This window comes from Spermophilus citellus, assembly GCF_964194105.1.
Source record: "Spermophilus citellus genome assembly, chromosome: X".
NCBI lineage: Eukaryota > Metazoa > Chordata > Mammalia > Rodentia > Sciuridae > Spermophilus > Spermophilus citellus.
The window spans coordinates 3,443,494-3,587,672 of NC_138190.1; the positions used below are offsets into that span (position 1 = coordinate 3,443,494).

Below are 144,179 nucleotides of genomic sequence, written 5' to 3' on the forward strand. Positions count from 1 at the left end.
ACAGAACACATCTCTACATAGAGAGACTCAGGACGGTGTCATCAGACAGAACACATCTCTACATAGAGAGACTCAGGACAGTGTCATCAGACAGAACACATCACTACATAGAGAGACTCAGGACGGTGTCATCAGACAGAACACATCTCTACATAGAGAGACTCAGGACGGTGTCACCAGACAGAACACATCACTACATAGAGAGACTCAGGACGGTGTCACCCAGACAGAACACATCTCTACATAGAGAGACTCAGGACGGTGTCACCAGACAGAACACATCTCTACATAGAGAGACTCAGGACGGTGTCACCAGACAGAACACATCTCTACATAGAGAGACTCAGGACGGTGTCACCAGACAGAACACATCTCTACATAGAGAGACTCAGGACAGTGTCACCAGACAGAACACATCTCTACATAGAGAGACTCAGGACGGTGTCATCAGACAGAACACATCTCTACATAGAGAGACTCAGGACGGTGTCACCAGACAGAACACATCTCTACATAGAGAGACTCAGGACGGTGTCATCAGACAGAACACATCTCTACATAGAGAGACTCAGGACGGTGTCACCAGACAGAACACATCTCTACATAGAGAGACTCAGGACGGTGTCATCAGACAGAACACATCTCTACATAGGGAGACTCAGGACGGTGTCACCAGACAGAACACATCTCTACATAGAGAGACTCAGGACGGTGTCATCAGACAGAACACATCTCTACATAGAGAGACTCAGGACGGTGTCATCAGACAGAACACATCACTACATAGAGAGACTCAGGACGGTGTCACCAGACAGAACACATCTCTACATAGAGAGACTCAGGACGGTGTCACCAGACAGAACACATCTCTACATAGAGAGACTCAGGACGGTGTCACCAGACAGAACACATCTCTACATAGAGAGACTCAGGACGGTGTCACCAGACAGAACACATCTCTACATAGAGAGACTCAGGACGGTGTCACCAGACAGAACACATCTCTACATAGAGAGACTCAGGACGGTGTCACCAGACAGAACACATCTCTACATAGAGAGACTCAGGACGGTGTCACCAGACAGAACACATCTCTACATAGAGAGACTCAGGACGGTGTCATCAGACAGAACACATCTCTACATAGAGAGACTCAGGACGGTGTCATCAGACAGAACACATCACTACATAGAGAGACTCAGGACGGTGTCACCAGACAGAACACATCTCTACATAGAGAGACTCAGGACGGTGTCATCAGACAGAACACATCTCTACATAGAGAGACTCAGGACGGTGTCATCAGACAGAACACATCTCTACATAGAGAGACTCAGGACGGTGTCATCAGACAGAACACATCTCTACATAGAGAGACTCAGGACGGTGTCACCAGACAGAACACATCTCTACATAGAGAGACTCAGGACGGTGTCACCAGACAGAACACATCTCTACATAGAGAGACTCAGGATGGTGTCACCCAGACAGAACACATCTCTACATAGAGAGACTCAGGACGGTGTCACCAGACAGAACACATCTCTACATAGAGAGACTCAGGACGGTGTCACCAGACAGAACACATCTCTACATAGAGAGACTCAGGACGGTGTCACCAGACAGAACACATCTCTACATAGAGAGACTCAGGACGGTGTCATCAGACAGAACACATCTCTACATAGAGAGACTCAGGACAGTGTCATCAGACAGAACACATCACTACATAGAGAGACTCAGGACGGTGTCATCAGACAGAACACATCTCTACATAGAGAGACTCAGGACGGTGTCACCAGACAGAACACATCACTACATAGAGAGACTCAGGACGGTGTCACCCAGACAGAACACATCTCTACATAGAGAGACTCAGGACGGTGTCACCAGACAGAACACATCTCTACATAGAGAGACTCAGGACGGTGTCACCAGACAGAACACATCTCTACATAGAGAGACTCAGGACGGTGTCACCAGACAGAACACATCTCTACATAGAGAGACTCAGGACGGTGTCATCAGACAGAACACATCTCTACATAGAGAGACTCAGGACAGTGTCATCAGACAGAACACATCACTACATAGAGAGACTCAGGACGGTGTCATCAGACAGAACACATCTCTACATAGAGAGACTCAGGACGGTGTCACCAGACAGAACACATCACTACATAGAGAGACTCAGGACGGTGTCACCAGACAGAACACATCTCTACATAGAGAGACTCAGGACGGTGTCACCAGACAGAACACATCACTACATAGAGAGACTCAGGACGGTGTCACCAGACAGAACACATCTCTACATAGAGAGACTCAGGACGGTGTCATCAGACAGAACACATCACTACATAGAGAGACTCAGGACGGTGTCATCAGACAGAACACATCTCTACATAGAGAGACTCAGGACGGTGTCACCAGACAGAACACATCTCTACATAGAGAGACTCAGGACGGTGTCACCAGACAGAACACATCTCTACATAGAGAGACTCAGGACGGTGTCACCAGACAGAACACATCTCTACATAGAGAGACTCAGGACGGTGTCACCAGACAGAACACATCACTACATAGAGAGACTCAGGACAGTGTCACCAGACAGAACACATCTCTACATAGAGATACTCAGGACGGTGTCACCAGACAGAACACATCTCTACATAGAGAGACTCAGGACGGTGTCACCAGACAGAACACATCTCTACATAGAGAGACTCAGGACGGTGTCATCAGACAGAACACATCTCTACATAGAGAGACTCAGGACGGTGTCACCAGACAGAACACATCTCTACATAGAGAGACTCAGGACGGTGTCACCAGACAGAACACATCTCTACATAGAGAGACTCAGGACGGTGTCACCAGACAGAACACATCTCTACATAGAGAGACTCAGGACGGTGTCATCAGACAGAACACATCTCTACATAGAGAGACTCAGGACGGTGTCACCAGACAGAACACATGTCTACATAGAGAGACTCAGGACGGTGTCACCCAGACAGAACACATCTCTACATAGAGAGACTCAGGACGGTGTCACCAGACAGAACACATCTCTACATAGAGAGACTCAGGACGGTGTCACCAGACAGAACACATCTCTACATAGAGAGACTCAGGACGGTGTCATCAGACAGAACACATCTCTACATAGAGAGACTCAGGACGGTGTCACCAGACAGAACACATCTCTACATAGAGAGACTCAGGACGGTGTCACCAGACAGAACACATCTCTACATAGAGAGACTCAGGACGGTGTCACCAGACAGAACACATCTCTACATAGAGAGACTCAGGACGGTGTCACCAGACAGAACACATCTCTACATAGAGAGACTCAGGACGGTGTCATCAGACAGAACACATCTCTACATAGAGAGACTCAGGACGGTGTCACCAGACAGAACACATCTCTACATAGAGAGACTCAGGACGGTGTCATCAGACAGAACACATCTCTACATAGAGAGACTCAGGACGGTGTCATCAGACAGAACACATCTCTACATAGAGAGACTCAGGACGGTGTCACCAGACAGAACACATCTCTACATAGAGAGACTCAGGACAGTGTCATCAGACAGAACACATCTCTACATAGAGAGACTCAGGACGGTGTCACCAGACAGAACACATCTCTACATAGAGAGACTCAGGACGGTGTCATCAGACAGAACACATCTCTACATAGAGAGACTCAGGACGGTGTCACCAGACAGAACACATCTCTACATAGAGAGACTCAGGACGGTGTCATCAGACAGAACACATCTCTACATAGAGAGACTCAGGACGGTGTCACCAGACAGAACACATCTCTACATAGAGAGACTCAGGACAGTGTCACCAGACAGAACACATCTCTACATAGAGAGACTCAGGACGGTGACATCAGACAGAACACATCTCTACATAGAGAGACTCAGGACGGTGTCACCAGACAGAACACATCTCTACATAGAGAGACTCAGGACGGTGTCATCAGACAGAACACATCTCTACATAGAGAGACTCAGGACGGTGTCACCAGACAGAACACATCTCTACATAGAGAGACTCAGGACGGTGTCACCAGACAGAACACATCTCTACATAGAGAGACTCAGGACGGTGTCATCAGACAGAACACATCTCTACATAGAGAGACTCAGGACGGTGTCATCAGACAGAACACATCTCTACATAGAGAGACTCAGGACGGTGTCATCAGACAGAACACATCTCTACATAGAGAGACTCAGGACAGTGTCATCAGACAGAACACATCTCTACATAGAGAGACTCAGGACGGTGTCATCAGACAGAACACATCTCTACATAGAGAGACTCAGGACGGTGTCATCAGACAGAACACATCACTACATAGAGAGACTCAGGACGGTGTCACCAGACAGAACACATCTCTACATAGAGAGACTCAGGACGGTGTCATCAGACAGAACACATCTCTACATAGAGAGACTCAGGACGGTGTCATCAGACAGAACACATCTCTACATAGAGAGACTCAGGACGGTGTCACCAGACAGAACACATCTCTACATAGAGAGACTCAGGACGGTGTCACCAGACAGAACACATCTCTACATAGAGAGACTCAGGACGGTGTCACCAGACAGAACACATCTCTACATAGAGAGACTCAGGACGGTGTCATCAGACAGAACACATCTCTACATAGAGAGACTCAGGACGGTGTCACCAGACAGAACACATCTCTAAATAGAGAGACTCAGGACGGTGTCATCAGACAGAACACATCTCTACATAGAGAGACTCAGGACAGTGTCACCAGACAGAACACATCTCTACATAGAGAGACTCAGGACGGTGTCACCAGACAGAACACATCTCTACATAGAGAGACTCAGGACGGTGTCATCAGACAGAACACATCTCTACATAGAGAGACTCAGGACGGTGTCACCAGACAGAACACATCTCTAAATAGAGAGACTCAGGACGGTGTCATCAGACAGAACACATCTCTACATAGAGAGACTCAGGACAGTGTCACCAGACAGAACACATCTCTACATAGAGAGACTCAGGACGGTGTCACCAGACAGAACACATCTCTACATAGAGAGACTCAGGACGGTGTCATCAGACAGAACACATCTCTACATAGAGAGACTCAGGACGGTGTCACCAGACAGAACACATCTCTAAATAGAGAGACTCAGGACGGTGTCATCAGACAGAACACATCTCTACATAGAGAGACTCAGGACAGTGTCACCAGACAGAACACATCTCTACATAGAGAGACTCAGGACGGTGTCATCAGACAGAACACATCTCTACATAGAGAGACTCAGGACGGTGTCATCAGACAGAACACATCTCTACATAGAGAGACTCAGGACGGTGTCACCAGACAGAACACATCTCTACATAGAGAGACTCAGGACGGTGTCACCAGACAGAACACATCTCTACATAGAGAGACTCAGGATGGTGTCACCCAGACAGAACACATCACTACATAGAGAGACTCAGGACGGTGTCACCAGACAGAACACATCACTACATAGAGAGACTCAGGACGGTGTCACCAGACAGAACACATCTCTACATAGAGAGACTCAGGACGGTGTCACCAGACAGAACACATCACTACATAGAGAGACTCAGGACGGTGTCACCAGACAGAACACATCTCTACATAGAGAGACTCAGGACGGTGTCATCAGACAGAACACATCACTACATAGAGAGACTCAGGACGGTGTCATCAGACAGAACACATCTCTACATAGAGAGACTCAGGACGGTGTCACCAGACAGAACACATCTCTACATAGAGAGACTCAGGACGGTGTCACCAGACAGAACACATCTCTACATAGAGAGACTCAGGACGGTGTCACCAGACAGAACACATCTCTACATAGAGAGACTCAGGACGGTGTCACCAGACAGAACACATCACTACATAGAGAGACTCAGGACAGTGTCACCAGACAGAACACATCTCTACATAGAGAGACTCAGGACGGTGTCACCAGACAGAACACATCTCTACATAGAGAGACTCAGGACGGTGTCACCAGACAGAACACATCTCTACATAGAGAGACTCAGGACGGTGTCACCAGACAGAACACATCTCTACATAGAGAGACTCAGGACGGTGTCATCAGACAGAACACATCTCTACATAGAGAGACTCAGGACGGTGTCATCAGACAGAACACATCTCTACATAGAGAGACTCAGGACGGTGTCATCAGACAGAACACATCTCTACATAGAGAGACTCAGGACGGTGTCATCAGACAGAACACATCTCTACATAGAGAGACTCAGGACGGTGTCATCAGACAGAACACATCTCTACATAGAGAGACTCAGGACGGTGTCATCAGACAGAACACATCTCTACATAGAGAGACTCAGGACGGTGTCACCAGACAGAACACATCTCTACATAGGGAGACTCAGGACGGTGTCACCCAGACAGCGCACATAGTCACAGGGGGGTGAAGGCACTGGGTTCAAATGCAGCCTCCGCCACTTGGCGAGGCCCTTAGCCACTCCGCAGGACTCTGCCTCTAAATAAAATATAAAAAAGGCTGGGGATGGGGCTCAGTGGTTAAGAACCCCTGGTACCAGAGAAAATAATCCCCATTATCTTTGTCCCTGCCCCACTCTCATTTGGTGACACGATTAATACTTTATAGAAACGTGTTTAATGATTGCGGAGACACTGGGTGTGACTCCCTCGTACCCTTGGGGTGGGTTTAGTGTCAGGGTTCATGTCCCGCATTGAATACCCAAAGAACTCGGTTTTGGGTTTTCAGATTTGTTTTTAGGGCACGGTTTGGCCCCAGGTCTGGGGAGGACCCCGGAAGGTTCTGTGGCCGCTCTTTGGTTTCTCTGCTTGTGGGCGGGTACTTTGCTGGTTTGAATCTCCAGGTCCCTTCTCCTCTTGGGGGGTGCGTGGATCCGAGACGCCCGGGACTCAGGTTGTCCCCCGTACTACTCTTCCCAGGGAAGTGGCACCTGGGCATGAACTGTCACAACAAGACCGACTTCTGTCACCACCCCTTGCGTCACGGCTTCGACAAGTTCTTTGGGATCCCCTCGACCAACCTCAGGGACTGCAAACCCGGAGAGGGTACCGTCTTCGCCTCGGCCAGCCGCTGGCTGGTGTTCGTCCCGCTGCAGGTCATCGGGCTGGCGGTGCTGACCCTGGGGGCGCTGCGCTGCCTGGGGCTGCTGCGGGTGCCCCTGGCCGTCTTCCTGGGGCTGCTGCTCCTGGTGGCCCTCCTGGTGTTCCTCTTCCTCTGCTTCCTGCACTTCTTCCGGCCGCTCAACTGCTTCCTGATGAGGGACTACGAGGTCACGCAGCAGCCTCTGTCCTTCGACAACCTCACCCAGAGGCTCACGGCGGAGGCCACCAGCTTCATACGACGGTGGGTGTCCCCTGTGCGCCTGGGGATCCCAAAAAGGGAGGAAGGGTCTCTAGACCCATGTCCCGTCCATGCCCAGTGGGCTTCTCTGGCCGGGTCTCTGGAAGGGGGGACGCAGGACCCACAGGCTGTGCCTCCCCTCTGCAGGACCCCCTCGAGCAGGTGACCCAAGGCCCCGGGAGTCCCCACGGGGTCCACTGAGATGTGCGCAATGACAGAGGATGACCTCGGGGTATAAAGAGACGGAAAGGTCCAGAATGTCTTAGGCTGATCTTCGAACCAAGAATCTCCGTGAATTATCTGCGTGACGTGTGCCATGCTTTGGGGCCTGGGGGATCCCATTTGGTCCGTGGTCTTGGATATTCGGGTCTTAATTGTGAAACACACTTTTTAACAAATTCTCCTAAATTTATCCTAATTATATAGGACAGTAGAGTGGACTTTGATACGTTACATATAATGGAGCATGGCTTCTCCTTCTTCTGGTTGTACATGACGTAGGATCACACTGGTCACGGAGTCAAATGTATGCACATAGGGTAATAATGTCAGATTCATCTACTGTCCTTCCTGCCCCACACCCCTTCCCTCCGTTCAATCCCCTCTGTCTAATCCAGAGTACCTCGATTCTTCCCTAGCGCAGCCCCCATGGTGAGTTAACATCCACACATCAGAGAAAAGAGTCGGCTTTTGTTTTTGGGGGAATTGGCTTATTTGACGTAGTGTGATAGTCTCCAGCTCCATCCATTCACCAGCAAATGCCATGATGTCATTCTTCTTCGTGGCTGAGTGATATTCCATTTTGTATCTGTACCCCATTTTCTTTGTCCATTCATCTGTTGAAGGGCAACTAGGTTGGCTGCACAGTTTAGCTGTTGTGAATTGAGCTGCTATCAACATGGATGTGGCTGCGTACTTTAACGCAGCTCTGAGAGAGACATGCTCGTGACTTGGTGGTCTGTTGTGGTTTGAACGGGGTTTGTGGGCTCTGGAGATCTAGCCGGGGGAGGCTCCGTCCTCCATCTGGCAGAGTAGAGGTGGTGGGCCCTTTAAGAGGCGGAGCCTACCAGGAGGTTATTATTTCAGTTATTACTCCTGGAAGGGATTGGTTGGCTGCAAATAGCTGGGCATCTTTCTATTACTCTGCATTTTCCAGCAATGTCTCAAAAACATCCCTCTATCCTGCAAGGACCGTCCCTCAGTGGCCCTTGGATTCTGTGGCCAATCCTTTGGAGACCAAGTTGTCTTTGCACAAGTGACTGAATCGCCTGACGGTGTGAATCTGTGGCATCATGGCAAGACCTTGTCCTGGCCTCTCAGTGAAAGAGTTTGGAAAAGAATCGAAAATGTGTTTAATGATCATAAGGATTCCGAAGCCTGACCCGATTATTGGGATTCTATGGAGATTTTCTGCAATTTTCTCCCAGAACCAGAGATTTGAGAAGTTTTAACAACACCGTCCTTGGAGGTCATGGTTACTGAGTTATAATGGAAGGGATTTTTTTTTCTTCTCTTTCTTGGAGATAAATGGCTCTTGTGTAAATGACTCTTATTCGCACGGCTGGTATTAGGGAACAAACTAGCATTTTTAGGCCGTGATGTTGTTGACCAAAAAAAAAAAAAATGCTTCTAACTTGCATTGTCTGACCATGCAAAGATTTAAAGCAACGAGGTAAAAATTACGCTTGGATGAAATGGCCCTCTTGTGTTTTATCAGTTACCTCATTCAACAGAGATGACATGCAAGAGTCCCGAGAGATTCACCTCCAGATAGTGCCAAAGCGTCACAGCAAAAGTGGCTCGGCGCAGTGCGCACACGGCATCTTTTTCCCCAAAGATGTGGCACACAGGTGCCTTTGAATTCAAAATTGCCCAATTTAGGTCCAGTACAGGGGTGCACACCTGTGATTCAGCGGCTCCGGAGGCTGGGGCAGGAGGATCCTGAGTTCAAAGCCAGCCTCAGTCAAAGGGAGGCCCTAGGCAACTCAGGGAGACCCTGTCGCTAAATAAAATGCAAAACAGGGCTGGGAACGGGGCTCAGTGGCCAAGTGCCCCTGAGTTCAATCCCTGGTACCAAAAAAAAAAAAAAAAAAAATCACCGAATTGAAACAGGAACCTCATTTACATGTGTTCAAAATTTTTTTTTTTTGTGTGTGTGTGTGTGTGTGTGCCTGGCTCCCAGCGCATCACACTTCAGAGATGTCGTAAGAAGCTCTTATTTATAAACGTCACAGTGCACGCCGTGTTGCTGGCGGGATTTCTGTGCACGGCCTGCTGCAGATCGGGGAGTGGGAGTGACAGCCCTCGGGGCCAAGACGCTTCACGGCTGTGTCCTGCCCCTAAATGAGGTCGGCTGCCTCAAAGCCGGAACGTGCCCCGGGATCCAAGGCACCTGTTTCTGAGGCAGGAAACTGATGGTTTGGCCTAGGGAGCTGCCCCCTCCCTCCTTTTCTCCCCGAGGGATGAATCAGGGTGGAAGATGCTTCTGTTGTCAGAGGGGTGCACAGTTAGCTGAGGGGTGACCCCGGAGCCGGCTCCTCCTCCGTGCCGTCTAGTTAGCAGGAGGTCCACGTCACCCACCCTGCAGAGAGGAGGGACCCTCAGGGTTAGGAAAGGGACCCAGCCCTCCCTGCCCGTCCCGAGTCCTGTCTCAAAGCTCTGGTCTCGGTCCTGTGTGCAACGCATCCCACTCAGGTGCATGACCAGACGTGACAGGGACCAGCCCCTCGGAGGTGGCTGCCAGGTGTGCAATGAGGCACCGAGGACGTTCACATCGACAGCGTGAACAGGCAGGGAGCTGGGGCATTGCATGGGCCCCAGGGCCCTGGCTCCAAGTGCAAGGGTCTGCACCCAATGCCTGAGTCACCAAGGGAAGAGAAGGTAGCTGTGTCTTGCAACTGTGTCACCAAGTAGACCTTGGTGCCCTTTTCTCAGTCTACCCATCACTATGATGGTGTATCTTGCAAAAGAGAAATGATCTAATTTTTTGTGTGTGTGTGTGTGTGACCAGGGATTGACCTCAGGAGCACTCAATCATTGACCCTGTCCCCAGCCCTGTTTTGCATTTTATTGAGAGACAGGGTCTCCCTGAGTTGCTCAGGGCCTCCCTTTGGCTGAGGCTGGCTTTGAACTCACGATCCTCCTGCCTCAGCCTCCCGGAGCGGCGGGGATGACGGGCGTGCACCACGGAGCCCAGCAAAAGATCTATTCGTAAGGCAGCCGAGTGATGAGATGGGAGATCCAGTTCCAAGTCGGCCTCCCCGAGGGACAGGTGTTAGGAATATTTACAGGGTGAAGAAACAGGTATGGGGAAAAGTGTGGGAGATAAGGGAATGGAGTATCCAGGGGTGCGTGATCAGACTTCATGGTTGTTCACAGACGGCCTGCTCAACCCATGGTACAGGTAGCACCCTGGGTCCAACCCCCAGGACTGTAAAAGGGAAAGCAAAATCATCTTGCTAAACTCACCACCGCCCTGCAGCAGGATAACCTTTAGAAGAGCCAGAGACTCCTGCATGACCAAGGGAAATGTCAGCCCGCACACGGAAACCGGCACAATTAAATAGCCCTTACCTGAGCCGCTTTGACCATTTTTTTTTTTTTTAGCATTTGGGAACCCAGATTTCTTTAGTGTTGGTGGAGTGTAGCTTTGTGTCCCCTGATGTCCTAAAAAGCAGCTATTGGACCCCAGCGCAGGTCCAGCTGAAGAGCTGATGATGGCATCTGGTTTGAGATGGAGCAAAACCCCGCAGCGTCCCTGAGAAACCACCTAGGCACCCAGAGCCATGATGAGCACACAGCAAGAAAAGGAGTGATAATGGGTGAATTTAGGTAGATCTTTGTTGTTGTTGTTGTTGTTGCGATACTGGGGATTGAACCCAGAGGCACTCTACTGTGACCTACACCCCCTGCCATTTTTTAATTTTTTATTTTGAGACCAGGTCTTGCTAAAGTTGCTGAGGCTGGCCTCCAACTCGCGATCCTCCTGCCTGAGCCTCCCAAATAGCTGGGGTATCAGGCGTGTGCCACCGCACCTGGCTTAACTTGATGATTTTTATTCACAAAGCAGTTTCTTCTTTAGTTCAAGTCAAGACAGAATTTTCAAAAGGTGTCATCACGTGTGTGAGTGGAACAAGAATCATGTTTTAAGTCCTCTCGCCCCAAGAGAGACAAACCTCGATTACTGTGCTTTGTGAAAAGCCAGCTTTGCCCTCTAAATTCACCTAAAAGGGGGGCTTTTTCATGGACATTTCAGGAAATCACTCTGTCTCATTCCTAAAAAATACATGCACGCTCACTGAGAAGGACGAGCCCCCCAGGACAGGGCTGGCTTTATACCACCCGGTCGTCGTGTGGCTTAGGGGGACCCAACTGCCAGGTTCGCAGATGCATGGGACGTTTGCTTTGCATAGTCTCCTAACGACTTATTAAATACCTATGTGCACCTTTTGCGAGGCCGTTGTTGAAAGTCAGGTAGATGCTGATTCTTCTCAGTTGAGCTCCATCAAAGGCCAACTCTGGTGCTTCCTAAATGGGTCCTTTAGCAAATCCCAAACTTGCAAATGACGTTTTTAACAGATCTGCTTCCCCTCTGCATCCCCCTCAACCGTCTCCCGATGGCTTGCCACACCTCCGGCCACGCCAACGCCCACTTGTTAGTGTCACGGAGGGATTAATGGCAAAGAACAAGATCTGTACGTGTTCCGCCCGGGTACTCTTCTTCCTCTCCCCCAAGGCATGCATGTGGCCCGAGGCTGGTTGAATCTGTGGGTGCAGAGCCCCCGGATACAGCAGGCCTCCAGTGGACAGTGACGGGAGGATGCTCTCCGTGTGCCATCTGGGATCGTGGAAGTGCATGGAATTCCTCTCTTGCCGTGGCGTAAGCGAGAACCGCTCCCCTTGGCAGGAGTGGCCACGTGACTCCAGCGAGTGGCCTTTGGTGCCGTGGGTTATCCTGGATGCCCTCAAATCTGCAAGAAGCGTCCTGAGTGTCAGACGGAAATCACAACAAAACCAAGAAGCCCTCCATGCGTCAGCCTCCCTCCTGCCCCGACTCTCAAGTCCTGCCTCCCCAGGACGTCAATCTTTCCATTCTGAGATGGAAATGGTCCCCCGCCGCCACCGCTGCCGGGCAGCCGCTGAGCTGCCTTCTGCATTCTTAACAAATGGAGGGCAGGCGAGGAGCCGCCCCGGGTTCTATCTTTCCGTCGATTTCCCCCACCGGGTGTCCAGTGCTCAAGGTCGTAGAGGACAAGGGAGACCCGGGTGTCCTCGGGGAGCCCGGCCCTGAGGTCAGCAGCCTGCCCTGCTCTCCGAAAGCTCGTGGTGAAGCAGCCCTGCAGTCAAGCCCTGGAACCCAAAGTCAAAATAACAATAATCATGACAATGGTTCGCAAAGATGCCACATATAGGGATCGATCCCTGCACCAGGACAAAACAACCGCGGACAGAAGTCGGGTCTAATCGTGCCCTGGACGGAATCCGGCCACGTTCCAGAGGGCGTGGAGGGCAGAGCGAGAACCAGCCGTGGGTCAGACCACGAGCCAGCAGCTGACCTGAGGCGGGCCTCGGGGCTTGACAGCGTCCTCTGTGCCTCCACGGGAGCTGCCGCCGCCCACCCTGGGAAGGGGACGGACATCCTGTGTCACCAGGGCCTTCACAAAGGCCGCTCCTGCCCTGTGGGCACGAAGGGACCCGCCGTTCATTTTGCAGAGAGAGGTGAAGCTGGAGGCTTGCAAGATGGCTTGCAAAATGAGTATTTCAAAGTGAATGCCTTTTCCCTGCAATGTCAGAGTTCATATTAGTTGCCACATAGAGAAGGAAGAGTAAAATAAATTCACCCAAACTGCATCTCTCCCTGATCACACCGTACCTGCAGCACCTCTGTGTCCACATGTCATGCCACCAAAATGCCTGGAAGAACAACTTACAGGGAGGAAAGATGTCCCTTGCCTCACTGTTTCAGAGAATCTGATCCATTGTTGGCTGGTTTCTTTGCTCTAGGCCCAAGGGGAGCAGAACAAGATGGCGGCAGGGCCTGGAGGAGGAGAGCAGCTCAGGACAGGGCACCAGGGGGCAGAGAGAGCTCTGCTCACCAGGGACAGGACAGAGACCCCAAAGGCACAGCCCAGGGACCCCCTCCTCCAGCCATACCCCACCTGCTGCAGTCACCACCCAGTGAGTCCATCCAAGTGGATTAATCCACTATGAGTCTACACCCAGAGAGTCCATCCAAGTGGATTAATCCACTTATTAGTCTACACCCAGTGAGTCCATCCAAGTGGATTAATCCACTTATTAGTCTACACCCAGTGAGTCCATCCAAGTGGATTAATCCACTTATTAGTCTACACCCAGTGAGTCCATCCAAGTGGATTAATCCACTGATGACATCATAGCCCTGGTGATCCAGTCGTATCACCTCTGAACAGTGCTGCAGAGCCGAGATTTGGGGGGACCCTGCTGATGCAAACCAGAACAGGGCACAGGTCTCAACGATGTCATCTTCTTGTTGCCGAGCCGTGGAGAGTCACAGTGGGCTGCTTCCCGGGGACACTGCAGAGACCCACCAGGCAATGAGACTGTGGTCTTCTGAGCGTTTCCAAATGGTGTCCCCGAATGCGAAGCTGGTCCTTATCAGAATGATGGGGGATGTCGTCTATGGTCCCTGACTCCCTCTCTCTCTTTCTCTCCCTCTCTCTCTCTCTCTCTCTCTCTCTCTCTCTCTCTCTCTCTCTCTGGCTCTCGCAGGCATGCCGACACTCCGTTCCTGCTCTTCCTGTCATTCATCCACGTGCACACGGCCCACTTCTCCTCCAAAGAGTTCGCCAGAAAGAGTCGGCACGGCCCTTACGGGGACGGCGTGGAGGAGATGGACTGGAGCGTGGGTATGTGCGCCTCCATGGCCACCTCCCTCTTCTCCTTTCTCAATTTCTCCCTGGGACCCGGACGCCATGGGTGGCCGGGCGTTTGTTTTTGTTTTCCAAAAAGAAAATTCTGCAAGGGGGAGAGTATACACCCGGCGTCAGGTGGCTCCGGGTGCCTGCCTGGATGAAGGTGGCCGCTGGCTACGAGCCCTGGGGGAGTCTGGGGCTGTGGGTGAGTGGAGGCCAAAGCATGTGCCTCTAGCGTCCCTCCTTCTATCAACAATTAAACATGAGCAGAGCCTGGTCACGGGCAGAGACGGATCAGTGGCAGGCTTTGGCTCCAGAGGCCTGGCAGCTGGCTCTGTCCCCTGTGAGCCCCTCCGGCAAAGCCACAAGGTTCTCTCTGGACGACTTGCCTTGGCTGCACCCATGAGTCATGATTCTGCATCCTAGAACTCGTTTTCTGGTTCATGCTCATGAAGATTTGCAAACACACCTTGCTTTCTGTCTCTCTTCCTAAGCAAATAAGCCTGCTTCTGAGAAATATGGCTTTTCTTTATTTTAAAGAAGCCTGGAAGATTGTCTTGTTCAGACTTAGATTAAAAACGCATGCCTCAAACTGGGTTCAGTGGCGCACACCTGGGATCCCAGCAGCTCGGGAGGCCGAGGCAGGAGGATCGTGAGTTCAAAGCCAGCCTCAGCAACTTAATGAGGCCCTGGAAAATTCAGTGAGGCCCTGTCTCTAAATAAAACATGAAAAGGGCTGCAGATGTGGCTCCGTGGGTAAGCACCCCTGGGCTCAACACCCAGTACCCAAATAACGTATGTCCTCCGTGCCCGTAAAAGATCCTTACCGTACTGTCATTGTCTTGCTCACCTGAGCAATCTTTTTTGTTCCATTCGGTATAGGGAAGGCCACGGTACGTGGATTTTGCAGACGAATACGAGATTATTGGCTGTGCAGGATTCTGTCTTGCAACCCAGTCTTCTCTGGCAACCACACCCGCGCTCTAGTGTCCTCTTTTTTTCCTGCCTCCCCTGATGAACCTGGACGATGTCTAAAACCTCCAGGTCTTTTGCTTGTCCACTTTGAAGAATTCGGAGTAGGCAGGTGGTAGCTTCCTCCTTTAGCCCAGAGAACAGATAATTCAGCCAAAGAACAGGGGTGAGCAGCAGAGATACATGCTCAGCTGGGAAAAGATGATTGTGCATAAAGAACAGGATGACTCCACAAAAGAACAGGAGTGTCACCAATGGTAAGTTGGAAAAAAAAAAAAAAGAAAGAAAAGAAATGAGGACATTATCTCCGTGGAGCTTCGTTAAAACAATGATCATCTTGTGCTTAGGGCTCGGACATGGACCCAAACCAGCCAGTTCCCTTTTCTTTTCGTCCTACCTCAGATGTTGAGTGCAAACCAATTTGCATTCCCCACCCCTTGGTCCTGTGAGCCAGGGGAGAATTTAGTGTCGTGTAAATCAGCGGAGTATTTCATCTCTTCCATGAGCGCTAGATTTTAACGTGTCCATTCCCTGCTAGGACCAGGACTTGCACTGGCCGGCCAGCAAGCACAGGCCACTGTCACCACAGTTATTCATTTTTATTTAATTATAAGCACACATGGGCCTGCTCTCCTTCGAAAGTCTTACTCACAGGGTTGCTCTACTACTAGGTTTCATTTTCTCCTTCTTCTTCTTCTCCTCCTCCTCCTCCTCCTCCTCCTCCTTTTTCTCCTTCTCCTTCTCCTTCTCCTTCTCCTTCTCCTTCTCCTTCTCCTTCTCCTCCTCCGTCTCCTCCTCCTCCTCCTCCATCTCCTCCTCCTCCTCCTTCTCCTCCTCCTCCTCCTCCTCCTCCTCCTCCATCTCCTCCTCCTCCATCTCCTCCTCCTCCTCCTCCTTCTCCTCCTCCTCCTCCTCCTCCTCCTCCTCCATCTCCTCCTCCTCCTTCTCCTTCTCCTTCTCCTTCTCCTCCTCCATCTCCTCCTCCTCCTCCTCCATCTCCTCCTCCTCCTCCTCCTCCTCCATCTCCTCCTCCTCCATCTCCTCCTCCTCCATCTCCTCCTCCTCCATCTCCTCCTCCTCCTCCATCTCCTCCTCCTCCTCCTCCTCCTCCTCCATCTCCTCCTCCTCCATCTCCTCCTCCTCCATCTCCTCCTCCTCCATCTCCTCCTTCTCCATCTCCTCCTCCTCCTCCTCCTCCTCCTCCTCCATCTCCTCCTCCTCCTCCTCCTCCATCTCCTCCTCCTCCTCCTCCTCCTCCTTCTTCTTCTTCGAGTGTTTTTCCCCTCTGAGCTCTGTTGCAGGCTGTGATGGAAGAGGTCATTGTGTTTTGTCTTGTTTGCACAAAAGACGAATCCCTTCTGCGTGTCCCGTTCGTCTGAGTGTTCTGAGAGCACATTTAGATTTGTAAGGAGGCCTTTCTTCCCGACTCACGAGACTGCTGCAGGTTCTGAGATGTTCTGCCATAAAGCGCGGGGAAGGCGGTTTCTTAAAAAAAGAAATATTTTTCTGGGGCAGAGGGAAGCTGGGATCGGTGAGCTACCGAGGACCCAGGGGAGCCATTCACTCTAGTGTCCTTCCTGCCCCACACCCTCCCGTCCGTTCACCCCCCTCTGCCTGATCCGAAGCACCTCTGTCCTTCCCTAGAGGGTACCCTCCCCGATATTGGGAATCAGCGTCCGCAGATCAGAGAACACAGTGTCAGCCTTTGGTCTTTTGGGGACTGGTTTAGGTCACTTTGCCTGGTAGTTAGTTCCCAGGTCCATCTGTTTACCTGGAGGTGAAAGTCCATCAGGTTTTTATTTCAAAAAAATGTGAGGGTGCTGCAGCGGTGACCTTCTCCCCCCGGGTCTCGCGGACCTGGAAGGCACGTGCCTACCCAAGAAGTCTCATGATGTCATTGTCCCCGGGGTCCGTTCCTCCCTGGGACCCGGGCTTGGTTGCTGTGTTCTTAGCTGCGTGTGTGGTTGTCGGACCCGGAGAGAGGCTGGCCGCACGGATAGAGCCCAGGGGTTTGGAACGGGGCCTGGCGGTGGGACCCGGCAGGGGAGACCAGCCTCCCGGGTGGCAGGTACCTCTGTGCACCTTCCAGGGGTGCTCCGGAGCTGTGTGTGGAGTCACGGTGACTGCCTGTGCCTGGCCCTGGACTCTGCACACATGTCCTTCCCTTTGGGCTGCTGGTGGCTGAGGTCACGTGGTCATTGCTCGGGTTCCTCCGGTAAGGCAGGGGGGACTTGCAAAAGGTGAGGTGCACCTGCCTCAGGTGACAGAATTCCTGGTGCATCCTCCATGTTCACAGGCCTGTGTCCCCTCCTGAGCCTGAAGCCCACCCCGCTCTGCCCCTTCTGTCCACATCATCATAAACTCCGGGTCGTGGCTGGGCACGATCAGCACGGAATCTCAAGAGAAGGGCTCCTTCCTTCATTAATCACGATCACCGGCTGCCGCCTGGGTGCCTGGGCGTTGTGTGCAGGAGGGGACCACAGTGGCGAGAAGCCGTTGGCCCCACAGGGATTTGGTGCAATGAGCACTCAGGGTGCAAAGACAGGAATGGACCAAGCATGGCCCCTGGGCCTCCAGCAGGGCTGGCCGGCACCCGAGATGGGTGCAGCTGGCCACCCCCTGCAGCCGTGGAACCCCTGGGGCCGTCATGGTGATGTGACCTGGCCACGTGGGATTTCCAGTCCCAACTCATGGCATGGGGGTCAGGGAAGGGCATACATGTGTCAGACCTCAAATGGGCACCTGGAAGGTCAGGGCCGTCCTCGAGGCCATTTGGACCCTGATGCCGGCGTGTTCATGGAGGACGGGGTGGGGGGGTGGACGGAGCAGGTGGAGGGATACCTGGGTTTTTCCAGGGCCATCTCCTCGGCAGCGTGTGCCATCCTGGTGCCCCCAGCTCCCGTGCATAAAGCAGAATCGGCCTTCAGCCGGCGTCCATTCCCAGCCTGAGGTTCCAAGAGGCTTCGCGGGTTCAGTGGTCAGTGGCTTGGAATCTGTGGCTTGGGCCCTGTTGGTGGTCATGTCTCAGGGTTGCTTTCCTTTGATTGCAACTTCCTCTCTGCTCTGCGGAGGGCTGGGCAATGCTACGTGCAGAGGCTCAGCAGAGAAGGAAAGAAGGGGTGCATCCATGAGGATGCTCTGGGGAGACGGCGTGCGCTCAGTGCTCCGGGACGGCCCCTGACGTGAGTCACACAGGCACAGCAGACATGGCCATGCATCCGTCCACCCCTCTGCGGGGGCGCAGAATAAATCAGGGGGTCTCCTTCATAAGAGCGCAGGATGGAGTCCAGGAATTATAAGAAATCTCTGTTTATGGAAAGCAGAGCTCTGGTCTAAGTCCCTCCGTTATACGGAATGATTTTATCCAGAGTTTGACGGTTGGACAGGGTGCTGCTGGGTTGCCCATTTTCAAATGCGGCCCTTCTAGGAGGATTGGAATAAAATACTTGTGGGAACTTAGGGTGCAGCAAATTACCCCCCCCCAGTTTATAGGTGCATTTATGGGTGCACAATTGCCCTGGGTTAGGTTGCAATGGGGAAAAGCACTTTTTAGAATTTTACCCACCAGGTGCATACTAGGTGCTCCATAAGTAACTTTTAAAAGGGAGGTCCTGCTGGGCGTGGTGGCATATGCCTGTACTCCCAGCGGCTCGGGAGGCTGAGGCAGGAGGATCACAAGTTGAAAGCCAGCCTCGGCCACTTAGCAAGGCCCTAAGCAACTCACCGAGACCCTGTCTCTAAATTCAAAAATAAAAAGGGCTGGGGATGGGGCTCAGTGACTACGTGCCCCTGAGTTCAATCCCTAGTACCAAAAATTAAAGTGAAATTCTAGAGGACTGGTGCCTGGTGTTTACAAAGCCCCATCCGGAGATTGCTAAGAGCATGGTCCTCAGTGAGGCTGGGTGTCTTTCCCCCGTCTATGGAGATAACGGCCCAACCACGGGACTCGATAAGACACCCTGCCAAAATGCCGAAGGCAACCAAGCACCCCGTCACCCAGAGATTGTGTCCATCTAGATGGAGGATAAAAGCTGAGACGTCAACCTTCTTCTCTCGCCTTCCTGCAAACCGCGAGGCCTCCACACAGCCCGCGTTCTCTTGGTCAACCTTCTGTTCAGCTCGGAAGGTGGCCCGGCCCTCAGGGCTGTGTGTCTCCCTTGCGGTTCAGGGTGTGACCTTTCCGTCTGGAGTAAAGTTACAGAAAAGTGCAGACAGATGGAATTCGGGGGTGGGGGTGGGGGGCCGAGAACTTCAAGGAGGGAGGATCAACTCGAGATGCATCACAAAGAGGTAAAAAACAGGATAACTGAATGCAGCCTGTATCGGTTTCAGAAGGGTTGTGCATGACCTTGGGGAAGCTCTGGCCGATTCAAGACAAAGGGGTGAATTCTTCAATCTGCTGCCAATTTTCGTTTCATTTAACTGTGGGCTTCGTGTCGTTCCGGTAAAAATCGATCCATAAGTCCACATGCCATCAGCTGCAGGGTAGACTGATGATGGAACAGGAACGGGAAGCGCAGAGGAGAATATGGTGGAAATGTGAAGGTGACGACGTTTCAAGGCAGACGGCCAAGAATAGATGACACACTGAATAAGCTTTTGCTGGAGGGGGATAAGGTTGCTGGTGTCTGGCACTGTGCTAACTGGTTTCCGTGCACGTAATGATGGTGGTGAGGATGATGGTGGTGGTGATAGTGATGAGAGAGACGATGGTGCTGGTGTTGATGGGGATGATGGGGATGATGGGGGTGGTGTTGATGACGATGATGATGCTGGTGTTGATGGACATGATGGTGGTAGTGATGGTCACAATGATGGTGGTGATGATAATGTTGGTGACGGTGATGGTGGGGATGTTGTTCATAATGATGGTGGCACTAGTGTTGATGGAGATGATGGTGGTGATGATGGTCACGATGATGGTGGTGATGATAAATGTTGGTGACGGTGATGGTGGGGATGTTGTTCATAATGATGGTGGCACTAGTGTTGATGGAGATGATGATGGTGGTGATGATGGTCACGATGATGGTGGTGATGATAATGTTGGTGACGGTGATGGTGGGGATGTTGTTCATAATGATGGTGGCACTAGTGTTGATGGAGATGATGGTGGTGATGATGGTCACGATGATGGTGGTGATGATAATGTTGGTGATGGTGATGGTGGGGATGTTGTTCATAATGATGGTGGCACTAGTGTTGATGGAGATGATGGTGGTGATGTTGTTCACGATGATGGTGGTGATGATAATGTTGGTGATGGTGATGGTGATGGTGGGGATGTTGTTCATAATGATGGTGGCACTAGTGTTGATGGAGATGATGGTGGTGATGTTGGTCACGATGATGGTGGTGATGATAATGTTGGTGATGGTGATGGTGGGGATGTTGTTCATAATGATGGTGGCACTAGTGTTGATGGAGATGATGGTGGTGATGATGGTCACGATGATGGTGGTGATGATAATGTTGGTGATGGTGATGGTGGGGATGTTGTTCATAATGATGGTGGCACTAGTGTTGATGGAGATGATGGTGGTGATGATGGTCACGATGATGGTGGTGATGATAATGTTGGTGATGGTGATGGTGGGGATGTTGTTCATAATGATGTGGCACTAGTGTTGATGGAGATGATGGTGGTGATGTTGGTCACGATGATGGTGGTGATGATAATGTTGGTGACGGTGATGGTGGGGATGTTGTTCATAATGATGGTGGCACTAGTGTTGATGGAGATGATGGTGGTGATGATGGTCACGATGATGGTGGTGATGATAATGTTGGTGACGGTGATGGTGGGGATGTTGTTCATAATGATGGTGGCACTAGTGTTGATGGAGATGATGGTGGTGATGTTGTTCACGATGATGGTGGTGATGATAATGTTGGTGACGGTGATGGTGGGGATGTTGTTCATAATGATGGTGGCACTAGTGTTGATGGAGATGATGGTGGTGATGATGGTCACGATGATGGTGGTGATGATAATGTTGGTGATGGTGATGGTGGGGATGTTGTTCATAATGATGGTGGCACTAGTGTTGATGGAGATGATGGTGGTGATGATGGTCACGATGATGGTGGTGATGATAATGTTGGTGATGGTGATGGTGGGGATGTTGTTCATAATGATGGTGGCACTAGTGTTGATGGAGATGATGGTGGTGATCTTGGTCACGATGATGGTGGTGATGATAATGTTGGTGATGGTGATGGTGGGGATGTTGTTCATAATGATGGTGGCACTAGTATTGATGGAGATGATGATGGTGATGATGGTCACGATGATGGTGGTGATGATAATGTTGGTGACGGTGATGGTGGGGATGTTGTTCATAATGATGGTGGCACTAGTGTTGATGGAGATGATGGTGGTGATGATGGTCACGATGATGGTGGTGATGATAATGTTGGTGACGGTGATGGTGGGGATGTTGTTCATAATGATGGTGGCACTAGTGTTGATGGAGATGATGGTGGTGATGATGGTCACGATGATGGTGGTGATGATAATGTTGGTGACGGTGATGGTGGGGATGTTGTTCATAATGATGGTGGCACTAGTGTTGATGGAGATGATGGTGGTGATGATGGTCACGATGATGGTGGTGATGATAATGTTGGTGACGGTGATGGTGGGGATGTTGTTCATAATGATGGTGGCACTAGTGTTGATGGAGATGATGATGGTGGTGATGATGGTCACGATGATGGTGGTGATGATAATGTTGGTGACGGTGATGGTGGGGATGTTGTTCATAATGATGGTGGCACTAGTGTTGATGGAGATGATGGTGGTGATGATGGTCACGATGATGGTGGTGATGATAATGTTGGTGACGGTGATGGTGGGGATGTTGTTCATAATGATGGTGGCACTAGTGTTGATGGAGATGATGGTGGTGATGATGGTCACGATGATGGTGGTGATGATAATGTTGGTGATGGTGATGGTGATGGTGGGGATGTTGTTCATAATGATGGTGGCACTAGTGTTGATGGAGATGATGGTGGTGATGATGGTCACGATGATGGTGGTGATGATAATGTTGGTGACGGTGATGGTGGGGATGTTGTTCATAATGATGGTGGCACTAGTGTTGATGGAGATGATGGTGGTGATGATGGTCACGATGATGGTGGTGATGATAATGTTGGTGATGGTGATGGTGGGGATGTTGTTCATAATGATGGTGGCACTAGTGTTGATGGAGATGATGGTGGTGATGATGGTCACGATGATGGTGGTGATGATAATGTTGGTGACGGTGATGGTGGGGATGTTGTTCATAATGATGGTGGCACTAGTGTTGATGGAGATGATGGTGGTGATGATGGTCACGATGATGGTGGTGATGATAATGTTGGTGATGGTGATGGTGATGGTGGGGATGTTGTTCATAATGATGGTGGCACTAGTGTTGATGGAGATGATGGTGGTGATGATGGTCACGATGATGGTGGTGATGATAATGTTGGTGACGGTGATGGTGGGGATGTTGTTCATAATGATGGTGGCACTAGTGTTGATGGAGATGATGGTGGTGATGATGGTCACGATGATGGTGGTGATGATAATGTTGGTGACGGTGATGGTGGGGATGTTGTTCATAATGATGGTGGCACTAGTGTTGATGGAGATGATGGTGGTGATGATGGTCACGATGATGGTGGTGATGATAATGTTGGTGACGGTGATGGTGGGGATGTTGTTCATAATGATGGTGGCACTAGTGTTGATGGAGATGATGGTGGTGATGATGGTCACGATGATGGTGGTGATGATGATGTTGGTGATGGTGATGGTGGGGATGTTGTTCATAATGATGTGGCACTAGTGTTGATGGAGATGATGGTGGTGATGATGGTCACGATGATGGTGATGATAATGTTGGTGATGGTGATGGTGGGGATGTTGTTCATAATGATGGTGGCACTAGTGTTGATGGAGATGATGGTGGTGATGATGGTCACGATGATGGTGGTGATGATAATGTTGGTGACGGTGATGGTGGGGATGTTGTTCATAATGATGTGGCACTAGTGTTGATGGAGATGATGGTGGTGATGATGGTCACGATGATGGTGGTGATGATAATGTTGGTGATGGTGATGGTGGGGATGTTGTTCATAATGATGGTGGCACTAGTGTTGATGGAGATGATGGTGGTGATGATGGTCACGATGATGGTGGTGATGATAATGTTGGTGACGGTGATGGTGGGGATGTTGTTCATAATGATGGTGGCACTAGTGTTGATGGAGATGATGGTGGTGATGTTGTTCACGATGATGGTGGTGATGATAATGTTGGTGACGGTGATGGTGGGGATGTTGTTCATAATGATGGTGGCACTAGTGTTGATGGAGATGATGGTGGTGATGATGGTCACGATGATGGTGGTGATGATAATGTTGGTGATGGTGATGGTGGGGATGTTGTTCATAATGATGGTGGCACTAGTGTTGATGGAGATGATGGTGGTGGTGATGATGGTCACGATGATGGTGGTGATGATAATGTTGGTGATGGTGATGGTGGGGATGTTGTTCATAATGATGGTGGCACTAGTGTTGATGGAGATGATGGTGGTGATGATGGTCACGATGATGGTGGTGATGATAATGTTGGTGATGGTGATGGTGGGGATGTTGTTCATAATGATGGTGGCACTAGTGTTGATGGAGATGATGGTGGTGGTGATGATGGTCACGATGATGGTGGTGATGATAATGTTGGTGACGGTGATGGTGGGGATGTTGTTCATAATGATGGTGGCACTAGTGTTGATGGAGATGATGGTGGTGATGATGGTCACGATGATGGTGGTGATGATAATGTTGGTGACGGTGATGGTGGGGATGTTGTTCATAATGATGGTGGCACTAGTGTTGATGGAGATGATGGTGGTGATGATGGTCACGATGATGGTGGTGATGATAATGTTGGTGATGGTGATGGTGGGGATGTTGTTCATAATGATGGTGGCACTAGTATTGATGGAGATGATGGTGGTGATGATGGTCACGATGATGGTGGTGATGATAATGTTGGTGATGGTGATGGTGGGGATGTTGTTCATAATGATGGTGGCACTAGTGTTGATGGAGATGATGGTGGTGATGTTGTTCACGATGATGGTGGTGATGATAATGTTGGTGATGGTGATGGTGGGGATGTTGTTCATAATGATGTGGCACTAGTGTTGATGGAGATGATGGTGGTGATGATGGTCACGATGATGGTGGTGATGATAATGTTGGTGATGGTGATGGTGGGGATGTTGTTCATAATGATGGTGGCACTAGTGTTGATGGAGATGATGGTGGTGATGTTGTTCACGATGATGGTGGTGATGATAATGTTGGTGACGGTGATGATGGGGATGTTGTTCATAATGATGGTGGCACTAGTGTTGATGGAGATGATGGTGGTGATGTTGGTCACGATGATGGTGGTGATGATAATGTTGGTGACGGTGATGGTGGGGATGTTGTTCATAATGATGGTGGCACTAGTGTTGATGGAGATGATGGTGGTGATGTTGTTCACGATGATGGTGGTGATGATAATGTTGGTGATGGTGATGGTGGGGATGTTGTTCATAATGATGGTGGCACTAGTGTTGATGGAGATGATGGTGGTGATGATGGTCACGATGATGGTGGTGATGATAATGTTGGTGACGGTGATGATGGGGATGTTGTTCATAATGATGGTGGCACTAGTGTTGATGGAGATGATGGTGGTGATGTTGGTCACGATGATGGTGGTGATGATAATGTTGGTGACGGTGATGGTGGGGATGTTGTTCATAATGATGGTGGCACTAGTGTTGATGGAGATGATGGTGGTGATGATGGTCACGATGATGGTGGTGATGATAATGTTGGTGACGGTGATGGTGGGGATGTTGTTCATAATGATGGTGGCACTAGTGTTGATGGAGATGATGGTGGTGATGATGGTCACGATGATGGTGGTGATGATAATGTTGGTGACGGTGATGGTGGGGATGTTGTTCATAATGATGGTGGCGCTAGTGTTGATGGAGATGATGGTGGTGATGATGGTCACGATGATGGTGGTGATGATAATGTTGGTGATGGTGATGGTGGGGATGTTGTTCATAATGATGGTGGCACTAGTGTTGATGGAGATGATGATGGTGGTGATGATGGTCACGATGATGGTGGTGATGATAATGTTGGTGACGGTGATGGTGGGGATGTTGTTCATAATGATGGTGGCACTAGTGTTGATGGAGATGATGGTGGTGATGATGGTCACGATGATGGTGGTGATGATAATGTTGGTGATGGTGATGGTGGGGATGTTGTTCATAATGATGGTGGCACTAGTGTTGATGGAGATGATGATGGTGGTGATGATGGTCACGATGATGGTGGTGATGATAATGTTGGTGACGGTGATGGTGGGGATGTTGTTCATAATGATGGTGGCACTAGTGTTGATGGAGATGATGGTGGTGATGATGGTCACGATGATGGTGGTGATGATAATGTTGGTGATGGTGATGGTGGGGATGTTGTTCATAATGATGGTGGCACTAGTGTTGATGGAGATGATGGTGGTGATGATGGTCACGATGATGGTGGTGATGATAATGTTGGTGACGGTGATGGTGGGGATGTTGTTCATAATGATGGTGGCACTAGTGTTGATGGAGATGATGGTGGTGATGATGGTCACGATGATGGTGGTGATGATAATGTTGGTGATGGTGATGGTGGGGATGTTGTTCATAATGATGGTGGCACTAGTGTTGATGGAGATGATGGTGGTGATCTTGGTCACGATGATGGTGGTGATGATAATGTTGGTGACGGTGATGGTGGGGATGTTGTTCATAATGATGGTGGCACTAGTGTTGATGGAGATGATGGTGGTGATGATGGTCACGATGATGGTGGTGATGATAATGTTGGTGATGGTGATGGTGGGGATGTTGTTCATAATGATGGTGGCACTAGTGTTGATGGAGATGATGGTGGTGATGATGGTCACGATGATGGTGGTGATGATAATGTTGGTGACGGTGATGATGGGGATGTTGTTCATAATGATGGTGGCACTAGTGTTGATGGAGATGATGGTGGTGATGTTGGTCACGATGATGGTGGTGATGATAATGTTGGTGACGGTGATGGTGGGGATGTTGTTCATAATGATGGTGGCACTAGTGTTGATGGAGATGATGGTGGTGATGATGGTCACGATGATGGTGGTGATGATAATGTTGGTGACGGTGATGGTGGGGATGTTGTTCATAATGATGGTGGCACTAGTGTTGATGGAGATGATGGTGGTGATGATGGTCACGATGATGGTGGTGATGATAATGTTGGTGACGGTGATGGTGGGGATGTTGTTCATAATGATGGTGGCGCTAGTGTTGATGGAGATGATGGTGGTGATGATGGTCACGATGATGGTGGTGATGATAATGTTGGTGATGGTAATGGTGGGGATGTTGTTCATAATGATGGTGGCACTAGTGTTGATGGAGATGATGGTGGTGATGTTGTTCACGATGATGGTGGTGATGATAATGTTGGTGATGGTGATGGTGGGGATGTTGTTCATAATGATGTGGCACTAGTGTTGATGGAGATGATGATGGTGGTGATGATGGTCACGATGATGGTGGTGATGATAATGTTGGTGACGGTGATGGTGGGGATGTTGTTCATAATGATGGTGGCACTAGTGTTGATGGAGATGATGGTGGTGATGATGGTCACGATGATGGTGGTGATGATAATGTTGGTGATGGTGATGGTGGGGATGTTGTTCATAATGATGTGGCACTAGTGTTGATGGAGATGATGGTGGTGATGATGGTCACGATGATGGTGGTGATGATAATGTTGGTGATGGTGATGGTGGGGATGTTGTTCATAATGATGGTGGCACTAGTGTTGATGGAGATGATGGTGGTGATCTTGGTCACGATGATGGTGGTGATGATAATGTTGGTGATGGTGATGGTGGGGATGTTGTTCATAATGATGGTGGCACTAGTATTGATGGAGATGATGGTGGTGATGATGGTCACGATGATGGTGGTGATGATAATGTTGGTGACGGTGATGGTGGGGATGTTGTTCATAATGATGGTGGCACTAGTGTTGATGGAGATGATGGTGGTGATGATGGTCACGATGATGGTGGTGATGATAATGTTGGTGACGGTGATGGTGGGGATGTTGTTCATAATGATGGTGGCACTAGTGTTGATGGAGATGATGGTGGTGATCTTGGTCACGATGATGGTGGTGATGATAATGTTGGTGACGGTGATGGTGGGGATGTTGTTCATAATGATGTGGCACTAGTGTTGATGGAGATGATGGTGGTGATGATGGTCACGATGATGGTGGTGATGATAATGTTGGTGATGGTAATGGTGGGGATGTTGTTCATAATGATGGTGGCAGTAGTGTTGATGGAGATGATGGTGGTGATGATGGTCACGATGATGGTGGTGATGATAATGTTGGTGATGGTGATGGTGGGGATGTTGTTCATAATGATGGTGGCACTAGTGTTGATGGAGATGATGGTGGTGATGATGGTCACGATGATGGTGGTGATGATAATGTTGGTGACGGTGATGGTGGGGATGTTGTTCATAATGATGGTGGCACTAGTGTTGATGGAGATGATGGTGGTGATGATGGTCACGATGATGGTGGTGATGATAATGTTGGTGATGGTGATGGTGGGGATGTTGTTCATAATGATGGTGGCACTAGTGTTGATGGAGATGATGGTGGTGATGATGGTCACGATGATGGTGGTGATGATAATGTTGGTGATGGTGATGGTGGGGATGTTGTTCATAATGATGGTGGCACTAGTGTTGATGGAGATGATGGTGGTGATGATGGTCACGATGATGGTGGTGATGATAATGTTGGTGACGGTGATGGTGGGGATGTTGTTCATAATGATGGTGGCACTAGTGTTGATGGAGATGATGGTGGTGATGATGGTCACGATGATGGTGGTGATGATAATGTTGGTGACGGTGATGGTGGGGATGTTGTTCATAATGATGGTGGCACTAGTGTTGATGGAGATGATGGTGGTGATGTTGGTCACGATGATGGTGGTGATGATAATGTTGGTGATGGTGATGGTGGGGATGTTGTTCATAATGATGTGGCACTAGTGTTGATGGAGATGATGGTGGTGATCTTGGTCACGATGATGGTGGTGATGATAATGTTGGTGACGGTGATGGTGGGGATGTTGTTCATAATGATGGTGGCACTAGTGTTGATGGAGATGATGGTGGTGATGATGGTCACGATGATGGTGGTGATGATAATGTTGGTGACGGTGATGGTGGGGATGTTGTTCATAATGATGGTGGCACTAGTGTTGATGGAGATGATGGTGGTGATGATGGTCACGATGATGGTGGTGATGATAATGTTGGTGATGGTGATGGTGGGGATGTTGTTCTTAATGATGGTGGCACTAGTGTTGATGGAGATGATGGTGGTGATGATGGTCACGATGATGGTGGTGATGATAATGTTGGTGATGGTGATGGTGGGGATGTTGTTCATAATGATGGTGGCACTAGTGTTGATGGAGATGATGGTGGTGATGTTGTTCACGATGATGGTGGTGATGATAATGTTGGTGATGGTGGGGATGTTGTTCATAATGATGGTGGCACTAGTGTTGATGGAGATGATGGTGGTGATGATGGTCACGATGATGGTGGTGATGATAATGTTGGTGACGGTGATGGTGGGGATGTTGTTCATAATGATGGTGGCACTAGTGTTGATGGAGATGATGGTGGTGATGATGGTCACGATGATGGTGGTGATGATAATGTTGGTGATGGTGATGGTGGGGATGTTGTTCATAATGATGGTGGCACTAGTGTTGATGGAGATGATGGTGGTGATGTTGTTCACGATGATGGTGGTGATGATAATGTTGGTGATGGTGGGGATGTTGTTCATAATGATGGTGGCACTAGTATTGATGGAGATGATGGTGGTGATGATGGTCACGATGATGGTGGTGATGATAATGTTGGTGATGGTGATGGTGGGGATGTTGTTCATAATGATGGTGGCACTAGTATTGATGGAGATGATGGTGGTGATGATGGTCACGATGATGGTGGTGATGATAATGTTGGTGATGGTGATGGTGGGGATGTTGTTCATAATGATGGTGGCACTAGTGTTGATGGAGATGATGGTGGTGATGATGGTCACGATGATGGTGGTGATGATAATGTTGGTGACGGTGATGGTGGGGATGTTGTTCATAATGATGGTGGCACTAGTATTGATGGAGATGATGGTGGTGATGTTGTTCACGATGATGGTGGTGATGATAATGTTGGTGATGGTGATGGTGGGGATGTTGTTCATAATGATGGTGGCACTAGTGTTGATGGAGATGATGGTGGTGATGATGGTCACGATGATGGTGGTGATGATAATGTTGGTGACGGTGATGGTGGGGATGTTGTTCATAATGATGGTGGCACTAGTGTTGATGGAGATGATGGTGGTGATGATGGTCACGATGATGGTGGTGATGATAATGTTGGTGACGGTGATGGTGGGGATGTTGTTCATAATGATGGTGGCACTAGTGTTGATGGAGATGATGGTGGTGATGATGGTCACGATGATGGTGGTGATGATAATGTTGGTGACGGTGATGGTGGGGATGTTGTTCATAATGATGGTGGCACTAGTGTTGATGGAGATGATGGTGGTGATGATGGTCACGATGATGGTGGTGATGATAATGTTGGTGATGGTGATGGTGGGGATGTTGTTCATAATGATGGTGGCACTAGTGTTGATGGAGATGATGGTGGTGATGATGGTCACGATGATGGTGGTGATGATAATGTTGGTGATGGTGATGGTGGGGATGTTGTTCATAATGATGGTGGCACTAGTGTTGATGGAGATGATGGTGGTGATGATGGTCACGATGATGGTGGTGATGATAATGTTGGTGACGGTGATGGTGGGGATGTTGTTCATAATGATGGTGGCACTAGTGTTGATGGAGATGATGGTGGTGATGTTGTTCACGATGATGGTGGTGATGATAATGTTGGTGATGGTGATGGTGGGGATGTTGTTCATAATGATGGTGGCACTAGTGTTGATGGAGATGATGGTGGTGATGATGGTCACGATGATGGTGGTGATGATAATGTTGGTGATGGTGATGGTGGGGATGTTGTTCATAATGATGGTGGCACTAGTGTTGATGGAGATGATGGTGGTGATCTTGGTCACGATGATGGTGGTGATGATAATGTTGGTGATGGTGATGGTGGGGATGTTGTTCATAATGATGGTGGCACTAGTGTTGATGGAGATGATGGTGGTGATGATGGTCACGATGATGGTGGTGATGATAATGTTGGTGATGGTGATGGTGGGGATGTTGTTCATAATGATGGTGGCACTAGTGTTGATGGAGATGATGGTGGTGATGATGGTCACGATGATGGTGGTGATGATAATGTTGGTGATGGTGATGGTGGGGATGTTGTTCATAATGATGGTGGCACTAGTGTTGATGGAGATGATGGTGGTGATGATGGTCACGATGATGGTGGTGATGATAATGTTGGTGACGGTGATGGTGGGGATGTTGTTCATAATGATGGTGGCACTAGTGTTGATGGAGATGATGATGGTGGTGATGATGGTCACGATGATGGTGGTGATGATAATGTTGGTGACGGTGATGGTGGGGATGTTGTTCATAATGATGGTGGCACTAGTGTTGATGGAGATGATGGTGGTGATGATGGTCACGATGATGGTGGTGATGATAATGTTGGTGACGGTGATGGTGGGGATGTTGTTCATAATGATGGTGGCACTAGTGTTGATGGAGATGATGGTGGTGATGATGGTCACGATGATGGTGGTGATGATAATGTTGGTGATGGTGATGGTGATGGTGGGGATGTTGTTCATAATGATGGTGGCACTAGTGTTGATGGAGATGATGGTGGTGATGATGGTCACGATGATGGTGGTGATGATAATGTTGGTGACGGTGATGGTGGGGATGTTGTTCATAATGATGGTGGCACTAGTGTTGATGGAGATGATGGTGGTGATGATGGTCACGATGATGGTGGTGATGATAATGTTGGTGATGGTGATGGTGGGGATGTTGTTCATAATGATGGTGGCACTAGTGTTGATGGAGATGATGGTGGTGATGATGGTCACGATGATGGTGGTGATGATAATGTTGGTGACGGTGATGGTGGGGATGTTGTTCATAATGATGGTGGCACTAGTGTTGATGGAGATGATGGTGGTGATGATGGTCACGATGATGGTGGTGATGATAATGTTGGTGACGGTGATGGTGGGGATGTTGTTCATAATGATGGTGGCACTAGTATTGATGGAGATGATGGTGGTGATGATGGTCACGATGATGGTGGTGATGATAATGTTGGTGATGGTGATGGTGGGGATGTTGTTCATAATGATGGTGGCACTAGTGTTGATGGAGATGATGGTGGTGATGTTGTTCACGATGATGGTGGTGATGATAATGTTGGTGATGGTGATGGTGGGGATGTTGTTCATAATGATGGTGGCACTAGTGTTGATGGAGATGATGGTGGTGATGATGGTCACGATGATGGTGGTGATGATAATGTTGGTGACGGTGATGGTGGGGATGTTGTTCATAATGATGGTGGCACTAGTGTTGATGGAGATGATGGTGGTGATGATGGTCACGATGATGGTGGTGATGATAATGTTGGTGATGGTGATGGTGGGGATGTTGTTCATAATGATGGTGGCACTAGTGTTGATGGAGATGATGATGGTGGTGATGTTGTTCACGATGATGGTGGTGATGATAATGTTGGTGACGGTGATGATGGGGATGTTGTTCATAATGATGGTGGCACTAGTGTTGATGGAGATGATGGTAGTGATGATGGTCACGATGATGGTGGTGATGATAATGTTGGTGATGGTGATGGTGGGGATGTTGTTCATAATGATGGTGGCACTAGTGTTGATGGAGATGATGGTGGTGATGATGGTCACGATGATGGTGGTGATGATAATGTTGGTGACGGTGATGGTGGGGATGTTGTTCATAATGATGGTGGCACTAGTATTGATGGAGATGATGGTGGTGATGATGGTCACGATGATGGTGGTGATGATAATGTTGGTGATGGTGATGGTGGGGATGTTGTTCATAATGATGGTGGCACTAGTGTTGATGGAGATGATGGTGGTGATGATGGTCACGATGATGGTGGTGATGATAATGTTGGTGATGGTGATGGTGGGGATGTTGTTCATAATGATGGTGGCACTAGTGTTGATGGAGATGATGGTGGTGATGATGGTCACGATGATGGTGGTGATGATAATGTTGGTGACGGTGATGGTGGGGATGTTGTTCATAATGATGGTGGCACTAGTGTTGATGGAGATGATGGTGGTGATGATGGTCACGATGATGGTGGTGATGATAATGTTGGTGATGGTGATGGTGGGGATGTTGTTCATAATGATGGTGGCACTAGTGTTGATGGAGATGATGGTGGTGATGATGGTCACGATGATGGTGGTGATGATAATGTTGGTGACGGTGATGGTGGGGATGTTGTTCATAATGATGGTGGCGCTAGTGTTGATGGAGATGATGGTGGTGATGATGGTCACGATGATGGTGGTGATGATAATGTTGGTGACGGTGATGGTGGGGATGTTGTTCATAATGATGGTGGCACTAGTGTTGATGGAGATGATGGTGGTGATGATGGTCACGATGATGGTGGTGATGATAATGTTGGTGATGGTGATGGTGGGGATGTTGTTCATAATGATGGTGGCACTAGTATTGATGGAGATGATGGTGGTGATGATGGTCACGATGATGGTGGTGATGATAATGTTGGTGACGGTGATGGTGGGGATGTTGTTCATAATGATGGTGGCACTAGTATTGATGGAGATGATGGTGGTGATGATGGTCACGATGATGGTGGTGATGATAATGTTGATGATGGTGATGGTGGGGATGTTGTTCATAATGATGGTGGCACTAGTGTTGATGGAGATGATGGTGGTGATGATGGTCACGATGATGGTGGTGATGATAATGTTGGTGACGGTGATGGTGGGGATGTTGTTCATAATGATGGTGGCACTAGTGTTGATGGAGATGATGGTGGTGATGATGGTCACGATGATGGTGGTGATGATAATGTTGGTGACGGTGATGGTGGGGATGTTGTTCATAATGATGGTGGCACTAGTGTTGATGGAGATGATGGTGGTGATGATGGTCACGATGATGGTGGTGATGATAATGTTGGTGACGGTGATGGTGGGGATGTTGTTCATAATGATGGTGGCACTAGTGTTGATGGAGATGATGGTGGTGATGTTGTTCACGATGATGGTGGTGATGATAATGTTGGTGATGGTGATGGTGGGGATGTTGTTCATAATGATGGTGGCACTAGTGTTGATGGAGATGATGATGGTGATGATGGTCACGATGATGGTGGTGATGATAATGTTGGTGACGGTGATGGTGGGGATGTTGTTCATAATGATGGTGGCACTAGTGTTGATGGAGATGATGGTGGTGATGATGGTCACGATGATGGTGGTGATGATAATGTTGGTGATGGTGATGGTGGGGATGTTGTTCATAATGATGGTGGCACTAGTGTTGATGGAGATGATGGTGGTGATGATGGTCACGATGATGGTGGTGATGATAATGTTGGTGATGGTGATGGTGGGGATGTTGTTCATAATGATGGTGGCACTAGTGTTGATGGAGATGATGGTGGTGATGATGGTCACGATGATGGTGGTGATGATAATGTTGGTGATGGTGATGGTGGGGATGTTGTTCATAATGATGGTGGCACTAGTGTTGATGGAGATGATGGTGGTGATGATGGTCACGATGATGGTGGTGATGATAATGTTGGTGATGGTGATGGTGGGGATGTTGTTCATAATGATGGTGGCACTAGTGTTGATGGAGATGATGGTGGTGATGATGGTCACGATGATGGTGGTGATGATAATGTTGGTGATGGTGATGGTGGGGATGTTGTTCATAATGATGGTGGCACTAGTGTTGATGGAGATGATGGTGGTGATGATGGTCACGATTATGGTGGTGATGATAATGTTGGTGACGGTGATGGTGGGGATGTTGTTCATAATGATGGTGGCACTAGTGTTGATGGAGATGATGGTGGTGATGATGGTCACGATGATGGTGGTGATGATAATGTTGGTGACGGTGATGGTGGGGATGTTGTTCATAATGATGGTGGCACTAGTGTTGATGGAGATGATGGTGGTGATGATGGTCACGATGATGGTGGTGATGATAATGTTGGTGATGGTGATGGTGGGGATGTTGTTCATAATGATGGTGGCACTAGTGTTGATGGAGATGATGGTGGTGATGATGGTCACGATGATGGTGGTGATGATAATGTTGGTGACGGTGATGGTGGGGATGTTGTTCATAATGATGGTGGCACTAGTATTGATGGAGATGATGGTGGTGATGATGGTCACGATGATGGTGGTGATGATAATGTTGGTGACGGTGATGGTGGGGATGTTGTTCATAATGATGGTGGCACTAGTGTTGATGGAGATGATGGTGGTGATGATGGTCACGATGATGGTGGTGATGATAATGTTGGTGATGGTGATGGTGGGGATGTTGTTCATAATGATGGTGGCACTAGTGTTGATGGAGATGATGGTAGTGATGATGGTCACGATGATGGTGGTGATGATAATGTTGGTGATGGTGATGGTGGGGATGTTGTTCATAATGATGGTGGCACTAGTGTTGATGGAGATGATGGTGGTGATGATGGTCACGATGATGGTGGTGATGATAATGTTGGTGACGGTGATGGTGGGGATGTTGTTCATAATGATGGTGGCACTAGTGTTGATGGAGATGATGGTGGTGATGATGGTCACGATGATGGTGGTGATGATAATGTTGGTGACGGTGATGGTGGGGATGTTGTTCATAATGATGGTGGCACTAGTGTTGATGGAGATGATGGTGGTGATGATGGTCACGATGATGGTGGTGATGATAATGTTGGTGATGGTGATGGTGGGGATGTTGTTCATAATGATGTGGCACTAGTGTTGATGGAGATGATGGTGGTGATGATGGTCACGATGATGGTGGTGATGATAATGTTGGTGATGGTGATGGTGGGGATGTTGTTCATAATGATGGTGGCACTAGTGTTGATGGAGATGATGGTGGTGATGATGGTCACGATGATGGTGGTGATGATAATGTTGGTGATGGTGATGGTGGGGATGTTGTTCATAATGATGGTGGCACTAGTGTTGATGGAGATGATGGTGGTGATGATGGTCACGATGATGGTGGTGATGATAGTGATGGTGACGGTGATGGTGGGGATGTTGTTCATAATGATGGTGGCACTAGTGTTGATGGAGATGATGGTGGTGATGATGGTCACGATGATGGTGGTGATGATAGTGATGGTGATGGTGATGGTGATGGTGATGATGGTGATGGTGATGGTGGTGGTGGTGGTGGTGATGGTGGTAGTGATGATGGTGGTGATAGTGATGATGGTGGTGGTGATGATGGAGGTGTTGATGGTGATGGTGGTGATGGTGATGGTGATGATGGAGGTGTTGATGGTGATGGTGATGGTGATGGTGATGGTGATGGTGATGATGGTGGTGATGGTGGTGATGGTGATGATGGTGATGGTGATGGTGATAGTGATGGTGATGATGGAGGTGTTGATGGTGATGGTGATGATAGTGATGGTGATGGTGATGGTGATGATGGTGGTGATGATGGTGTTGGTGGTGGTGGTAGTGATGATGGTGTTGGTGATGGTGGTGATGGTGATGGTGGTGGTGATGATGGTGGTGATGGTGGTAATGATGATGGTCATGGTGATGCTGATGCTGATGGTGGTGATGGTGATGGTGGTGGTGGTGAAGAAAACATTGACAACGAATAAGAGATGAGGAGGAGGAAAATGATCCAGAGGAGGGATAAGGGATACAGTCGTGATGCTTAAGATCAAGGGGGTTAGTTTTATAGTGAACTGGCGTCTAGAAGACCATGAACCTCACCCCAAGCACGAAAACAGCGTCTGATGGTGTGCTGGGCTTCTCCCCGGCCCCGCCCGTCCTCTGGGCTCTGTGTCTCTTCCTCGTTGATCCTAGGAAACCTTTCCTGCCGATTGAGTTTGGACGGCGAGACTAATGCAGAAAACGTATCGGGGCATATTTACCTGATTAATGGTTGCGTTAGTCTTTCTGTGCATAAAAACCACGGAATGAATAAATCAAAGCGAAAATCAATAGACGTGAGCACATGAAGTTTAAAATTTCTTGACATCAGGAGAAAGGATCAATAATAGTCTAGTTTAAAAAAAAAGACAAAAATACGTGTTACATTGATATAAAATTCAAAGTCCCCAAGATTCAGAAGGAATTCCTACGAAACAAATGATAAAAAGCCGAGTAGCATGAAGATGCATGGGTTGTACCCATTTTTTTATCGGTTCACAGTATATTTTCTAACTTTGAGTATTGTGAATTCTAGAAAAAAAGTGCTCAAATGATCAATGAAAAAGAGCAACATTTTTTTTTTTTAAATCACACATGCCCTGTAACAATGGTTCCTAAAGAGATCAGAAATTTTTCTTGTGTTTTTTTAAAGACGAATTAAACCACAAAGAGAAACAGAACCTTGTGATCCTTTGGGAAGCGGTTCCACTCACTCCCTGAAGCCCCCGTCCTCCCGGGGGGATTGCGTCAGGAACAGATCAGTCCCGCGGACCTTTCCGGAATTTTCCGTTCCTTCCCCTCTCGTCCTTCTTTCCGCCCACAAGGTGCACTTTAAATATGCAGCCAACCCTGTTTGTTTCTGCGTCCCCAGGCTGCAGAAGGACCCAGTGAGCAACAGGACCCGAGTCGTTGTGTTGTCATTGCCTGAAGAGGTATGACCAACACGACGCAGAAATAGCTAAGATCCTCTGGGCACAGTGGCACACGCCTGTGGTCCCATCTGCTCGGGAGGCTGAGATAGGAGGATTGCTGGATCCAAGCCGGCCTCCGCCAAAGTGAGGCTCTAAGCAACTCACTGTGGCCCTGTCCCTAAATAAAATACAAAATAGGGCTGGGGAGGGGGCTCAGTGGGTGAGTGCCCCTGAGTTCAATCCCCATTACCCACCTACCCCCCACCCCCAAAATTAAGACCTGACATCTGTTTTTAACAACATTTAACATAACTTCTGCAGGATGCTTTACCGTTGTCTGTTTTTTTTTTCACTCAAAGATATATTTGAGCATTTTTCATTTCAATATTTTGAGTTTTCCTCTTAGACTACAATTTATTTAAGTATCCCTACATGAGGAACATCAGCAGATTCCTATTTCTACCAGTGCTGCAGTGAATATTCTATTCTGTAAAGCTGAGTGAACTTGTGGGAACTATTTGGAAATGAAAATCCAGCCAAATTAAAATGCTATATCAGAAAGCATTAAAAATTCTAATTTTATTCAATCTTGCCTAAAATAGGATATCCCTTTTTCCCCACTATGACAATACAGTACTCACTGCGAATCTATGTTAATGCTGATTCGTTCATCCTCCCACAACCCTAGATATTATCAATCTATTTTATTTGTCAGGTGACCACCACAATTTCATTGTTTAAATTTTCCTTTCCTCTTGCTGAGGTGCTGTATGTTTTCATGCATGATTTCATTTCTTCTTCCGAGAATTTTCTATTCATATTTGTTGAGCATTTTTTAAAAATTGGATTATAGGTGTGTTTTTTTCTTATTGACTTGTATGGGCTGTTTACATATTAAGGACATTACTATTTTATTTGGGTGTCACAAATATTCTGCCACATTCTTTTGTCTTTTCATGGTATTTATAGACATATGTGTATGATAAATGTCCTTGGTCAAGCCTGACCATGCCTTCATGGGGCTGACATTCAGGGGGACCGGCTAGACAGATGTGGCCAGGTTCCTTATCTTGGTGGGTCTCCATTTCCTTATCTGTAAAGTAAGTTTGTAACCTCGTGTCTCTTGCTGGGTAAGGTGTTGAGAAATGCCACGGATACACTACGATTGTTCACAGGACTTTCATTTCCTCCCGGCGTTGAAGGATTCTGTCCTTGTCTTTCTCCTCTAAGCGTGTGTGTGTGTGTGTGTGTGTGTGTGTGTGTGTGTATTTTTAATGTTTTGGAGTGAATGGGACCCGAATGGCTACAGGTTCCTTGGAGCCCAACTTCACGTGTGTCTGAGTCTTGGGACCTTCTTTGTAACCACGAGAAGGAAATCCATGGCGTAGGGTCTGAAATAGTTTTGGGGCAAGACTCTTCACCTATGGTCCGAAAGAGCCACTTCCCCAAGCTTGTTGGAGTGGGAATTGGGGGGATTGCTCACAGGGTCTGCTGGGAGCCAGGAATCTGGGTCCTCGGGCAATTTCTGGGCTCCCCTTCTTGGGGAACAATTTCAATATGGCAGCAGGAGCCACACTGTGAGCCACCAGTGACCTTTATTGAGGGAGTTCCAGGGATTGAACTCAGGGGCACTCGACCTCTGAGTCCCATCCCCAGTCCTATTTGATATTTTACTTAGAGACAGGGTCTCACTGAGTTGCTTACGGCCTCCCTTTGGCTGAGGCTGGCTTTGACCTGGCGATCCTCCTGCCTCAGCCTCCCGAGACACTGGGATGACAGGTGTGCACCACCCAACAATGACTTTCAAAGCTCTGCCATTCACTTGGGGACATAATCCTTGGGAAAGGAAAATGTCTTTACAACAGGATTCTGTAAAGTCATTTATATTTCCTGCCAAGAAGTAGAGAAAACATCAAGGCAGGTTATCAAGTAGCACAGAGCACCATAAAACACTCTGTCAATGCAAAAAGGATCTCGTTCATTGAGTATCCACGATGCCATTGAGGCACAAAATCAAAACATTGCGAGCCTCCGCTGTTTCCGGAATTACCCGGGTGCTCACCGTATTCACGCAAAATCTCATTTATTTAAGATCACCAGCAGCAGGTGCATCCCCCCTCCCCCCCGTAATTTAGTGGAATTTAGGTGGCTGCACGTTGATGACTTAACTTGGTTTTGGGAGACTCTGGGAAGGCATGTTGCGGTGTGGAGATGTGGATACATATCCGTGCTATAAAACCCATGCAACAAAACACACCCGTGTGCGTGCAAATGTGGATTTGCATGATCTTCAGGCACCAAAATGCAAGGAATACAAGCCACAAATGCCTCCCCCCTTGTCTCCCCCAAAGCTGTTCAGCACCCTTTGTATTATATATATCTATATCTATCTATCTATATAAGATACATGACTATATATCATATATGACTATATATCTTTATATTTGTGCATGCATATAGAATATATATACATGCATGTACATATACATATGTTTTTTTTGGTCTCTCTGTCTTCATTTTCTATTGCAATGTCTAGTAAATCTGCATTTGTGGCAAAATACCTTCCTGGAGGAGGAGAATTTGCAACCTAGAGATTTAAGCAGCACCTAGTTGGGGCATCAGGAAGACGGTCGTAAGTCACGGTGGCAGAACGCAGGCAGGGCTGCTGAACCTGATGAACTTTGGGCTGCAGACCTTCGTTGGAAATTCCTTGTGTAGCCTATTGATTCGGGTCCCCTCGATTAATTCAGCTTATCAATGATTAACCTCTCACCCACTCTGTAACAGCGTTACCAGTTTTCAACAGCCAAGGCTTAATGTCCTGTTCTGAAGCCTGGGGCTCATGCTCTTTTACCCCAAAGGGCCATCGCGAGTTAAAATCAATAAGCATCACCGAGGCCCCTTTGGTAAAACATTTCCATCAGCAAAGTATCAGGAATAAATTGTCAAGGAACCAAGGTGCCTGATGAATTCATGTTGATGATCCCAGGGGCCGAAGCAGCCACCAGCTCAACCACAACAAGAAACATTTATTGGCAAATGAGAGCCCAAATGTAAAAGCACTGGTAGGTTCTAGCCAGGTATTTAAACATTTCTCATGGAGCACTTTTTTCTTGGGTACCAAGAATTTGAATTCAGGGGCACTGAACACTGAGCCCCATCCCCAGCCCTATTTTGCATTTTATTTAGAGACAGGGTCTCCCTGAGTTCAGTCCCTGGTGGCCGACTCCATGGCTCTGGCCCAAGGGGAGCAGAACAAGATGGCGGCAGGGCCTGGAGGAGGAGAGCAGCTCAGGACAGGGCACCAGGGAGCAGAGAGAGCTCTGCTCACCAGGGACAGGACAGAGACCCCAAAGGCACAGCCCAGGGACCCCCTCCTCCAGCCACACCCCACCTGCTGCAGCCACCACCCAGTGAGTCCATCCAAGTGGATTAATCCACTTATTAGTCTACACCCAGTGAGTCCATCCAAGTGGATTAATCCACTTATTAGTCTACACCCAGTGAGTCCATCCAACTGGATTAATCCACTATTAGGTTGCACCAGGGAGCAGAGAGAGCTCTGCTCACCAGGGACAGGACAGAGACCCCAAAGGCACAGCCCAGGGACCCCCTCCTCCAGCCACACCCACCTGCTGCAGTCACCACCCAGTGAGTCCATCCAAGTGGATTAATCCACTTATTAGTCTACACCCTGTGAGTCCATCCAAGTGGATTAATCCACTATGAGTCTACACCTCTCACAACCCACTCATTCCACCTCTGGACCGTTTATATGGGCTCATGGTTTCCAAGGCTCAGTCCGTGGTGGGCTGACTCCATGGCTCTGGCCCAAGGGGAGCAGAACAAGATGGCGGCAGGGCCTGGAGGAGGAGAGCAGCTCAGGACAGGGCACCAGGGAGCAGAGAGAGCTCTGCTCACCAGGGACAGGACAGAGACCCCCAAGGCACAGCCCAGGGACCCCCTCCTCCAGCCACACCCCACCTGCTGCAGTCACCACCCAGTGAGTCCATCCAAGTGGATTAATCCACTGATGAGGTCGCAACTCTCATAATGTGATCATTTCACCTCTGAGCCTTCTTGCATGGTCTGACACGTGAGCTTTTGGGGGGCAGCTCTTATCTAAGCCTCCATACTGCTAAGCTACAGATGTGGATGTTGGGGGGTCTCCTGTAGACCACGGCTGACGTCGGTGTGTCTGGGGGACTGAGCTCATGCCCTGAGCTGCCCTTGTGGCCTTCAGTGAGGAGGGTGTCTGAAAGGAAGTGTAGACTGGATCAGTCAGCGCATTTGGTCGTAATTGGAGTGGACAGGAGGGGACGGCTCTATGATTGATGTCCCAGGGGTCACCAAAGAGAAGCGCCCTCTTCTATTTTCCCTCTTTGGCTTTCGATATGGTCAACTCCTGTGCAAAAATCCAGTCCTGCAGCAGAAGGGAGGGTGGACGGCGTGCAGGGCATTGTGAAGACGGAGAACCCTGAAGGGCTGGGCATCCCGGCCGGAGTTTGTGGGCCCTGGAAATTGTCTGCTCTTCCTGCTTCTGTGTCTACCCCACCTTCCGGCCCACAGAGGAGGGTGACGGCTGCGTTTGCAGTTGACTGCGGCTGCAGAAGTTCAGGGTTGCTCTCGTTTGGATCTTGGATGTTTTGTGAGACCCCCACGCTCAAGGTGTGGTCCCCAGCCTGGCGCTGTGGGGAGTCTGCAGGAGGTTTCTTGTTATAGCGTCGGAAAGGTGACTGACACCGTCTGATCCATTTCCTGAGCTTCATTGGCTTTGGTCCTAGACACGATCCCATGAGCATCTACCTACCTGGTCAACCTCATCAACTTGAGGCAGCCTGGGTCACCTCCCATGGCAAGATAAGATAAGCTGGTGGCCATCCATTGTTTGTTTGGGGGTATCAGGGATTGAACTCAGGGGTACTGGACCCCTGAGCCCCGTCCCCAGCCCTATTTTGCATTTTATTTAGAGACAGGGTCTCCCTGAGTTGCTGAGGGCCTCCCTTTGGTGGAGGCTGGCTTGGAACTCACGATCCTCCTGCCTCAGCCTCCAGAGTCGCTGGGGTGACAGGCGTGCGCCGCTGTGCCCGGCTCACCCAACCCTTGTTTTGTGCAAGAAAACAGAGTCCAACAAATGCTCCCAGACACGTGTGTCTCTTTCCAAGGAGTGGATTCTACCATCTTGTTCCACGTGTCTTTGCTCATCTATGCATAAAAACACTGCTGTTCTCTGCGAGAAAGGGAGCTATCCCGAGCTGTGCCGTCTATTTCCCAAAACACAGCACCCTAGACTCAAACACCAGTTATTGTTGAGCCAAGAAGATGGTGCAGGAGAGCCATCACAGTATCCCAGAGCAGAGCAAGCACAAGAGGCCGGGAGGAGGCCCAGCTGGGTCTAACGGAGGACATGTCACTACATTATCGTCACCACCAGGTGTGACACCAATGGATGAGTTCCAGGAACCCATGTGCACGTGCCTAGGATGGAACTCACCCAACTGAGAAATCCCAGCCCAGCGCAGAAAGGGTCCCTGTAGAGGATGGCCCCCTCTCCATCTGAGTTTCCCTGGTCATCCTGAGTACATGAATTATTAATTATATGCGTATTATCCGTTTGCGGAAGCTGCCGTTAGTGGTGTTGTGTTTGAGATCCACAAAGTGTTGGCACTGCCTACATATTTCCTTGTCAAAGGGTGGTCCTTGGGCCAGGGGCGGTGGCCCACACCTGGTATCCCCGTGGCTTGGGAGGCTGAGGCAGGAGGATCGCGAGTTCAAAGCCAGCCTCAGCAACAGCGAGGCCCTGAGCAACTCGGTGAGACCCCGTCTCTAAATAAAATGCAAACTAGGGCTGGGGACGGGGGCTCAGGGGTCGAGTGCTCCTGAGTTCAATCCCCAGTACCCTGCCCCCAAAGAGGGTTCCTTGGGTCTCATTTTAGCCTGGTCCCCAGGAGACAGATCAGCTGTTAAAATTTGAGGGACGCTGGTGTATTACGGAAATTCACTGCGGAGTCTGGGTTCTCAGGACTTCGTCTTGACGATTCGGGAATGAGCCAAGCAGATTGAAAGGCGACCTTCGTCTCGTCTGTCCTCGAATGTCACCTTTGCTTACTTGAGTAAAGTGAGGCCATTCGGACTCTTAGCTTCCCCGTATGGGAGAGAGCATGCAGATGGCGTCTCTCTGGGTGTGTGGCTATTTCACTGAACATAACGCCTTCTGGTTCCTCCCATTTTCATGCAAATGGCAGGATTTATTCTTTACCCTTCTTTGGAGTATGATGCAGAATCGTGCACATCTTCTTTGCGTTCGTTTTTGATGGACACCTGGGCTGACTCCATCTCTGCTTCCTATGAATGATGTCACAGTAAACGTGAACGTGCGGGTATTTCTTGGTACCATCACTTCCTTTCTTTGGTCTTCCTACCCCGGAGCGGGAGAGCCGGATCACGTGGTAGATGTGCTTTTAATATTTGGAGGAACGTCCTTTGTCTTCTCCATCGTGGCTCTGCGAGTTCGCAGTCCCTACAACAGCGTCTGGCAGGTCCTTTGGTCCCACATTGTCCCCAGAATTGGCTGCTGTTTGTAACCACCATTCCCACTGAGGTGCCATGGCTTCTCGGGGTGGTTTCTATCTGCCTTCCGCTAATGGGGAAAGTTTATGGAGCATTTTCATGAATCAGTTGGCCTTTTGGAAGCTTTGGAACTTGATTTTTATCCTGTAGATAAATGACCCAACGTGCAGATGGCCCCTCTGTCGGCCCCTTGAGCCTCCGATGAAGGGACAAGATCGGGGCTGTGGTTCTGCAAACCCTTGGCCATTTATTTGGGGGGGGAAATAGGACACCGAGTTCCCCTGCATTAAACGCGGACATGGCTTCTCACCGGTCACCATCTGTCTCTGGGCGGCGACAGCTGTCCCCTGATGGATGGGATGTTGGTGACGCTTCTGACCCTTCGTGAGCTAAGAAAAGATGGCCTCCCTGGAGCCGGGGACGGCAGATTCATGCTACAGGAGAGCTTCCAGTTACGGCTGTTAGGTCCTCCTCCGCGGGACCACGCCAAGCGTTTATCATTGCACACGGAGACTGGGAACCAGCACCCGGGCTGCGATTACCCTGCCTCTCGTCTATCAGCACGGAGCGCCGTATGCACTGCTCGGGGCAAGTCTCCAACGACTGCTTCGCTACCAAGAGGAGCAGCTGCTCTTAGGTGCTGCATCTCCCATCTCGAGGGTGGAGCTGGGGGCCTGGGTTTCCATCAGGAGCGTCCATCAGAAGCGAGAACTCCAGCACCTGGGCTGATGGCATCTTGCTCACAGGCCACCTGCAATCCCACCTGCACCTTGAAACCCCTTCTCTCTCCTGCAGGGAGTAGCCTCCTGCGACCTCTGAGCGGTGGCTTTGCGAGAGTGTCAAAGCCGCGAGAGAGAGCTCTCCAGCACCCAGCCTTCCTCTGCAACCTGTGTCCGCTCACGACGGAGACACCGCCACGTTCCCGCAGGTCCACGTTTGTTTCCTCTTTAGCGTGGCGAGGTATTGGGTCCGGAAAGCCCGGGCTTTAACAGTAAGCTGGTTCCTGAGCCTCGAGTTAAGCCCCAAAGTGCTCTCGAAATGGCTCATTTTCTGTATTTGCTTCATTCCGGGAGCAACGAGAGAGAAGGCTTTGGAAATAAAACATTCCGTTTAGAGGCTCCCCGGCAGCCCGCGGTCGGTCATTCACAGCGATCATCCTATATAAATTGGTATCATTAGATCTCAAGAACCTTCCTGGAAAAAAGAATAATATTTGCAGACCTCTGGCGGCGAAGCATCGCTCTGAGGGGGAGGGAAAAAAAGGATAGAAAGAGAGAATCGTGCGGCCCAATTTGTTCCCAGGGGAGACTTTCCGTTCAGAATGTCGAGGCGAGAAAGAGGTGAGACCTTGGATAGGATCCATCTGATGGAAAATTAAATGGTTAATGGGCTCTGGGCTCTATAGATGAGATGCTGGCATAAAACCTGCAGAGCTCAAGGTCCAGAGAGTGCGTCTTTGGGGAAAATCACGGGCTGAGAGGAAATGGGGACTCAGACAATTTCTCAGCAGATGGCCCCACCCTCCGCGGTCACCAGGTCACCCCGCGATGGCCTCAGCAGCTGCGTATGCATTCATCCCGGGCCCCGGGTGGAGATGGAAATGATAGGGCAGAGTCATGGCTCTGGGCAGAGAAGAAGAATGGGGACACATTAAGTATGTCATCGTGGTCATTGGGAAAAGAGTGGAATTTGGAGGAAATATTCGGCAAGGGGCATTCGCGTGCAGAAGGACCGAGGGGGATTGGTTGGAAGGAGACTGCACGCGTGTACGTGCATATATACACATACACGGAGGTGTAGGTTTGTAGCCCAGGGCGGGTGACTAGACACAGAAGGCGGCTGGCTTCAACAAAGAAAAGCAGTTAGGAGTCCAGCTCCAAATTTAAGCTCTGCCCCTGCAACTCTATGTCACCCCAGCCCTGCGCACACAGCCTAGGTCAGGTGGCTTCTGCACACACACACACACACACACACACACACACACACTTTGAGCCGGTGAATAAGGAAGGCTAGGAGCCCCAGGTGCATTTGAATTAAAATTATACTTGAGCCGTTTTAGGTTTGCCTAAAAAAAAAAAAATTGAAAAGAAAGTAGAGTCAGGCAGAGCGGCGCTCGCCTGTCGTCCCAGCGGCTAGGGAGGCTGAGGCAGGAGGATCGCGAGTTCAAAGCCAGCCTCCGCCAAAGCGAGGCCCTAAGCAACTCAGGGAGACCCTGTCTCTAAATGAAATGCAAAATAGGGCTGGGGACGGGGCTCAGGGGTGGGGTGTCCCTGGGTTCAATCCTAAGGAACCCAAATAAATCAATAAATAGAAAGTACAGAATTTTCATATATATCCTGTGGCCCTCTATGGGACAAGTTGCACCTTGACCTAGTTACTATGTCATCTTTGTTACTATTGCACGAGGTAGTATTCGTTACGATTGACCACCCAGGACTGATACTTTGTTACTCACGGAAGGCTTGATTGACACTTGGGGTATCTAACTGCATGCACCACTGCAGTGTCCTGCCAGACGCTGGTCAAGGCCCGGACTCATGGATGGTAGAAGGGATCACTTTTTGTTCTTACTGTCAGTGTTATTATCCATAAAGTCACATTTGCTGGTGGTTTGCAGCGTGAGGTTTGGAGAGAAGAAGGTGAGACTGAGAAAATATTTGAGGCCCATGGATAAGTCCCGACCGTGGGTTCCCGAGTTGGGTGGTGTCTGCTGTCCGTTCTTAAGGATGACGTTCATACCAGATGCAGGGGTGCACCCCCGTGAACCCAGCTACTCGGGAGGCTGAGGCAGGAGGATGGCAAGTCTGAGGCCAGCCTGGGCAACTTAGCCAGAAGGTGACTGAGAATAGAATAGAATCGAATTAAAAATTCAGTGTAACTAGGAGGCAGCTCCTGAGTACAATCCCCAGTACTTTGCAAAGAAATCGAAGATAGAGACACGTGGAGAGAGGCAAAGATCCTTCATCTTGCAATACTGGTTCCCAGGACAGGGATATGGGTGGTTGGTGGCCCAGGGCCGTGTGGCCAGCTGGTCAGGGCTGATCTTGCCTCTCCTTTCCGGCACGTTCTCTCAAACCTCTCCTGATCTGTGAGGCTGGTTACTTGTAGAAACGACGATGCTTCTTCGAAGTGAGCTCCCCTCAATGACTGGATCTTTCGGATGCTCCTTCGGGAGCCCTGCCTGGGCCCGTGTCACGGAGGTCAATCCCACGCACACCGCGGTCACCTCCCCACCTCGAGGAGGGAACCCACCAGCGGAGGGGGGGACCCGGGTCCATCCCTTTCTCCCCGGACGATGGAAGAGCTTTAACATGCATCTCTTCTCTCCCCAGGGCAGGTCTTGGATGTCCTAGAAGAGCTGAGACTGGCCGACCACACCCTCGTCTACTTCACCTCGGACCACGGAGCCCACGTCGAGGAGGTGACCGCCAAGGGCCAGAAGCATGGCGGCAGTAACGGCATCTATAAAGGTGAGAGGCGCAAAGCAGACAAGCACTGTCCTCCCCGCGGCTCCGTGGCCGCCTTTTCCTTAAGCCCCTGGTGTCCCCGGAACTGGACGCTCACCAAGCCAAAGTGACCACTTGGGTTGCGGTTCTCCATTGGGCTCAAAAGCGGATCCATTTCTAAGCCACCAAATTCGTCATCTGCTGACTTGTCCCTGACTCTCTCTGACTTCCGTCCCCATCGCCTCTGATCCCGTGACTCTGTCCCTTTGTACCTTTCTGTCACGCAGACTCTGTGAGGCCAGCTGCGTAACCCCGGCCTCTCTCGCCATCTCCAGAGGCTTCTCTTGGTCATGTCCGCAGCGTCCCTTCTGCCATGTTTGGGACATGAGTGACAGGTTCTAGGGATGGGGACCAGGACGTCTTTGGGAAGCCATCGTTTGGCTTATCGGGAACCGTGGTCCCCTCTGCCGCTTGGTTCTTGCCGCAGGGTCACCTGAGCTGTTCCCATGAAGGATCAGGTTGTTTCCCGGGGAATATTTGGTGAGACCCAGGTGCTGGCTGGTACCCGCGCGTCTGGTGGTAATCCAAGTGTCCCACATCACAAAGATACCAACAGGACACAGCTGGTCACTCAGCCACATCTGCAGCGGGTGTGGTGGGGGACACAACCAGACATGTCCCCTCGGCTCCTGAGAGAGGGTGCGTGGACGTGGCCAGGCCGAGAAGCGCAGTGTCCCAGACGCTGGGGCCGCCTGGCCAGCCGAGGAGATGTGTGGCAAGTGGGGACACAGGTGACCTTCGAACCTCGCTAGAATAAACAGAGCAGGTGCTGTTGACCTGTCGTTTCTCTGTCTCGCGGGTGTTTCGCGTACTGCGAGGGCCGTAGGAAATCCGTTTGCCCCCGCCGCCGTGGAAGGACGGTGTACGGGATGCTTTCGTCCATCCCCGCGTGGAGAATGGCGCACTGAGCCTCTGAGGAGATTCTGGGCAGAGACAACAGCCTCGCCATGGCGGAGGCTGGCTTTGAACTCGCGATCCTCCTGCCTCGGCCTCCCGAGCTGCTAGGACGCCAGGCGTGCACCACGGCACGCAGCTAAATTTATAATTGTATCAAGGGGCATGTCCCTAAGTCACCGTAAAGGAAGGGTTAGCAGGTTCCTGAGCAGAGTTGCAGGTAGGATGCGGGAGCCACAGGGCAGGGCAGGTGGCCCAGGCGGATGGAGCCCGGGTCGTTCACGCAGCAGCAGCAGCAGCAGCAGGAGACGCACTTGGCATTTTGCTTTGATGGCCAGAGACCCCGAGGGGTGAGCTCATGGAGCACAATAGCCAAGAGGGTCTGAGCCTTCTTCAAAATGCAACAAGTCGATCCTTTGAATGCTGGGAACGCTACATGTCTGCTGCCGTTTGCATTTTAAACATAATCATTTAATATTTAGGAGATAAAGGGGTAGTGGAAACATTGATTATCCACCCTCCCCCCCCACACACACACACAGACATGCACCTTTTGAAGGAAATGTGTTTTCAGTGTGATTATCCTGTTAAGATCTAGATGTGGGAGAATCGTGTCTGTGAATCAGCTGGAGCTTAAAGGGAGATAGGACGGAGAAGTGAGATGGAATGTTTCGCGGGTAGAATTCTGCTCGGATTTTATGAATGTCGTCAAGGAGCTGGCTCCTGCAATAGTTTCTGAAATATTTGCCTCCAAAATAAATGGGCTTGTGCTTTCTACATGTTTACAATGATCGTATTGACCTCACAAAACCGGTTTCCCAAGGAACAGCCCATCTTTGCACTTGAGAATTAAGGGTTTGGTTGGGCACGGCGGCACAGGTATGTAATCTGGTGACTCAGGAGGCTGAGGCAGGAGGATTGCAAGTTGGAGGCCAGCCTCAGCAACTTAGTGAGACCCTCTCTTTAAATAAAAATAAATAAATTAATTAAAAGGGCTGGGGATGTAGCTCATTGACAAAGAGCCCCTGGGTTGAATCACTAATGTGGGGAGGAAGTAATCAAGGATGCTTTGTCTTCATTAGTGGGACTAGTTAATTGAACTATGTTCTCCTACCAAGTTGTTAGGATCTTGATCCACAGCAAGAGAAATAAGTAAACAACAGAAATCCTACAGTATTCACATTCATATTGGTTTTAATTTTTGTATTAATTTTTATTTTTTTAATGGCCCATCAACAAAATCTAGTTGTGCGTGTGGATGGGGCTCATCATGACATTCTATTTTATGAAAACAGTGTCAGATCATTAGATCCGGTGAATGAGCATTCTGCCTCCTCAATTATTTATCATTTGCTCTTGAGAGTATTTGAAATTGAGCGATTTTTTTTTCAAAGGCACAACATAGACTTATTTGCTCAAAAGATGACATTTGAATGGGCCAAAGATATGTCTGTGTGTGTGTGTGTGTGTGTGTGTGTGCACACGCGCGTGGGGGGAATGTTCACCTTCTCTGATCATCAGGAGGTGCATGTTAAACCCAAAGACATAGCAGCTGTTAAAATGCATGAAAGAACTGAGCAGAGGCTCCTGCCTCTCATCCCAGCTACTCAGGAGGCTGAGGCAGGAATCAAAAGCACTTAGGCAACTTAGGAAGACCATACCTCAAAATAAAAATGGAAAGGACCGGGAACGTAGGTCCGTGGTAGAGCATGTATCTAGTGTGCCCAAGGCCCGGGGTTCCGTGTCCAGTATTGCAGAAGAGAGGGGAGGAGAGGAGAGAGGAAAAGTGTTGGCAAAGGATGTTACAGGAAGGGAATCCTTGCACGCTGCTACAGAGTAACCGTGTAGAGTAGCACGGTCCTTCGTACAGAAAACAGCGTGGAGATGCTCAGAAAACGAGAAACAGAACTGGCCTGGGATTCAGCCACCCCACTCCTGGTTGCAGATGCGCACAAAGTGCAGACAGACACCTGCACGCGGTTCACAACCGCCAAGCAACGGTGCACCTGAGTGTGCATCCGTGGGTGAGCGGGGACAGAGTGCAGAATGAGTGGCAGCTGCCAGGCGTGGTTGGGGAAGGGGGCGGGTGTCCCGGGAGGTGATGGATCTGGTCTTTCCCTCACACCACCTCTGCAAGAATTCTCTGCACCAACATGAAGGTCCTGGCTCCAAACCCCTTCTTTTAACTTCTGTGCACATCTGACATTTTCTGTGATGATGTCTTTGCTTCATTCTCTCTCTCTGTCCCCTGTTAATCTGGAACCCAGAGTAGCTCTTCCTTAGATCTGGGCGGGACACTCTCATACCAACCTCGGAAACCTCCAAACACTCTACAACTTCTCCAACATGGAGGCAGCGTGCAAATCAGACATCTCCATCTACCAAACTTTGTTCACGCCCAGAGTCATTTACAATGTGGCGTTAGACGACCTCCAGCCTTTGTGCCTAAGAGGAGGATTAAACTAGTATATTTTTGTGTTTGGAGCTGGTCCCTCGCCCTCAAGGATGTGACTCTGCCATGCAAATCTTGCAAAAGCCAAATAAACAAGTAAATCCTTCCGTTGCCGAGCATTTTGGATAAGGGGTGCTCACCTGCAATGCAGTTTTCGTGGTTTTCCTGGTCTCCACGGGGCAGGGTCTCCTGGAATTTCCGAAACAAGTCAGTTAAACCGACTCTAACATCTTTGCCACCTCTCTCTGATCAAGGTCACCCTGAAGGAGGCTCGTCCCTCCCTCCCTTCCCTCTGCCGATGGGCAAGTGATAAATGTCAGTGGGATAGATAAATTAACTCCACGGACTCTCTCTGCAGACTGGGGGGGGGGGGGTCATATTTTCCTAAGTGTTCAACCACAGACACCCTCTGCCGTCCTGCAAGATGCTCTTAAAATTGCCCCCGACACCTGCAAGAAACGCATCTATCTTCTCCCTTAAGCACAAATTCCAAAAGCAACGGATTGTAGGAGTTGCTTAAAAAAAAAAAAATCACTGATTTTGGCACCCGTTTGCCTCGCCGAATAACACGGCTTTCAGAGAGCGATTTGATATTTTTACTGGGGGGGGGGAGAAATACCATGGGGAACCCTGGTGGCTCATCAGAAGGTAGTGATGCCGCGGTCCTGTCTGCAGAAGTTGGCAGGTGAGCTCATCGGGAGGCTGCCCTTTGTGGCACGTCTTCTAGGAGTGGCCTCTTCCATTTGGAAAGATCACCTTCCCCTCGTTTATATAATAAATTCATTTGGTTCCATTCCCTCGAGGTGCATTTGTTGATGGGCTGCGTATCCTTTTCTCTTTGCTTGATTCGTCTCACGTCCTTTGGTTCTTCACGACCCAAGAGGATGAGGCTCTGCAGATGCACACGCCCCAGCCTATGTAAGAACACTCAGGCTGTCAGCTGAGACAGGGGTGGGAAGCCCTCAGCTCAACCAAGGCGTGATATAAAAATGTGAAGCCAGGTACAGTGACCCACGCCTGTCACCCCAGTGACTCGGGAGGCTGGGGCAGGAGGATCGCGAGGTCAAAGCCAGCCTCCGCCAAAGCGAGGCCCTGAGCAACTCAGGGAGACCCTGTCTCTCAATAAAATGCAAAATAGGGCTGGGGACGGGGCTCAGTGGCCCAGAGCCCCTGAAGTCAATCCCCAGTTACCCCCAAGAATCATATCCAGCCAGGATATGATTATATTACAGGCTAGAATATATGTAGCATAGGTATTTTATATAATATCTGCATGAATACTATGTGTCACATAATATATATATAACATTATATGCAATACAATATGTATTATGTAGCATATAATGTAGGTGATATATGCATTATATTTCACATTATATATATATATATATATATATATAGAGAGAGAGAGAGAGAGAGAGAGATGATATTTATAGAGAGAGACAGATATACAATGTAGGCGGGAGATCTTAAGGAGTTTGATTAGGTGAAAATATAGTTCATTAAGTGGCTGTGATGATTCCCTCCAGGTTGAAGAATTGAATGGTCTGGCATAAGGACAGGGTTGGAGCCTAACCCTAAACCAGAATTCAATGAACTAATGCAAAGGTGGCAAGAGGTGGCCCAAAGCTTGGGCTTTATAAATAAAGTTTTATTGAAACACAGTCATGCTTATCTACGGAGGTTGCGCAAGACCTTTGCTGATCTTTGGCTCCAGCTGCAGAGTTGAGTCATGGGGAAAGCCCCCCCCCCCAATATAGTTAATGATAGTTGCCATCTGGGTCTTGTGTAGAGACCCACATTTGCAGCCCTGGACTTTTGGACAGCCTGGGGGACAGGTTAGGGACTCCCTCTGAACTGTTGAAGCTACATCAGTTAATTCTACAGGGATTTATCCCTTGAGCAGAGAAGTCACCAGGCCCTTTATTTGCCCACCTGGTAAGGGGTGGATCATAGGGTGGTAGGACCCACAAAATATCGTCATTTCTCCCATCTGCCATTTTGGGACTCAGGGCTTGGAATCCGTCAATCACAGAGAGCTTAGCGTCCCCCGCCTTGGAGCAGGACCCAGCTAGCGGGCATGACAAGATCCTCCTCCTTCCATGTGCTTGGCCTCCGTTCAGCGCTATCCCAAGTGGGTAGACACCCAGAGAGCAGGAGAATGAGAAGAAAAGAATTAGAAATATTTCTCAAATCCCTGTGCCCGGATCAAGCTGAAGAACGACTAGCAAATGCTCTTGCCGTGCTGAGTGACGGCGTTGGGAGGGACGAAAACAGCAGCTGTCCCTGAGGAGAGCCCGGAGGAAGAGCCTCGCTTGCCTGGGGGCCCCAGGACCCCGCCGTCAGCCTTCTGTGGCCGGCAATCACGATGTTGAAAGTGGGGACGTGTGACCACCTCTCAACCCACTGTCCTCGGAGGTTGTGAGCTTCTGCAGGGCACGAACCCCATGCATACATCTTTGTGTCCCCTTTGGTGACTTTGGGATCACAACAACTTCAGGACAGATCCTTGCAACTCTCTCTGTACCTTCGGTCACTCGCTGTGTAACTTGGACCAGGTTTTCTCAGATGCTGAATGGGTTGTGCTCTGGGGAAGAGCGAGCCGTGGCTCTTCAGCCTTTTGGGCACGTTTTTTGCATTTTCGTTTCCACGTCTCGTTGCGAGAGGAGAAGGACTAGAGCCCGCCCATCTGATGAGCCATTGTATTTGCCTCTTTTGCCTGGAAATGTGGGGTCCCTGCACCCAACCTGCGGTCCTACGGCAGCATCCTCCGGATGGGCGTATCATCTGTTGCAAAAAAAAAAAAAAAGAAGTTTTAAATACATATTTTCTTACCGTGGCTGTTATAAAAACACCCCTTTTACAGCCTCAGAGAATTGCAGGAGATTCTATTTATGGATGCATTTGTTAGTTGGCGACGGTGGTCGGTTATGAACCGTGAGAGGCTCACCATGTGCGTGGGGTGACGTGACTTTGACAGTTGATGAGGGAGCCGTATCGGATCCTATGCCACCGTGCACGCGGTGGTCGGCAGGGGGCTGCAGACACAGCTGCCTCCCTGGGGTCCTGGGCCACCACTGAGGGTACCCTGTGCCTGTCACCTGCACACACAGAAGCCACTTCTTTGCAGGCATGAGTGAGTGTTGTGTGCAGATGGCTGTTTGTGGCTTGGAATTCTTTTGGGGATTTGGAGTCTCTGGAATGAGAGTGAGGGTTCTTGGGTTTCTCCAGGAATTTTCTTTGGTGTTGACTTTGGTTAGACTCATCTCCCATTACCTGGAAGTCGGGGACATGACCCAGGTCCCCGAAGGGGACTGCATTCCAGACACGTGACATACACAGATCTTGGATTTTTCCTCTGGATGCCTGGGGGGCCATCTGATTTTTAAACACCCAGGTTTCCTACCCACACCGTTACGTGGCTCTGCAGCCAGGTGTACGTTAGAGTCACCTGGTGAGTCCCCCTAAAGCATCCAAGGACACGGCCCCACACCCTAAAGATGATTCTCTGTCCCCCCCCCCCCGGGGAGGGTATAAAATCTGCCTCACGTCCTGGTAACTTCTGCACCCTGTGGCCCTTCATGATTCTCTGCCTGCAGAGATGAAGTGAGATGAAGGAGCTGTACAAATTCACGGGCTTCAGGGCTGGGCTCGGCTGGATTTGGATCAGTAACTCTACCGTCGAGACAAGGCGTGCTCTGCACGTCACTACATTTGTCTCCGTCCCAGATTGCGCATGCTTACAATGCAGAGAGCCAGCTGGCTGTACCTTCAAGGGTCAGGTGTGAGGATTTAATGAGATCAGGTGTGTGCATCTACCCACGTCACATAATAGCTGAGCAATTAAAATGGCTCATGGCGATTACCCAGGAAGAGTCCTCACGCCAACCCCCTGAGCTAATTCCTGGGGCCACCCCTGCTTCTCTGGCTGGAGAAATGCTAACGCACTTGGTCAACTTGTGAAATATTTATTTATCAAGTGTCTGTGTGCATGTCGATATTGAGCCTCCCTCATTGGAAAGCCAAGGGCTCTCGGGTCGGAAACTCTGGGTAAGAGCATCTCAGTCCACTACCTTGATAAGAGAGGAGCCTTGGCTGTCACCAGACACCGGATCAGAAATGACACACGATGGTGTGGATCGCACGTGGATTTCCCCTGAATGTCTGTGCACGTAAAAGAGCTCAATGCATCTTGCCGGTGAGAGGTTCCCAGTCTTCAGCCGTGAGACCCCATCTTTGAGAAAGGGAGACGGGCTCCAAGATCCCTGGGCACCCCGGCGGTCATAGAAATCTAACTTCCTCCGTTTAGATGGCATTTATAGCCAACGTGGATCGTGCATTACCCAGCTCTAGGTTAGACTGTGAGTGTGCATCTTAAGGTATTGCTCTAGAGAAGCCGTTCATATATCGACTCATGGTCCACACACCACCTGCCAGGCTTGGGGACTGCAGCCGGACCTCTCTGAGATCCACCATCTGTTGGTATTCGGATGCACCCTGAGCCTCGCGGTGTCTCCCAGGTCCCTCGTCTGGTAGCTTTCCTTATATTCTAATTGTTTCCTGTGCACAAACCTCCTGTCCCCAACTGCACAGGAAGAGCTCTTCTGGTCAGTGATAACAGGTTCTTGTCATTTTGCTTTCTTGTCGTCGTTGGTAACTAGGCTTGGAACGAGGCATGATCGTTCTGTCTAGCACCAGCGCACGGGGGGGGGGGGGGGGGTGCCCTTCTTTGGGTCAAAGCCAGGACCCGCGGGCCACCTGGCAGCGTTGACCTTGTCATTTATTTCTTCCCACCACCGCGGGCGCCATCTCAGTCTTGAAGTGCTCTTTGAAGCCACCCAGTGAGAGGACTCGTTTGTCCCCAAAGTGACCGAGCACTGAAAAATACACGGGTGTGCGTGAGCTTTGAAGAGACTAAACGCTGCTCCCTGTTCCCTCTCTCTTTGGGGGGATTTTTTTTTTTTTTAGGCGGGAAAGCCAACAACTGGGAAGGAGGCATTCGGGTCCCAGGCATCCTTCGGTGGCCAGGGGTGATTGAGGCCGGTTTGGAGATTGATGAGCCCACGAGCAACATGGATATCTTCCCCACGGTGGCCAAGCTGGCTGGGTCACCTTTGCCCAAAGACAGGTACGTCCGTCCACTCGAGGGGACGGGTGTGGGACACTTTGGACGCTTCTTGTGGAGTTCATGGGACCTCGACCCTGTGAGGGGCCCACTCCCTCAACGCCATGTCCATCTCTTGGCCACGGTGAGTAGCGCTGGATCAAACGCGGGCGTGGCGGGTGTTGCTATGATGTCATTTCCTGTGGATATACACCCAGGATGGGGTCGACGGATCCTATGGTCGACGCACTTTTAATATTTTTGAGAAAACCCCGCACACTGGTTTCTGTGTTGATTGACGTTGTCACCCAGGATCACTGGGCTTTTTTTTAGTCCCCTGGGAGGTGACGTAAGACGGTTCATCCAGCCTGCGGATGCCCTCTGCCGTTTGTCTGGCTCGCCACTGAGCAGCAGGGCATGTGCCACACCAGACCCCACATCCTTCCTCTCCCCCCCACTCAGTGGCGGTTTGCAACACCCAGAAAGGCGGCCAGTTCCCCCCCCACACACACACGGAGGTCCCCGCTTCCCAGCAAACCTTCGTTTAGCAAGTTCTAAATGGAACGTCTTTCTCTTAAATTTAAACACAGCGTCCGACGACATTGCCCGCGGTCTCCTCCTTCTGAAGTGTCATGTCCGGGCTGAGGGTTTTAAGTTCGGGAGCGCGCTGGTCAGTCCCTTTCACCAGCTGCGGTGATTTTCCACGCTCTGTTCTGGGGATGTGCCCGTCCCCGGCGCACACACGTCCCCTCCTACCACACCAGCCAGAGAGGTGGCCACTGTCCACCTCTTGGTCTCCACTTCTCACATCCACCCATCTGTATGCTGCTCGCAACTCCACGTGGAAATTCTCGTGGAAAATCCGAGATGGGGCATTCTGCGACTGTCACCTCCTGTCTGGAGCGAATGGGGGTCCCTCCGTGACCCTACTCGTGACTATTGAAGACGGCAACAGTCTTCCCTTTGGTAGACCCAGGTGTGGGCTGTGTACCAATATGCAATAATCGATGCCATCGTTATTACGTGCAACTATTATGCACCAGTAAAGATGATTAATGAACCAATGATTAATTAACCAACCAATGGATTCTCAATATGCAAGACTTACCTGGGCTGCTAGCTCCCCGTCCGGGATCCTGGTTCTGATCTAAGTCGGCCCACGGATATGATCTCTGGGCTGGGATCCTAACGGCTGAGACTCGTCCAGCTAGAAGGGCCTTCACCACCCTGAGCCAACGCACACGGCAGCAGAAGCTAGCTCCCGGGTACTTGTGGGACGCCTCATCTAGAGCATGCTGCCTGCCACCCAGCTGCAGTACATCCTGAGGTGTCTGTCCCGGAGGTTTTCTTGATATCACATCCCCAACCCTTTTTCTTAACTTTTATTTTGAGACTAAGTTGCTTAGGGCCTCGCTCAGTTGCTGAGCCTGGCCTTGAACCCGGCATCCTCCTGCCTCAGCCTCCCCAGCCGCTGGGATGACAGGAGTGCGCCATGTACTTTTTATTGGTGCAGAACAGTTGCACGTAATGATGATGGCATCTGTCATTACATATTTGCACACGCACACAATATGATTTGGCCGATACCACTCCCCTCTGTACATGTCCCCCCACCCCCCGGGCCCTTTTCCTCTCCTGATCTCCCTTTGAATTTTATAAGACCTGTCCCCCACCTCTCTTTCCCTTTGCCTCTCCTGCTTCTACATATGAGAGGAAACAGACAGCCCTTGATCTCCCTCCTGTGGCTTCATGTGTTTAACATAATGGTCTCTAGTTCCGTCCGTTGACCTGCAAAGGCCGTCGTTTCGTTCTTCTTTAAGGCTGAGTAATGTTCCATTGTGTACGTACACCACGTTTTCTTATCCATTCACCCACTGATGGACACCGAGCCTGGTCCTAGAGTTTGATGCCTTTGAAGCATGTATATTTGTCATTGGAACCTCTTGTCTCTCTCTCTCTCTGTCTGGGTCCTGGCCACCGTCAAGTGAGCAGCTTTGCCCCACCACACCCTCCCCACCTCCCCACAAGCCCCCAGCATATGGGGCCAAACATCTGCAAACGGAAACTTTGGAAATCATGACCAAAGTTTTCTTCTTACAGTTGTTTCTGTCAGGTATTCTGTCACAGCAACGGAGAGCTGCCTACCACCCCCGGAGGCGTTTTGATAGTCTCACCACAGGGTACCACCTGCAGCCTCTGGGCTGAGGCCAAGGGCGCTGCTAAGCCTCTCCCAAGCAGCAGGCAGCTGCTCAACAGTGAATTGTCTGACCCAGAATGAGATTGAGAAATCCTGCTCTAAAATTTATTATTGTTCTTTTATGGAAAAGGTAGTTGCTATAGGAAATTCCATCAAAGGTTTTCATTAAAAAGCATCCAGGTTACATCTTCATATTTCTCTCTGTCTATAAATTTGATACTCAGAGACATACCTTTTACAAAGGAGCCTTAACTCTTTCCCGCCAAGATGGATAGAAATGGGCTTTGTCGATTTCTTTTCTTTTCTTTTCTTTTTCTTTTTCTGGGGATTGAACCCGGGGGAGCTTAACCACTGAGCCACATCCCCAGCCCTTTTTCTTTTTTTTTTTATTTTGAGACAGGGTCTCACTAAGCTGCTTAGAGCCTTTTTAAGTTTCTGAGGCTGGCCTCCAACTCGTGATCCTCCTGCCTCAGCCTCCTGAGCTGCTGGGATTTCAGACATGCGCCACCACGCCCCAAACAGCTTTGTCAATTTCTTACTAGAGCAACACGAAGTTTACACTTCTCAGGAGGAGAAATCCATCCTCTTAACGAGGTGGCTGTTGTGTTCCCACATGATTGGTCTGAAGAAGCAAAATTCTGTTCAGCCGCCATCCTGCCTTCAAATGTCACCCCGTGATTCCCAAGAAGAGTCTGGGACCTAGCGCCAGCCTTTTCCCATCCATGAAAGCCCGGCGGGAGAGGGTACACCCTGAGACCCAGGGTTTCTACTTAATTAAAAGAGAGGCAGCAAGGATTTCTGCTTCCACAAAAGGGCTGGTGAGCTGAGGGTGCAGGGCAGAGGGTTTGCTGTGCCGTCTTCCAGCTGCACAGAGAACAGCTCCCCACTCTGACCCCGTGGCTGGCTGACGTGGCATTGATCTGTGCCGTGGCTTATCTAAGGACCTTTTAGTGACCGTCACACAGGCATGTTTGGAAAAATCCAATACGGGGTCTCCAAACAAGCAGATCCTAGTAAGACATGGAAGGCAGATTTTTTGTGAGTGCAAAAAAAGAAAAAAAAATACATTCTAAGACCTCAATGTCTCAATTCGTGAAGATGAAATATTTTTTCTGTGGATTTCATCGTGGCGAACCGACAGGCGATGCTGGGCCTGTCCATTCCTCGCGTGGGTATTAACGAGGGGCAAGAAATCTCACTTGATGGAGCTTTTGGGGAAACATCTCAATTTTCTTCTGTGGGGAGGAAAGCAAACAGGATGCTGATATTCTCCAAAAAAAAAAAAAAATCACATTTTAGAGGTGAAATACTTGCATCTCCTATTCCACACTTAAAATCCGATTTTTTAGGGCAGGAAAATAAATGCATACTTTTGTGGTCGATGTGGGTGCTAATAAAGATAGGGAAGGTGATTTTTATTCTCTCCCTGTGACTGGGGAGGATTTAAATTGAAGTGAGGCCATTAGGTCTTGTGGGACGTGCCACAGACAGACAACGGAGACACCTCTGTGTCCTGCACATACGTCCAAGTCTGCTCCGGAGAATAAAGAAGGACCTTCTCCCCACCCCAGCCTCAGTGGTTAAGTTTCTGAGGCTGACCTCCAACTTGTGATCCTCCTGCCTCAGCCTCCTGAGCTGCTGGGATTTCAGGCGTGCGCCACTGGATTTCAGGGACCCACAAGTGGCTGTCGAACTGATGTTGGGGTCCATCTGCACTTTCTCGTGAACATATTTCCTGAGTGGTTACCTACCTGCTGGAGAATTATTTTAGTACATGCCCAGACGCCCCACTAACACTGTGGTCCACTGAGACCCTCGGAGACCATCACTCACCAGGGCCTTCCAACCCGCTCTCTGCTTCCATGAAAACCGCCCCCGTGCTGCTTAACCTGACCCGAAATGCTAAAATGAGGGCACCTTCGAAAGGTTTGGTTAATTTTGCTAGCAGCATGGTCACGGGGGAAACCGATGGGGAGGATCTCACCTTTCCAAATTAAAAACAATCGCCAACAGACACCGGTGGCGTGCGGCTTTGGCTCTCTGTGCAAACTCGCTGCTGCGGAGGCTAGAATTAATTCGCAGCCCCCCGAGGCCAAACAGATGACAATTTCTGTCGAAAATGGCCGTGCTCTGTGTCACGTTGCAGGTGGACCCACCCCACTCCCCTGAATCATATTAGACAAACATTTCCAGCCGTGTGCTGTCCCCCCTGGTTCTTACCGTCCTTAGCCAGGAACCGCACAAGTGGCTTAAAACAATCCCAAGTGTTTTGATAGCGTAGACACCACTTAAAAGTTTAGCTCCATGGGGTCACTTTCCATTTTTCATCGCAGGAATGAGCTTCCCTGTGACAAGCCATATTTCTGCGGCACCGTTAAACGGCAGCTTTTCGGAGGGGTGTGATTTATAGCCTGCTTCTAGGAAGGAGGAGCGTGTGAGGTGTTGGAGGCTTTATTATTATTTTTTAAGAGCCTATCTGTGCATAGGAAGAAGGAAAACCTTACGGCGTAGACTCCATTCCCCTCCTTCACTTATACTAAAATATTTTGCTTCTCAAGTTAAGAAAAAAACTTTTAAGACGCGGAGCCTACGATTCTTAATGCAATCCCATTTGTTATTATTCCTACGATGATGATGATTCCAGTTACAAATGCCGATCTCATAAAAGCGCTTCCCTCTCCCAAAATCTTAAATCTCATGTTGAGTCTTGCTGGCACATAGGGGTTAAAATAAATAAATGAATAACAGATTCAAGAAGTTAAGGTTGAGCTGGGCAAGGTGGTGCACGCCTGTCGTCCCCAGCGGCTCAGGAGGCTGAGGCAGGAGGATGGCGAGTTCAAAGCCAGCCTCCGCCAAAGGGAGGCCCTAAGCAACTCAGGGAGACCCTGTCTCTCAATAAAATGCAAAATAGGGCTGGGGATGGAGCTCAGGGGTTAAGCACCCCGGTTCAATCCCCGGTACCAAAAAAATAAATAAATAAAAGAGGAAGCAGTGAAGAGATTTGTCCAAACCCTGGCGATTCCTCTTGCTCTGGGGAGTCAGGAGACACCTCCCCCAGCGACATGATCCAAACCTGTCGCTTTTCTCCACGGAGGGACTCCCCGTGGGCCATGCTCCTCCTTGCCCACCTCCTCTCCCTTCTGTTCCTTTCCCCCAGTTCTTTGCAGGCTCAGAGTCTGGCTTGAAAGGGATTTGAAAAGGAGGCACCTGAGGGTCCCTGCGGAAGGCTGCACAGAGCCAGCCCTCGCCTCCCGCTTCTTTCTCCTCCTCGGCTGAGATCAGCAGGCAAGCGGCGGCCCCGGGAAGGGAGCCAAGCCTGTCTGCGCTCCTGATTTCTAACTTATGATATAATAGGGTCTTTTCAGCCCCGAGACTTGGGTGCATTAATAAGGAGGGCTGAGGCTGAGCAGCGCGAGCGGCTGCCCACACATTCTGGGTTCTGAATAGCACCAAAATCAACCCCAGAAAATACCCTCAGGGACCAGAGGACCCTTAAATGCCTCCTGAGAAGACAGGGCAGGGTCTCAGCGTCTTCGTCCGACCAGGGAAACTCCGCAGCTGAGCCCTGCATGATGGAGCTGTTGATGGTCGACTCAGGACCAGACCAAGGCTTTGGCCCTTTTATTGAAACTCGTGGCTGATGGTGTCTGTGCCTTGTTTGCCATCGGGAGGGACACGGGACCACTGAGCCCTCTTTTGTCTTTTATTTGGAGACGGGGCCTCACGGAGTTGCTTGGGGCCTCCCTGTTGCTGAGGCTGGCTTGGAACTGCAGTCCTCCGGCCTCGGCCTCCCAGGCGTCCGGTTTTGCAGACGTGCACCACGGCGCCGGGCCGACTTGCGGTTCTTTATACTTGATGAATAAAGCCTTCCTCTTGTTGAAATGACCAGCAGGAAGGTGGGTTAAGGAGAAGCCGCTGGGAGTGGGGGGGGAAAGTCAGGGCTCGTGTCCTCGGCTCTGCACGAGAGTGACTGGCCGCAGCCCCCAGCACCGGTTGCTCTAATGCATGAGCGCTGGGCTCCCCTGCAGGTGGCCCCTGCTGCAATTGGTTGGTGTCCTTGGTGCTGGTGACGTCCCCCAGACCAGCACCTCAGCGGGGAAGCACATTCCCCGAAAGAGACTCCCAGGTGATGTGCGCTGCAGCCACACACACCTGACCTCGCCCCACCTCCTTCTCCTGCAGGGTCATAGATGGCCGAGACCTGATGCCGCTGCTCCAAGGGAAGAGCCGGCGCTCGGAGCACGAGTTCCTCTTCCATTACTGCAACGCCTACCTGAACGCAGTGCGGTGGCACCCGCCCAACAGTGAGTACCGGCCTCCCTGCCTCCCGGAGGCCACGCCGGCCCCCGGACCAGGAATGCGCTTTACTTGGGCCCCTTTCTCCTTCTTTCTTCTCTTAGCCTCTGGTCACATAGGTGTCCGTCCCACACTGTCCTGGCTCACCTGAACCGGTCTTCCCCAGCGGGGGGGAAGCCCCACCCCCAGCCCTGCTTTGCATTTTATTTAGGGACAGGGTCTCCCTGAGTTGCTTGGGGCCTCCCTTTGGCGGAGGCTGGCTTGGAACTCATGATCCTCCTGCCTCAGCCTCCCAAGCCACTGGGATGACAGGCGGGCACCACGGTGCCCGGCCCCTTTGCTGGATTTTGACAATTAAAGCCAATCTAAAATGCACGCATGTCACCGCATTCCCCCAACCCAGCGTTCTTTCAGTTGTGAGTTCTGCAGGGAGCACCGTCTAATGGGTTTTTCCTGATACCTGGGGACGTTCCTAACAAACCTGAAGCAACAAACAGACTCAAATTGTCCCCTCGGTGTGGTTACAGAGTTTAACATGTGTGTGTCTGTGTGTCCTTGAAAGTTAGTATGACAACAGAGTTCACGTCCCTAAGATGCCTGGGAGCGGATGGAGGGTAACACTGAATCCTATGTTCCAGAGTCAGAGGCTGAGGTCCGACTTTCCATTCCCACTGCAAGGGGGACATGCAACGGGCATTTTTCTGGGTGCTCTGAAGCTCATCTCTGGGGCTGGACGCTCCTGGGGAATGGGTGGCCCCAGCTGATGGTTTCTACTAAGGCTCAGGGTGATTCCCGACTGCTGGCTCCTCCTGTCCCTCCTCCTGTCCTCCTTCGTCCCTCCTTCCTGCCTTCCGTGTGCCGGGACAGAGCCCAGGGCCCCGAGCAGGTTAAGCCCAGGCTCCGCCACCAAGCTACTATGCGGGCAGCCTCTGCGGCGGACTCTCACCGGACCATCCTCTCTCGCTCCTCTCCAAAGACTTAACCCGGAGCAGCCCTTTCTTGTATTTTTAAAGTGCAAAATGACGCACCTGCCATTTGCCGCTGAAATCACACCAAGTTGAACGCTCCGGCGTTCTTCAAAAATCTGGATGGCTTCCTGGTGGGGATCATGGGCTCGGGATTCTGGGTCCATGGAACGATTCAATGCATGATGATGCAAATGGCAAATGCATGCAGCCAGCCAGCCCCCATGTAGAGAGACCCAAGAGGAACCTATTGGATCAGGGGCTGGAGGGACGCGTTATGTGGAGGAGTAAAGAGGACCGAGGGTAGAAATAGGGATAGGTGAGAAAAGCCAGACCCAGTTTCTGGTAGGCAATTGGCCCTGGGATAAAATTGGCTCCCGAGACAGGTGCCGGGTATCAACTCCTTTGAGTGCAATTTCTTAAACTCTTGGGTCTTGAGCCAGACACACAAAAACAGGAGAATCCACCCTATTGCAAAGCTGGGCTTGCTCACGTAGCAAAAAAGATCCTTTTCCTATCCACAGTGGGTTGCATAAATCACAATGCATTGTGAGAAGGACTTCTGATCTGTTTTCCCCATGAGATGCAAAACTCACGCACCACGCTTGGCCCGCCCTGGTTTTCGTGCGTGTCTTAGTAGTGTTTACTGATTTGCTGTTCCGTGCGAGTCATCTCTGCCGCAAATATTGACCCAGAAGCTGCTGTGTGCGATGCGGCTCCGTTGCACATCTGTCAGGGAGCAAAACGGACACGGTTTTCCCGTTGCAAGTGGCTTGCATTCTAGGGCATTCTGGGCCGCAGACTGCACCGGTGCTGGGAATAACAGGGTGTGTCGGTTTCCTCCGTACGTCCGGAGCTTTGTCCCAACCAGGGAGGTTGAATGAGGGCTTGTCGGGGGATTCAGCTTCGATGCTCAGACCTAGAGATGGCCAATGACCATCACAGTATGTGGAGTCCTCTCCAGGAGTGTAGACACAAGGCTTCGCTAGAGAGAAAAGAAATGCAGAAAGAAAGAGATTCAGGATCGAGGGTTTGGGCAGTGGTCTGCATGATGGATTCCCAGTTAGTCAGGGTCTCGCCTCGGCAGCTGGTTATGAGACCTCTTTGGTTTGCATTTGGCCCAAGTGGGGACTGTTGACACCCCATTCATTGGCAAACTCAACCCACCCAGGTCTGTTTCCCCTTCCAAGAGCTACGTTCTCTATGAAGTACCTCGCCTGGTTGAGTGATGTGAGTGAATTACAAGCTGCTGTCATTATTCCTGACATATTTTATTTGCTTATTTATTTTAGTACCCGAGAGCGCCAACTCAGGGACGCTTCACCACTGAACCACAACCCCAGATCTTTTTTTTTTTTCTTTTGAGACAGGGTCTCCCTGAGTTGCTTAGGGCCTTACCAGATAGCTGAGGCTGGCTTTGAACTCGCGATCCTCCTGCCTCAGCCTCCTGAGCCTCTGGGACATTTTTATCAGTGACGGGTTCCATGGGATGACAGCGCACACTGATGATACGATCCTCCTTGATATAAGTCAACTCTAAGATGATCGCGCACAGCCGTGAGATCACGTAAGGATCTCAGAACAGGTTAGAGGCCCGTGGTTACGTGACCCGTGGCTCTTGGGTCAAGCATCTTCTGCAAGCATGTCAGGTATCTCGATATTGTCTATAAATCATCTGTCTTATTATTTATTTGAAATCCCATGCTTTTATGAGGAAATGGGCAAAAAAAAAAAAAATTTACTTCAAGCCAAGCGCTGTGGCACATATCTGTCATCCCAGAGGCTCAGGAGGCTGAGGCAGGAGGATCGCGAGTTCAAAGCCAGCCTCCGCCACGTAGTGAGGCCTTCAGCTACTCAGGGAGACCCTGTCTCAAAAAATAAGAAAGGTTAGGAAAATGTAAAAAAGAATAAAAGTAGGTGCAGGATATGGCTCAAGGTGAAGTGTCCCTGGGCTCGACCCCCGCACTAACACCTCCTTTAGGATAAAGGGTTTGGCAAACCTCCTTCCCCGTGGAGAAGGTGATGGTCATTCTCATACTGACCGAGCATTCCTTGGGTCATCAAAAAGAGACATTTTGGTTTTCATCCAGTTTTGTTATTTTCTTCCTGTGATTAAGCAAAAAAAAAAAAAAAAAAAAAAAAAAAAAGCTTCCTTTGAAACAATGAGAACAAAAAGCAATTAGATAATCGAATTCATTCGAAAAGAATGTGTTCCTGTGTCTAGAAGGTCTCTCTTTTTCCAAACTCGGAGACGGGTCGCGGTTTTAACATCAAAACAGCTTTCCCCGCGACAAGGCGAGAAAAACGCGCGGGTCTTGCTCGCTGTTTCAAACCCGCATTTCCATTTGCAAATTTCAGCTTTTGAAACAATTTTATTGTTTTGTTAATTTAATTAATTTCGGGTCACGTGGTTCAATGTTGGAGGTCCACATGTCTCTCCACTGGCGTTTTAATACGTCTGACCTCAAAGTCCGTTAACACCACGGGCGGAGAAGGGCCCGCCATGGCTCTGGGTGACGTGTCTCCGTGCAGACGAACTGAAATCCAGATAGACTCTGGGAGGCCCCCGTGGGCCATAAGAATATTCAGACTCGCTCTCCTCCCGACCTCACCCTCCGGCCGCACCTGACCTTGGTTTCAGCTCGTGCGTGCGCGGTCCTGCCCATCTCTTTTTCTGTTGGCATCGACGACACCAAAATGCTTCCCGGGTACTCACGGACCTCTCCCCGGATCGCTCTCTCATTCCTTGTCCATGTCGCGGAGAATCCTTCAAGGTCACCTGCAGGGTGGAGCGTCTTCCCGAGGTCTGGTCCGCCTGAGAGCATCATCCATCGTGGTTGGCGGGTAGAAAGGATGAGAAGAACAGGTGCATGTGGGCTGTCTATCAAACGGAGCACCCGGACCCTCCCAGTGACCTTCTGTCGGGTCTCCCGTCCACTCCAAGCGTCCAGGAAGGCTGCGGGGTGGAGTTGTGTTGGGGACACCAAGTGCCCGAGCCAGATACTTGGTACCTAGTGATGGGGCTGAAGGCAAGTCAGGTGGCCAGGCAACGCGGTTTGGGTTCAGGGTCTGCCCGGGCGTTGGCGGGTCTTCAGCCGGGACCATGGTGCTCTTCCGTGGACATCGAGAAGATGACCCGTCCACCTGGTCACCTCTCTGTGTCCCTGGGGCTCATCCATGTCCTCTTGATTCCTCTGTGTGGTCTCCCTGGAGGTCATGGGCCCTGGTCTTTCTTCTGCGGGCTCCATCCCTGACGGTTTGGATGGGACCCCGACCGCCATCTTCTCCATGGGATACCCAACACGGTTTTTATTGATCATCTATTAGACGCCGGAGACCTCCAGAGCCAGACGAGTGGTGAGAACTGGTCATTGCCCCGCTGGGGATCCGGTGCAGGCTCACGGAGGGCCCGGAGAGATGGGTCGGGGGTCAATACCCAGCGGCGAGGCAGGGAGGACGGCGATGTGCCTGGTGTTCCTCATGCACCGGGTTTGCACCCTGGGTTTGTAGCGCATCGTCTCGGATTGCTCTCCAGCCCGGGAGGACTTGAATCCCATCTTCCTTCAGAACCCCGAGTCGGGGGAAAATAGGGACCTTAAGATACGCCTCGCAGCGCAGCCGACTTGGGAGCAGATGGGAGCCGCCGTGGGTGTCGCGGGGGTCGGCCGCGGCCTGGGCTTCTCTGCTAACGGCCCAGGGTCGGCCCCTGCTGCCCAGCACCCTTCTGGGAGCCAAGGGACCACGGCTGTGGGGTGCAGCCGCTCTGAGGGACCCCCGTTGTGTCCTGGGGCCTGGGGGGGTGGGAGACGGGGCCATGCACCCCTCAGCTCGGGGACCGTAAGCCACAGCTCCGTCTGAGGAAGTCTGGATGCTCTGGTCCTTGGGAAAGTGAGCCCTGGGCTCCGCCTGCTCTAGCACCCCGTCCAGAGTCCACGCGCACGGCTGTCAGAATCGAGTGGGAGACACGGGCCCTTCCTGGCCTCTGTGGAGGCAGCCCGGCCTCTCTTGAGGCTGCCCACGGCGGGCTCTGTCACTGTGTCACCGAAAGCTTCTCTTGGAAGCCATGTCCCGCGGCCAGAGGACAGTGAGGTGCTGCCAACGCGTGCGCCGAATCGGAAGGTGACTTGCTGCGTTTTCAGCTCCGCTGGAGACACGGACCGAGTGCCCAAGTGTCTCCCGCGGCCTGGTGTGTCCTGGACGCCTGTCACCCGGCCTTATCTGCGGAAGGCAGAAGGGCCAGGCGCCTCTAAGTGACTCCGACGCAGGCGTCTCATCGGGAGCCCCGTGGACTCGGGCGGGCAGCTCACCCGGCTGGCCCCGACGTCTTCCCAAAAGAAAAATAAAACCACCGCGGGGTCAGGTTCCCCCTGCACGCACCCGCGTAGGAGGTCACGGCTGCTCGGGGGCAGTGCAGACGCCCGTGTCGAGTGCTTCAGCTAGATTCTGCTCCTTCGTGTCGGGTTCTGATCCGCTGATCACGAAGCCTGCGGTTGCCAACTGGGGACCGTGGCATGAAGAATGCACATCACCCTGGCAGCCTAAATGGGTCTGGGGTGGGTGTGGGAGGGGGCTTCCCCTTAGAAAGGTCTCCGGTTTCCCATGAAAGGCCTCAGGAAGGTGTGCAGACCCGTCATCCCAGCGGCTCTGGAGGCTGAGGCAGGAGGATCGTGAGTTCCAAGCCAGCCTCCACCAAAGGGAGGCCGTAAGCAACTCAGGGAGGCCCCGTCTCTAAATAAAATGCAAAAGAGGGCTGAGGACGGGGCTCAGGGGATGAGGGCACCTGAGTTTGACCGAGGGACACGTGCTCACCTTCTCAAAGCCCCCGCAGCGTGGCTCTGCCTTTGTACCCAGTCGCAGGTGGCTCTCCCCCGGGCTGACCCTGTGTCCTCTCCCCCGCAGGCTCCTCCGTCTGGAAGGCGTTTTACTTCACGCCCAAGTTCCACCCCCAGGGCGCCAACGGCTGCTTCGACACCCACGTGTGCCTCTGCCTGGAGGGTCACGTCACCCGCCACCGGCCGCCCCTGCTCTTCGACCTCTCCACAGACCCCGGCGAGGCGAGGCCCCTCACCCCGGAGACGGAGCCGCGCTTCCAGGACATCCTGAGGGTCATGCAGGAGGCCGCGGACCGCCACACCCAGACCCTGTCGGACGTCCCCAACCAGCTGTCCCTGGGGAACACCCTGTGGAAACCGTGGCTGCAGGTCTGCTGTGCCTCCTCCTCGGGTCTGTCCTGCCAGTGCGACCAGCAGGGGCAGGAGCAGGGGACGAGAACCTAGCCGCTGGCCACAGACGGGCCCGGGGCCACGCTGTCACCGTCGGCAGGAGCCAGGGGCTGGCAGGGCCGCGCACGCCCGTCCTCGTGGGCCTGCCGTGACCCAAGTCCTCCGAGCGGGAGGCAGGGGACACTCGTGCCTGACCCCCGTGCACCGGAAAGGCACCGGAAAGCACAGAGCACCCCTCACTCCCCCCTGGGCCAACACGTGGGGTCCATGGGGGACAGACGCGTCCTTCCCTCGATCCCCCGAAGCTTTGCCATCGGCCACATGCAGACGACGACGGCGACCAAGTGTAGCAAGAGCCGCTCAGACCTCAGCGCTTATAAGGAGGACCGCCATCTCTAGCAGACGGTGCTGACGTCCAGTCCGGGGTAGCGGGAGGGCAAACGAGTATCGATCACCCCGATGACATGGGACCCAGGACCGACGGCACTCACCATGTACATACAGATAGATAGACAGATGGACAGAAAGACACAGATGTGCCCTATATTTATATGCATGGATATCGACACGTCCCCCGTTTATTCCTCTCCTCAGGAGGGTTCACATGCCAACGACCGTCCCCCCACTATTTAAATAAAAATCAATAAAAGCTCACGGGGTCCTCCGTGAACGCGGCGTCAAATCCTTCCATGACATCAGTCTCCCTGAACCTCACTTTCATCCCGTCACTGATGGTATCGCGTCTGGGTTCCAAGGTTTCTTTGGTCCGTGGACCTTGGGGTCCCCAGGGCACTAAGGGAGATACTGCACTTGAGGGGATCCCTTCCAACAGCATTCAGAAGGACCAGCGTGGAGAGTCTGTGTTGTTTTCAGGGTTGGGGACGATTCCTTTTTCTTTTCTTTTGGAACCAGGGATTGAACTCAGGGCCACTCAACCCCTGAGCCCCCTCCCCAGCCCTATTTTGCATTTTATTGAGAGACAGGATCTCCCTGAGCTGCTGAGGGCCTCACTTTGGCGGAGGCTGGCTTGGAACTCACGATCCTCCTGCCTCAGCCTCCCGAGCCGCTGGGCTGACAGGTGTGCACCACCGCACCCAGCCCTCGGTGACTTCTTGATGTGTCCACACTCGGGGGGTATTTTCAGTTCTGGGTGTGAGCTGCAGAGGGAAAAGCCCAGCCCGTGTGAGCACCTTGGTGTGGTTTATCCCGTGGCGGAGACACCCGTCTCCGAGCCACCCTCAGATGCACAGTGAACGGTGTTTAGTTAAAACCTTCGGTGCAGGTGAGTGTCCAGGAAGCCCCTGGTGATGGGACAATATCTGTCGGGGGATTACGTCACTTGGCCACCTTTTGGAGACTCCTCAGGCGCCCGATGGGTGTGGGATCAGTCATTTAATCTGCAAACCGCCAACAGCGCAGGAAGCACCAAGCAGCCCTCTCCCTGCACCTGGGTCGAATTTAAAAGTGCCTCCCAATACCGAGGTTGCCTTGAGAGTCCGGGGCGTTTCGAAATCCTCTTTATTTGCAATGACCATATGGATTGTGCACTGCCACCCATCCGCCATCGGAAAGCTTTGCTGTTTGTTTGTTTGTTTGTTTGTTTGTTTGTTTTTACTGATTTATGATCTGTCTTTTTTGCCTGGCTGCGAGGCACGGCGACTTATTTCCAAAGAATCTTGTTGATATCCTTGTGGAGTGGCGGGTGCACAAGATGGCTTGGAACTTGGGCACGCAACAGCTAAAATCAACTACCCACCCGGCAGTTCAGAAGGGGCTACCCTAATCAAGAAAAATGAGATGGTGGCGTTTGCAGGTCGATGGGGGGACCTAGAGAATGTCAGCTGCTGGGGGAACCCACGGGAGCGACCTGTGGGGTGTCGGTCGGCTGGGTTTTACTAAAAGCATGAAGTTAAGTCATGTTGAGCAGCTAGACAGCAAGACCTTTCCGAGCACCCGAGATGCCACCAAGAAGAGGTAGAAATAAGAGAGTCCCGGGTCTCAGCGATGACAGGGTGCAGCAAGGTCCCATTACTGCCCTGGAAGGGCTCCCAACAAACTTTCTTTTTTAAAAAAAAAAATTTGAATTTGTTTTAATTAATTATACAAGACAGTAGGATCAAATGCCATCATTCCATTCTTCTTCATGGCCGAGTAATATTCCATTGTGTATATATACCACAGTTTCTTTATCCATTCATCTACTGAAGGGCACCTCGGTTGATTCCACGGTTTAGCTGTTGTGAATTGTGCTGCTATACACACGGATGTGGCTGTGTCCCTACAGTGTGGGCTGATTTTCAGTCCTTTGGGTATAGACTGAGGAGTGGGACAGCTGGGTCAAATGGTGGTTCCATTAGCAGACTGGGGGTCAGGGGTGTGGCTGTCTGGTACAGGTGCTGCTGCCTGTGTATGAGGTCCTGGGTTCAATCCCCAGCACCATTTGTCAATCAATCCATAAAGAGGAAGCAGGAAGTAGTCTGGGACACATTGTGTTGGTGGGGTAGAGGCCTCGAATATTCAAGTGCCAAAAAGCTGAGTCTTTACTACTACCTTCTTTTTAATCCCCAAAGACTAGAAATGTGAATATAAAATAAAAAGCAGCATTCATGTGTTGGAAATGACCTGCACCTCTTAAGTCCTGGCTGAAATCTGATGTCTGTGCCTCTCACATGCACCCTGGGCTGCACTGACCGGTTCTCTGCTTGGCCAAACTGGACTCAGGCTCCAAACCTATGTGTGCTCGTCCTTAAAGAATCCAGTCTTAGCCTGGCACGGTGGTGCACGCCTGTAATCCGAGAGGCTTAGGTCAGTTCAGCTGGAATCCCCTTCTGAGGGGTCCACCTACCTGACCCTGCACCGCGGGCTAAATCCCCACTTTGGGGGCCGAATTCAGAGTCCGGGCCACCTCTCTCCCCCACTGTACCCGGGGCCCTGAAGACAGTCTTCCTTACGCACCTTTAACTAGTGTCATTGGATGGTGATTTCTTTACCGTCCCCCACTGCAATGCAAGATCTGCCCTGGGGCCGGGCCTGGTGGCACACTCCTGTAATCCCAGCAGCTTGGGAGGCTGGGGCAGGAGGATCGCAAGTTGGAGGCCAGCCTCAACAACTCAGTGAGACCCAGTCTCAAAATGAAATATAAAAAGGGCTGAGATGTGGCTCAGTGGTCAAGTACCCCTGGGTTCAGTCCCTGCTAGAGCAAGAGAGAGAGAGAGAGAGAGAGAGAGAGAGAGAGAGAGAGAGAGAGAGAGAGACCCTCAAACTCGATGCATTTCTTTGCCTCTACTCAATAAGTTGAAGTCCTCTGAGTGATTTTTCTTTTTCTTTTTGGTTCTGGGCATTGAAGCCGGGGAGCTTTACCACTCAGCCATACTCCAGCCCTTTTTTTCTTTTATGTTGAGACTCCGTCTTGCTAAGTTGCTGAGGCTGGCTCCAACTTGCGATCCTCCTTCCTCAGCCTCCCCCCGGACCCCTGGGATTATACGCCCGCACCGCCGTGCCCAGCTTCATGAAGGAGTTTGCACGGTCACACTAAGACGACCTCACAGAATGGCAACTCTTTATGCCATACTCCGATGGCACCTGTGATTAGGAATATTCTAGAAATGGTTTAAAGTATACGGAAGGATGTGCATCGATTCTGGGCAAATTTCACGCGGTTTTAGGTAAGGGACTAGCATCCTCTGGTTCTGGTGTCCTTGGGGGGTCTTGGAACCAACCCCCCCAGGTGACGTGGGGGAAGGGCTCAGTATGTGACAGGGGGGCACCCCGGACCGTGGGCGACGTTCAGTGGGTCTCGTGGGCTCAGGCATGGTCCAAGTGGGCAGCTAATGTATGTCATCGACACTGCGCACCAGCAGATAGCTGTGACCATTGTCCTGCTTCAGTTGACAAACCCGATGTGAGAAATAGGGCATATACAGAAGCAAATATTTGCCTGGATGGATAGAGCCATCTTCTACTTATTTAAAAAAAAATGAATGGATACATTCATGACCTTCAAAAAGGACCATGCATGCTTCCTGCCGCACAACTCTAGGAGGCAGCCTTAACGGAGGCTGCGGTGAAAAGACTGCTTTCTCACTTATGCAGTGCACAGCCTAGGTCACTGTGCCTAGCAGTATGAGTTGGGGAGTGATGTTGCCTCAACAGGAACAAGCAGAGTCTTCTCCAGGCAGCTCCGTTTCCCAGGGATACCCCAGACCCTGGAATATCCTAGGATTCCATCAGACTTGGAAAGATAATTCAGAGTTGGAGGAGAGGGAAATGAGCAGAGCTTTGGACCAGGGCACAGCAAAGTCAAACCTGCCCCCAGTGAGGACCCCCAGGAAAGCAGATGTGGGTTCACTGGGTAGCGTCTATGCCACCTGGAAACCAAGCAACCGCTGTGTGAGTGTCAATCCCTTTGCTTTCAAAAACAACAACAAACTCCACATTTGTGTGTGTATTTTGTTTTCTTTTCTTTTTGGCTCCAGGGATTGAGCCCAGAGCTACTTAACCACTGAGCCACATCCCCAGCCCTTTTTATGTTTTATTTTGAGACAGGGTCTCGCTAATTTGCTTAGGGTCTTGCTAAGTTGCTGAGTTTACCTTTGAACTTGTGATCCTCCTGCCTCAGCCTCCTGAGCTGCTGGGGTTACAGGCGTGCGCCACCGAGCCTATTTATTTGTTAATTGTTTTGGTACCAGGATTGAACCCAGGGGCACTCGACCCCTGAGCCCCCTCCCCAGCCCTATTTTGTATGTTATTTAGAGACAGGGTCTCACTGAGTTGCTGAGGGCCTCGCTTTTACTGAGGCTGGCTTTGAACTCACAATCCTCCTGCCTCAGCCTCCCAAGTTGCTGGGATTATAATCATGCCATCACGCCTGGCAAATAGACATATATTTAAAGCCCTGCATTTTAATGTCATTTTAAAATGTTTACAATGTTGAATTCTGTTTAATTGTATGTTTAAAATGTTGAGAATTCTTTCAAACTAAAAAAAAAAAAGATATCGCAAAGTTAATAATGTATATTTATATTCTGCGTATTAACATTTTGCTGGGATTGATATAGAGTTGTTTAACCACTGAGCCCCGTCCCCAGCCCTTTTTATATTTCATTTAGAGACAGGGTCTTGCTGAGTTGCTTAGGGCCTCACTAAGTGGCTGAGGCTGGCCTCCAACTTGCAATCCTCCTGCCTCAGCCTCCGAGTCCCTGGAAATATCAGCGTGCGCCTCCACAGCAGGTGGCTATAGGCACTTTGAATGCAAACGAACCATCTTCTGACCTTTTATTATCTGAATTAGTCTTTCTTTTTCTTTTCACTCCTATCACAGTTAGTGAATTCTGATGTCTAAAAAAAAAATGACAAGGGCCCTGTAACCGTGTGTCTTGCAGCAGCTCGGCTGGTAGGGCACCAAGGGCCTGATGCATGCCCTGTCCACACAGCTGCTTAAGCTCCCGGGCAGAACGATGGGCCGGATTTTCAGACCTTCACCCCTCACTGTCTCGCGTGTCTAAAAGAGCGCAGGGACCCGGTGTCAGCTCATCGCTTACCGGGCTTCTCTCCTCTGCAGAAAATGGCTAAAAACAAAAGGAATCCTTTCTGGAGATGCAGAGGTTTAGCGGCGGACTTAAGGATGCCCTGGGGTTAGCTCTCGATGAGATCTGGCGGGGACCGTGCCTCTGACAGATTGGTGGCTCAGGGCCCTTCCCAGAAAGGGAGGCCACGGCTAAATAATTCTTGCCAAGGCTCTGCCCTGTGAATGCCACCGAGACTTGGCATTGCCCAAGCATCTCCAAACCTTAAACCGCTGTATACAGCTGGCTGGACCTGTCCTCTGTGCGTCCATGGCCCATCCTGGGCTGTCGCCAGTCCAATCCCTCCTGATTTTTGCAATACCCCAGTTGCAGAATGCTCCCAGTGCGGGAGGAGAAAAAGCCCGTGGCCTCGTGGATTCACGCCACCCCTGCTTGGTCGATGAAAATTCTCCTGAAATGTAAAAATATGGATCGGCAGAAGCAGGGAGTTCATCAGATTGCCCTAGATAGATATATATATATTTTTAATCTTGGCAGAAAAACAGAGAGCTCTTTCGAGCCTGGAACCCGGCTCTCCCATCAGTGTGTGGTCCTCGCTGGTGGCCAAGACCTTAAATAGCGAAAAGCAGGACGTCTCTGTTGAGCACTGACCGAATCTATAGGAAAGACCGCGGTTTGCATATTTGTATTAAATCTGATAGTAGGAAAGCTGGTTGGTGCAACATTTTCAAGGGGTTTCCTTGTGCTTATGCTTCAAGGGACGTGATCTTTCGGTCGCCTGTGGAAACCTCACCCCCCACCCCCAAGACCTCCGCCCTGAGCTGCAGAACTGGTCACACTGTTACCCCGCAGCTTCGGCCACAATGTTTCCAAGTTGTTTCCTCCTCATTCTTGCACAGAAATGGAGACTTGCAATGCATGCTTCAGGGTGGACTGCATCAATCGCTGTGCAAATATTCTTCTTTTGAGCATCTCTATTTTTGTGAAAGTCCAGCACCCGTGCAGAGATAAATTATTACGGCATCAGTATTTTTAAGGAGTAAATTGTAATGGTGGTGGATTTAATAACGACTTCGATCGTATATATTACTGCTGTGTTTTGTCCAAAAACAAAAAAAAGTCTCAACACGCAACGGCTCCATGCAGTACCCAAGTTGTGGAACTGCGGCTTGCGGGAAATTGGTGGAATGATTTCTCTGATGGAGGCTGAGCTCAGATGCAGCATCTGTGTCAGGTCCGTGAGCAGCTGGGGGACCAGGGTTATTGTGGGTCGTCAGGAATCTAGGGACAGGCAGGGCCTCTCAAGGTGTGGCTTTTGCATTCTGCAGAAAATTGATCCAGGATTGTCCCCGAGGTGGCAACTCACGGGGTTTCAAATTCAGCAGAACTGGATAGTCACCCCCCACCCCACCCCATGCAGATGTGCAGCAGGTTTCTGCCTGGGTCTGTCAGAGAAACAACCGCACGCGGGTGGACAGGGTGGACAGGGTCCCTGTTGGGTTTTACAGTCTACATCCCCACATTAAAATTTTAGCAGCTCTCCCAACAACAGGAAATCAATGGGGCTGCGCAGAGACCCGTGAAAATCCTCTTGTCCATAGAACTGATAGCAAAACCACGGAGATGGTAAAGGCAGAGCTTCTGCAAATCCAGCAAGGTGTGCCCCCCCCACACACACACACACACGCTGACAAAAATTTCTGCAAAACCAAAGTGTCCTTAAGCGGGTTTTGAGGAAGAGCTTCCAGAATCCAATCAGGGTCAGCCTGAAATGGGCTTTGCAAGAATCCGACTGCTCCAGGGAATGACATTTTGCCGTTTGCACAGAATGTGGCAACTCCCTTCCCTGAAAGGGCCATCAGCCCACTCAGAACAGCCCCCAATGCTCCGTTCTCTCCATCCAGCTGGTGGGTGCATGCCATTCCACATTGGGGCCAGCCCTAATCTAACAACCACACAGTGCGGCTCCAGGAAGTGGAATCAGCCACTCCTGCCACATTTGTGCCTACCCCAGGGACAGACAGAATTACATATCAGTCAAACAGGGTTCTACCTCAGCCCCACCCTGCTCCGACCTGAATCATTACCCCGTCCTCCTCCCCAGCACCCCTCATCCCACACCGTCAACCCTTGGCGTTTCTTCCCCGGAAGTCCGTACTGGGAAACGAGGTTATTCCGACTGCTTTCCTGTATCTATTTCAGGCAAAACTGAGAGCCCAGAATAGGAAGCAGCCATTGTGTTCTGACTTGGGGAGTGGCACAGAGTTTTTATTTTATTTTTAAAGGCAACGACTCAAATGCACCTGGCAAAATGGAGGAGGATTTCAGAAACATGGGTTCCAGAAAGTTCCATCAAAAGAGGTCCTTGGAGATGTTGAGGCCGTCACAGGAGACAGCAAAAATTAGAGAGACTATGTATGTTGTGCTACTATAACAAAACACCTAAGGCAATCAGCTTATCGAGATAAAAGGTTTACTTATCTCACAGTGCTGGAGGACCCCTTCTGAGATTTGTGGCTTTGGGAAAGAAAGCACGTTATGGTGAGAACACGAGTGGAAGAAGCGGCTCACTTCACGGCGGCCAAGAAGCAAGGAGAGAAGGCAGAGGGATTGGAGTTCCGGGAGCCACTTCAAGGGCACAGCCCCATGGGACTGGAGGACCTTCAACTGGAGTCGGCCTCTTAGAGGTTCACCACCTCCTACTGGCACCAGGGGCTGTTGACCAAGCCTCTAATGCACGAGCTCTGGGGGAAACACCTGTCCAAATCAGCACTCAGCAAACCTCTGGGGCTTGCACTTAGATGATTTGGGCTCCTGACACTTACAGCTGCAAGAGATCCACCTCATTTCTCTTAAAAAATAAATTAAAAAAGAGCAACACAACCCCCCAGGGACAGCACATTTCTCAACACTCCCAGCAAGCATACTGGTGATGGTCTAGACAGGAAGCACCCACCAAAACTCATCTCTCAGATGGTGCAAGGACACTCAGAGGTGAGATGATTGGGTTATGAGAGCCTTAACCCAGCTAGTGGATTAATCCACTTGGATGGACTCACTGGGTGGTGAGTAATAAGTGGATTAATCCACTTGTATGGACTCAGTGGGTGTAGACTAATAAGTGGATTAATCCACTTGGATGGACTCACTGGGTGGTGACTAATAAGTGGATTAATCCACTTGGATGGACATCCTGGGTGGTGACTAATAAGTGGATTAATCCACTTGGATGGACTCACTGGGTGTAGACTAATAAGTGGATTAATCCACTTGGATGGACTCACTGGGTGGTGACTGCAGCAGGTGGGGGGTGGCTGGAGGAGGGGGTCCCTGGGCTGTGCCTTTGGGGTCTCTGTCCTGTCCCTGGTGAGCAGAGCTCTCTCTGCTCCCTGGTGCCCTGTCCTGAGCTGCTCTCCTCCAGGCCCTGCCGCCATCTTGTTCTGCTCCCCTTGGGCCAGAGCCATGGAGTCGGCCAACCAGGGACTGGACCTTGGACACCAGGAGCCCCAGATCAACTTCTCCTCCTCTAAGATGTTCTTGTGAGGCCGCTTGGTCTCAGCACTGTGCAAGGTAGCCAGAACACGGAGCCTCCGGGCTTTTGAACGTGCAGTTAGCTGGGATGCGTGGGCCCCTCCTTTACAGGTCCACGTGGCTGGGTCCCTCACTTCACCGAAGGTCTCTCTTCTCCAAGAAGAAGACGACGGCGTTTCTCTTAAGTGGACGACTCTTTCCAAGTCCCCTGTGGGGTCTGGGCTGACTCTTGATGAACTCAGTCACTGAGCTCCGGAACATTCTGGGGGCAGCCCACGAAGCTGTGGTGTGAAGGGAATTCACAGAGACCTGGATCCAGGAGAAAGAAGGCGGAGGGCATTGGAGATTCAAAACCCACTTTGGTTCCTTCACCAGAGGTCCATTCAGCTATAAATGGATTAATCCACCAAGTGGATTAATCCACTCCTGAGGTCAGAGCCTTCATTGCCTCTTAAAAGTCGTACTCTCTTGGGGATATGCTTCTGGAGCATGAGATTTATAGACACCCCAGTGGTACTTTGCAGATGGGGGAATTGGAAGAGCTCGCCTCATCTATGGGCCCATTTTGGTAGGGGAGAATGCTGGCCTCTTGAAGCTCATTGGCTGGAAAGCAGTCACATGACCCAGTCCCGCCACCAAGGAGGTTGGGAAGTGGATTCTTGAGCAGGCCAGCTGCATGCTCCGGTTTTGTAAATTCCGTAATCATGAAGGAAACGCAGAATGGGTCTGGGTCCCGTGGGCAGCCTCTCTCCCCCACTTTAATGACACGCATGCCACCCGTCACCGGCTTGCTGACATGACACCATCCTGCTCTCCTAGCCTATCCACGCGGGAACCATCTTTTCTCAATTTAAAACAACAAAAAAGTAGATGTATGTCACCTGAGGACCTGGTGCTCAGCAGGTGGGTAGATAACGAAGAGATTCTGGGCAGGAGGTGGGAGAGAGTGCAAGAGAGAGAGAGAGGGTGAGACTGTGTTTTATAGCCTAGCAATTGCACATCCCTGAATGCACGTGTATATGTGTGTGTGTGTGTGTGCATGTGTTGTGTGTGTGTGTTGTGTGTGTGTGAGTGTGTGTGAGAGTGTGTGTAAATGTGTGTGAGTGTGTGAGAGTGTGTGACAGTGTGTGTGTGAGTGTGTGTATGTGAGAGTGTGTAAGTGTGTGTGACAGTGTGTGTGAATTTGAGTGTGTGAGTGTTGTGTGTGTGCATGAGTATGTGTGTGTGAGTGTGCATCTGAGGGTGTGAGTGTTGTGTGTGTGCATGACTATGTGTGAGTGTGTGTGAGTGTGCATCTGAGGGTGTGTGAGTGTATGTGAGTGTGTGTGAATGTGTGTGTGTGAGAGTGTGTGAGTATGTGAGGGTGTGTGAGAGAGTGTGAGTGTGAATGTGTGGAGGGTGTGAGTGTGTGTGAGTGTGTGTGTGTGTGGGTGTGTGAGTGTGCATCTGAGTGTGTGAGTGTGTGAGTGTGAGTATGCATGAGTGTGTGTGAGTGTGCATCTGAATGTGGGTGTGTGGGTTTGATGTTTGTGAATGTGTGTGTGTGAGTGTGAGTGTGTGTGTGAATGTGTGAGTGCTTGTGAGTGTGTGTGAGTATGCGTGTGTGTGAGTGTGCATCTGAATGTGGGTGTGTGGGTTTGAGTGAGTGTGTGTGAGTGTGCATCTGAATGTGGGTGTGTGGGTTTGATGTTTGTGAATGAGTGTGTGCGAGTGAGTATGTGTGAGTGTGTGTGAGTGTGCATGTGAGTGTCTGAGTGTGTGTGAGTATGTGAGTGTGTGTGTGAGTGTGTGTGAGTGTATGAGTGTGTGAGTGTGAGTATGTGTGAGTGTGCATGTGAGTGTCTGAGTGTGTGTGAGTATGTGAGTGTGTGTGTGAGTGTGTGTGAGTGTATGAGTATGAGTGTGTGAGTGTGAGTATGTGTGAGTGTGCATGTGAGTGTCTGAGTGTGTGTGAGTATGTGAGTGTGTGTGTGAGTGTGTGTGAGTGTATGAGTATGAGTGTGTGAGTGTGAGTATGTGTGAGTGTGCATGTGAGTGGACGAGGAGGGCTGGACCTGGGCGCCGTGGTGGCCCGGGCAAACGCAGCCCGGTTTTAAGAAGGAGGCTAAAACCTTTCTCAGACTCGGGGGCCGTCTCCTGGTGACTGTCCAGAGCCTACGGGGGTCAGCTGCCGGAGAGGAGGCGTCCCTAAGGGCACGGGCTTTACCACTGACACCAATCAGTGCACCTGTCACGCAGGAGGCAAGTCATCCCCACTTGTGTTTTGTTCCGAGGGGGAAAGAAACATGTCGCGTCTGCACAAGGCTCTGCGAGAGGCAGAAATGCTCCCTGGGTCTCGGCGAGCGTCCTCCGAGGTTCCAAGATGAAGAAGGTCCAGGAGCGGCCTGGGTGTCGCTGGCCGGTTGGACAGCGGCGTCTCCGCAGTGGTTTCCTGTTTCCTGCGGGGAGTGGAGGCGCTGTGACCCTGGGCCGCAGCTTCCCTGCCTGCCAGCCCTTCCAGGGAGGGAGCCCCCAGCACCCGTCAGGAGGCGAGGTCCAGGTGTGTTAGGAGGTCAGTGGGTTCGCGGGGCAGCGGTTGCAGTAAACGGGCTGCTGTCCGTCGGTTGAAGTGACACGGGTGCCATCCGATATATCTTGGAGGACAGATGGGGGTTCCTCCTTCTTCCTTACGGGCTCCGAGGCAGAAGGAGCTTTTCAGACTGATCGCAACGATGCCTCCACAGGCTGAGGAGCCCCCGGGTGCCGCGGGAAGGGGGGCAGAGGTGCAGCTACGGGGGCAGATTTCTCGCTGGGAATTGGAGACCGGGAACCTGGGGACGTGAGGCCAAGGCAGAGAGAGCTCAGAGATGTCCCTGGCTCTTGGCTCTCGGTGCACCTTGGAAGAAGGTGATGTCTGGTGGTCTGAGAGAGGAGCCAGGAGAATCAGAAATTGAGGAAGAATACAGTGCGGCTCACACCCGGGGAGAAGTGCAATTATTGTTGTGAATATGCAATTATTCCCAAATCCGAAATCTACCACACTCCTGGGTTCCAGCATTTTGGATGAGGTGCACTCCACCTGTATGGGACCCTGAACCCCCCTGGCTCAGCCGTTGTGCGGACATTCTCTTAGACCACTCGTGGATGCACACCGGGCATAGGAAGTGGTGATGCTAGGTGCCCTTCAACAGATGAATGCATAAAGGAAACGTGGCCTAGGTACACAATGGAATATTACTCAGCCTTAAAGAAGAATGAAATGGTGGCATTTGCAGGTCAACGGATGGAGCTGGAGACGATCGTGTTAAGTGCGATAAGCCAGTCCCCAGAACCAAAGGCCAGATGACACATGCTATCTGGTAGGGAAGAATAGGAGTTCACTGGGTTAGGCCAAAGGGAATGGAGGAGAGACGGGAATAGGAGAGACCGACCGTGGAATGAACCGGACATCACCTTCCTGTTGAACCCACAACCAGTGTAACGTCACATCAGGAACAACCACCGGAATGGGAATGATACTCCAGGTATGGAGGATAGGTCAAAATCCCTCCTACCGTCGTGTGGGACTACAAAGAACAGCAACAACCCCAAAAATCTTCACCTGGCGTCGCCATCACCATGACGGTTCCCCTGGGGACACTGCAAACCCAATGCATCCCAAACCAAAAGAACGGACCTCCTCCTTCCCCCAAGGGTGCACAGCCCTACCCTCCCTCTCTGGGCTAATCGCATTCCCGTCTTCCAATTCGCTTCACCTCAGCCTATCGAAGTCACCTTCTATTTCTTTCCCAACTTTTTCATTCGGTTTTTATCGACTTCTTCTCATTCGACTTTAGAAATGTCTCCTGAACTTTTGTTGATTGCAAAGGTCCCTCTCCTGGTCGAGGGTCACGTCGCCTCTGAGGTACGTGATTTCTGATGGATTGTGCTTCCTCTGAACTCTAAAATACTCCGCGGGACGAAGGCTAGCACTTTCTTTCCGGACACTCACGGCCCGACCTGATCTTGCCTGTGTCCACTTGCTGGGCTGACCGTATTTTTTCAAAGTCTAAAGATCCTACCCATTTCCTCTCCTTGGTTAAAGCAAGGAACCTTGGCTCCGTGTAATAGATTCTGTTGTCTGCAATGAATTTTCTCCTTTTCCCCGTATGAATTTGATGATTTTGAAGGTGACGATGTGTACGTTTATCTCACGGGCTTTGAACATCTCAGACTTTTCCTTCCCCACCAGCTGGAGAAAACTATTAGCTCTAAAGCTTTTCATGAGACTGCACGTTCCCACTAGAATTTAATTCAAAATAAGGTCTACGCCTTCAATCCATTTGCACGTGTAACAGGCACATGTTCAAAAGTTGACGATGGTGTGGAAAATCAGTAGGGGGGAATTCGACCCACCCTGAGAGTCTTGCTAAATTGTGCAAAATACAAAATGCTAGCTCTATGTAGTGATTCCCACTCACTGGCCTCCTTCGAGGTATTAGGAAACACGGTGCTTATTAATGTCCTCTGACATCTACCTTTGGCAGGATTTCATTACCGGGGCTTATTGACGAATACGTCACCCACCGTCCGTGATCGATTACGCGGGCTTGGGAAAATGTACCCTGATCACCTCGCAGAATCCGGCCCCATACCTCCAGGGCTGGGGTCTTGTGCGAAAGTCTGATGGGGAACAGAGCTGAGGGGGTTGTTGGCAGACACATTATCACTGGACCCTTTTGAGGACATCTTCCCGTACCATGTGCAGAATTCCAACACGGGCAGACTATTCAGGAGGCTGAGGCAGGAGGCCCACAGAGTTGAGGCCAGCCTGGGCAACTCTGAGAGACTCTGTCTCCAAATAAAACATTAAAAGACTGGGGATGTAGTTAGTGGTGGAGCACTTGCCTAGTAATGTGTGACAACCTGGGTTCCACCCCCAGGAACACCCCTTCCCCACCCCCCTCATGTCCTCACAAATTAGATGGAGAGGCTGACATTTTGACAAATGGAGAGAGAATAAATGAAAGTTTAAGATTAGTCATCTTGGGATAAGTAATCAAGGCATATCCTAGAGGTCCACAATGCTGCCTGTCTACTCCTCAACTTATAAAATTAAAATACAACATATATTTGGCAGGGGGCAGTGCTGCACGCCTGTAAACCCAGCACCTTGGGAGGCTGAGGCAGGAGGATCTCGAGTTCAAAGCCAGCCTCACCCAAAGTGAGGCTGTAAGCAACTCAGTGAGAACCTGTCTCTAAATAAAATACAAAATAGGGCTGGGGAGGGGGCTCAGGGGTCGAGTGCCCCTGAATTCAATCCTGGGTAACCTCGCCCCCAAAAAAGAATATTCCAAAGACATGTTCTTAGGAGATATTTAAGAAAAATAATGATTTCTACAGCTCCCAAAACAGCATTCTTAAGTGGAACTGGCATTGATTGACTGCACAAACATGGTAGTGAGCCACTTACTAGCGTATCTTGGGGACGCTGTCTTGATTGCTGTGACCGCACCAGGAATTTGAACTGCCTCAGATTTTACACCTGCAACACCATTTTTTAACAAGTGAAAAAGGAAAAGGACATCTCAGCGTTATGAAGAAAATAGAGGAGTTCTTGACTAGCCGGTGGAATATCTCCCAGGAGGCTGGGTTCCGTACTCTGCAAATTGCTACACTGGACTATAACAATCCTCATGCCTACGTGATCCTTTAACAGAAAGTCACAGAAGTTGACAGGTACTTAATGTGGAACTCAGCTAGACTCCTTACATTACCTCTTCAGTTAAGCCTTGTGTGTCCGTCAGCTTTCCATTACTATAAGAAACGCCTGAGACAATAAACGTATGAAGACAAAAGGTTTCTCTGATTCACAGTTTTGAAATTTCTGCTCCATGACCAAGAGGCCCCATGGCCTTTGTGCTTGGTGGGATTGAATAGGGGAGCCAGGAAGTAAAGAGGAAGAGGAAGAGACTGGGGTCCCACAAGCTCCTGGTAACAGCTCTAATGATCTAAGGGCCTGCCGTTTGTCTTGACCTCTAAGAGGTTCCACAGCCTCCCCACAGTGGAAACCAATCGTTAGTGACAAAGCTTCCGACACATAGGGCTCGGGGGACCCTCATGTGCAGCATTGCACATTTTTTCCTCCAATCAGTTCTGTGCACACGAAAAACAAAGCAAAACTTTTCAACTTAGAAAGAAATTTAATACGGGCGTGGCAGACAGCTCTCTGACACTGTGACAAAACACCCGAGAGAAGACAACTGAAAAGGAGGAAAGGTTCAGGTTTATTATGGCTCACGGTTTCAGAAGATCAGAGCCCTCCTGAGCTAACCGCTTCCCTGGCGCCGACCTGTGGACATGGCTGCTTTGGGACCCAAGCCTGCAGCACCCGAGTCTTTGGGTCCAAACCCTAACAACAGGCTCCTTCTCTATTAGTCAAATCTAGGACTTCAGACCTGGATTGTTGAAGCTGTTATCCTTCATTGCTGCACCTGAACTATTTTATTGGTTTGCTCCTATGTTTTCCAATGTCTGTCTCATTCAACGAGACCCGGTGTCCCCTGAGGATGATTCCGGGTCTTTCCACTCGAGCTTACTACATTCTGAAATACCCAACACTTTGGAGAGCGCCGTGAAACACAGATTAAAGGAACGTGCACAATCTCATCACGCTCAGGTACGGTTCAGCGTAAGAGCCCCGCAGAGATGGCAAAAAAAAAAAAAAAATCCTTGTTTTCACAAAAGCAAGCAGACCAGTGGGAAATAAAACGCATCGACGGAAGCTTTCAATTCGATTTTACGCAAACCCACCTTGAAAAGCTTATTGGAACACGTACGGTAGGCCACAAGAGCAATTACAAATACAAACAGTTGTAGAGAGAGGGATGAATTGAAGCCGAAATGAAAATCACATGAAGAACAGAGAAACTCGAGACCAAGTGTTCTCTTAATTGCTCTCTTACCAGTGAGGTTTGCACACGGAAACAGCCTGAAATGTAGCAGTGATTTTACACGCTTGTTGCCGACAAGAGTTAATAAATGGTATGACATCAAATTGAAAAGCTTCTACACACAGCCAGGTAGACAATTAGGTGCGAGGAAAAAGGAACGTGCAGAACCTCTCTGCTAGCTCCTCTTTGGACCGAGGACTCATGTCTAGAACATGAAAAGAAATCAAAAAAAAGTTCACACCCCCCAAAATCAAAGACCCAATTCATAAACGGGCCAAGGAATGAAACAGACGATGCTCAAAGAATCCATGCCAAGGGCTAATGGAGACACGTAAAAAACGTCCAACACCATTCGCAACTGGACAAATGCCGGTCCAGAATCCACGGAGATGTCCTCTCACCCCAGCCAAAATGGCGGTCATCGTGAAAACAAATCATAACCAATGCCAGAGAGGATGGGGAGGAAAAAACGGCACGTGTACCCTGTTGTTGGGACTGTGAACTAGTACAAGCATTATGAAAATCAGTATGGGGGCTCCTCAAAAGAACCACCATATGACTGTGATCCTCCTTTGTATTTATTCTACAGAATTGACGTCACAGTACTATAGTGATCCACGCACACCCGTGTTTATAGCAGCAAGACTCACAGTAGCCAAACTATGGAACCAGCCTAGAAGTCCATCCGTGGATGAATGGATGAAGAAAACGTGGTCTATATATACACCGTGGAGTATTACTCAGCCATGAAGAAGAATGAAATTATGCCATTTGCAGGAAAATGGATGGAACGCGAGGCCATCGAGTTAAGTGAAATAAGTCAAACTCAGAAGGTCAAGGGTTGTATGTTTTCTCTCATATATGGAAGTTTGAGAGGTAAAAGGAGAAGAAAGTGGAAGGTCAGGGATCTCATGAAAATCAAAGGGAGATGAGTAAAGCCAAGAGGGAGAGATGGAGAGGGGGTAGTGCTGGGGAGTGATATTGGACAAATTATTTCGTTCGCGATGCAGCTGGAATACGTCGCACATTCTAGACAATAAGCCTAAGTTGTTGGCGCTAAGGGCTACTCTGCACCATCTTGTAACCGCTGCCCTGTTTCATGGATGTCTGAGATAATGTTTTTCTTAAAAATTCAATTATTGGCATAAGTCACTTCCTAGGAGGCACCTTACCCTTTACCATGCCTGTTCGTCACGTGCTCATCCCATCTGAGATGAGGGTTGGGGACGACTCGTTCTTCCTGACAAACTCTGCCTTGGGAAGAAGTCTCTTTTAGTCAGATTTTCATTGCTGTAACCAAAACTCCTGGTGAGAACCTCTTAGAGGAGGAAAAGTTTATTTTGGCTCAAGGTCTCAGGGGTCTCAGTCCACGGTCATCTGACTCCAAGACAGGAACAGCATGGCGGGAGGATGTCGTGGGGGGAAGATGCTCAGCTTGTGGTGACTTGGGTACCCAGAGAAAGTGACAGGGGACCAAGGGAAAGACAAGCTCTTCTAGGACATGCCCCTAGGGACCTAATTCCTAGATCCCAGCTCCCAGGAGTCTATGAACCCATCAAGTGGATTAATCCACTAATGTGGTTACAGCCCTCACGATCCAATCCTTTCTCCTCTGAACATTGCTTCATACATGAGCTTTAGGGTGAGGATGGGGATTGGACCCACCAGCTCAGAACCACAAACATACCTTCCATACCCCAAATTCCTTGACGCCCCTCTGCAGCCTGTGTATCTGGAACCTTCAAAAGAAAAAGAGGAAAGTAGTTCCTTCCAACCCGCCTACCATAAATCTTTCATTTGCACCAGGAAAGTTAGACCTTAAAGGCAGGAGAGATGTGCTGCGATCCACCTTGAATATTCATGGCCGAGACCTCTCCCTGTGGCGGCCTGCTTACCCTGGCCTTGCGTGGTGCACCGAGTTCTGAGAGGAGATGAAAGAGATGGAGCGACCGGCGGCGGGCGCTCTGGTTTGGTTTCTGTGATTCTGATGCATTATTAATTTTCTTAACCCAGGGGGGAAAAAAAAACACACCCCCATCTGCATGTCGGAATTAATCAGAATCCTTAATGGCATATTTAATTTGAGAACCGCCACACCATGACTTCTACCCAACAGAAGTGATTGCCGGGAAGGTCTGATTCACCGTCCACTAGGCTAGACGAATATTCGTACCTGGATATCGTATCTAATGATCTCAGACAAGCTTCCCGGCTAACTTTATGTCTACAAAGCCATTTACACTTGTTTTTCGTAATTGAAATTAATTGCAATAAATATGTGTCAAACCGTTAGACTCAGTCACCTAATTTTTAATGAAAAGATGGAGCTCTTTCTCATACTAATGAGATGGTTTTTTCCTGGTCTTACACATTTGTCCTTGGGTGTGCCTTTTCGTGACAGTTGGGTTTTTTCATAGGGCAAGGTCAAAGAGCTCCGTAGGATTCAGGATCAATCAACCCGCTAATGGGAAAATAGGAGCTAGACTCCACCATGTCACCAAAGCAGGTCCGGCAGAAGGGAGTAGACATGACCCTTTTTGGCTTTCCCATTCTGTACTGATGTGCATACAACCGGAGGCAACTAATGAGCAGACACAGACATCTTTGAGCTCTTTCTGCTCATGCCTAACTTACCCCAGGTTAGCCTGCTTCACCCTCTCTGCACAAAATCTATAACTGCCAATCACCCTGGAAGTCACACCCGTGGTCGCTGTATATGTGACGCACATAGAACTGTACGTTCTGAGGGTGCTGTGCTGCGTGGACCACGTAGGAGAGCCCCCAGGGTCACCCTGAAGTTTTCCATGTGGAATCTGAAATGCATTCCCTAGAACAGGTGGAGACTCTTTGTCCATAGAGCGAGAGACGGAGAAGCCTCGCGTCAAGGGGAACCATCTTGAAACCGAGGTATTCTTACCGTGTTGAACACTCCTGCTTAGAGCCTCCTGTTTAGGTTGCAGAGGCTGGCCTCGAACTTGTAGCCCTCCTTCCTCAGCCTCCCGTATTCCTGGGATCACCAGTGTGCACCACCATGCTTGGTTGGTAGAATGTCTTTTAAGAATGTAACGGGCTAAAGCTGTCACCCTAAATTCTGGTCTTCACCCAGCTCAGGCTGCTATTCATACAGGGTAGGATTTGGGAGCCTTGGAAAAGAGTGAGGTACTCCCCACTAACTCCTGCAGCAATTAAAGGAGTGTCCACCTGGGCCCTGGGGACCCCAGTTTGTACATACGGCCTTGGTTCCCACTCTGCTCTGGTCCTGGCCTCCTGAAACTCACACTTTGCCTGCTACCACATACCTTTCTGTTTAGCTAGAATATTCTCCCTGGGCTTCTCTGATCTTCTGGAAGGATAGGAACTAACAATCACATGGTTGGTCATTGTTGGGGGGAAGGTAAATGGTGTGGCACCAGACATTCCTATATCCTCTCCCGGCCCCCAGTGCCGCCATTTTCCCCCGAGACAGGTGTCTTGTGCACACTGGCTCCGGAAGGGCCCCAGATGTAGAGTCAAGGAGACTAAGTTATGGAATCTCTCGGTCAAACTCGTATTTAGTCATATTCTCGCTGTACAATCCTATGGATTTAACTTCATCTGTTAAAATCTCACCTTCCTCAATGGTCAAATCTGAATTATTGCCACCTGCCTATACGACAAGGTTGGTAGGAGGCATCAGTGTTGCATGGCCAAGTGCCCAGGACACGGTCCATTCTCCATAAATACCTCTTCTTCCGAAGACTCACTCAACCTCCTGTTCCCAGAAGCATCTCGACCCACAGTCTCGGATCCCCATTTGGGCTCAGAATGCCTTTTCGCAGTGAAGCTCCTGAGATCCCCAGGTTGACAAGAAAATCGGACCTCACAGTCTTTATTTTTTATTTTTTTTTTATTTTTGACATTGATTTCAAAGTGAGTCTCCTTAATATTCATGGTTTTCAAGGTCAGTGGAGAATCCTGTTGATTCCCACGACTCGGGTTGATTAGAGTGAAGGGTTTTTGACTTCATCACTCGCAGCTGCTTAATGCCTGGAGAATTAATGAAGGGAAGACGGCGTGATCGGGGCCCAAGGATCGATGATTAGAGTGGCATGATTGAAGAGTTTTTCACGTGCTGGGGGAAAATTCCGTCTACCGCCTGCCCTTTAATGCAGCGGTGTTTTTCCTCCTATCTATTAGCAAAGTGCTGTTTCTGCCGATGGAGTTAGTTTTTCACTTGGAGAGGGAACCATGTGTCAGTCATAGCTGCACAGCCGAGTTGGAGTTCAGAAGGTTTCATCTAATGGGTGGGTAAGGAAAAGATGGGTGCATGGGGCAGGGGAAGAGAGAGGGAGGTTGGGAGGAGGATAAAAGAGGAGGGGAGATGGAGAGATGAGAAAGCAAGCTCCAAGAGTTTTTCTTGAGCAGAAAACAAATAGATTCGTCTATGCTGGGCTCCCCCTAAGCCTGCTCCTCAACCCAGCATGCGGGCACAGAATCACTAGTGAACCTGGAAGAGCATTTTCAAATTGCATTTCTTCATTATTCTGCATACCTTCAGGAGTCTTGCTTTCCACCAGAAGCCACCAAAAAAAAAACCCACTACAGTCTCTTTTTCTTGCAAAGTCTTTACATGGCTGAATTCTTGTCCTGCTGATATCGTGAGCCCCTCCTGGAAGTCGGAGATCCAGCTTGTTTTTCAACGTGCTCTATTGAAGTCCATGGAAAATATGCCATGGGTAGACTTTTGTCGATCCACCTGCTTTAATGCCCTGATAAAGGTCAGTTGTGGAGTGGAAGGACATGGACCTATCCCCTCTGTTTTAATCCATTTTAGTTCTCATTCCTCTCCATCTAAGAAACTGCTGAATTCTCTAGCTGAGGACGGTACATAGACCATTTTTTTGTTTGTTTGTTGACATCCTGATCAGTGTAAACACACACGGGACACAGGGACACTCTGCAGACCCCCGACCTTGGGTGTCCTTAACAGAGCGAGCTAGGATGAGGTCTAACAGAGAAGTTAGAGCCAGAGTGGATTTAAAATATTAAATAAGATCTCGGAGGAAGGCAATCTCAAGCCGAGCTAGATATTTCTAGCTCATCTTCGTCGTTGATAGTAAGGAGGCTACTTTGATGTGTCCACTGGGGAGTCTCCTCTCTGTGAAGAGCCATTCAGTGATGAAAAATCACAGTTCTATTCTGCATCTAAGAATTCTGTCTTACGTCCATACTCCCTCTCCCTCTTTCCACTCTCTGTGAAATCCCCTCTAATTTTGAGTAATCACAAGTCAGTTTTTTTAATCAAAATCCAATTAAATAAAAAAAAAAGAGCGTGCCTTATTTTCTTTTTTTTTTATTAGTTCTAATTAGTCGTACATGACAGCAGGGATGTATTTCAATTCATCGTACACAAATGGAGCACAGCTTTTCATTTCTCTGGCTTTACACGACGTAGAGTCGCACCATTCATGTGATCATTCGTGTACCTAAGGTGATGATGGACATCTCATTCCGCCATCTTTGTTACCCCCATGCCCTGCCCTCCCTTTCATTTGCCCTATCTAAATTCCCCCATGTGCCCCTCCGCCCCCATTATGAATAGCACCCACTTATCAGAGAAAACATTTGGCCTGATTATTTGCAATGATAACGATGATGTCTAATACACATCCAGCCCATATTAGGACGTAGGTACTCATCAATTTGCAGAGACGACATGATTCCATGTTGGTTAGCTTTCCTTGCTGTAACAAAGACACCTGAAGAGAACAGTTTAGCAAGAGAAAACTGTATTTGGGCTTATGGTTTCAGAGTTCCTAGCCCATGATCATGTGACTCCAATGCTCTTGGATTTAGCTGAGCCAGGACATCATGGTGGACGGGGATGCTCAGGTCATGGCAGCCAATGGTGAAATAGAAAGGGACAGTAATGAGAAGTCCAGCCATATCCACCTCCCCAGAGTTACCACCTATAGCTTTTCAAATCATTAACCCAACAGGTGGATTAATCCACTAATGAGGTTAGAGTTCTCATGATTAAATCATTGCCTTAAAGCTCCACCTCTGGCCCCTGCTGCCTTACAATGACTTCAACACCATCGCTTTGGGGAGACATTCCAGATCTAAATCATAACTGAAAGAACAATCAAGGCTTGCCACCAGAGAAAATGCCCGCTTATTGAGGAACAGCTCTGCATATTTATAGAGCCGGGGGTGGTTTGACAGTTGGCATGCGGTGCATTTTGATTGGTGGGTAGGGATCAGGTGAGCCAGCAGGGCTAGTCTGATTGGTGAATAAGGATCATGTGAGCAACAGGGCTCTGATTGGTGGGTAAGGATCATGTGAGCCAGTAGGACTAGTCTGATTGGTGGGTAAGGATCATGTGAGTCAGCAGGGCTAGTCTGATTGGTGGGTAAGGATCATGTGAGTCAGCAGGGCTAGTCTGATTGGTGGGTAAGGATCATGTGAGTCAGCAGGGCTAGTCTGATTGGTGGGTAAGGATCATGTGAGCCAGCAGGGCTAGTCTGATTGGTGGGTAAGGATCATGTGAGCCAGCAGGGCTCTGATTGGTGGGTAAGGATCATGTGAGCCAGCAGGGCTCTGATTGGTGAATAAGGATCATGTGAGCAGCAGGGCTAGTCTGATTGGTGGGTAAGGATCAGTGAGCCATCAGGGCTAGTCTGATTGGTGGGTAAGGATCATGTGAGTCAGCAGGGCTAATCTGATTGGTGGGTAAGGATCAGTGAGCCAGCAGTTCTAGTCTGATGGGTGGGTAAGGATCAGTGAGCCAGCAGGGCTCTGATTGGTGAGTAAGGATCATGTGAGCCAGCAGGGCTAGTCTGATTGGTGGGTAAGGATCAGGTGAGCCAGTAGGGCTAGTCTGATTGGTGGGTAAGGATCATGTGAGCCAGTAGGGCTAGTCTGATTGGTGGGTAAGGATCATGTGAGCCAGCAGGGCTAGTCTGATTGGTGGGTAAGGATCAGGTGAGCCAGTAGGGCTAGTCTGATTGGTGGGTAAGGATCATGTGAGCCAGTAGGGCTAGTCTGATTGGTGGGTAAGGATCAGTGAGCCAGCAGGTCTAGTCTGATTGGTGGGTAAGGATCATGTGAATAAATACTTGCTGAATGAATGAATGCATGTGTAAGAAGCTATGCTTGGAAGTCTGGCAATGAGAAATTAACAAATGCAAGCCGGTCACCCCCTGATGTTAGCCCTCGGAGACCCTCTTCCAATTTAGGACTTGCACAAGGGAACTTTGTAATAAAGGTGCATTGTTTGAAGCCAGGAGGTTGCAGTAATTAGTTGAGCAGCAGAAGGGTGTTAACACAATGAGCTCATCTCCTCGGATCCTTTTCTTTGCTTGAATGTCTTTTATGCACACAATAAAGAAGCCTGAGGGCATTAGATGGTCCCTACTGACCCTCAAGGACAGAGCCCCAGCGGGGGGCTGTTGGAGATGTTTAAGATGTCCAAGGTCACCTGACCCTTTGAGCCACATGCACACTGGATTCTGTGCCTCTGGTTGAGCTGGGACCTAAATTCTATAGTCCAACTGCTTTCCCTGCCCAAAAGGAAATCCATCAGGTTTCACGTCCCAAGAAAGAGGTTCTATTTATCGATGGCCATTCTGGGAATTCGGATGTGCCCTTTTACCAGAAGTGGTACCTCGGAAAGACATCTCGAGGAGACTTCAAAATAGCTGGAGTCGAACATTGAGCGTGCCTTTACCCTGGTGTATGTTTCCTGGGCTCACCCACCTTCACCTCCCTCTTTCCCCACAGAAGTCCATGAATTGTTTCTGCAGAAATATAAAAGACATTAATGCCAATGGAACTGCGTCTATCATCTCATCTTTTTTCAGTGTTCCCTGTTGAAAAATGACTCTGTTCGATCGTCATCAATAATTATGACATTTCTGAGTCGGATAAAAACCCGCCACCAGTGTACGACCTTCAAGGATTCGTGGGGATATGGAGGATTCCATGCTTCAGGATCTATTTTATTTTTTTTTCTTTTAGATCATGTATATACAGCTACATTCTTTGTTTGGCCGTGGAACACACCAGAGATGCTTTGGATTTCTGTGCAATGAGGGAGTTCCAGCTGTGCCCCCCGAATTTAACATAAAGGGGTGGGTATTTCTCTCCCCTTGGCTCTAATCCAGCCCTGCACACACTGGAGCTGACCCTGGTTTGAAACGGGGACTTCTGATAGAAGGGAATCAGAGACACAGAGAGACTGCAGTTCAAACTTCCTGATCCTGGGGCACAAATCAAACCCCCAAATCCAGACAGTCTTATCTTGAAACTCACTTTAAAGCCCAACCTAGATGAACGAACAGGCGAGTTTTGATCTAGCAGAATCCCTGTTTTCCAAGCCCACAAAGAAATTTTGCCCATTTTGGCTGGTGTGAGAGCATGGATATTGCTAAAATTCACCTTATCCCACTCTTTAAAATTGCTGCAATCTGTGTGTGGGGGGGGGAAATTAAACGATTAAAAGAGATAGAGTAATAGATATTAGCAAATATCCACATGATGAAAGTAGTTGAGCTGATTTCTATGTGTTCAAAAGTTCTATTGATCCGATGTAAAGACTTAAAAAGGGAGACTCCACCAAGCCAATGGGATGAACGATGCAGTTGTAGGGAAATCCCCTGGACCAGGAGCTCTTGGGCTGTTCAATAGGAAAAGCTCACGAGAGGCAAATCTGCTTTGTCATTCAGAGGGCAAGAGCTGGTATAGTTTTGCTAATTACAATGACATTCGGTGAGGAGCCAGAAAAACAGTGATTTGCAGGGTGGATCTCAGAATAGAGACGCTGGGTCCTGATGTTCCTTGCCCGTGTCCAATCCTAGGGTGTGTGTGCAAGCTGCCTGTAAGTGATGTGGGTTGTGCACTCAAGACTGGATCAACAGGAGTCTCAGGGCAGATGTCATAGAGAACTAGCAGAGCCCAAGGGTGAAGGTTTCCCATATGAAGAAATGACACGCCTTCAATGGGAATGCTAATTATGCCGGCTTCCATCATTACCGTGTGCACACGTCTTGAATCGTCATCCTGTACCCCATAAATGTGTCCAGCTATCGTATGTAAATCGAAAATTTAAAAAATAATAAGATAATAAATACTCAGAACTTTAACTTTTAATGAGCGCACCAGTTACCGGAGGTTAACCAGAGTCCAAAAGAATAAATGGGAAATTACAGAAATACACGATCCATGAGTTTGAAATGGTATACTGTTCCGAGTACAATGATAAAAATCTTTTGTTTTTCCCTCTCGGTTTCACCTGGAACATGTCCAATGTATCCACACTGTATATACTACCCACCTCTTAGTTACCACCTTGGTTTTTTTTTTTTTTTCATCTCTCTGTCCAATGTATCCACACTGTATACACTACCCACCTCTTAGTTACCACCTTGGTTTTTTTTTTTTTTTTTTTTTTTTTTTTTATCTCTCTGTCCAATGTATCCACACTGTATACACTACCCACCTCTTAGTTACCACCTTGGTTTTTTTTTTTTTTCATCTCTCTGTCCAATGTATCCACACTGTATATACTACCCACCTCTTAGTTACCACCTTGGTTTTTTTTTTTTTTTTTTTTTTTTATCTCTCTGTCCAATGTATCCACACTGTATACACTACCCACCTCTTAGTTACCACCTTGGTTTTTTTTTTTTTTCATCTCTCTGTCCAATGTATCCACACTGTATACACTACCCACCTCTTAATTACCACCTTGTTTTTTTTTTTTCATCTCTCTGTCCAATGTATCCACACTGTATACACTACCCACCTCTTAGTTACCACCTTGTTTTTTTTTTTTCATCTCTCTGTCCAATGTATCCACACTGTATACACTACCCACCTCTTAATTACCACCTTGTTTTTTTTTTTCATCTCTCTGTCCAATGTATCCACACTGTATACACTACCCACCTCTTAGTTACCACCTTGGTTTTCAGATCCACTGTTCTGGTGGTATCGAGGTGCTGTGTCCAAGTTACCCTGACTTAGTAGGCTGATGCTACACCATAATGTCCACATCATTTATCTCCCTTCACCTCTTCACATTATCTCAGTATCATCTCACTTCATCACAAGAAAAAGGGTGAGCGTAGTACAGTAAAGATGTTTTGAGAGAGAGGTCACATTCACGTGACTATCTTTAAGGTACATTGTTACGGTTCTTCAGTTTTATTATTAGTTATTGGTGTTGATACTTTGTTGCACCTAAATTATAAATTTTACCAGAGGTATACATTTTCTGATGTATGTATGTATATACTCATATATATGTATATATACATCAGAAGAAATAAAATATATGTAGGATTTATTGCTATCTGTGGGGTCAGGCATCTGATAGGCATGTAGATTTTCGTGTGTGTGCTGTTCAATATTTATTGTGGCTGCCTAGGTGGTAAGAAATGCTTTGGGGACTGTAGCTCTGATATTCCCCAACTGTATCACAACACGCCATGCAATATTTAGATTAAAGAAATGAATCCTGAATTCCATTTATTGCTATCTGTGGGGACCAGGCATCCAGTGAGAATTTTGGAATATGTCCCCTGCAGGTCAAGAGGGGGCTCTTGCACATGCTAAATGCACACTGATAGGCTTTTTGTGACCTGCATGACCACACGTGTTTTGAACATGACCTTTTTTTTTAAATATTCACTTTTTAATTGATGCATTAAAAACAAAATGTGCACATTGATAGGGTACCATATTATATTTTAATGCATTATCTTATAATGGTTAAACATTCATCTCCTTCAACAGGTATCATTTCTTCATGGTGTAAACTTTCGAAAGCCTTTTTTTTTTTTTTTTTTGTAGCTTTTTGGACCGTGTCTGTTATCTCCTCACCCTGCAATGCCCAAGCCCCTGGCTCCTATCTTACTGTAACCCAGACCCCATCAATCAGCATCTACCCAGGCACACCCTCTTCCTCTCCGCAGCCTTTGGTATACTGACCATTGGCCACGAGGGATTCCCCTTACTCTGATCCTACCCTTAATTCTGATTTGCAACGGTTACTTGTGAGTTTGCTCTTGCTGACAGAGCAAACGCCTGACTTTGGGTTTGCTACTTCATCCAGGACTTCAAACTTTTAGACAAATGAAATGGGGGTGGGGTGGGGTGGGGTGGGGTGGGGTGGGTGGACATTCTTTAATTCCTCCCAGCAAAACTGTAGGGAAATCTGAGTACACGATTTCACTGGTTTTTCAAACACCATGGCAACCACCATGTTCACGTCCATCATATCGGATTATCGTTGCTTCTAGACATTCTGAATTAGCCCCTATGTAAACCCTTTGTTTATTTCTGGCAATGTATGTCTTTACCTCAAAGTCAGGAGCATTCAAATAAATCCAATAAAGGTGGTAGGAAAAAAAAATCTCCCGGGGCTGCAGAAAATGAATTGACAAATGCAAACAGGTATTTGAAAAATCGTCCATCCATCCCAGCACGGAGCCTCTGATAGACTTGTACACATTTGTGTGTGTGTGTGTGTGTGTGTGTGTGTGTGTGTGTGTACTGTTCAATATTTATTGAGGCTGCCTGGGTGGTGAGAAATGCTTTGGGGAATGTAGCTCTGATATTCTCCAATTGTATTTCAACACGTGTTGCAATATTTAGATTAAAAAATGGATTCTCTATTTCAAATTCACCACAAGTATCATAAGAGATTTTATTGGAAGGTACTAAATGCAGAAGATACCGCGTATGAAAGTCTGCGTGGGCAGAAGACGCTTGCTTAGCCTTTCATCTTGCATGAGCAAAGACTCCAGCTACATCCACAGCATTGGTTGGATCGCCCTTTGCACAAAAAGAGAATGTGAACACAATCTTAAAAACCAAGGAACTCATAAATGTAAGACTGTCTTTGGCTCTTGGTCGAGGGGCCTAATAAATAATTTATATTAATGTGTAGAAGAGATGGAATTTACATACTTTCTCTCTTATCATTAGCAGAGAAAAGTTTCCATTCTTTATGAAGCTATTCAATTTCCCCGTTTTTTGGCTACAGAGCTTGACTATGAATTAGTGCTTTTTAATAGAGCAGCCAGGGTGGTCTTTGAAGAATCGGATTCCTGAGAAAAAGAGGGTTTGTGCAAAAGCAGAGCAAACCGACAGTATATTAACCCTGTACCTCAAATCCCCAGATGTTTACCAGTGTGTCAACACCCGTTTGTCATGGGGGAGGACTCTGGGAGTAGCAGCTGTGTCCTCTGCCCTGCCTGGGTGGGGTTGCAGAGAGATATTCTGTTGCTTGGAGATTCTGACCTCCAAACCCTGTTTTAAAAGGATCACCTGATTAGGCCAGGCTCACCCAAACTATGCTGCAGACTGATGAACTCCAAGTCAACTAAAAAGGAGAACCTCAACTATACGTGCAAAACCAGTTCACTTTCACCATGAAACATAACTGTGTTTTAAAATTTTATTTAAAAACAGTTTATGTACACATGATATTTGTACATATTCAGGAGGTGCAATGTTATGTTTTAATTCCCATATACATTGGGTAATGATCAACAGGATAATCAGCCATATCTATCTTCTTAATTTTTATCATTTGTTTATTATGAGTCCATTCAAATTCGTCTTGCCCAACTATTTGGAGAACAGAGTACAATATGGTCGATTATTCACCCTGCTGGGACATGAAGCACCCAACTGATTTTTTCCTGTTAATTAATATCATTGAACCTATTTATTTCCCCCTGTTCCTGGTAACCACTGTTCTTCTCTCAACTTCTGTGAGGTCAACTGTGTTGGATATACCCCATCTTCTTGATCTTCACTAATGCTATCAAATTCTGTGAGGTCAACTGTATTAGATACACCACATCTGCTTGATCCATCCATCTTGACGCATCCCTCAACTTTCCCAGTGGACTCAATGGATTGAATATACTGTCTCCTTGATCCATCCATCTTGACCCAGTCTCCATTTCTGTGAGGTCAACTGTGTTGGATATACCCCATCTCCTTGATGCATCCATCTTGACCCAGTCTCCATTTCTGTGAGGTCAACTGTGTTGGATATACCCCATCTCCTTGATCTATCCATCTTGACCCAGTCTCCATTTCTGTGAGGTCAACTGTGTTGGATATACCCCATCTCCTTGATCCATCCATCTTGACCCAGTCTCCATTTCTGTGAGGTCAACTGTGTTGGATATACCCCATCTCCTTGATCTATCCATCTTGACCCAGTCTCCATTTCTGTGAGGTCAACTGTGTTGGATATACCCCATCTCCTTGATCCATCCATCTTGACCTAGTCTCCATTTCTGTGAGGTCAACTGTGTTGGATATACCCCATCTCCTTGATCTATCCATCTTGACCCAGTCTCCATTTCTGTGAGGTCAACTGTGTTGGATATACCCCATCTCCTTGATCCATCCATCTTGACCTAGTCTCCATTTCTGTGAGGTCAACTGTGTTGCATATACCCCATCTCCTTGATGCATCCATGTTGACCCAGTCTCCATTTCTGTGAGGTCAACTGTGTTGCATATACCCCATCTTTTGATCCATCCATCTTGACCCAGTCTCCATTTCTGTAAGGTCAACTGTGTTGCATATACCCCATCTTTTGATCCATCCATCTTGACCTAGTCTCCATTTCTGTGAGGTCAACTGTGTTGCATATACCCCATCTTTTGATCCATCCATCTTGACCATTCTCCATTTCTGTGAGGTCAACTGTGTTGCATATACCCCATCTTTTGATCCATCCATCTTGACCTAGTCTCCATTTCTGTGAGGTCAACTGTGTTGGATATACCCCATCTCCTTGATCCATCCATCTTGACCCAGTCTCCATTTCTGTAAGGTCAACTGTGTTGCATATACCCCATCTTCTTGATCCATCCATGTTGACCCAGTCTCCATTTCTGTGAGGTCAACTGTGTTGGATATACCCCATCTCCTTGATCCATCCATCTTGACCTAGTCTCCATTTCTGTGAGGTCAACTGTGTTGGATATACCCCATCTCCTTGATCTATCCATCTTGACCCAGTCTCCATTTCTGTGAGGTCAACTGTGTTGCATATACCCCATCTTTTGATCCATCCATGTTGACCCAGTCTCCATTTCTGTGAGGTCAACTGTGTTGCATATACCCCATCTTTTGATCCATCCATCTTGACCTAGTCTCCATTTCTGTGAGGTCAACTGTGTTGCATATACCCCATCTTTTGATCCATCCATCTTGACCATTCTCCACTTCTGTGAGGTCAACTGTGTTGTATATACCCCATCTTTTGATCCATCCATCTTGACCTAGTCTCCATTTCTGTGAGGTCAACTGTGTTGCATATACCCCATCTTTTGATCCATCCATCTTGACCTATTCTCCACTTCTGTGAGGTCAACTGTGTTGCATATACCCCATCTTCTTGATCCATTCATCTGTCAGTAGACATTAATTTTGATTCCATAGCTGGATGTCGTAAGTAGTGCTGCATTTCACATGGGAGTTCAGGTGTCTTTTCAACATGCTGAGGAAATATCACTTTTTATTTCCATCTTACAGATGGGGAAGCTGGTGTTTTATAAGTATGACCCAGGACCCTCAAGGTCAGATAGCTGAAAAGGTATTATGAACCCTGATAGGTCTGTCTACAACCTCTATGGTCACTCATGAACCAAAGTTACCACTCAGTTTGGTATTGGCGTCTCGTGGGTAGAGATCAGAGATGCTGCTGTACATCCTACAATGCACAGAACAACCCCTCACAGCGACGGATCATCTGACCCAAAATGTCCGTAGTGCCAATATCGTTGGCAGTTGAGAAATTCTGTACCAATCCTGTACTAATTTAAACTCTATTATTCAAACTTTGCTTTTAAAGAAAAAAGAAAAGAAAAGAAAAAGAACGTGCCCTTTTTTTATTCTTCAGATTTTTTGTGGATATAAATATTCACCGCGGATGGCTGCAGCACTTACTCCAATTCATTTTTTTTTTTTTGTAATTCTCGCCTCCTACTTCTTTATGCTTGCTTCCCCTGTGGGTAAATGTTTTGCTGCTACAAATTTGTTTATTGTTGTTTGTTATTTCTCTGTGTTTTGCTCTCGATTCTGCGGCTCTGGGATACTTCTGAGGGGTGCGGCACAAAATAAATAAGAATAATGACGATGTTTACAGTACTTATCTCTGGCAATTTCAAGAGCCTCGTCTGGAAAGGAGACAGAGAAATAAATGGCAGAAGCACTTACTTTGCATCTTTGTGTTCTGCCTATAAATAAGCACGGGGTGGCTTTCCCCCCTGGAGTGCATCATTCGGAGCCGGTTTCTCTGGGGGACGTCGGTGTTGAGTGGTGGGATGCGATTTGCCCTTGAACACGTTCAATTTGTCTTCATTCTGCCGTTTATTCTGTTAATGAGAAAGGGTTATAAGATTAATAACCAGTCATTGCTAATGCATTCAATGGATGGCTCGTGAGCTTGATGAGAGTCTAAAGGGATATAAATGATCGGTTCGCACCAATCCTACCAGGCCCTTGATGGAATGTGCAGCTCACAGAGCACTCCAGACTACAATGGTCTTTTAATGATTTCCAGAACCATCCGCACATCAGAAATGCAATTATCGCCAATGTGCATAGTCAATTAACTATCTTGGAGTGGGGGGGGGAGATGCTATTAATTACAATAATGCTAATCGTGCGAGTGGATTCTCCTTGAACGCATAGAATAACAGGAACATGGAATCGCTGTCATTCAATCCAAATTTTAGGACGGCTCAGGGTTTTGCCGTGGCCAAAGGATTTTGATTTTCACAACTGGGCCATACTTTCTGCCTTTGGAACCAGATTTGCCGATAATTGATATTTTGACCAACTTTCCTTAGTCTCTCTTTCTGCTTCCTCTCCCACCCTGTCAAATAGCCCCCCATTATATATGCAAGGGAGATATATTCCAAAAGCCCTCAACGGTTGTTAGAAACCATGGTTTGCACCCAACTTTATGCATTCTATTTTTTTTTCCCTCCCTTACACATGCCGACGATGCAGTTTACCTTGTACAATAGCCCAGTAGTTCTAACGTTCTCGTCTGCAGGCCCAGTTACCCAGCGCCACGACTTGGAACCATAGTTGATGCATTTTGCAGTTCTTGTAACAGGTCTTTCTCCTTCTCCCCGCCCCCCCTGCCACGGTGATACGCCATGTCATCAAATCCCTGAGATGGAGTCTTCTTTTAATATATTCTGACAAAGGGTCTCAGTTGGTTTTCTGTGACTGTAACAAAACACCACAGACCAGGTAATTTATGAAGAATGGAAGTTACCTGGCTCCCAGTTCAGGAACACGGTGCTGGCATTGGGGGTGGTGGGTCTTCCTGGTGTGTTAGCGCGTGGGGGAGCAGGTGTGCCAACGGGGGTCTCTCTTCCTCTTCTTGTAAAGCCACTAAGGGGGCCCTACCTTCATGACCTCATCTAATCTTAATGACCTCCCCCAATCCCCACCTTCAAATGGCATTTACATATGAATTTGAGGTTTAAGTCTCCAACCCCTAAACTTCTTGGGGGCATATTCGAACCATAACATGTGTCACCTCGTATTATAATGAGTTGGGTTTTTAAAGAAAATCTCCATAAATACTGTGGGACATTAGGTGAGCATTCAATCAATTTTGGAAATAACAGATATATACTATTTTATCAAGACATCTTTGATTTTCTTTTCTTTTTTTTTTTTTTTTTTAAATGCCTCCTGGTTTGGAAGCAACCAGGGTCCAAGACGTGAATTCAGAAAACTGACCTCACACCTGGGTTGTGAGATTCAGGTCGCCGTTTCCAGATGACTCTGTGCCATCAATTTTAAGAGGTCCCAACTCATCTTTCAGGTCCCCTGCGTTCACGTCATGTTCTACCGATTTCTCCACGGTCACCGGGTACTCACTGGATCATGAAAAACAGAAAAAGCACCCCGTTTTAAATTGAAAAGTTTCGCCATTTGGAAAAGGTGAAAAACAAATGCCCATCGGTAATTTTTTCTGCTCATTAGTAAAATACAATAAAAACCTACATGGAAGATGTATTGGTTTGGGGGAACCATTTTATTTGTCTTCTGACAGATGTCTTAGGAGTTTTCACACAACGGCAATAATACCACCTCCGTTGAATGCTACCTTTATCTCATTTGCAAGACTGAAATTTTTATTTTTTTTTTATTTTTATTAGTTCTTTTCAGTTATATATGACGGGAGCGTCCATTTTGACATATTTATACAAGCGTGGAATGTATCTCATTCTCTCTCTTTTTTTTTTTTATTTATATGTGACAGCAGAATGCATTGCGATTCTTAGGACACAGAGAGAGCACGATTTTTCCATATCTCTGGTTGTGTACATAGTTTTATAGTCCCACCCTCCGTGCCTGGGTTTTAGACTGATTTTTAGCAGGACAAAGATCTGTTGGGAAAGAAGAGGAAGAAGAAGAGGAGGAAGTAGGAAGGGTTGGAGAAGACTGAGAATCTTCAGGAGTTTGCTGTAAGTGCCTTGGATCTGGCAGTAGAGATTTCTAGAGCTGAAAACCTTCGTGGCTTAAAACGACGCACATTTATCATCCCAGTTTCCCAGGCCCAGAGTCCCCCTGGCTGGGCAGGTATCTCAGGGTCAGTCCTTCACGGGCTACTTGCAGGCGTTGGCTTGGGTGGCCTGTCCACTCAGGCCTCGGCTTGGTATGATTATGTCAAAAGGAAACCCAATGTTATGTACGACTATATTGCACTAATAAAAAGCATCAATGAAACACACCCCTTAAAAAACCTACAAAAGGACCAAAACGCCGGGTACGGTGGTGGTGCACACCTCTCATCTCAGCAGCTTGGGAGGCTGTGGCAGGAGGATCTCGAGTTCAAAGCCAGCCTCCACCAAAGGGAGGCCCTCAGCAACTCAGGGAGACCCTGTCAATAAAATGCAAAATAGGGCTGGGGACGGGGCTCAGGGGTCGAGGGTCCCTGACTGAGTTCAATTCCTCGTACAAAAAGAAGAAAAAGAAAAACTAAATAAGAAAGTAGAAAATGAAGGCTCCTCTCCCTCTTGCTATAATTCATGTACTCAGAAATGTTACGGTGAGCACCTAGTAGGTCTCAGACACGCATCATGCTGAGACGTTGAGTTCCCAGGACCAGACAACAAATAAAACCCGACCTCTGCTCTTCAGTTCTCTCGCCAGCTAGTTCTAATTGCCTCAGGTGATTGCAGTTGTCGAATGCCATTAAAATCCGATCACAATAAGTGTTTTCAGCCTGTCCAGACACGGAAAGGCTTTAATAAAACGAACCTCCGTCTCCTGAGAAAAATGGACCTCTTTCGTGTTCTTTGAGTACACACTTTCTCGGGGTGAATCTCAAAAATAAATGAAGACGTGATTCAGAAAGAGAGAGAGGGAGTCCATTAGCAAGATGGACGTGGCACTTCTTAGAAGCGAACCGGGAAGCAACATGCACGGCTTCTGCAATATTCTTGTAAAGGCGAGTCCTGAAGTTCCAGCCACAGCGGAGGAGAGGGGAATCACAAGAAGAGGCGAATTCAAGACCTTGGGGCTCCTGTGGGACACTCCAAGCCAGCTCCTTATCCCAGACAGGAAGGGGAATGGAGGTTGGGAGGAAACCCAAGTGGGAGATATAGGAAGGGTGGTCTCAGTGGGAGCTGCGTTCAAGGGAAGCAGGTTCTCGGTCACCTGCATCGGCTGAGCTTTGAGATGACCGCGGGGTAACAAACTCACCAGCAACAAGATTCAGCTCCATTTGGCAGGAAATATCATAGCTCACCCCCTGGGTTCCCTGGGTGATGAGTGATCCACTCCCTGAGCCCCAGGGAGAGGCAGGGCGGGGTCCTTTGGGAATTTGTGCAGTCTTCTTTTCTACCATCTGTCCCTGGACAGCGGCTGTCAAAGAGGATGCCTGTGGGTGGTATTTCACAGCCATGAACCATTCGTCGGGCTTCTTCCCCACATGAGGTCGAGGGACGCTAAGCAAAATTACACCTTCTCTTCCCCTTGGATTCTTATAACCAAGAGAGATTGGGATGCAGAAATTAGCAAAAAAAAATGTACTTTGGGAAGTTGAGAAAACATCAGCTTGTTGTTATGGAGGGTAAAGCTCCGTTAGCTAGGAAAGGAGGGGAGAGACACTCTCTCGGGCCAGGCCGCTGTATTGTTTGCTCAACTGTAATGAGGATTTTAGACACGGAGGGTCATTTCCATATCAGTGGCCAAAGCAGGGCATGACTCATTCAAGAGCAGGGAGTCCAGGGGCTGCTGAAGGGAAATTGGATTTCTTGTTGATGATATTTAGAGTCGCAGGCCGGCATAAACAGCTCCAGAGAAAATGTTTTTAAAGGGGAAAATTGGAGGGTGGAGCGACCACAAAAATGTGGATGTGTAACCGATGTGATTCTGCAATCTTTGTAATGTTTTGAACAACCAATAAAATAAATAAATTAAAAAAAAAAAAAAGAATGGAGGGCGGAAGAAGTTTGGAGACACCAGGAGGTGAAGTCTCAAGAGAGAAGAAAAGGTACTACGGGAAGGCTATTTCACAGGATGCATCCTTCTCTGTGAAAATGGCTGATTTATTTAGACAAAAGTTTCCTCAGTGAGACTAAAGACGTAAGAAAATGCTAAAAGTTTATCTGTTCAAAACTCAAGTGAAGCCAAGAGTGGTGGTGCGTGCCTGTAATTCTAGCTGCTCAGGAGGCTGAGGCAGGAGGATCGTGAGTTCAAAGCCAGCCTCAGCCAGAGCGAGGCCCTAAGCAGCTCTGTGAGACCCTGTCTCTGAATAAAATGCAAAATAGGGCTGGAGACGGGGGCTCAGTGGTCGAGGGTCCCTGAGTTCAATCCCTGGTACCTCCCTCTGCAAAACAAAAAACAAACAAACAATAACAAAAGCCTCAAATGAAGAAGAGGGAAGGTACACTCCTCTGAAGACATTGGTGGAGACATGAACACCTGAGCTTGGCTGGTGTGGTGTTAAGGGAAGCTGGAGCAGATGGGGAAGCCCAGGATCCTCAGGGTCTGGTAGAACGACTTGCTCCATCAAGTTGAGAATCCCAAGCGCTCCACACTCCAGAGTAAAAAGTCAAAACGGCCACAGTGAGAATAAGTCGCCCTCCACCCCGAACAACTAGAAGTCTTCAAATTATGTTGAGCAGAGTTCAACGACTGCGACGCTTGAGAAGTCCCCAAAAGCTCATGTGTGACAAAATGCAAGAACGTTTAAAGGTGGAATTATTGGAAGATGAGAGTCTTCACCTAATCAATGCATTACTCTCCGGATAGGGACTCACTGGGTGGTGACTGCAGCAGGTGGGTGTGGCCGGAGGAGGGGGTAAGAACAGTGGGTTTTAACAAGTGAAAACTACTCAGTGGATGAATCCACTTGCATGGACTCACTGGGTGGTGACTGCAGCAGGTGGGGTGTGGCTGGAGGAGGGGGTCCCCGGGCTGTGCCTTTGGGGTCTCTGTCCTGTCCCTGGTGAGCAGAGCTCTCTCTCTGATATTATGGAGGAGGGTCCCATCTTGTGAGCCAATGTAAGACTCAGAAGCTGAGTTTGGAAACCCGAAATAATCATCCACGGAGTTTTTATTACTGGAACCTAAACCCCACGTGCAGAACTGTTGCACGTTATTGTCGTGAATTTTATCACGTCCCTCCTGCGACATCTCATCTCTCAGGTGCCTATTAAGGGATGCATGGTCTGTGGCAACCCGTGTTGAAAAATAACGACTTGGGAAATCGTCTACGTGAAGGTTGATTTTGTCCTCGGCGTTGGTCACAGTTTTACCTCCTCCTCTTCATTCTAGGCCCCAAGAGTCATCGCCAGAAAACAAAACCAGTTGTTGGTCCGTTTGAAATCAAGTAGGACTTATTCAGAATTTCCTTGCAGCTGCCGGTGACCATCTTTCCAAATAGGAACATTGTGAGTGTCCCTCTTCACCTCCCTCCACCCACACCAGGTTGAAGAGCTCCAATTCCCACGCAAGTGTGCACCTGGGTTTGTTCTCACTTTTTATTCTTCTTGTTAAGACTTTTTTCTTTTATAATTAAGGTGCAGGGTGTCCCCCCAAAATGTTCAATGCAAGAATGAAATGATTGGGTATGACAGTCTGAACCGAATCAGTGGATTAATCCACTTGGATGGACTCACTGGGTGTAGACTCATAGTGGATTAATCCACTTGGATGGACTCCCTGGGTGTAGACTAATAAGTGGATTAATCCACTTGGATGGACTCACTGGGTGGTGACAGCAGCAGGTGGCTGTGGCTGGAGGAGGGGGTCCCTGGGCTGTGCCTTTGGGGTCTCTGTCCTGTCCCTGGTGAGCAGAGCTCTCTCTGCTCCCTGGTGCCCTGTCCTGAGCTGCTCTCCTCCTCCAGGCCCTGCCGCCATCTTGTTCTGCTCCCCTTGGGCCAGAGCCATGGAGTCGGCCACCAGGGACTGGACCTGGGACACCAGGAGCCCAAATAAACCCTTCCTCCTCCAGTCGTTCTTGTGAGGTCTTTGGGTCCGAGGGGTGGAAGAGTTCCTAAAACACCTTCCCTGATTGTTCACTCACTGTGTCTGGAGATGGTTTTCTCCCTTGTTTGGTGCTCCCACACCAGGTAGGACTTTTCCATTCCCGCTAGACCCTTGACCTCCTCCTGCAAAGGTTTTCATGGGACCATTGCACTTACTGGGCCTTGGGACTCGGTCACACCCACTAATATTTTCTTGCAGCCTGATCTTCTGCCGGTGAGCAGAGCCACGGTGCCTGGTGGCCACTTCAACAGAGAGGGTGAGAGGGCAGACGTCCACAAGGCTCCCTTGGACTCCCCTTTGGCTCCAATCACTCTGAGCTCATTTCATTCTGACCTCAATCCTTTCTAGTTAAGCAACAAAACAAAACAAAATGTCCTGGTCTATACAAACTTTGTCACCAAGTGAAAATATTAACAAGGCACCTCCTCATAATTAATGCAACGAAACGGGCCACTCAACTCCTAACGTGTCAAACACAGACCTCCCCGATGCGTCCTTTAGAAAACACGAGTCTTGGCGTATCGACGGATGTTCCCATCTCGAAGATGACCTCTAAGCGGCCGCTTTAATAACGAGGCATATATTTTCAAGATTTTCCTACCCGATTCCTCGTGTTTCAAATGAGCGTCGCTGAAGGAGACCTGTTCACACAAGTGGCATTTGCATTGCAGATCAAGTGACAACTCCCGGAAAGCTTGGGTCACATTGTGACTCTCCAACACTAACAAGGCTTAATTTATGTGGTGACATTGCAAAGACAGAACTGCAATGGCTGCTGAATTATCCTCGACTCCAAAGAGGGGACGGGAGGGAGAGCGGCTCCCAGACACAGGAAGAAAATTCGGGAAGCCGAGTTATGCAGGACGCCCTGGTAGGACTGTCCTAGGACACACGGGGGTGTCGGGCATTTGCCTGGACGTCCAACCTGCGCAGTGGGGGGGGGGGGGAAAGCCATGTTAAGAGAAGCCATTGCTAAGTCTGTTTATGGGCACCAAAGACAGAGTGACTTCGGCACAAGGGCTTGAGAAGGATCCACGAGTCCAGAATAAAATCTTGCAAATACCACGCGATAACAGAAAAAAAAAAAAAATTAGAGATATGTCTGTTTGGGTCTCTGTGTGGAAATCATTTTGGCCTTCTGTTGCCGTGTGCGACTGTATTGTCCTTGAATTTTAAAAGCTCTGAGAGCTGTTGGGTACAGCGTGACTCTCAAGGGAAGCTGCTTGTGATGACTTTTGATTTTTATTTGTTTTGTCGGGCTCAGGCTGGAACCCAGGGTCTCTGTGTTGAAATAAACTGGCATAAAGAGTCTAAGAAAAAAAAAATTTCAGCAGCTTGGGAGGCTGAGGAAGGAGGATCGCAAGTTCAAAGCCAGCCTCAGCAACTTTTTAGCGAGGCCCTAAGCCCCTTAGCAAGACCCTGTCTGGAAATAAAATCCAAGACAGGGCTGGGGATGGGGCTCAGTGGTTGAGTGCTCCTGGGTTCAATGCCTGGTACCAAAAAAAAAAAAAATCTAAAAAAAGTAGAAAGATAAATAAAAGTTCAGATACTGCAAAGTACCGACATTGATATGGCCTTAAATTACATAAACACACGCTTGTGCAGCCAGAGTGCTTTTTTCTGTATTTTTTATTAGTGCATTAGAGGCGTGCGCGATGATGGATGTGATGTTATGTATCCGTGCATGCACACAGAATATCAATGTCATTCGACCAAGATCACTCCTCTAGGCCTCTCCTCCGCTCTCCCTCTGGTCCCCTGAGTTCTGAATTCCTGTCACAGAGAGCTCTTTGGATTCCATGTGCATGAGTCTCCTAACACATTTCATTGCCGGGCGAGGTGAGGAAATCGAAACCGACTTTGTGGATAAGGTAGTAAATATTCATTCACTTTTTTCCCTATACTTTGTCTTCACTCTCTTTTCGTATATTTCTAGTTTGAGGATATTTATTTTTCCTACAACTTTTCTCCATTTTATTTTTTCATATATTTCTAGTAAGTTAGTTTTACATCCTATCTTCTTCAGTCAAAATTCATGTATCATAATTCTTCATATTTGTGTGTCTGTGTGTATGTCTGTGGGTGTGTCTCTGTGTGTGTGTGTGTGTGTGTGTGTGTGTGTGTGTGTGTGTGATGCGGGGAATTGAACCCAGGGGCACTTTACCGCTGAGCCACATCCTCAGCCCTTTTTATTTTTTATTTTGAGGCAGGGTCTCGCTAAGTTGCTGAGGCTGGCCTTGAACATGTGATCCTCCTGCCTCAGCCTCCCAAGTTGCTAGAATTCACAGGTGTGCACCTCTGGACCTGGCTGAGTGCTTCCGTTTAAAGCCATATACACTTGCTAAGCAAAGGCTGGGCAAAACCTGTGTTTGTTTATCCTCTGGGGAGATTGGCAAAAATGTACAAAAACTATCATCCTGGCTCAGATGTTGAGAAAGGCAACCCAGAGAAGTCCAAGAGAAGGAAATATCAGCTCTCTTTGCATGTAAAAAAAAAAAAATTGTCTACAAACACCACACGATGAATCCAAAACTCCCAAGGGAAAGAAATGGAGCCCTTTCATGTGCCTGCCCCTGGTCCAGGCAAACCCAGCCTTCCGCGAGGTCTCCTAAGTCGTATCTATGGCACCAGTTGATCCAGGGGTTGGAAAATGCACCAGTTACTCATTTGTGAAAAGACCCGGGTTGCGAGAGACCTTGAATACCCAGATCGACGAGCCACTGTGGATCAGGGGAATCTCTAGGGCCCCTACAGAGAATGTTTTCCGCTGGCACAAAACTCCAACAGACAAAGTGAGCAAACTTTGTTCTCCACCAAACTTCCACGACGATTGAAAACCTTGGAAAGGGAGTTTTCTGTGTCATCCCCCCCCCCCAAAAAAAAAGTGCCGAAATTCTAAAGTAATGAATTCAGAGCCAAGGAGAATATCTCATAGCAATGAACAATGATCTTTTCCTTGCACAATTAAAAATGCTCTAGTTTTATGTCAGTGGATGACGTAGTATGCATGGCTTTATAAGAATTCTAGAGTTTAAGGACCAGATCCAAGGGTTGTTATTAAGTGAATGGATTAGAGGCAGCCTGTTCCTTCATCTCAACCTCCTATCTCCTCACCCGCCTCCCATCTTGGTTTTCTGGAATTAACATCAGGTCTTTGGGTACCCCTCACACAGACTCTGGGTTCCGGGTGTTTTCTTTTTTTTTTACAAAAATATTTTTTTATTTTTATTTTTTATTTTTTTTATTTAAAATAGATTTTTTTATTGGTTGTTCACAACATTACAAAGCTCTTGACATATCATACTTCATACATTAGATTGAAGTGGGTTATGAACCCCCAATTTTACCCCAAATGCAGATTGCAGAATCACGTCGGTTACACATCCACATTTTTACATAATGCCCTATTAGTAACTGTTGTATTCTGCTACCTTTCCTATCCCCTACTATCCCCCCTCCCCTCCCATCTTCTCTCTCTACCCCATCTACTGTAATTCATTTCTCTCCTTGTTTATTTTCCCATTCCCCTCACAACCTCTTATATGTAATTTTGTATAGCAATGAGGGTCTCCCTTCATTTCCATGCAATTTCCCTTTTCTCTCCCTTTCCCTCCCATCTCATGACTCTGTTTAATGTTACTCTTTTCTTCCTACTCTTCCTCCCTGCTCTGTTCATAGTTGCTCTCATTATATCAAAGAAGACATTTGGTATTTGTTTTTTAGGGATTGGCTAGCTTCACTAAGCATAACCTGCTCTAGTGCCATCCATTTCCCTGCAAATTCTATGATTTTGTCATTTTTTACTGCTGCATAGTACTCCATTGTGTATACTATTGTAAATTGTGCTGCTATGAACATCGATGTGACAGTATCCCTGTAGCATGCTCTTTTTTTTCTTTATAAAGGCACACCCACACCCATCAATGAGGTTGTATCTCCATGTCCTCCTCCTTCATTTATTCCAATTCTGGTTCTATTTGGAGACATAAGCCATTTGTATCTACTGTGAGGTCCCCCCCCACCAACTTCCACTGCTGAGTTACTCTTTGTAACTTATTCTACTTTGTAACTTTTCCTGAGTTACTCTTTGCCACTTATTCTACTTAGTAACCTTTTCTCTTAATAAGGGAATTTCTTCAGGCATTTTGTTATAGTGATGAAAATCACCAAGTCTGCTTTGCAATTTTACTGCGATATTTTAAATGGGTTGCAGGTCTTTTGTTTATTCCTTTCTTTATGACAGTATCATAGTTCCAAACGCAATGCAAGCTGTGGACAGAAATAAAAGAGTCCCCAATCGTGGAGAAGAATTTGCTGCTTGGGAGATATAGAACCGAGATAACATGTGTGCATTTATTGATCGATTCATTTTTTTCACCACTCTGTATTGTTATAGTTGCTTTCTATATTTGGAAGTGATATTAGCGACCGTGCATTTTTAACACCGGGATCGTACTTCAAATGTCTTACATTAACAAATGCTGTTTAGTTAGTGGTTATAAGAACATGCATCGTTTCATGGAAATTAGGGTTTGAATTGATGCTAGCTTCTAAGAAAAGAAAAAAATAATGTTAAACTCTTAAAAATTAATCAGCTAAAGACAATGATAGAACGTAATTTCTATAATACTTCCAGGCATTTGCAATTAAATCACATTTTTTAAAAATAAATAAATAAGGGACACGGAACACAAGGAATAACAACCATTCAGTGGCATATTGTTCATCACTATGAACTACTTACAAGTAAGATCCATGTTAGATACCACCCACCAGGAGATGTATTGTGAGATCATACTTCTCTCTCACCCCTTGCCTTATGAAAATGAAGGAGGAATCCAATTCAATTGTACCTCAAACAATCAATATCAAGCCGTGGTGACACATATTTATTTAAAGCAGGTGAGTAATCATTCTGGGGATAACGATGGTGACTGCTGTGAATTCATGAAGAACCACATAATGGTGACACTCTGTCCTGGAGTAGGACCTCCACAAGCACCGGCCAAAACAAACCTTTTCTCTTAATAAGTGAATTTCTTCAGGCATTTTGTTACAGTGATGGAAATCTGTTCTCACTCGTGCAACTGTGTTTGATTAAAACAGAGTGTGAGACTTTGGGTAGGGATTGATAGGAGGAAGATGGTAGCAGCAACACCTGCTCCTATCTAGTAGAGACAGGAGATGGGATGTCCACACCCATAAAACAGAGTTAAGCAACCGGGATGTCTGGCCCATTTTTGGCATCAAAACTTCCTTGCAAAACACTGAAGATGAGAAGGGAATCTTCCAGACCTACCAGGGAGTGCATTTTCATATTTCTTGCTCACACATCCGCAGAGGGTTATGTTAGATTTGGATTCAGTAGATCAGGGGTGTGGGCATGGACTTTGCACTTGTAACAAGCTCTCAGATGATGCTGATGTTGCTGGTTTCTGAACCACGATTTGAGAAACAGGCCGTCGGGACACGTTTCTATGAGCTATGAGGCCGAACTACCAAGGCACTCAACCCTGGGATGTTGGAGTAAGACCATTGGATCTGGGCAGGGGTGAGTGAACCATCATGATCCATGCTGTTACCCCATGTTAGGTCTAGGATACTGGGAAATTTCCAAATTGAGGGAGAGATAAGAAGGGTCAAAAAATGGCACATGATGGTATCGTGACCACGATTTGATGGATGGATCATTTCTTCCACCGTGATATTCTGCCTGCACATCTCAGTCTCCCCACGGGATGGTGTTAAGAGGCTAGGGAAAGAGCAGATTGGACAGATGAGGAAGCGAGACAAAGGGTTCTTTTTTATCTTTATTTTTCTCGACAAGGAGAGACGCATCCATCTGAACGTGGCCTTGAAGAAAGAATTCTGCAGAGTGGGCTTTGCAGAAAGATGCAGACAGCAGAGGAGGCATTGGGTGAAATCGAGGCAGACGGGCGGCTTCTGGTCTTGGGTCCTTAGCTGTATTTCCATGCATAAGCTAAATGGCAGCCTCGCCCACTTGTCGGGCTGATTTCTAATTCATCCTTTAGGTCTTGCATAACAGTCCTCGAGCAATTAAATTGACCAAGTCAAACAATGTGCATCTGGATTCCTTTGCTCCAGATACTCTGGAATAAGACTTAGTCTTTTTAAATTATTATTATTATTATTATTATTATTATTATTATTATTATTATTATTTTGGTGCACAGGGCTATTCTGTCTCCTGGTTTCAGTCCATGGTCTGGTACATCCATTGGTTTGGCCATGACTTGGGGAATCATCACGGCAGAAGAACATGGCGGAGAAAACCCATGCAGTTCATGGGAGATGGGAAGAAGGAGCCAGGGACATGATATCATCCCCAAAGTCCAGTCCCCAAGGATTCACTCCCTACAAATAGATCCCACCTCCTACACTGTCTACCACCTTCCACCTATGCATTCAGCCATGCATCCTTCAATGGATTAATCCATCGATGAGGGTAGAGTCCTCATGACCTAATCCCTTTCCAAAAGTCCCACTTCTGAGCCCTGTTGCATGGGGACAAAGCCTTCAAGACTTTGGGGGTCGTTGCATATCAGAACCCTAACACCATCTGTATGGGCTAAGGTGCATGCTCTTCTGTTCTTGTATGTTTTGTGTATTTCCTCCAAGAAAAATTGGATTCATCCGTTAGGTGGAATTACGCAACATTGTGTACCAATCGTAGGTTTAAAATCAAATAATCCATCCCCCCTTGAATGAGTATCACTATTAGTGTCAAACTAATTGATTTATGTCAAATTAATTAATGAGTGTCACTATTAGTATCACTATTAGTGTCACCTATACCATGCTGGGTCCAAGAATCATGAGAATGACTGGTATTTTTTTAGACTTGTCTATATCAAAACAGAGGAGAAGATCGACCATGTTTTGTTGATGCCACTTTTATTTAGAATGGTGACCTGAGATGGGTTTCCTCTCTCCCGGCCCCCATGTTTCCATGAGGACAGGACCCATCGCAGCTATCGAAAAACTACAAGGAGAAATAAAAGCTTCCAAAATGGTTAGGCAACAAAAATTGATCCCAACTAAGAAAGCATCATGGAGACCCTTTATGTTGGCTTATTCAATCAGAAAGATTGCTTTTTAAACGTAGGAAAAAAAAGGGTATGTCCGACTCGCATGGATCATTGATCCCGTATACTCAGAAATGCATGCGATTCGGGAAAAGAAAATCAGAGATGAACCAAAGTTTTCAACACCTTGACCAAAAAGAGACTGAGGGGTAGAGAAATGTCTCAAAAGCTGCCAACTCTTTGACACCAAAGGGTGAAAGTGAAGAAAAATAAAAAGGTTTGTTGGAAAGTGTCTTCTGTTTGCCTTTACCTAGTATATTTATGGATTCTATCTCTGCAAAAAAAAAAAAAAAAAAAAAAAAAAGAGAAAGAGTCGAAACACAGTCCAGTGGTGTGAGTCGGTCAGGGGTATGCACTTGTTCAACCAGATCCCAAGGAGATGCGGGCATTGCCTAAAATGTACTGAATAGTGTTCTGAGTGAATGACTTGTGCTAGGGTTAGGGTTAGGGTTAGGGTTAGTGGCTGTTTTCTCTGCTTAATGTTTGCAGATAGAAATGACACCCGGAGCCGGGCACAGGGGTACTTACTGGGCACAGGGGTACTTACCTGTAATCCCAGGTCCTGGGGAGGCTGAGGTGGCAGGATTGCAAATTCTAGGCAAACCTGGGCCACTTAGAGAGAACCAGTCTCAGAAAAAAAAAAAAAAAGTTTAAAAAAAGGCTGGGGATGTAGCTCAATGGTAGAGTGTCCCTGGGTTCCAACACTAGCACTTCCAAAAAAAAAAAAAAGGAGTAGTAGTAGTCTTGACAGACAGAATTAATTAAATGAGAATAGACCTTGAAATCCCCACCCATCTGCAGAGCATTCACTTTATAAGCAGAGGAAGGTAAGGAATGAGAGACGGAAGCCAACAATCATGCACATTTTTTTTTTCTGATATGGACAATGGAAAGAACCAGAGTCATGTTCTTTTTCTTTCCATATATGTATATATTTTTTTCTGCTGTTTCTTCGCCTTAACATCCTCACAGCTACCTACTTGGTAACCACAGCTGCACCCCTCACTTAGGGTGAGGGACTTGCATAATGAGCTTACGGATTTGGGCTTCTTTGGGGATTTGCGCTGCGGCATGTAAACCTGCCACACGTCGTCCGTGGAGAACACCACTTTGGACATTCAGCCTTCCAGCCCCACGGAGGAAGATGTGGGACGGCAGGATTATGCACGCTTGCTTGCAGGATTAGCGGGGACCATCCAATTTGCATCGTGTGGTCGGCCTCTCGTGACCCATGCAAAGGGGACTCTGTTGGAATACCAACGTTTTCATCTCAGAATGTTAACACTCAGAATGGGAACCGGGACTGCGTCTGAATGCCCACATTTCCATCTCAGAATGTTAGTATTCAGAACAGTCAAACCAGACGTTGGCTTAACATCCTTGGCTAATTTTTCCTTTTGAATTTCTTGCTTTTTTTTTTTTTTTCTTTATTCTTTCTGTTTTAGCAACAATGAGAGAGTTGGTGGTGCATAAAAAACATGGAATTGTTATTGTAATCTGAAACACCTCTGGAGATATTTGGCGCTGTGCTTTCCATAGAGGAGTCTGTGAGCTTGACCTTGATGGTCAAGATGCAGTTTCTCTGTTGCCCACAGATCCTGTAATCTGTGCCCCGATTGGGCTCTATTTTTCTCCTGGAGGGAAGGTGACCAAATCTGTATCCTGTGAGAATAATTGGGTCCCTCACTTCCACAGCCAATCTCCACCCAATTGCACAGGGGAAAAAAAAAGAAATCTTACTGGGATCAAGCTTTTCCTTTTGAAACAAGAAGGATGCAATTTGCTCTCCCACGGGTGGGTGGAAGTCCCGTTGAGGGAGAAGGGTTGAGCTGGAAAGAAACAAAGGAGATCGTAAGAGAATCAGCCACACTTTGCTTCTCCTTCCCCTCCATTTCCTGGGGCCATATTTTTTTTTTCTGGAAACAAATAGAAATAAATCCACTGTGCGGTGAGAAGAGCAGGGGTGAGGGTCTTCTGGTGTGTCCCTTCAAGAGGGACTAGAGGTGTGCCAAAGCATGGCACACACCCACCTTCCCATGAGCAGAATCCTTATTAGTAAGGCAGACACAGAAAGACCAAGGCCACATGTTGTCACTCATGGGCAGAAGCTAAACAACGGATCTCACAGAAGTGGAGAGGAGAGTAGGGATCAGGGCGGATGATGGATAATGAAATCCAATCACCGAGAAGGGGTTCCAGAGCACAGTCAGGTCACCGTGGTCTCCCACCATCCCTTCTGCATTTTGACATGGACCAAAAGAGCATCCGCGCTTGACGCTCCAGGGGTGATCTTCCATGTCTCTGCCAAGCCTGATACTTCAGTCGACATCCAAGATGGTAGACTCTGCATTCGACATGTCAGTACTTTAGGGCTAAGGATTTCCAGTCCACCCCCCTCGGATTTAAGCAGGACATGAACCTGTGTGGTTTTCAACCAATAAGATTTCAGAATACTTAGAAATGGTGATTAACTGGATTATTCTTCTGGGGAAAGGAGATAGGATGGCAGGTATCCTCAATAATGCTTTTTGTTGGTAATGAATTTTGAGCCAATGCTTACCTACTTAATATTTAGAAGGTAAAAGGAGCCATACTCCACCCTCAAAAAAAAAAATCCAAAACACCTCTGGTCCTCGGAATTCCTACCTATTTGGCAATCTTTCTCCCCCCAAGTACTGGGGACTGAAATCTGGAGCTCAAGCATGATAGGCAAGAGCTCTACCACTGAGCTGTATATCCCCAGACCTTTTTACTTTTTATTGTGAGATAGACTCTGGCTAATTTGCTCAGGCTGGCCTCGAAATTGCCATCCTCCATCCTCAGCCTCCTGAGTATCTGGGATTATGGGTGCATGTCTCCTGGCTTTATAAATCATGTACGCAAAGATCTTTTCTTGGGAGATTATCGAACCCTTGCCTTCTCTGCCTAAGAGACAGGTCTGTGAGTCATGTTTGCATTTCTGGGACAAAAGTTAGAAAAACAATTTAGAGGAGGGAAGATTTATTTTTCAGCTGATGGTCATCTGGATCTGTTGGTTTTTGTCTCAGCACTGTGCCATTGGGAACCAAGCCCTCAGCACATAAGCTTTGGGAGACATTTGGGATCCAAATTATAAGAACAGGTCAAGGTCTTTGGAATGGCATATTGCTCTAGTCTTTTTTTTTTTTTTTTTTTTTTTTTTTTGGTCTGAGCAAGAGGAACTATAGAAACATTTTGAGTGTTCACAAACACTCCTCTAACTCTCGCAATTAAGACTAAATGGCACTCGGAAATGACAATCCAAAGTCAATATTGGGAAATGTCATCTTTTTGGAGTGAAGCTGTTTTGACACGTTAAATGCCAATAATTTTAAACATCTGTCACTGAAGAGTGTGTGCCAAAGACTCGGTTGGGTAAGATTGAAATCCTGACCACTGGGGGAGAAAAAAATTAAAAGACAGAGAGAAGCAAGGTTCTCAGATGAAATTAGAAGGAAACGGAATTTTTGCAGTGCATATATTCCAAGAGTTGCTATATTTTTAAACCCCAAGGGGAGAAGTTTTAAAAAAAAAAAGAACCTTGAACCAATATATTTATAGGTACAATTATAAAGGCAATCAAATCCTCTTTTCACTTTTAAGAAACCTCGTTGATAAAAATCTGACATCAGACACAATAGAAAAAGGCTCGAGCTACAGAGTTGGGGTGGCTAAAATCCTCTTTCCACAAAACACCCAGAAAAGAACAACATAAGCCTTGCTACTATTTCTGTCTCCTCTTTTTAAGCAAGCTGTAGGTTTCACCATCCACTTTTGTTCCTGTTCCTGCTTTGTGACCATAAAACCCACTGACAGGATCTATTCTCCAAGCCCCGTGTTGTCCCAATCTAATTTAAAAGTCAAATCATAGTAATTAGAAAAGGAGGGGAAAAAGAGAGAGAGAGATCAGTCGGAATTGTTTGGTGTGGACAATGAACCTGGCTTTTTCTTTAAAGACATCTGATTTTTTGTTGTTTGCCTCTTTGAACAGGAATCATGGTTGCAATTGCTTGAGTCATTTGCATGGTGTTTGCAAAAAAAAAAAATTGTTTAGATGAATCAAAAAAAATTTTTTTTTTCATGAAAGTTCAACTCTTCCTTAACCGAATGGAGACAAGTTTTCTGTTATCTGGAAGGTCAATGGGGCACCATGAACAGGATCTGTCTTTTGGACCGTCTCTCTCCCTTCATTTGGCTCCCCAGGTTGGCACCCTAAACATTGTCCATAAATACTCCAGGTGCACCCAAACACCCTTTTTTTTTCATTCCTAGAATCTTCCTTTTCTCTGGTCTCTGTCCAATCCCAGGTTTCTTCTTTGTACTAGGATGGGGACAAGATGACAATGTCTACTTGCACAAACACTCTGCTCCTTCTGGGCTACTCAGTCTTCTCTCTGATGCGATGTGTCAGCCTTCCCATGGTGCAGGCTTGACGGGACACCAGGCTCACAGTCTCAGAGGTCTCAGTCCGTGGCTGGCGAACGCCCCTGCTCCGGGCCCAAGGTGAGGCAGAGCATCATGGCGGACTGCATGCTGACGACTGGGAAGCAGATCCAGAGAGAGACAGGGAGGGGCCAGGGACAGGGTATAGTCCTCCAAGTCACACCTCCAGTGAGCTACTTCCTGCAGCCACCGCCACCTGCCTGCAGTGACCCTGCAGCTGACCTGTGTCAGATCTGCGTGGTGCACCATGCTCAGAAGCGCTTTATTTAACCCCATGAGCACACGATGGCTTCTGACTCACTTGGATGCAAGGTGAATTCCACGTACTTCAAGGACCATGTTAACAGTCACTTCTTTAAGCCCCCTCTTCCTTGATTTTCATAAAAAAGACCATGCTTGGGCTTTGGGGAAGTAGTTTCAGTGAGCATGCCGTGAAGGTCTAAGGGTTAACCATCTAGACCCAAGCCACCCAGTTCCAAAGTCCTTAAGCGGGCAGCCTGGGTTGCATTCCGCAGCCAACTCCCTGTTCTCTGCAGGAGAAACCCAGGCCCTAAACACCGCTAAAGAGGGACCTAAGTGACCCCGAATGGAAGACATCTGTGGCCCTGACACCCACCAGATCCCACAACTCAGGGGGACGAGGATCCTTCCTCCAACCCTAAAATCGGCAAGAACAGGTTCCAATGAGAACCTGAGTCAGCAGGGGCCAAGGTGACCTAGAGCGGCCATGGCCGTGGGGACTGGAAAGACCGATGTCACCCTGCTGTCCGTCAGAAGTCACACGAGGTGGACCTGGGCGGGGCTCTCTGGAAATGCCCCTGGGGTCCCAGTGAAACTGGATGCAGGAGGGGCATGCTGTCCCTGTCCCCTCCTCCTCCCCGATCCTTTCTCATAAACTCATGCCTGCTGCTCTGACATCTTTCTAGGACGCGTGCAAAGTCGGGATTGAAAGTCCGCCCTCCTGGTGATTCTGAAATCTGCAATCCAATGTGGACCACAGCCAACCCCGCTCAGCCATGGGACATTCAGAAGTGGCGCCTCCTGTCCCCGGTGTGTTTGGAGGGCCTTGGATACGTTTGCCACGGGAAGGGCACATTCGGTTCCCACGAATCGCTTTGCATATCCTCTAATCCGACCTCAGAGAATAACTCAAGAAAAAAATCGCCCACTTCTCAAAGACATGGGCAGGGCTCTATAATTGAAGCCATTTGGACTCTTTTGCAAACCTATTATGAAGCCCTGAGGTTCAGTGGGTTTCTATTGATGGCAAAGACCCTCTCTGTGCCGGGACAAGGATAAGGGTCCATTTGTAAGAAGAAAGAGCGCAGACCCCCGGAGGGTGGGTGGGGGCCCAGGTCACCGTCTCCCCTGGAAGAGAACAGAGGGTCTACATTGCAGGTCATTTCAGAGACAACCAAAATAGGTCTGAATCAGTAAAACAGAAAGAAGGTTCCTACCCTCCCGTGGGTGGTACCTCCCCGAGCAGGTGGTGGGCCTGAGTTGTGACTTTCCAAATTCCTGTGTTGACGTCCCCATCATCTCCAGGACCCCCCAGAGCTGAAGGCAGTCTCTGCTCCCAGCCAGAACGCAAGCGGGGGCCCTTGTACAACTTCCAGGAACCAGACGGTGCAAACCAACCTCTGTGAGTCTGAACCAGACGGTGCAAACCAACCTGCACGAGTCTAACAACTGATTCTCCTGCAGACCTCCTCGTGGGACTCAGTGGCTTCCAGATCCACCCTGGGAGATCCTTTCATGGAGCACTTGCCACAACCAGGGTGGCTTCTATCCTTCAGAATGCAAAATGAATGCATGGAGTGTCTTATCCGTCTTATCCGCTGCTAAACTGGTGGAACTTGTTATAGCAGCAACACACAACTAATACGGGCGGACCTTACCTAACAGGTGGTCTCTGACCTCAGGGGGTTTGGACTCCTGTTACACAGAATGGGTTCCATACACCAGAAGCAGAGGCAGTCTAGATTCATAAGCACCACCGTGGTCTACACCCAGAACTCTCGAATCAGAATTGGGGATCAGTGGGCCCACATTTAATGGATACCTCTGTCCGTTTTTAACAGTGTCCACTTTTTTAGGCTTTGAAGGTCGCGCTTGCTGCTGTGATTTTTAAAATGGACCTGTTTCTTTCTCTTCCTGTCTCCCTAATCGACGTCATGAGATGACTCCCCCTGAAATTGAAAAGACCATGATTTCTGGTCTTGGTTCATCCGGAGCCTTTTCGCTGGGCGTGATCCCTGTGGTCTGTCGTCGATGGACGCCATTCTGTCAAGGTAGTGTGCACAGGGATACGCCTGGGACCAACGTGACAATAGCCGAAATCATGGTCTTTTCCATTTCGGTCTCTTCTCCGAGACGGCTCGCCCGGCAGGACAGGCCAGCTGCTGATTTGCAGGAGCCATTCCAAGATCAGAAATTGGGGACCATCTGATATTTATGAAGCTGCCCTGTGCACACGGTCTTGCTCTTCAAATCCTTGACTCTGTCTGCCTTTTTCCAGCTGATGATGCCTGTTATCTTCTGCACCCAATTCTGTACTTTGGGAGATTCTTTAAATCCTAAAACATCACTTTTTTTTGACAACTGTTCCTAGGGATTTTTTTTTTTTTTTTTTTTGGTACTGGGGATTGAACCCAAGGGTACTGAGCCACATCCCCAGCCCTTTTTATTTTTATTTCAAGATGGGGTCTTGCTGTTTCAAGATAGGGTCTTGCTAAATTGCTGAGGCTGGCCTCAAACTTGCCATCCTCTTGCCTCAGCCTCCCAAGTCACTGAGGTTACAGGCGTGAGCTCCAATGCCCGGTGGCTCCCCATCAGATTCTTTGTCATGCATTTTGGACCCTGTCCTTGATTTTGGCAGACACAGCATTCTCCGTCTCTGTTTTCATTCCACACGAGAAGATATTGGCTTGGATTTCTTGGCGCTGCATTTTAATTTTCTCGATATTCTCTATTATGATCAAAAGTCCGGTGACCTAGCAGCTAGTTTTTCAAGCACCTTGTCTGAAGAGAGATCAAGCAAAACTGTTGCCTTGATCCAGACTTTGAAGAGAGCACATATGACTAGTTATTCTAGAGTCAATCCCTGATAGATTCCCAAAGGAAACTAAATCGACCACCCCTCGACAAGACAGTCAGACGGGGTTAATCCAGGTAGGTTTGGGATCTGCCTATTGAACAACACTTTCATTGAGATATTCATCTGATATGCAATTATCCTATGAGTTTAAATATTGTAAACTGCCTGTGTTTTTGTTATTGTTGTTGTTGTTTTGTTATTGTGTTTTTACATATTGGTATTGCTTAAATCGTTACATTTACAAAGACAGAAGCCAGGAGTTACTAAGCTCTTCTTATAATGAAGCCAGTCCTGTCGTGTGGGGTTCATGCTCTGCGTATTCAAATCCGTGAACACACCGTTTGGCGAAAACCACCATGGATGTATTCAATAAACTCTGAGGACAATGAATGACATTTTAGTGGTCGCTGACAGAAGGTAGATTCATCAGGGAAACGTACCACGCTCACAAATAAAAATGCACCTAACTTGTCTTCATCAGGGTGTGCCCCTGAAGAAATCGAAAGGCCAAGTTTGTGGATCGGAGAAAGTCATCACTAAACAGATTTGAAAACGAGACTTACATCCTGAATATGTAAAGAGCGCCTAAAAATCAATATCCCAAATGCACAGTTGATCAAGTTATGGTATGTGCCTGTGTGGACAGAACACAGTGGATCCCAATGCTGTGTATCATCACACGTGCCAATAAAAAAATAGTAAAAAAATGCCAAAAAAAAAAAAAGGAAAAGAAAGATGAACTGAAATAGCCCTTGAAAGAGCCCATAAGCATAACTGAAACCACAGTGTGAGACCATTGTTCCACCTTTGAAATCCACCTTCGTTGGGGCTGGGGATGTGGCTCCAGCGCGGGGTGCTGGGTTTGATCCTCCGCACCACATAACTTTCTGTATTTTCACTGATAAATCTCCCAAAGCTCACCCAGCGCCCAGCGCAGAAGAGATGCCTGCTGAACTCCGTAAGTGCCCGTCCTTTGGAAATGAAATAAATGACAGCGACTCTTGGGGCTCTGGGATCATTGCCTGCTCTTCCACCCCTCCTTGGAGGTTTGCTTCAAGGGTCACTTAAAAACTTTGAGAGGAGATTTAATTATCAGAGAGAATGTGGGTTGTGTTCCATCTTAGGCTTGGCTAGTTGGATTTGGCTACTCAGAAAAGACGAATGGATTTTGGAGAACGAGAACCGAAGGTCTCTCATCTTCATACTGAGAAGCTTTGTTCACCAGTAGCAAGAGGCTCCCCAGATAGCAAAGCCCTTGGCGAATGTCCTTGACCTCTGTTTGTGCCTTCTACGAGGACCTGGGGGTTGACACTCATCTCTGGGGACCTGCAGTATCTTCTGCTGAGAAAGCAAACCCTCGGAAGAGCAAGAGGTGAGGCCGATGATGGTTTACTGAATAACGACTTTGCAAAAATAAAAAGCCTCGCGTTGGCTCCTTTGGAAATGTGGAATTCGCAGACTGCAATAAAAATATCATTTTTTTTTTTAAAAAAAAAAGAAATCCTTTCATGAAATCTTTGGGTTTAATTTGAGGGTAGTGGCCACACGGATTGAAAATGAGGTTTGGGTCTTGCAAACTTATCCTCAGACTCGCCGTCTCTTCATCTGTAGAATGAATTCTCCTTCTCTGATAGAGCAGGTAAACTCAAGTTTTTGTGGTGTTCAAAATTCATTTCAAGAGACCCCGTGAAATATGTTTGTGTCTTTCAATCGGGCTTGGGGTTTTGCTTTTTTTTTTTTTTCGTTTTCCTTTGCATACATTCTTCTATTCAAAAGGAGCAACGATCGATTGATGTTATTGTAAAATCTTCTTTTATAAGATTAAAAATGATCTTGCTGATTGCATATGTAGATCTAAAGTGACTCCATCGTCTTTTCTTGGTTCTGATCAATTCTAGTTCCCCGACGTGAAGAGGAAGCTATTTTACCCTGCTCTATCTCTGCTCTGTATAGAGAGCAGACCCAAGTTTAAAGTGTAACATTGAAGAGTAAAGAAAACCCTGGATCCTGGTTTGTTTCTGGGTTCTTGCCTCGGCAGGTGACCCTGGGCAAACAGATGGCACCTTGCGATAATGGTTTAATATGCATAAAGAGAATGTGGCCAGGCACGGTGGCGCATACCAGTAATTCCAGGGACTGCGGAGGCTGAGGCAGGACGATCGTGAATTCAAAGCCAGCCTCTGCAAAAAACGAGGCCCTAAGCAACTCAGGGAGACCCTGTCTCTCAATAAAATGCAAAACAGGGCTGGGGACGGGGCTCAGGGGTGGAGTGTCCCTGGGTTCAATCCCTGGTACACTCCCCGCACCCTCTTCCCCCAAATGTGAGCCCTTTCCTGATGTTTGCTGCGGCCAGCATTCAATCAGAGGACTCCTATCCCCCTTCTGGGTCACATCTAAGGTGGATGGTGGAAAGACGTCCGTGCACCAGCCTCTGCCCACAGCAAGACATGCAAAGTGCCAGTCCCAGACAGGGCTCAGGAGGTCTGCCTTCAGCCTCACTCCTTGACCACCATGAAAACGGAGTCGGCTCTCTCTCCTGCACTCCCAAGCCCTTTTTTGTCCCCTCCCGGGAGGCTGGCTGAGTGACTAATGGAGCTTTGCATACCTGCTCTGGCTCCCTGGGCTGTCTTCAGTCTCCACCCAGGAAGCTGATTCGGGGTGTGTGCCTGAGGGTGTCCATCAGATACTTTTGTGGAATGACAAATAGCCTTCGGCAGCATCGCTTTGCACCGTGCACAGAACCTTAGACTTCGGAGCCAGAGTGTGCATTGGTAGTTGAAGAAGTTGGCTTTTAAGTGCAATTTCCAGTGGCAATATGTGCTATGTGCTGCTGTTTCCTTAGAAGTCTTCCCCACGGAACGCTCTTGTACATCCACGGCCTGGAGGAAATGCGCTCCACCGTGGAAAGCCAAAGTGTTTTGTTTGTGGGTCTCTTTAAAAACCTATTCTGTGGCTGCACCCGGGGGCGCACACCTGTAATCCCAGCGGGATTGCAAGTTCAAAGCCAACCTCAGGCACTCAGCAAGGCGCCAAGCAACTCAGGGAGACCCCGTCTCTCAATAAAACACAAAATAGGGCTGGGGATGGGGCTCAGGGGTTGAGTGCCCCTGGGTTCAATCCCTGGTAACCTCCCCCCTCAAAAATGTATTCGGTGATTCCTTGTATTACAGATATGTGGGTACACAGCAGAGCTTTTGGGAAAAGGATTGTCTTGGTCATGGGGAAGCAATGCTTTCCACAAATCCGTGGTCACCGGATGAGCCTGTGTTGAGCGCCATGTGCTAACATGTGATGGGAGATGTATGTGTTTTGCACCAGATATTTATGAATACCCGTGCAAGAGAATCAGAGAGGCTCTGCCACTGGAAAACAAATGCACAGCGACCAAATGCACAGCTTGTTCACCCTTATTCATTACTATGGGGCAAGACAGTGAGTAAGTCCTGCATATGGCCTTACCCAGGGTCATGTGAAAGATTTGCAATGGCTGCTCTTTTTTTATTTTGTTTTGTTTTGGTGTTCAATCCTGGGATTGAACCCAGGGCTCTGCACATCTAAGGCAAGTGCTCTACCACCTGAGCTACACCCCCCAGCCCCCTCGACGCTTGCTCCTAATGAAGGAACTACACACCATCACCTCACATGTGACATTTGACTTGTGACACTTCACCCTGCAGAGTGATACGCCTTCTCGAGAAACCGTGTTTTGAACCTTTCATCTCCATCTTTTCAACGTGCAGCCGGGGAGTCCCTCTGCAAGATCTCACTCATCTACAACAACCTTGGTCTGAAAAATTCAAAGTGGAAAATTCAAGAAAAACAGCCATTCTCGGGTTTTGAACGACTCTCCTTACAGTGCTAATCCAGCAGGCACTGGAACGAACGGCCGAGAAGAATTAGAAATAAGATGCTCGAATCTCCCCGTTAAAAACAGAAGGGGATTTAGTGTAGGCCTGATGGGATGCAGGGTCTTGAAAAAAAATTCAAAGCAGAACGACTCTAAGATCCGGCTCTGCTGCTGCTGGGTGTTTATCTAAAGAAAAGGAAATGAGTGTGTTAAAGAGACCGGGGAGAGAGGGTAGAAAAGGAGGGTGGAGCAGAAAAATTGACTAGTAGGTGCACAGTCGCAGCTCCATGGGGAGTGAGCTCTGATGTGCTATTGCCCAGGACAGTTGACAGTGTTATAGCCTGCATTTCAAAGTAGCTGGGACAGAGGGTTTGAAAGTCGTCACCACCGAGAAATAGCAAATGGGACAATTATGGAAGAGCTAAGAATCTCATTTTGGTCAATGCACCTTGCACACTTCCACTTGAGTATACCTGACAGCGTATTCAATAAATATGTGCAATTACTAAGTGATCATTAAAAGCTAGTGAACGTGCACCGAACCGGGCGCGGTGGCTCACACCTGTCATCCCAGCGGCTCGGGAGGCTGAGGCAGGAGGATCGTGAGTTCAAAGCCAGCCTCAGCAAAATTGAGGCCCTAAGCAACTCAGTGAGACCATGTCTCTAAATAAAATGCAAAATAGGGCTGGGCTCAGTAGCCGAGTGCCCCTGAGTTCAATCCCAGTATGTCCCCCCTCCCCACCAAAAAAGTTAAAAAATGAAAAGGAGAGACATCCATATCTTTTCTTGAACCATTTATATTAAAAATCTCTCTGTTCTTTGAAATATAAGTTCCTTTGAATTATATGTAAGTTCCTTCAAAAGCTAAAGAAGTCTTTTAGCAGATTCAGGACCAAGAATATCTTCCTGAGGACCCGGGGCCATCCCTTTGAAGCAGAAACATCAAGAGATGTGGCATCTCTCGCGGGTGATTCTGGAGGGGCTACCACTTGCAAAACCCTCCCTTCTTGTAGATAAATTTATTTTTTCCTTCATATAAAATGAATTATCTAACATCCATGTCCACCCCAGTTCCGAACAAGGTGGCTCTGGTGACTGTCCTGAATAATGTCACACCGCTCTCTTACTTGGGGGCTGCTTATTGTCCGCCTTGAGCCCGTATACGGAATGGGTTGTGTCTGCTTGGCTTGGATTTTGCTCAGTCGGCTCCCTGAGATGAGCCTGGTGTTCCAAATGAAGGCTTATGCACGCGAAAAATTGCTCTTATTTTATTTTTTTCCCTCCACTCGCTGCGGGAAGAAGTTTCCTGTGCTACAAGATTTTTGTTTTTTAATTAAATTTCCCCGACAGCATTTCCAGGCGGGTCTCTGTGCTCCTGCAGCGGATGCCTGGACACGTTTTAATGGGAAGTTCTGGTGGCCACATCTCCCTGCCTCTGCTCTGTGCAGCCTGCAGCAGGTGAGCAAGGCACAGTCATGGGAGCCGGCCCTTTGGCAGCTGCAGACTTTGCCCTCTGCCGCAGTCTGGCTGGGCACGATTCAGGAGCCACTTGTCAAGCAGAAACCAACTTTATTTTTAGAACCACACACACCAAACCACACAGCTCCTCAGGAAAAACCTTCAGAGCCCAACTGCCACCACCCGCTTCCCACAAGCCCCTCAACCCTCCCACTCCTCCTGCTCTTGAGGCCGATTGGCTGGGTTGCATGGGCGGAGCCAAAAAAGTCCCCCAATGAGCAGCTCTGTGGTCTGAAAGGGCAGGGAAACAGCCCAATGAGCATCACCGCAGAGGAGCCAATCAGCTGGCAGCTGGAAGTTTGCTGGGGCCGCTGTGAGCCAATCAGCTGGCAGCTGGAAGTTGGCTGGGGCCACTGTGAGCCAATCAGCTGGCAGCTGGAAGTTTGCTGGGGCCGCTGTGAGCCAATCAGCTGGCAGCTGGGTGTTTGCTGGGGCCACTGTGAGCCAATCAGCTGGCAGCTGGGTGTTTGCTGGGGCCACTGTGAGCCAATCAGCTGGCAGCTGGGTGTTTGCTGGGGCCACTGTGAGCCAATCAGCTGGCAGCTGGGTGTTTGCTGGGGCCGCTGTGAGCCAACCAGCTGGCAGCTGGAAGTTTGCTGGGGCCGCTGTGAGCCAATCAGCTGGCAGCTGGAAGTTTGCTGGGGCTGCTGTGAACCAATCAGCTGAGCTGGCAGCTGGAAGTTTGCTGGGGCCGCTGTGAGCCAATCAGCTGGAAGTTTGCTGGGGCCCTTTGGGCTGTGGCTCTCAACAGCCCTGGTTCTGAAGGTTTTCCCCTTATGGTGGGGACCTGCTCCCAGAGACTTTGTAATGCCGTCCTGCACGTGTGGACTCCGGGTTACTCTTCAGAAGTCTCGATACCCAGCCATCCAAGGAAGGCATGCCTGAGAAACTTGCCCTGGGAATCCTGGAAGCTCTTTGGTTTGGGTGAAAAAAAGATTTTTTAAATTTATTGATGCATTATACAAAATACTGGGGTTCATCTTCTGTTTTTGAGAGATCCCCCCCTTCTATTTTTTTTAAGTTCCTCAACTTGTGCCTAGGACAGAGGGCATTCAACCCTTGACTTTCCCAGTCTGGCTGATTTCCCTCCAGCATGATGTTCTCAGTTGCATCCATTGAAATGTGGGGGGAAATGGCACTTTGGTGCATTGCTGGTGGGACTGCAAATCAGTGCAATCACTTTGAAAATCACCACGGAGATTCCTCAAAAGACCAGGAAGGGAACCACCATATGAAACAGCTCTCTTTCTCAGTATTTATCCAAAAGGTCTAAAATCAGCACACTGTAGTGACCAAGTCACATCAATATTTATAGTGGCATAATTCACAATAGCCACATGATGCAACCAGCCCTGGTGCCCGTCATAGAGGATGGATGAAGGAAATGTGGTACATATACACAATGGAGTATTACTCAGCCATGAAGAATGAAATCATGGCCTTTGCTGGTAAATGGAGACTTTCTTTTTAATCCACCCTTCCAGGGGTTGTACCTGGTTCTTTCCTGTGCATAATACACAACACAGTCGGGGCAATATTTCTTTGGTGAGGTTCTGCTCTGCAGATGTGCCTGCAATCCACTACAGAAGCTTTGGGGAAATAATAATGGGGAAGGCACTACAGTAACCACACCATTAACTCATGCATCTGCGAGCAAATACTTCCAGCCTTTAAAACACTGAAACTCAACAGGGGAGCCCCAGGTGCTGTCCAGCAACCTCCTGCTTCTGTAGCAGATCTGGTTGAAAACAAACCCATTGTGACATTACCACTTGGGAGAACCCGCTCGGAGACTGCAAGTTCTGAGTCTATTCATGCATTTAACACTCCTTTATTGCTCTGTCTTTAAAAATACAGGCCATTTTATTACCCTAGCAATTGCTATTGTTATTTGGTGCACCTAATAATTAAATTTAGTTCATTACCCTGCATGTCCTAGAGTTTTTTTTTTTTTTTAATTTTACCCTCAGTGATACCCAGGAGAAAAAAAAAAGAATATATTTCCGAAAAGTCATTTATACAATGCCCTGGGTTTAATATTCTTTCCTTGCGTTACCTTTTCCTCTCTATACCGTTGGAAATCATCAACTCTGGATTAATTCTTTTAATATGCACATTTGGCTTATTACAGTCTTCAGTGAATCCCTGCCTGGTATTTTTCCATAGGAAGAGCTAAAGGCGCCATTTATTGAAAAAAAAAAAAAAAAAAAGCTAACCTCTCGTCCCAGATGAGATCACAGGGCTAGCTTGGTCCTGCGTCAAATGGGAGGTTTTTCTGGACTGTCTTTAGGTGTTCTGTGGGTCCATTTGTGAGCCACGACTCCATCACCTTCGTTATCGTAGTGACGTATTGAGGGACGGAAGATCAACCATCGGTGTCCAGATTATATAGGAAAATAGAACCCTGAGCATCTCCGAGTTAGATGCTTAACCCGCCAGGAGACAGACCCAGTATGGGTCAGGGTCTACCGACTTCCCTCATTCCGGCTCCGCCTTCCAACTCAGAAGCAACCCCAGGAAGCCCAGTATGTCCCACAAAGCAAGCAAAGACAGGTCCCCTCTGCTGAGCTTGGGTACCTGAGCACCTTTGCATTCTCCTTGCTGGAGTGGTGCCTTTTTTATTCATTATAAACCTTCATCATTCTCTTGCCGGCCTGTGACTCTCTGCGAGATGCCAGGGGTGGCGGCCGGCGTCTGGATGGAGAGTCTGTCTTTCCTCATTGGGCAAGACGGCTGTCTGGGTTTACTTGCACAATCATGCATCTCAAAACGTGGTCATATAAAAAATGCAGCCTTTTTAATTTTTATCTTCCAGAATCCTTGGCTGTGCTGGGTCCTTTGAGTCTGTCTCAATTTCCGTACCGGTTTCTCCTTTTTTTTTTTTTTTTTTAACCTGTCAGAAGTGATGGATTCCCTCATGATTCCCTTGTGCGTGCCAAGATTTGTGTGTGCATTGGATAGAGAGGGAGAGGGAAAGCGCAGAAGTGCTCGCGTTCTGTGGAACTTGATCTGCAAAAGTCCCTTGCTGTCTGAGTTTCAAATGATCTCTTTCCGTCTTGCATGCTTCAACCCTGAACTTCTTGCTCTCACATTTATGCATCCTTTATGGGGCGAGGACGTGGTGACCTGGCTACGCAGGGGCTCGACTTTCAGGAGGTCAGCTGGCCCTCAGGTCATCCTTACGTGAGAATCCTGGCTTTACAGAGGAGGTTCAAACTGCACTTCCAGTTTCCCGGCCAAATTCTTCAACTCTTTGGTGCTTAACTGAGAGGTGTAGGATCTGCAAGGCGGCTGGAGGGGAAGAACCCGGGCTCCTTCCCAGAATCAGATTCTCAGATATACACCAGATCAGGTTTGCTTTTGAGAAGAGAGAGTGTTTACATTTTATCTGTAATCGGTCTATACCAAGAGCCGTTGCTACCACGTTTAATCTAGGATAATACTGCACATGGGCCCTGCGGCCTTCAAAAGTATATATATTCCTTAATTCATGTTTCTAAAGTTCACCATCCGTCACTTACATAAGGGAACATCACACGGTTATTGATTCTTTTTTCTCCTATAATTTTCTCCTGTCTTTAACACGGGAGCATTAAAAGAAATAGGGGCACCTAACTAAAAAAAAAAAAAACAAAAACAAAAAAAGGATACTTGCAAAGCTAAAGAAAAAATTTACTGCCGGGATTTGCTTCTCTGAAGATTTTTTTAATTTAAATTTGTTAACAGATGTGACCAAAAAAAAAAATCCTTTTATCTCACCTGTGCTGTTCAAGTTACGCAGAAAAGACTCCATAAAATTATTATGTACAAAGGGCCATTCATAAGCAGTAAATTAAAATCGATAGAGCCTTCCGATTTTAAAATTGCATTAAAAATAAATTGAGATACACAAAATGAGCTTCTTTTAGTTTGGCGTTTTACAAAAACTGAGCAGCACCCTTCTTGGAGGAAGACCACAGCGTCTTTACGGCCCCCTGGTTTGGGCTCTATGTTACAGTAACAGTGTTGACGCATCCAGTATTTTAGCAGGTTTCTACTGCCCTGGCCCCGTGGGCACGGACACAGAAGGGTACGCTCTCTGAAGTCACATGCACTGTGCAGGTACCCGTGCAACTGGTTGTTCAATGCTTAGATGAGACGTACACACTCTTGGACTTCAGGTGTATGTTGGTTAGCTTTCCGACACTGTAACAAATACTCTTTACATAGTCAACTTATAAAGATGAAAGGTTGATTGGGGCTCGTGCTTCAGAGGCTTCCGTGCATGGTCCCTTGGCCCCGTTACCCTTGAGCCTGGGATGAGGTGCTTATGTAAACCTATTGCTGATGCGTAGCCTCCTGGGCATCATCTTGGCCCCCTCCTTTGAGAACTCTTCCAGGCCCGGGTATCCTTCCAGTGCCTGGTATAGCCTTTCCCTGGCTCCTTTGTCAAAAACTTGTCAAGGGCACATTCAAAGATAATGTTCGTTAAAAATCTGAGGCAGGAGGATGGCAAGTTCAAAGCCAGCCTCAGCAAAAGCAAGGTGCTAAGCAACCCAGGGAGACCCTGTCTCTAAAGAAAACACAAACTAGGGCTGGGGAGGGGACTCAGGGGTTGAACGCCCCTGGGTTCAATCCCTGGTACAAATAAAAAAGAAAACCTGGGATGTTGACTACCCAATTAATAAGTCTAGGAGTGTCTGTGAGATTTATGAAAGTTAAATACGACAGGGACGTCTTCCTGTAAATCCAGAGAGCTCACTGACCCTTTCAGAGCGGTTCCTGGAAATAATTTGCACAGAGAGGAAGGCTAATGGCTTCTTTCTTTTGAAAAAAATCTCTCTTCCACGTATTCCTCTGAATGAAGATTTCTTTGAGTTTGGATTTCCTTCAGGAAGAGCACGATGGGACTTTAGTTCCTCAACGTGACCTTGTGAATGAAAAAAAAAGGTCAACAGAATACTGGCCAAAATTTCAATGATATTCTCCAATGATATTCCAGGAAGTTGAATTCTAATTGAAACCCTTCATTCTCGAAAAATTGATCCTTTGGGGGAGATTGCCATGTTAACAGAGAATAAGACAAAGATTTGTATTTTATTAGTATTTTAGTATTTTCTTTGGTTGTATTATTAATTAATTAAATATATTTCTTTGTACCAGGGATTGAACCCAGGGGTGCTTAACCACTGAGCCACATCCCCACCCCCTTTTTTTTTTTATTTTGGGAAAGGGTTTTGCTAAGTTGCTTAAGGCCTCACTAAGTTGCTGAGGCTGGCCTCCAACTTGCAATCCTCCCACCTCAGCCTCCAGAGTCACTAGGATTGCAGGTGTGCACCACTGAGCCCAGCTAGTATTTTATTCTTAACTCTACAAAGACAATCAACTCATCAGCTATGACAAGACTAAAGTGGCCTGAAATTAGTTTTTGACTCTCAAGCACATGCCCAATTTGGCAGAAGTGGAGCAGAACCCAAGGAAGGTTCTTTGGCTCTCATCCAAAGCTCTAGGGCACACTTGGCTGGTCTCAGATACCTAGTATCTGCCTGCGAGAAAGTGGCTTTATTATTTCCACTAAGAAAATCATGCCTGGCACGGAATTTTACATAATGACGCTCTGCGAACCATTGCCTAGCTGTTGTAGAAAATTGGAATTAACTGAATGATACTTTGTATCTATTTATCTCTGTGACTATCTATCCGTCTACCTATCACTAATAATGGAAAATTTCCAACCCACTTGAATACTTTTTTACCCTTTGATTTCTGACTAGCATCTTGTCTTCTCCTTGCCCACTCCCTGGATTTGGCATTTATTTGGGGGTCTTAAAATTTTAACATGTGTTTTAAAATTGTGACTGTGTGATAGGTGCTCAGAAGCCAGACGCTAGAATATTTTGCATGATTTAAAACTTTCCACAAATTCTGTCGTATTGTGCATGACTTTGTGGTATTTACCATTTCCCCTGCCCACACACTCTGTCAAGATTTTTGCTTGCTAATATGTCTCTAGTTGGGTAGAAATAGTGTTCTGTTGCATGGTACAGTGATTGTAAATCCAAAAGAGTATGTTGCGCTGGGTGTGGTGGGGCATACTGTAACCCCAGCTGTTTGGGAGGCTGAGACAGGAGGATCCTGAGTTCAAAGCCAGCCTCCGCCAAAGCGAGGCCGTAAGCAACTCAGGGAGACCCTGTCTCTCAATAAAATGCAAAATAGGGCTGGGGAAATGCCCCAGTTTGATTGTTCCACCCTGTACACATCACCAGAGTGCCTTCCACAAGTGTGTCCTGTGGCTATCCATACCCACCAAGTTGCAAGTGGCCGTCCACAGCAGGGAGCTGTGGGCTGTTCTGAATGCCGTTTAGGGTTCAGCCTGCTTCTGCTGAGGTCTAGCTGAGATCTGCCTGTGCCACTTCCCTTTAATTCGGATGACAGTGACCGCGGTTTCCCAGGCATGGGCTCCCTGGCCGAGATGAGCTGACCCATAGGCCAGCACCCCCTACTCCAGCTCCCTTTCTGTTTTCGTAGCTATTATAAAAACTGGCGTTTTGGCTTCCTTGTATTATTCCAGATCATCATTTTTAATCCATTTCCAGATCCGGATCAATGTGGGTAAATAGATAAAAATGGGATTTTCGAGTCGGTCCTGACCGCATTGATCCGAGACCCGGAGGTGACGGCAGCGGTCGATGGCAGCGGTCGGTCGATGGCAGCTGTCCCCCTTTTGGCCATCTGGATACCCCGGCCAACCTGGATGTGAGGATCCCGTGGTTGAAAGACATTTGAGTGAGGAGCCCGGTGCATCGTAAGAGACCCGCGATTCCTGCGGTAGCTAATTGCACGTGTCTGATTCGCTGGGTCCGGAGATGCCCACATATCTGGTGGCACCTTTATTTTGGGGTGTGCATGTCGGGGTGGAGATGGTGTTGGGATCCGCAGAGTCTCTGTAAGATGCGTGGCTCTGCCTCCATGGGAGATTCCACCCTCTCCCTGGAGGACCTCAATAAACAGGATCAGAGGAAGGAGGGACTTCTGTCACCTTGTGCCTGGAACTTGGAGGCACATGGTTAGCTCCCCTGGTTCTTAGGCTTTAGGTTCATGTTGAATTATTCCACTCACTTATCTGAGTCTCCGGACCCTGACTAACCCCTTGGCCGCCCCGTGGGATGGCCTGAACCCGGTTTGGAAGCCCTGAGAAGATACCTAAGGACAGACCCACTTTGTCCCATGCACGACCCGCGGCTCTCTCGCACAGGTGCTTGGTGCATGGACTCAGATGTCCACGTGACGTCATGGTGTCCTCGCTGGGACGGCAGGGACCTGCAGAACCCGGAGGTGATACAAAGCTCTGGGCAGCTATCCCACTGCCCGCCACAGCTGGGGGACCTACGTCCCAGTCCTGAGGGACAGATGGTACAGGATGGTTCTGAGCATCCCAGGGCGGGGGGCCAGCAAGGAGCAGGAGAGGACAGAGGGGGAGTGGGCATCTGGGAGCTGCCAGGTCCAGGCTTACCCTCATCCCCGGGAACACGGAGGTTAGACAGTGGCTGCCAGGACTATTCCGCCTCCTATATCTCCTCGTCTCCCAGTTGTTATCGTTGCTCTCCTCCTCTTCCTCCTTCATCTCCTCCTCCACCTCCTCCTCTTCCTCCTCCTTCTCCTCTTCCTCCTTCTCCAGTTCCTCCTCCTCCTTCTTCATTATCTCCTCCTCTTCCTCCTCCATCTCCTCTTCCTCCTCCTCCTCCTCTTTCTCCTCCTCCTCCTTCTCCTTCATCTTCTTCATCTCCTCCTCCTTTTTGTCCTCCTCCTCCTCCTCCTCCTCCTTCCTCTCCTCCTCCCTCTCCTCCTCCATTTTCTCCTCTCCTCCCCCTCCCCCTCCTCCTCCCTCTTCTCCTCCTTTTTCTCCTCCTCCTCCTTCTCCTTCTTCTTCCCTACCTCCATTTCTTCCTCCTGTTCCTCCTCTTTCTTTCCATCCCCTCCTCCTTCTCCATCTCCTCCTCTTCCCATTCTTTCTCATTCTTCTCCTCTTTCTCCTTCTCCTCCTATTCTTTCTCCTCCTCCTTCATCATCTCCTACTGCTCCAATTATTTCTCCTCCTTCTGTTCTTCCTTCTCCTCCTCCTCTTCCTCCTCATTCTTCTTCTCCATCTTCTCCTCCTTCTCCACCTCCTCCTCCTTCTCATCTCCTCCTCCTCTTTCTCATCTCCTCCTGTGTCTCCATCTCCTCCTCCTCCATCTCCTTCTCCTTCTCCATCTCTTCCTCCCTCTCCAGTTCCTCCTCCTCCTCCATCTCCTCTTCCTCCTTCTCCAGTTCCTCCTCCTCCTTCATCTCCTCTTCCTCCTTCTCCAGTTCCTCCTCCTCCTCCATCTCCTCTTCCTCCTTCTCCAGTTCCTCCTCCTCCTCCTCCTTCTTCATTATCTCCTCCTCTTCCTCCTCCATCTCCTCTTCCTCCTTCTCCAGTTCCTCCTCCTCCTTCTCCATCTCCTCCTCTTCCTCCTCCTCCTCCTTCTCATCTCCTCCTCCTTCTTCATATCCTACTGTTCCAATTCTTCCTCCTCCTTCTGTTCTTCCTTCTCCTCCTCCTCCTCCTCCTCCTCCTCCTCCTCCTCCTCCTCCTCCATCTCCATCCCCTCCTCCTCCATCTCCTCTTCCTCCTTCTCCATCTCCTCCTCCTCCTCCTCCTCCATCTCCTCTTCCTCCTTCTCCAGTTCCTCCTCCTCCATCTCCTCCTCCGCCTCCTCCTCCTCCTCCTTCTTCATTATCTCCTCCTCTTCCTGTTCCTATTCTCTTTCTCCTCCATCTCCCCTTCCTCCTCCCCTGCAAGCAAGAGACCTTCCCCATCCTCACCACCCTCGCTCCTTGCTCTGCACACTGGCCGCACACACTTTGGGGCTTGGTGTGGTCACAGGATGGAGATGCAGAGTGACATAGGAACATTGGCTGCTTCCCTTTCTCCATGCTCCAGTCCCCTAGCACCAGTGGGTGCCCTGATAAAGGTGCTGAGAGAAAGCCCTGAAGACTTTAAAAAAAAGAAAGGAGAAAACAGAAATCCATCTCCACCTCCAATGTCTTTCTTGCAAGGCAAATAACCTCATTGTGGGTGGGGTCATTCTTTTCCCGGCAAATCGTCCTTACAGAAAATTGCCTAATCACAAAATGTCCTTTTAAAAATAGATTCTGTCAGCCATGTGTGGCTAATCGAATCTGGAGTTCGTGGGAGGGAAATGGGTTGATCAGAGAAGACAGAGGGGGACTTAATTTGGGGGAAATTATTGAAGAGATTTATGTAGTGGCAGAAATGGTTCTAAGTTGGAGAGCAGCCAGAGAAAGCGGAGCCCGAGGGATTATGGCTGGATCAATACTCCCGCGAACAGGTTGCCCGTGCAGAGAAAAGCTCTGGTCCGTGAAGCCAGCTCCAAAAGCCGGGGCAACATTTTAAGTCTGAGAAAGAATTCAGAGGTACAGAATTCTCCCTGATGAAAAGTGGTGATGAATGTTTATTTGGTTACATGTTTGAGAGTTTGATGATTTTTTTCCCTTGATCTCCTCCTCCATCTCCGCCTTCTTTTCAACAGAACTAGGGCTACTCTAGCACCTAGCGGCAAGTGCTGATCTGTGTCTGCAGTTTGTCACTCGTCCATTGTCTGGCAATATTGGACCAAGCAGGACAGACAGGAAGCCCAATTTCCAATTCACGGGCTGAAACCAGCCCTTCATTTTTTTTTTATTGTAGATAAAGATTCATTGGAATGCAAACACAGCCATTCGTGCATGTCTCATCTGTGCCTCTGTGAAGGGAAAATTTGCTTTCCTCTGTGTTAGGGTATGAGTGCATTCCAAAACCCACAGCCTCTCTTTCCTCCTTCATCCACTTTATAGGAAAATCATATGACTCATCTGACAGTGAGCAGCACATTCAACATCCAAAGAGACCACATAATGTCAGAATGGATCTCAAGAGAGACAGTGTGTTCTGTTGTCTAATAATTTCAATAAGTGTGTTCAAAAAGAGATAGGGAGAAAAAAAGGTGAAACACCTCCAGATCTAAATGATGATTTATCTCTGGGTAATAAAGCAACAGATAAACTGCCAATTTTTTGTCTGGACATTTATACATTTTGACAATAAGTATTTCAGTACTTTCTGTGTTGATCAGCTTTCTGTTACTATAAGGAATACCCATGACCATCAAGTTATAAAGAAAAAAGGTTTCTTTGGGATTTGCCATTTTGGAGCTTGTTGTCCCTGTGGTGTGGCTGCAAATCTTAGTGGAAACACATGACAGAGCCAAATTCCTCATGTCATAGCCAGAAAACAAACGTGAAAGAGCAAGAGACTAGGCTCCCAGAGTCCTTTATCAAGAGCATGTCCCCAAATGACCTGAACACCTCCTAGTAGGTTCCACCTCTTATAAGATAAAAATCATGTTCCCCCATACCAAGCCTTTATCACAGGGTTCTTTGAGGTACATTCAAGATCCAAACTGTAGCACCTTCTTTAATAAAAAATCAAAATTTGAAAGTCTACATCCTTGCAAAAAATCTCAGAGAAGCTACTTTCTTCCTTAACTGTAAGCAGTCGGGTTGTATCTTGCATATAAATCAACGACTAATAAGCATCCTCCGTGCTAAGAAAATTTTACATATTCTCCTAAAGGCATGGCAAAAAAAAATTTCTGAATTCCACATTACTCTTCTTCCCTCAGGATGCCCAAGACGTTTTTCTACTACCACCGCTGCGCTCGGTAGGGAAAGAAAAGTGTTGGAGAGACAGCTGACTTCAGGGGTCCATCCAGTGTATCACCTATATAAACATCATCCAGAGCTAAATGAGTTAGCAGCATTAAGGTGTGTGGGCAAATAAGTCATTAAGCCAATAATATCTAACTTAGGTGGCAAAGGGTAAAGTAAGGCGCTATTGTTGGAACATGCTTCCTGTTACCAGAAAAGAAAAAAAAAATATATATATATATATGTAGGTATAAAATAAATATGCTAATAATGATGAATCACAAAGTAATTGAAGTAATTTTGGAGCAGTAATCTCCATTACAAATGTGTCTATTAGGCAGACATTAATATTCATTAGTCAATAATAAGAAGGCTTTTAATAGACATTTGATTACAGGTTCTGTTTTCACAAGTGTCTACGTTGGGTCAGGTGCTCTCCTCGTGTTCTTAAAACAGGGTCAATAAGCAGCTCTTTTGGAAGCAAGAGTTCGGTAACTTCTTTCTGCTCCAGGCTGGCTGGGTGAGATGGTTTTGTGGGTCCTCTAACAAATGTCCAAATGTATTTAGAAAATGAAACCTGGTTTTACTTGCACTACATGAGTCTTCAGAGGTTTTACCAGAGTTATTTACCAAGGGATTCTTATGGCTGAAATGGAAGGTGGCCCCCAAATACTTCTGGGTCAATGCAGAATGTGGAGTGATTAGATTATGAGCACTGTAACCTGGTCAGTCCACCCTGGTTTGAATGGACTCACTGGGTGTAGACTAATAAGTGGATTAATCCACTTGAATGGACTCACTGGGTGGTGACTGCAGCAGGTGGGGGGTGGCTGGAGGAGGGGGTCCCTGGGCTGTGCCTTTGGGGTCTCTGTCCTGTCCCTGGTGGGCAGAGCTCTCTCTGCTCCCTGGTGCCCTGTCCTGAGCTGCTCTCGTCCTCCAGGCCCTGCCGCCATCTTGTTCTGCCTCCCCTTGGGCCAGAGCCATGGAGTCGGCCACCAGGGACTGGACCTTGGACACCGTGAACCAAAAGAAGTTTTTCCTTCCCTACATTGTTCTTGTTGGGTATTTTGCGGACTAATAGAGGGGTATTCTGGAGCGGACACCAGTCCACTGATTTTCTAAGCATATTCTTGGCATTATCTGGAGCCATTTTTGATTGTCACATTGGAAGTGGGCAGGGGCTGGCATCCAGTGCCTGGAGCCCAGGGATGCTGCTAGTGTTATCAGCAAGCTCTATAGCAAAGAGAGATCTGGGCTAAGTGTATGTTGTGCCACAGTGGAGGAGAAACCCTGGGTGGAGGAGGGAGGGGATCTGGAGTAGCTCACGCTTTGTCTTACCCTGGTGCCTTCGGCCTGGGCCTGGCGGTATTGCACAGAACCCCAGGCCCCTAAAAGTTGCTGCCTGAAGAAAATCCCAAGTGCCGTGGGATTTTTGACCCTAGGAGATTTAGGAGCATGTGTGCGTGATGTGCTGATAGTCAGTGTTTGGTGACTGTAACAGGTGCTTCAGATGATGACCTTACAAAGAGAAAAAAAGTTTCTTTGGAGCTCATAGTCTGGGGAGTTCCTGTCCACGGAGGATGGGCCGTGTTGCGTTGGGGCTGGAGTTGAGACAGCACATCACGGAGGGGAGTGAGAGGGGACCAAAACTGCTCACCTAACGGCCAGAAGGAGAAAGAGAGAAAGAGAGAAAGAGGTTGGGGTTCTACCGTCCCCGCAAGGACACGCGGCCAGTGGTTTGTGGACCTCCCACTAGGTCTGACTTCTTAGTGGCTCCGCCAGCTCCCCAAAAGCACCCTAATGAAGGCTTTCTTTACAGTAGGGACCTCTGGGAGACAGGCACAACTAGGAGCCAAGCCGGAGCAGATGCCCAGGACATATAAATAAGTTCTCATTTCCAGTTGGGCCACATCTCTCTCTCGTGGTGAATATGCCACTCATCCAGAATGGGAAGGCTTCTGATTTCCTTCTGGTCCCCAGCGTTCCCCATCAGGGGCACTCAACCTGTTTCCAGAGTGACGCAGAACCGAAAGTTGCCTCCAGCCGCGCTCCAGGCATACAAGTGTCCATCTTGGAAAGAGCAAGCAGCTGCATGATAGGAGCTGCCCGCCCCCCCCACCCCGGGGGGAAATACTGCAAAGGTTAGAGGGATGTTCAAGTTTAGAGGGGATTTTGCAGAGTTCCTGATGCAACGACTGTGAAATATCAAAGGAGACTGTCGGTAAGCTGGGGATACATTAGTATAAAAAAAGGTATACGCACGCAGTCCGTTTCTGACCTGTCTGCCATTTCTCTCTCTCCCTCTTTTCCTGTGATTGATGCCTCTCCTTACCTCCTCCATTTACGTATCTAATTGCATCAGAGAGACTGATCATACGAGCCCAATTGTATTTTATTGGAGAATAGAGTTTGAGAAGACTATTCAAAGAGAATAGAGAGGGAGCCAATGGGAGTTGTAAATTTCCACTGTGTATTTGAGCTTCCTGCCAGTAATTTAGGAGGCTGGAGCTGATAAACAGGAAATGGCAGGTTGGGCAAGGAATCCAAGTTGGGACCAGCTGGTGGGAGGCTGGCAAAGCCCTTGGGGGAGTGTTTCAAGGTAGATGGGTAACCTTTGTGTTCCATGTTGCATTTCTGTTTCATTTTGGTCAATGTGGAGTGAGACCTTTCAGTGCTGCCTGTGCCAATTTTTCTTCGCAGTCCTCTTAACCAAGGAGGAACTCACGCCCTGCTGAAATTACGCCCTGCACAAGCATGCACCAGAAAGCTCATTCATTTCCAATGAAGAACAACGAGGCAGCCATCAGATTGATTGGTTTAAAGCCACCAGCTTGCTCCTCCTGCTCAGAATACAAATCCACTTCCTCTTCCTTTTCGAGACACCTAAGAAGAAAAAAAAAAAAAACAGACCCCCAGAAAAGAACGTCAAGGATTTCCTGACCCTTGCCAGTCAGGCCACCACACCCAGGATGCTTTGGTTGGTTACTCTTCTCTGCGATGAGGACAGTGAGTTCCTGCCGTGGGGACCGCAGCTTGAAGATGCAGAGGTAGAAGCTGAGATGACTTTTGAAAGTCAAACTGTGGGTACCAGCTGCAGGTGGAGGGTGTACATTTCTAGATTTCAGATTTCTGCCTGGAGTTCACCACGTGTGGTTATGAGGCCCGACATGCACGACACTGGAATTGGCTAATTATTGATCTCACAGCAAAGAACCAAAGGGGGAAATTGTCTCTAATGTAAACACAATATTTTCAGCAAATCCATAGGCAACTGGGTTGCGTCTCTGTATCTAAGGTGCAAAGTGGAATGATATTTATCAATACCAGTAGGTTCTAGGGTACACAGAGCCTTACACAGAGCAGTATTTCCCGGGACATCTGATATTCAACAAATTGAATTTTCTCCCATGAAAGTAAATTCTTTAATTTTTTTTTTTTAAAGTTAAAAACTGATATCAGGGAGAAGCTGTTTAAAAACATGGAATTCTTATCTAGACCTAACATGTATTTTTTCCCCCCAAGATTCTTTGACATTTGTAGAACTCATACTGGGTTCACTCATGTAATGGCTAATCTGAATCGTTAACTTGATTGGGTGAAGAGATGCTGTGGATGAAGAGGCTCAGGGGCGGTCCATGGGGGTGTGTCCAGGAATGATGGGCATGTGGGATAGCCAACTGAAGTGGAGACCCTCCCTAAGCGTGGGCAGCACCGTCCAATAGGATGGTGGCTTGGATGGAATAAAAATTGCAAGAACCTGCTCTTCTTGAAGGGGTTCTTGATTGCTGCTGGGATCCTCTGAGGACATCAGACTCTGCCTTCTTCACTCTTCCAAAGTGGACTCTGCCAGTGGTTCTCCAGGGAGTCTCCAGAACCTTCCATCTCAGACTGGGTAACACTGTTGGCCCCTCTTATTTCAAGGCTTCAGACTTTGGGAGTGTGCATCTACCAACTCCTCCAGCTGTCCACCCTGCATACAGCCAGTGTGGACTGGCCAGCTCCTGGTGGTGTAAACCACTCTAATAAATCCCCTTTTTATACCATACTTCCTCTTGATTATGTTGCTCTGGAGAACCCCGGCTAATACAGTTTATATGCAAACCATGTTATTTGATGAATCATAGTTTTATGCTCCGGGTTTGAACACATAGTAAGGCCCACAGACATAGGAATGAATTTAGTCATGACTACACAGCTGAGACTTATTACTGCAAAGATATTATCCCAGAAGGAAAAATATTTCTTGGGACATTTTTTCTTAAGGACTCACATGAGCTTGCTTACTCAGAGATCTGGGTTTATAATCCCTTGGTTCATAAACAATAGGATAAAGTGGATAATCATATAAAATGAGGCATGCATGCCTTAAGTAGAATGGTTGGCTCTATCTATACATCTGTATTTATTCATTGTATCAGCCTTTTTAAAAAAACGAGCAAGTCTTTGCTTTAAGTATGTCTTCAGTGGAGTCCTTTGTTTGTATCCGTTATGTCCAAGTGGCTGGCTGACAGTAAGATGGCCCTTGTGTTAATTCTCTTGACCCTGGAAGTGGGTTGACCTCGGATGAGCCTTCCGATGAAACCTCAGCCCTGGGTGACTCCTTAGTTTTAGCTGAGAGACAGACACTGGCAGACAGCAGCTAGCTAACTGATGGCCAGATTCTTAACCCAGAGGTGCACGCCTGTAATCCCAGTGGCTCTGGAGGCTGAGGCAGGAGGATCGCAACTTCAAAGCCAGCTTCAAATAAGCGAGGCACTACAACTCAGGGAGACCCTGTCTCTAAATAAAATACAAAATAGGGCTGGGGGTGTGCTCAGTGGCCGAGTGTCTCTGAATTTGATCCCCTGCTCCCCGTTAAAAAAAAAAAAAAACCTCTCTTTTTTGATGCATTGAAGTGCTATTAAGTCCCATAAATGGCTAATTAAATCTCAGAATTCCAATAATAAGCTCAGGTAGAACGAACAGGTGCAGGATCAAAGCAAAGGGTTTATCTTGGGCGAATAACTCTGTGTGGAAGCAGATGGTATGGGCAGCCTAGACGTTCCAGTGTTTTTCACAAGAATTCAGAGAATCGGCCAAAATATTTGGAGAGAGAATGCACTCTGGATTCATCTGATGAGATAATTAAGTAGGGGTTATTTTAGACAACTCTTACTGTGATAATAAAACTTATCGTTTCTGACATGAGCGTGGTATTTTTTTTGTTTTTATTTATTTATTTATTTATTTATTTATTTTGGTCTGGTTTCGCTGCTTTTCCTAAGTTAGGGATCCAAGCATCCTTGGAGGAGTTCAGCATTCAGACATTCCTAACCTTCAACGACCTTCCTTAGGGTTTGCCGGGGGCCGTGACTGTCGAATTCACAGTCAGTTTGAGCTGTTTCATTCTGTGGTTCTCTTGTACCTGGTCTCACTCCAAAATCGTCCAATAAAGACTCCCAGGCAGCAAGTTGCATAAAGGTTGAAGGAACACAATTTGACATTCTAAGGAAAAATTCATGATTCTCTCCATCTGTTCACCAAAAGGAAAGGAAAGGAGCCTCACTTGAAAGAGAATATTGAGTGAGGCCTTTCTAAGTCATCCTGCCGGGAAATGACCCAGGATGCCACCGGATCCATTTTGTGTCACTTTGCATGAGTGTCACTCTTTTATTTTCGAATCTGATGAATTTGACCTCAACTCACCTTTAGTTGTTCCAAGAGAGGAAGACGGTTTCTCTGAAATTATGCTCCTTGGGTTTATCTCTGGGGTTTAATGTCATGCCATCGTCTGAGCCGCATGGCATGCAAACCAGTCATGGGGGTGGGGAGAAGGAAGGAAGATTTAAAAGGGGGCTTGTTGCTGGGTGCCGTGGCGCACACCTGTCATCCCAGCAGCTCGGGAGGCTGAGGCAGGAGGATCACGAATTCAAAGCCAGCCTCAGCAAAAAGTGAGGTGCTAAGCAACTCAGGGAGACCCTGTCTCTAAATAAAATACAAAATAGGGCTGGGGATGGGGCTCAGGGGTCAAGTGCCTCTGAGTTCAGTCCCTGGTACCCTCCACCCCAATAAAAGGGGACTTGTCGCATGGAGCTCAGATCCACCTATTAACCGGATGATTCCAAAGACCAACCAGAATTCTGCTTCTCCTGAGTTCCTAAGGAATGAGAGGTGACCTGTCACTCCAAACACTTATCTATCCAAATAGGTAAGAAGTTAAGGACTTGTTTCCCCATGGAGCAAGAGCCCAATTGAATTGCTACCTTGCTCATGATGCTCTTTGCTGAAATACTTGGTCTGGCCATTCTGAGGAGCTTGGTGCTCCTTCCCACCTTTATAGCACACACATTTGCAACATGTTAGCAATAGTACTATTTCACTCATCTGTGGTTACTGGGATGCAACCCAGAGGCTTACCTCCCAGCACAGGACAGAAATCAGCCCATCACTGCTAATGAATGCATGAATGCAAACCTTTATTACCCTTAATCTCTGTCACCACTGCCAATAATCAATAGTGCAGGTAGTCTGCCTCTATCTAGCATCATTTTAAATAACTCCTTTATGTTTCATTGCAATTTAATTTTTGACCCAACTTGATTGACAGATGAAGAACATCCAATTTCACTATTTTTAGCCAAAATCTGAAGCGTGCATTCGCACACCTGCCTGCGTTGCTTCCTGGGATACATTTCCAAAGTGGAATCGCTGAGTAGAAGTGGGTACACAACTGAGGTTTTTGATCCCCGTTTCTGTTTTTTTTTTTTCTCTTCTGCAGTTATTGATGTGGTATATCTCGGGTCCCTTCATGACGGGGATGCAATCTGAGAGACGTGTTGCAGGCTGTCTGAACCCCAGAATGTACTCACACCCACCGCGGCGGCTGCGATGGCGTCAGTGATATAGAGGTGGTCTCTTGTTGGCTGAAATGTCACTGTGCAGGATTGTATATAGAGATGCGAGCCGTTGCTGATGCTTTTCCTCTCCATCTATCTACATAGTTGAGACAAAGACCATTTCCCATCCAGATTCAGAAGCAAACTTTAAAATTCAACCCTTCAAAATTTTTAAGTGAAATGGGTTCCTTCTTTGCCAAGGGGCCATTTTTCTTTCTTTTCTCTAGTATTCTGGTGATTTATTTTGGTTTCTGTGTCTGTCTTGATCTATGGTGAATCTAAGTTGGCTTCTGCCAACCCTGGAAGACTGGCTTAACCGTCGCGTGGGGATCCATTTGTGGGATGGGGATTCCGTCCTGCTTTTATCTGGGGAGCGGGCTTGGCTAATGGGGGGTGATGTAAATTGTCATTAAAAAAAAATATCCAGCCTCACCTGTTCCTAAACATCTCGTGCATATTTACAGTGCAGA

General features: G+C 48.3%; 1 protein-coding gene across 1 annotated transcript; it reads left to right on the top strand.

Moving 5' to 3' along the window:
- Positions 1-6,958: 6,958 nt before the first annotated feature.
- On the top strand, positions 6,959-68,786 carry STS (steroid sulfatase). The gene is made up of 6 exons (XM_081276641.1): positions 6,959-7,445; positions 14,193-14,329; positions 47,283-47,420; positions 55,771-55,930; positions 62,286-62,407; positions 68,264-68,786. Exons 1-6 carry the CDS (start codon positions 7,039-7,041, stop codon positions 68,638-68,640), a joined length of 1,341 nt encoding a protein of 446 aa, XP_081132767.1. The 5' UTR covers positions 6,959-7,038; the 3' UTR covers positions 68,641-68,786.
- The last annotated feature ends 75,393 nt before the right edge of the window (positions 68,787-144,179 follow it).

Bases quoted from the DNA above. Each gene is read 5' to 3' on its own strand.
- STS (XM_081276641.1), top strand. From the start codon at position 7,039: ATGAACTGTCACAACAAGACCGACTTCTGTCACCACCCCTTGCGTCAC. The intron at 14,330-47,282 runs GTATGTGCGCCT...TTCTCTCCCCAG, and splicing joins GGAGATGGACTGGAGCGTGG to GGCAGGTCTTGGATGTCCTA. The intron at 62,408-68,263 runs GTGAGTACCGGC...TCTCCCCCGCAG, and splicing joins GCGGTGGCACCCGCCCAACA to GCTCCTCCGTCTGGAAGGCG.